Source organism: Equus przewalskii, chromosome 3, assembly GCF_037783145.1.
Source record: "Equus przewalskii isolate Varuska chromosome 3, EquPr2, whole genome shotgun sequence".
NCBI classification, from domain to species: domain Eukaryota; kingdom Metazoa; phylum Chordata; class Mammalia; order Perissodactyla; family Equidae; genus Equus; species Equus przewalskii.
Window position 1 is genome coordinate 60,966,277 of NC_091833.1, and position 144,179 is coordinate 61,110,455.

Consider the following 144,179-nt stretch of genomic DNA (forward strand, 5'->3'; position numbering starts at 1 on the left):
TGGCAAGCCACAGGCAACAAGCATTCCCATTTTTATAGATCCAACGGAGTAAATGAATTAGATAAATGAAAATACAGTAAAATATAAACGAAATTTCTCAAGTAGCTCTTAGTGAGCCAAAACTCCCAGATATTCAACAAATTATATGTGTAGAAGAAAGGCTTATGAATCTTCAAATGCCTGAGGTGAACCACAGTGAATGCTGGCTCTGGTCCCTCCAAGACACCCACAATTGGCTGAAATAAGGGGAGCTGGAATTCCAGAGCACGTTTGGTCTCTGATTCTCTCTCAGTGGGTTCCAGGAGTTCAGAGCAGGCTTCTCTGTCCCGCCCCCAGGCACACCTGACACCCCTCCACGTGCACGCTGTCGGCTCCTACCTGCCTTGCTTACTCCCAAAGGGGGAGGGAAAGGAACAGTCAGGTGCAACCCAGCAGGGGGAGCGGGTGAGCTGGCCCGAGGGCAGCCCGAATTGGTCCCAGAGTGTGGGTGTGGGTGTGGGGTAATTTGGGTGGGAACATCGTGGAGGCTCCCACGACGAAGTCCCGCGCCTCGTTGGTGGGGTGTGTGCAGAAAGAGCAGGGATAAATAGGAGGCTCCCTCCGCCCAGCGACACTCTCGGACCAGCCGCCCGCTGGCCCTGGGTGTTTGGCTGCCCTGGAGCCAGGGTGCCAGCCTGAGTAGTTTCGTTTCCTGCTGGCTCCGGGATTAGTTTCCAGGCACCCCCTCGGGCGCCCGTGGCCGGGGAAGGGGGCGCAGGAGGAGGTGGGAGACTCGTCGAGGGGCTGCCCGGCCCCGCAGCGTGGGGTTGATGGACCGGGCCGCCCCGGGCAGCAGCGCCAGCTCCCTGCCGCTGCTCCTGGCCCTCGCCCTGGGTAAGTGGCCGCTCCGGGCACGGGAGCCCCAGGAGGAAAGTCTGGGGTGGAGTCGCAGGGAGGGCGAACCTTGATCCGCGCTGGCAGTTGGACCCGAGGGCGCACGGGGGCTGGCAAGGGCGGGTCGGAGAACTTGGACGACGGGGAGAGCGCCAGGTTAAGGATCCGGCAATTGGGCACCTGGGGCTGCACCTGTCGGGGCTGCACCTGACTGTCCCCGGGCGCGTGGGACGGCTGGAGGGCGGAAGGGCCCCGCGGGCCCCGCTGCTGGGGCTGCCGACGCGGGAGCAGAGCCGGCGGGTGAGGAGCGGTGGGAGGGAAACCCACCAGAGGAAGAGCCTGGGAGGCTGGACGGGAAGGCTGTCCCGGGGGAGGAGGAGGAACGGCAGCTCCCCGGCGTAAGACGCAGGCCGCGAGCGCCCAGAGAGGTGGAGTGCCGGGAGTGCGTGCCCCGCGTCTCAGCCAGAGCCAAGAGGGGGCCGACCCCCGGAGAGACGGGAGGGGGCTGTGGCCTGGGAGTGCATTATTACACCGATTTCTTGCTGAGGCAGGTGGGAGGAGCTGGAGGAGAAAAAAAGACAACTTCTGAGACCTGAATCTCCTGTGGCTGATAGGAAAGGAAAGGAAAACGACGTATTTTCCTTAGGGCACTATGGATGAAATACATAGATGCTTTACTTGGAATATATCATTTCCTGGTTTAAGGAGAAATTGCAGAGCAGTGGGAACTTTTCTTCTCTTCGAAGGTAAAATCTGGGTTGTTAGGTTAGGGACCACTGGGCGGAGTCACCTGGTGTGAGGGAAAGTGGCCAGAGGAAGGAGCGCAGGATGCCTGGAATCCATTAGAGGCTGTCCTCACCACCTGGGGGGTCAGTTCGGTCGGAGAGAGTGCTGGAACTTCAGGTGCTGGGGACAGTTAATGCAGCTGGAAGCAAGGCTGCCCCTGCCCTCCAGGGCAGGAAGGGAGCAGGAAGACAGCTAGGTGGGAAAATCCGTCTACTTCAAGGCGTTCCGTCTGCATCATGGTCATTGTGAAGGGGTGAAGGGAAGTGAGACCAACAAGATTTTGTCGTCTCAGCTGGGGTGGTGGGTGGGGACACCGGGGCTTGGGACATTAATGTGGGAGGAGGAGAGTCTCCACAGCTGAAGTGTCTACAGCTTCAAGTCTGGGAAGGGCTAGGATTTCTCTTACGGAGCAGAAAAGAGCTGGAATCTAAATGGAAACTCTCATTTGGCTGTGCTCTTGGAGTAAGACAGGTGGCTAAAAAGGTGTTGTGACCTTGGTTGGCAGTGGATTAGACTGAAGAGCATGGGTAGAAAGAAGGGACTGACTTAACCAATCATGCAGAAGGAGAAGTCAGGGACAGTTTAGTGGTGGAGTGATGTGGAGCCTGGCGAAGAGCAATGGGTCTGAGAGTTAGGCCCCCAAACAGAACTGATGCTTTTGCCAGTAGTCCCCCCTTATCTGCAAGTTCACTTTCTACAGTCAACTGCCATTTTAACTGGGAAATTCCAGAAATAAACAATTCATAAGTTTTAAATTGCACCGTGTTCTGAGTAGCATGATGACATCTTGTGCTGTCTCGCTCTGTCCCACTGGGGACATGAATCATCCCTTTGTCCATCATATCCACTGTACATGCTACCCCCCGGTTAGTCACTTAGTAGCCATCTTGGTTATCAGATCGACCATCGTGGTATGGCAGCACTTGTGTTCAAGTAACCCTTGTTTTACTTAGTAATGGCTCCAAAGCCCAAGAGTAGTGATGCTGGCAATTCAGATATACCAAAGACAAGCCGTAAAGTGCTTCCTTTAACTGAAAAGGTGAAAGTTCTCAACATAATAAATAAAATCGTGTAGTGAGGTTGCTAAGATCTACAGTAACTTTACTACAATATATTGTGACAATTCTAGTTTATTTTATTATTGTTAATCTCTTAGTGTGCCTAATTTATAAATTAAACTTTATCATAGGTATGTATAAATAGGAAAAAGCTTAGTATATGTAGGGTTCAGTACTAGGGTTCAGTACTGTGTGAGGTTTCAGGCATCCACTGGGGGTTTTGGAGCACCCTGCAGATAAGGGGGGCTACTGTAGTGGATGATGGTGGGATTCTTTTCCTCCACCTTCTCTGGACGGTCCAAGCATCACAGTATTTATTGAAATTCTACTACAGGCCACAGGATGGTGGAGTATATGGGAAAGGTGGTGGGAAGAAGGCTCAAGAAATGCCTAAGATGTGATTCCTGCCCTTAAAAGATGTTATGTTGAATTTGGAAATGCAAGACATAAAACAATAAAAGAAAAATTCATGAAACCAGACAAGGGAGAGCTCCACAGTGAGGGAGGGAGTAGTGGACAAAGCCGCCTGAGGGCATGAGTGGGTGCCTTGAAGCTGGGGGAGGATTCGAAGTAGTGGGGAAGAGAAGCTGATGATAGACAAGGGAAAAAACATTTAGTAAAGGGTTGGTGATGGGAATAAGATTGCTTTACTAGAGAGACAAGCAGTCAGCCTGCCCAAAAGTAGAATCTATGACAGGCAGATACATTATGAAGAGCCAAAAAAGCCAGATTAAAATATTTGGACGTGAATCAATGAACAGTTACAGCCCATCATAGGTCTTGAATATGGAGATGGATATAATGCAAACGATGATTTAAGGAGGTAAATCTGGCAGTGGGGTGCTATTTGGGAGGAGGTGAGGGGGGCTGTGGGCCAGAGGACCTGACTGTCTCATAGGTGTGATCCAGGCAGAGCTAATTCCGGCCTAGATGAGGGTGAAGTGCCAGCAGAGATGTTATGGTGGAAATGATTATTCCAGGTCAATGGACAGTCTTCCCTCTTTACTATCACACAGTGCTTTATTTTTTTTCTCAAAACTTGTCAAAAGGCAGAAATGAAAAAAACAAAACTCTAATCCAAGGCTATTGCACACCCAGGGTAACTGAAATGTACAACTGCCCTGTGGGATGTTTGGCCTGGGGAACTGAACTCAGTCTCTAGATGCCCTTAAAGCTCCACTCCTTGCAAAATGCCAAAGGATGTAATTTGCTGGCATCAATGTTTTCATAAAGTCGTCCTGTTTTTCTCATACGCACTTTACTTTTAAGTCACATTCCTAATTTATCATGTTATTTTATTTACTTTTTGAAAAGAATGTGTTGCAATGAGCTGTGATGCACTAGCATGTGTGTTTGTGTGTGTGTGTCACAGTGGAAAGTGCCTTGAGAACTGGCACTGAGCAGCCACGAGACTGGTTCCAGCTCTGCTATTCTGTGACTCGATGTCTGTAAGTTACAACTTTCTGGGCATTGTTTTTCTCATTTGTAAAATGAAGGGGTTGCTTTAGATGAAACTAAGGTGCTTACCAACCTGACATTCTACTGATCTTTAACCAACATTTCTACTGGGAGATTTAAGAGAAAATCTCTTTACATTAGTATTTGATTTCCAATTACTTTGTAATGGGATTTTTGTTCATGCAAACTTTATCATAACAGAGAGAATCGTGGATGCTTGTTTCTTTGATAAATATGATAAAGGGACAATAACTTTGTTGAAAGTGTCTTTTTTTTTATCTAAAAGAAATTGGATTGTTCCCTTTAATTTTGTTTTTAAATTTCTCTCTCTCTTTGAGTTGCTATATAAAACTAAAGCTAAAATCATAACTGGTTGAAAAAGGAAAAAACATTTCTTTTTTAAAAAACGAGTGAGTTTTAAGGTAAAAAAATGTGTTCCCCTCCTTCTTATAATCTAAAACATTAATACTGGTAAACTGATTTTAAGTCCTGCTTGAGAATGTGAATGTATTCATGATGTCATATCTAGCTTTCAAGTTACAAAGCAGGTAGGTGGCAGTAAGTAAAATTCCCATTGTACATAGGAAGTAACTGAAGCCCCAAATGTGGAAAGATTTGAGGATTTGCCTCTTGAGTTGTACTTTTGGCTTAGAAGAGCATTTGGAGGTTTTTTTTTTTTTTCCTCTTCAAAAATTCCACGTTTTGCAGGCAGCGCTTGCCCATTAACAACTGTTACAAATCAGTTTTTGCTATTGCTCCATTCTCAGTTGTTGTGTGGAAATTCCCAAATCATTCTGGAAGCCCCTAGTAGTGCAGGCATACCTTGCTGTGCCTGTGAAGGTGCCCCTGCTGAAGCTTGGCCTGTCAAGGTCTGTGCTAAAGATGGAGGTGCAGAGGCTCAGAGTACTTAAGTCTGTTCCGGGGACCCAAGCTTCCGGCAGTGGCCCGTCCCTGCTGAGACTGCTCACCCCAGTATGCCTGTGCTCCTAAAGTCTACAGAGAGCCCAAGGGGGAAACCTCATCTTGTTTTTTCTCACCCTTTTATGTGATGTGAATGTCACTAGGAGGTTGGGTCAGGGCACAGTCAGAGGGACAGGCACCAAGCTGGACCCTGAGTCACCCCTCTGATCCATGAACCATGCTTGTCAGCTTCTCCATTTGGATTAGTTCTTCCTAGGAGTTTCCAGACAAGCCAGAATCCAGGCTGCATGCCGTTCAGGCTTAAGCTGTGATCCTGATACACTTCCCAAACTGCTATGACAAACCCCTGGATCCACAAAGAATCCGTAGATAAGCTGGTCAGAACTGCTCCAAAGTAAAATTAAAGAGGAAAGTAATTTGATTAAAAGGGATATGCTTTGTACTGCTAATGACTGCTGGCTTTCCCAGGCATATCTGTATCTTAACAAAGGAATCTTGGTAGCTCAGAAGAATTTCTAATTGCTGGAATTTAGAGAAACTTCTTTAGATGATTGGAGAGAGACGGGGGAGTCAATCTCAATTCACATCGATTAGGCAATAACCTCCTTTGATCATCAGCAAGGCCAAGTCAAATGGCCGTGAAGTACTTTTATTCATTCCTTACATTTTTGGGAGGATATGTAGTATGTTATTTACTTCACCTGTAGACCTGAGGCATTGATTCCAAAGCAGTGACAAAAAGTCTAACGATGTTTATGTTCAGCCTTCTTTCAAAGTACCCTAGCTAGTTGTGTAACAGGATGAGTTACTCATGTAACATTTTCCTCTTTGCAAAATCATGGAAGTATTCGTTCATTTAGTCTCCCTGACTTTTGAGGGGACGCATAAAGAGTGCCTAGCACATAGTGGGAGCTCAAACATATTAGTTAATTGAGTGAATGAATGCAAGTGGCTGTTGGTGACAATGCCCAGTCATTAAAAAGACAGCAGATTCAGTAAAGAAAACACTTCTATTTTTTGTTGGCAAAACACAGTCACAATTCGGAGAAGTTGTAGCAGGACATATCTCTTCATCTTTTTTAACATGGGGCTTGCTGTCAGCAGTGCTAGAGGTTCACAAAAGGACCTTTGTTTTGCAAGTAGCAAGTCTTCTTCTGTTTCTGTGTCCTGCTTTGGGGATTCAGAACTGCTGCATGTCTCTCACATACTTTGTTCAAGGGCAGACCTAATTAGTCAAAATATAGCCTTTAAACAGTTAAAATGAGTGTGTAAACAGGGGAGGGAAGGGCATTGGACTCAGAACATGCTCCAATGGTTCATGAAAGGATGCCCTTTGAAGTCTGTGAGGTGTGAGTTGATTTGCTTTCTTGTTTGATAGAACTTTTTCTAACATACGTGTGTTTCATTAGCTGGAAGTAACAAAGTTGTTATATTTATGGGTTTCTGTTTAGTATTAAATAGAATAAAAACCTTTGGTGAACCCTCACACGGTGAGATAGATTTGCTGTGGAGGCTGACTGTAGTCTGGCTGGTTAGCTTGGCTGGTTAACTTGAGGAATTCCTAACTAATCTAACATTGTATATAAATACATCATAGCCGTGCATTGTGTGGATTTCTTGATGGTTAGATTTAAGCACATGATACACAGACCTCTGTCCTTCATGCTTTGGGATGAGCCATGTGGTCCAGGCCTTTCCAACATGGGAGAGGTCAGCTTCCCCTGCCTCCTGGTGCAGAAAGCCCAGTAGCAAGGCCGGAAAACTGTCATCCGAGCTGAAGGAGGCACTTTTATGAGATCCACACTTGTCTTATTCATGACCACCTTCCCATTGAAATGACATTCTAAGTTTCTGATTCTCAACCGGTCCAACCTCCTAGGTTACTGTGTACTCAGATGTCTGCTTGACCTTAGGTATGGAATTCTAGAGTAATAATTCTTTACATTTTGGGGAACTTTACAATTGAAAAGGCATTTTCATACCATTATCTCATTAAATTTTCACACCAAAAATAATAGGAGGGTGCTTATGTAGCATGCATGCCAGGCACTGTGCTAAGAGCATAATAACTCACTTCATCCACATAACACTATCTACTTAACACATAAGCTAGACATCATTATTATTGTCATTTATGGAGGACAAGATGGAACACAAAGGCGTTAAGTCACTTGTCTGAGGTTCTGGCTTTATGAGCATGAACTATGAGGGTGAGGTGACAGTGTCTGGATCAGAGCAGGTAAATATTTGTTGTTCAATGAGTTATATGGGGGAGACAGGACACTAAGGTGCAGTGCAATGACACGTCATTGCATTTAAGAGGAAAAATCAGCACTGGGACCTAGTTCTTACGACTTATTTAAGAAGCATTTAAGTTCATTCTATCTTTCTCCTAACCTCTTTGCTTTCTCTGCTGCCTACTCATATATCATGCTCTGGCTACACCTCAGATTCTTGGACTCCTGGCTCTTTCTCCTAGCCAGGAAACCCTGCCTGCTCACATCCCAGGCCCATGCAGTTCCAGCTGATAGTGGACAGTTGGTGTTGGTCAACCAATTGTTGTACTTTGGTCTATGCCCAGCGTCACTTTGGCCATCCTTCTCTGACTGTGTCCTTAAACCTGAACCTGTGGGGTGACTCCTGTACTTCCCTGGACTGCTTGCAGCACTATGACACTTAGGGGACACTCAGGGCAGTGGAGGGGGGTGACCTTGCTTTATATTCCCCTTGATTGGGCCTACAAGCCTATTCCTGAGAACAGGTAAAAAGAGCATATCCCAAGGAAGCGTGAGTTGTGGTCAAGAGTGTAGACCTTAAGCCAGACCCTCTAGGCATGACCTTCCTGGTACTGTGATCACCAACTCCTTAATCTTGGGCAAGTCTCTTAGACCCTGTTGGCCTCAGTTTCCTCATCTATAAAATCCACTAGTAATAGAACCAAGGCTATTATCTGGATTAAATGAGTTACTGCATAAAGCACATAAAATGTGCCTGAAACATAGTGAGTTCTGGATAAACATGAGCTATTATAATAGATAACATGAAAGTACAGAAAAATCACTAATTGTGATCAGTATCTTTTAAAAATCATGGATATTTTGATTCTGGGTACTTCCTGACTATAATCAGGGTCTACCAATCAAGGGAAAAACTTTCTCTTGCTTTTATTTCTCAAATTCCTGCTCCCACTGGTTATGAAATAGGCAATAGATAAAAATTCCCCAAACAATTCTATTTTGATTGGCTTTGTTAGAAAGGGACAAATGTTAAAAATAATCCTGCAAAAGCAAAATGCATATCTACTTTCTAAAAATGTCTCTGTGTATTCTTCTTCATCTGCTAATTCTGATCTTAGTTTTATGCGATGAAAAGCTTTGCAGCACATGCCTGGCATTGATACCAAAACCCAGCATCTTAAGGTGAATCAGACTCAAAAGTCAGCCTGCACTAGCAGATAAAACATGAAATATTAAAAGATAATTTTAATATTTTAGGTGATGTCATCAAATTGGGGTTATCTCGTTTATTTGAATTATACAAATAATTACCTTAATTAACAAGAAATAAAACTGTCATTTTGGAAGAATGAATGTTGACACAGTCTCAAAATTTGTTTCTAAATATTCAAAAAAATGGAAAGATAAACAGAAATTATTTCAGAAAAGTTTTCTTTTGACAAAATAATCTTTTACGAGTTTTAATAGCAGACGGCCACACATAAATATTAAGCTGTTCCATAATAGTTGCATTATAACATTGAAAAAGTTACTTAACCTCTCTGTACCTCATTCTCTCTTCTACAGAATGATAGTCATAGTAGTAGTACCTATCATCTAGGGACACAGGATCATTTTGAGGATAAAATGAGATAAAATAAAGAGGAAAAGATTTTGCAGAATAATTGGCAAATAAATGTCCAATATATTATTAAAATTCTCAACTTTGTAGATGTGAAGGTAACTTTTAAATTATTTCATAAGTATTACCTAAAAAGGAGAAATAGAATCATTGTGTTCATTAAGCCAATTAGACTGTAAGTGTTTGTACTTTGATCAAAGGAAATTGCTGTAATATTCACCACTAGGAGCAGGTGAAGGAAAAAAAGCAGGAATCTGCCCCAACACAGCCATGCTTTCAACAGTGCTCTGCACACTAGAACCTTAAAGTGTGAGTTCCACAGTAGCAGAGATTTTTGTCTGTTTTATTCACAGCTATGTTCTCAATGCCCAAAACAGTGCCTGTGCATGGTAGGTGCTGAATAAATATTTGTTAAATGAATGAATCAGAGTGCAGATAGCCCAGGAAGTCTCGCTAGACCAAGAGCTTCTCATTGTGCATCACAAAGATCTCGATGTAAACTTTACAGTTTCAGCACAAGTACGCACATGTATACACTCACACACACATGTGTGCAGGCGTGCGCACACTTTCTTAGCTTCTATAATAAAAAACCAACAATGCTTCATGTTTTCTAGTAACTCTTCATATTCCATCTTTAATGTCTTGGATTTTCTAACAATGACTTGTTTCAGACAGTGTCTCACTGAGATGGCAGTTGTGCCTGGTTTTGCTGAGTAGGCTGACCTGATAGAATGAGATTTGTTCATGAAATTTAGGTATTGACTACCACTATGGACAAAACATGAACTTATCCAAAAGCACAACTCTCTTGCCCATGGCGTGGTGTTGGGTGTGTTGTTGGAAAGCACTGTCTTTATTTCTAGAACCCTTAGTGAGGAAGACATATCTCAAAATTTCTAATAGTATTGCGAAGTGTATCTAACATTAAGGAGAATTGTCTAAGTATAAGTCATTGTCTTTCCAAAAAGAGTTTGTACTATATTGGGTAAAAATGTTCATCACAAATGAACATTGTATAATAGTTCAATATTTAACAAAGTTTGCATTACATAGTACAGACTAAATATGAGAGCAGAGAAGGAGAATTTATTATGAGTTGGAGTGACTGGGGAAAATTCACCAAGGAAATAGGAACTTGAGTTAGTTTTGCTATGACGGTGGTGGAGGAAAATGTGGGAGAAAAATTAGAAGGTGAACGAATTAATGATTACAATTTTTTGTGCAGCAGAGAGTGAGGATACCCAAATGCCTTGAAGAAAGAATTAATTTTATGTAGTATGAGGAAAATATTGGCTGAATAAGGACCTGGTTTCCAGAATGAGGACATTAGTCAGGATCCTGAATTCTTGACACAGTGCCATCTTTGCAGGATTTTGTAGGAATTGGAGCCAGGAGATTTTGTAATTAATATAAATTCATGCTTTTAATTACATGTTAAGACTTTACTTTAAAATATTAGATGGTCTCCTACCTGAGGAACTTGTTTGAATACTTGGAGGTATCCAGACTCCATTTTACCGTGCGCCCTATAGCTGGATGAAGAGTTGGCCTCACCCTTGCTTAATTCCAGATTGGAGGCTGAACGGAGTTGTTTACTTCATGGTTCTATCTTCCTGGTCCCTAACCATGTGCTGCTAGGCTAGGGGGTGGCTCAGAATCCAGAGGTAGCCCCTGGCCCATCTTGAGTAGCAATAGCACCTGGAGAAAGAGACTAATCCAAGAGGACCAACTGAAGAGAATTGACTCACGACCACACAACACTTTGAGAGAGAAAACCAAAAAGGAATGAACTTTATTCTTCTCCCTGAAAACTCCACCTTTTTCTATTGCAGCTTTATTCTCTAACGTTAAGAACGTCATTTTGTCCCTGACTCATGTCAAAGGGCTTCTTTCTTAGGAGTGTAGTAATAATGGATACAGGTAGCTATTGTGGTATTTTTCAGTAGGGGAGTAATACAGGAATGCAGTAGCTTAAATATTGGTTTTAGTGTGCAGAATGGATCAGAAGAAGAGAGACTAATGTAATAAGGCGAAAGTAGAGGAAGTTGTTAACTAGCCCAGAAAGTCTGGACCAAGCAATGGAGAGAAAGGAATAAATTCAATAAATGTTTCTAAGCAGTAATTTATAGGCTATAATGACGTCATGTGAGGGTCAGGAAGGGGAGAGAAGAATGAAAGCCATCTCCAAGACTGCTAACCTGAGAGAGAAAGAGTTTATGGTACCAAATGTGAATGAAAACTGCTTTTTTGGGGGGGATGTGAACTGTTTTGGAGATATTCAAATGTCCCATGAGCACCTGAATATGAAGCATTTGAAATATGGAAGTTGACTTCGAATTAGAGCTGTGGAACCCAAATCTGATTGTTCTCCCAAGGAATGCAAAAAGAACAGGTCATCAGGCCTCTTCCCAGACCCACTAAAGTCTGGTTGCTATGTCCCCAGGAAGCTAAATTTTTAAAGATTTTCCAGGAGAAGAGACAAATTTTTCTTACAGCATAATTGCAAATAATGTATTTAGATACTCTCCCCCTGCTAAAGGTGGAGCTTAATTCCTTGCTCCCTTTGAATATAAGCTGGACTTGGTGACTTGCTTCCAAAGAATAGAGTATGAAAAGGAAAAAAATAGTAACTTTACAGAGCAAAAACCTGGCAAACACTACCTTAACCAAGTGGCTAGGGTTAATATCACCCATGATATCATGTACCCCTCATATGATGTGATAGAGGAACTCTTCTCCTTCAGGGAGTTCATTAACCCATAATGTTATAATATAGTGTTATATTATAATATAATGTTATAATGTAGTATGTATAATATAGTACATAATATAGTGTTCAAAACCTGTAACCCTGGTCCAATCATTATAAAAACATAAGGCAAATCCCAAATTGAAGGACATTCTTTAAAATGCCTACCAGTACTCATTAAATTTGTCAATGGAGTCATAAAAAACAAGGAAAGATGGAGAACCTGTTACAGGTGAAATGAGACTAAGAATCTTGACACAGAAAAAGGATGTTAATGGAAAATTGGTGAAATCAGAATAAAGTCTTAAGTTTAGTCAATAGTAATGTATCAATGTTGATTCTTAGTTTTGATAAATGAACCCATGGCAATGATAATAACATTAGAGGGAAAGGAAGTGGGTAAGGGGTGTACGAGAATACTCCGTACTTTGCAACTTTTCTGTAAATCTAAAATTATTACAAAAGTTTATTACAACAAAAGATTCTACAGGAGAGTCTAATGACTAGCCAGTTTGGACAATCACTTGGCTAGGAGATAGGGCTGAAAATATAAATGAATCACTTAGCTGATTATAATGTCAGGATCTAGCACAGTGCTTAGCACACAATAACTTCTCAGTAAATATTTGTTCAAATACTGAGTGCATGGGTATTTTGTGAGAGTGAATGGCTTTATAAAAAAGGAGCCCGGGGTGAGATTATAGAGATAGAAAGTAGAATGGTGGTTTCTAGAGGCTGGGAGAGGCGGGAATGGGGAGTTGCTGGTTAGTGGGTATAGAATTTCAGTTTTGCACGATGAAAAGAGTTCTGGAGATGGATGGTGGTTATGGTTGTACAATATGAATGTACTTAATACCACTGAACTGTACATTTAAAAATGGTTAGCATAGTAAATTTTACGTTGCGTATATTTTACCACAAGAAAAAAAAATTGAAAAAAGAGAACTGAGAGTAGAGTGTTAGGGGTGTGGGAGTCAGAAAAAGTGCTGGCAGAGTTGAGTGAAAAGGGAAGGATAAGTTAGGAAGCCAAGATCGGGAGTGGATTCTGCATGGGAGATTTGGGAAGGGCAACCATATCAAATATGGCGGAGACGGAGGAGGCAGAGGCTCGAGAACAGGCCACCGGTGAGTGAGCTATGAGGAAATCACTGGTGCTTTTGAAAGACCAGAGACAGGAGGTTAGTGGTAACTGAAGAAGCCAAGGACACACACACACACATACACACACACATGACTGAGAGGATAGAAGTTGGAATAGTGGGTAGAATAGAGAAAGTTTTGGTTTATTGAGGTCCAACTTCAAATACTGCAGTTGAAACGTTATCTCAAAGATCTCTTCTGTTTAGTTGAGAGGGCATTAACTTGGATTAATGAGCTAAAATTCCAGGAAGACAGCTCTCATCTTAATTTAGGAAGAGTTTTCTTCCAAGTAGAGCTGGCTTGGGATGTGGTGAGCTTCCCATACCTGGATGTGTTTGTTGTCTGGCTGGCTCTTACAGGGAGTTGTGTAGAGGTAATTCCCAGGTGAGGCAGGAAGTGGATCAAGTGACCAGCAAGGGTTCTCATGTCTCTAAGAGCACAGGATATGTTACTGCACTTTGGGAATGCTTTGGAGGTTGGTAGATAGAGTTTCAAACTAAGAAATTGTCAGTGGATTTCTCTTGGAAGAAAAGTAAAGGCAGGCCGCTTGTAGACCTGGGAAACCAATGGCAAAGGATTTTGAAAAAGAAAACTACTTGAATTTTTCCCCTCAAAACTGGATTCAGAGGCTATGCCTTCTCATGAACCTCACCTTGGGATATAGTACTAATCCTATGCCCCAGGCTCAGTTTTTGCCTTAAAGACTGCATTCTTTATATTTTACTATCTATTAGGGTAATAGTTATCAACTGGGACCCTACTGTGAAGGGAAAAAACCCCCAGCATAACTCTAACTGATAAATTATATTGACAAAAATTTCAAATATTGTTATTTCAGGAGACACATTTCTAACATTGCCATCCTATGATAGAAAACTTCTGTGAGAAAATTCTTTCATCATTTTTAGGTAAATGACAACTATCCTGTAATGGAGGGTAAGAAGAATGATTGGAAGGGTGATTTAGATGCAAGATGAAACTACACACAAGAATGATAAGCTGTATTTCCATTTGCCTTTCCAGAAGCATAACAAAGGAAATGCACCCCATTCTTTCTTACTGATTTCTGCCCAGCGGCACTTATCACTATTAAATACTTATTGAGTGGTTTTGTAGACAGGTCAGATTCTTTATTGGGAATCTGTCTTTCAGGATGTGGCGAACAGACATTGCAAAGCTTCAACTGGAATTATGTGGTATGACTCTTTCTTAATGTGTCTTATTTTCATAGGTCACACAAGAAAATCAATTGAGTTATTTCACAGTCACACCACACACATCAAGAAGTCCCTTGTTTCTTAATACTTCTTTGTATAATTCTTCACTCCAGCTGGACAGCTTTAGTCATTGTCTCCCAAACATGCTAAGCTCATTTCTGTGTCATTGCCTTTGATCCAGTTTAGTTCCCAACACTTTTTGTGAAAATTTTCCCTACAATTTCTCCAGCTTAACATATTGCCTTTCTTAGGAATGCCAATAGAATTTATTTTCTATATACCTGGCACTTAAACTATGCTGCCTATTTATTTATTTATATTTCTGGTCTCTGCAAATGGTTTTATCAAAAAATATAATAATGGATTAATGTTAAATCAGGTTGGCTTACCCTAACTCATTTTAAGGGCCTAAATTTTGGTGCTTTTTCAGGTTGGGTAAGCATCACTCTGAAATCCTGGATTCTTTTCTTTACCATTATTAAACTTTGTTGACTATTTCCTCGTGGGTCAGAGGCTGTGTTATCGCTGGATTCAGAGGCCAGCTCCACTATTTCTCTTACTTTGCACTTGGATAATCCTCCCTGATAACAAATTTTTCTTTTTCCCTGGTTCCTTTTGCCTCTTCTCTTTAAACTATTATGGAAATTCAGTGAACCCAGAGCTTTTCATTTAAAGTATTACAATGTCTGACTGTCTGGTCTGGCCTTATCATAAAGTAATGGGAATCAAAAAGTCAAGCTTTGACAACTGACGATTTCTAAGAAACTAGGTCTAGGTTATTATGGAGCTCCCATTCAATTTAGTCATTGTTGTTACAGATTTAATAATGATCATGGTGGGGAAAAAAAGAGGTTGATATACTGGCAACACCATTATTATGGTGTTGACAGTTTTCAGATATATGAGTTAGTTTGTGTATGGCAGGTTGTTAAACTACTTCTCTCACTGGGCTTTAAAAATATAAGATTGTGGATTACTTTTATGATTTAAAAGAAGTGTTATCCATTATTCTTAGCCTTTCTTAAACAGGAAGATATTGTTTCTACCTTTTGGAATAGAATTTTACATTGAAGGAGGAAGGAGTTCATATTTTACTTTCCTAATTTTGAATGAACATAAACTATTTGTGAAATCCTCTTATTTTTTCTCTACCCTTATCTCTGCTTCCCCTCCAGGCCCTGAAAATCCAGAAGCCTGTCTTTCAGTTTTATAGAATAGGCAATTCTCTAGGTGGTGTGGCTTGAGAGATCTTGGAAAAACTTCTCATTTTCCTGGAACATGGCTCTCCATGAAATGTCCTGATGCCCCAAATCTTCACTGTATTGGGACGCAAGCATTGTGCACCCCTTTAGAGCCCTTCAGCTACTTCCTTTGTCTCTTGCTCGGCTCCCCACCTACAGCAAATTGCCCCTCTTTTTGGACTTGGCTAGAACAGCATGTTTCCAGGGCATGCCTTCTGGCCTCTCACTCACCAAGAATCCAGAGATGGGGGAAGTTAGCACCCTGGAGGGGGGATTTTTTCCAATTACAAATGGGTGATGAAAGTGATTGGGGCAGGCAAGTTCCTCCTTCATTCTTTCTTCCATGGACTACTTCAAGGCAAAGTTCCTTTTTGAACCCTTTCTGTAGCCCATGTATGAGTGAATATGTCATCTGAGCACATTTCTGTGCCCCAATGTGACTCATCTTGGAGCTGCACCAGCATGATGGGTACACACATTACATTACCCTGTCTCTTTCTGTGCTCCCTTTCCTTTTTTCTCATTCTCATGGCCCAGGGCTTGTACCTCCCAAATAAAGGGCTAACCCCTTAATCTGTATCTCAGGCTCTGCTTTTGAGAAGATCCAGGTTGAAGCACTTGATTGTAGAATATTTCTTTTGAGTTAAGCAATTTTTCTTTTTGCAGGTATGCTTTGAAAGCAAATACATTTAAAAAGGGAAATACATTAAAGAGTGATGCTCTGTTTAGGGCAATGTTAAAGCAGGATGAGGATACTAGTCTATAGGAGGGCAAAAGACAAAAACAACAAAAGATAGAAAAGGAGTTAACAAGAAAAGATGGAGGAGAACACCAATGTCAAACTTCACCTATTTCACAGTTTTTGTCTCAGTCAACCACAACCCACAATCATGTTAAACACCATTTCCACCCTCTAATATTTTTTTTCAACTCCTTGTTAGACGTGGTCTCCTTTTGGGCTTGGAAAATGCTCTGTGTATAGTATGCATACTCAAGATTCTGTTTTTCTTCCTGGCAAGGTAGATGCAATGGGAAAATTCCCCAGGTGCTTAGAGTTTTCACTTTGAATGTTGGTTTAAACCTTAAACACTTTATTTTTCTTTAATGAGGGATATGATTTATAATCCATTTGGTAGTACCAGCTAAGATCTGACTTTACCTGCTGTATTTGTATTGCTTAACCAACCCACTGAATCGGTAATCCCGTCTGACATAAACAGGACACTGAGTGACTGGTAGAATTTTACTGAGAATGTGAAGAACCATCCATGTAGAAGATGTCATATTTCTGTTAGTCAGTTGAGGCGCATTCATTTCAAATTTCTTTGAAAAACACTGGAGGGGCCAGCCTGGTGGTGTAAAGTGCCTGTGCTCTGCTTCGGCAGCCCGGGGTTCTCAGGTTTGGATACTAGGTACAGACCTATACACCACTCATCAAGCCACGCTGTGGCAGTGACCCACATACAAAATAGAGGAAGATTGGCACAGATGTTAGCTCAGGGACAATCTTCCTCACCAGTAAAAAAAACCTCTAGAAAGAAACAGCATGTAGAAAGACCAACATACAGTTTTGCCTCACAAAATACATACATATAAGCACACTGTGAAATGTAGCATGTGGATGTATGGGTATTTATCCTTTGTAGTTTATTTTGTAAACATATTTTATACAAAAGTCAAATTATACCATAAATGTAGCAATTTGTCAATAGCCATTTATGAGATTGAGAATCTAATTTAAAAAATTGTTTTTTATTGAGGTAACATTGGTTTAGAACGTTAAATAAGTTTCAGGTGTACATCATTATATTTCAGTTTCTGTGTGGATTACATCATGTTCACCACCCAAAGAGTAACTATGATCGTCACCATACACATGTGCCCTTTTATTTCTTTTACCCTCCCCTGGATTAATTAGAATTCCTTTTTACTTTAGGCCTCTTATAGCTGCTATTTTATTGCGTGCCTATCCTGTGCCAGGCATTACCAAGGTTAATAATTCATAATCTATTTTTTCCCTTTCTTTAAGCACATAGCTAAATCTTTACCACACAAGTTACATATTATGGGTCTCAGTTTACAGACAGGGACCCTGAAGTTCAATGCTTGAGTAAATTAAGCATAATCACAAAACCTGTGATTAAAAGGTACACCTGGGATTCAAATCCAGTTCCATTTGACTCCAAACCTATCCTTTTTCCATTAATCTATATTGCTTTCCTCTAATGTAAATGCAATTTCAGGATTTGAGTGTGAAATATTCTTCTAGTTTCTGCTTATGTTCATCAGTTGATAAATTCCCCTTTGATTTACAATTGGATTTGCTAATGAGACTTGGAATGTGATTCAAATCTGAAAATGAGGTTGATGTGATATCATAGGAAATCATTGAATTTAGTAGACACAAGTGGAAGTTAAGATACCTAAGAAAATGTCCGAAATCATCAGACTATAGAGGAGTGGACATTTTGCAATAATATATTTCTTTTTCAAATACAAAATGCACTTGGCTCTAAAAGTGGAAAATTCATCTTAGAGATGAGGCAAATACAGCATCCATGACTGTTTAGGTTGGTCACATTTGATCTTTTTAAATAGTTGACCCAGCTGGTGTAAGACTTACCTCAGCATTAACAGTCACTTTGAGACAGCGGTCACGCTCCTTGCCAGGCTGTGTCTCTTTGAATACTTGCATTGTTCCCAGTGGCTTCACTCCCTGTGCTGGCTGACAGGAATAACACTTCTAATACGTCCTGCAATTTTCATTTGAGACTCTCAAAATGCCTGCAAGTATATGGAGCTTTGACTCACTGAAGTAGAATTGGGTTTCTTTTCCTTTTTTGTCTTTAATTTTATGAGAGGAGTTGGTATTTAAAAACTGGCCCCAGAAATAGGGACTCAATTTCCAGTCACTTAGCAAATGCAGCTAATCTAATATTATTCTGTTTTATTTTGCTTTTATTGCTTTAACGCATCTGAGAAATTCTGCAGACCAGATGAAGCAGGGAGGTATGGATAATAGGTTGAATGAAGAAAATAAGAAAACAAAAAGATTGTGAAATATTTGAATGATAGGTGAAAGCACAGTAACATTTAAGAGGGACAAGTAGAAAATCATTTTTTTTATGTGAAAAATAAAAATGAAACAAAACAGAACACCAACAACACAGAACAAACTCGTCAATGCACTGCAGTATAAGAGATTTACTAGCGTCATTTTAGTTTAAGCAGAGTAAAACCTCGCCATGTAATGGGACAGCCAGAAAGGGCTGATGTGCTATGGCACTGCGCTACCGGAAATGTGGTGCCCGCAATGTGGGAGTTGAGAGCCTTACTCTAGTCTGTCTTTGCCAGACCATGTGAAATGGCATTTTATTGTCACCTTGCGTTTAGAGGAAGATGACAAATCTTATGCGGGGTCTTGACGAGGTTAGGTCAAATACGGTTGAAGGAACCAGCATGCTCAGGCTGAAGAAGAGAAATCCTTTCAGGAAGACACAATAGTTGGCTTCAAATATATGAGAATCTGTCATGGAAAAGAGGGATTCGACTTATTCTAGGAGATCCTAATGAGCAGAGTAGAATTACAGGAAGGCAAAAACCAGTTCAACATAAGGAAGCATTCATAGAACTTTAGAAATAGGTGCTTAGTGGTTTTTCTTAATGAATGAATAACTGTGATGGAAAGAATGGATGAATGGTCTCACTGAAATGGGACGCCTTAGAGATTTAAACTTTAAACTGAGATTTTAAACTTGGGGTTCGCACACTCTCCCAGTGGATGATTTTAGGGGCGTTGAGAGTTGGTTGGTAGGAGATTTTAATACCTCTAAGGTTCTTACTAATTTTGAAATTTAATATAATTTGTGACACCTTTAAATGAAAATTTTATGTTTTCCATGTCTAAGTACCATATTTTCTTTCGTTTTCTCTAAAATACAGTCCATCCATACTTTCTCTGATAAAGATAGTGATTATTTTAATAATGTATGTTCCTTTACAAATTCTTTTACTATGTAATTTCACTTGACTAGATTATGAGATAGGCAGCGAACCTATGATCCTAATTTTTCTTGAGGAGAAAGTTCAGGATAGTTTGTTAATTAGCTCAAGGTCACATGGAGAGTTAATGACTGAGTCTGGTGATCTTTCCATAAGATAATGATACTTTCCCTAAGAAATATTTTAAGAAGTCAAAATTCGAGCCTTTGAGGCTGTGCAATTGATTTAGATTAAAGGAATATGCTAAAAATGAAAGCAATATTTTGGATAAAAAATGTTAAAGCAGGTTGGAGAGAATTGCGATGGTTCTCAACCAGGGTAATTTCTCCCTAAGGAAACATTTGGCAATGTCTGGAGACATCTTTGATTGTGACAACTGAGGAATAGGGGGAGGAAGGGAGGTGGGATGTCACTGGCATTTCGTGGGTAAAAGCCAGGGATTCTGTCAGTCATCCTACAATGCACAGCCTCCCACAACACAGAATTATCCAGCCCAAATGTCGACAGTGTGAAAGCTGAGAAACCCGTTAGATGTTTTCCGTTTATTTTAGACCAGAACTTGGATTTCCTTAAACAATGAGGTGAGATGTATACGATATAAAATAGTGAAATGAGATGTATAGAATATAAAATACCTTTAAGCTCTTAGTTTCCAAAGGGTTTTCATTCACTCAAAATAAAATTATATTTGCCAGAATTGCTAACTTTGACTGCAAAGGGCTGTACATTGCAATTGCTTAAGAGGCCCCTGCATTTTGGGCTAAACATTCCAACTTCTTCTGTCCCTGTTGGTAATCCATCATTTGCCTCTCTCCTGTACCTTTGGCTTCTTCCTGTCAATTATCTTTCACATTAAAAACAAAACCAAAAACAAAACAACTCTCTCTTTTTTTCTACATATTGACTAATCTTACCCCTTCCTTTCTCAGTTCAACATCTTTAAAGATGGACTTGACCTATTGAGTTTCTCTTCTCTTCTAATCAGCTAGTCAACATACATAGATTTTAAAAAATCAAATAGTACCAAAAGGCTCAAAACAACAAACGGCAGATCTTTACACCATGCCTTCCTGCCTTTCCACCTCTGTAGAAGCGACATTTGACTCTTTCTTCTGTATTCACCTCTGTCTTGCTAAATAATTTGCTGGTAATGCTCTTTCCTGCCTTGTCAAGTTTGGACTTTACCTATTGAGTTTTCCTTCTCTTCTGATTCCAGTATAGTTACTATAGGAGGGATGCTCAAACCGTTTAAGATCTGACACAGCACAGATACTGAGTAATCACAACTGGTTTCCCCATAAGGTGTGTGTGGGCTAACTGCTGGTCCTGATTTTATGACAAATTTTTGTTAAATTATTAATGTTTATGTTATTATTACCATAAAAATATTATCCACTGCTGAAACAAATGATATACTGTGATTATGTTGTCTTGCTTGCACAATTTTTATTTTCCAGAAGTTATTAATTGATGCTTTAAAAAATCATTTATTCCTCATTAAAAGCTCATAATCTCCACCCTCTCTCTGAGTCTTTGCTGCTAGGCAGAGCTGATTCTCCATCCTGTGATAGTCCTGTGTTCAGTTGTTGTGCTTATTACAATATACCTTAAAGATTTGTGCATCTATCTTCCTTACCAGGACATGAGCTCCTTGAGCTTAATGATAGTATCTGTTATCTTTGAACCTTTGGTGTCTTGCACTAGTGCTAAATATATAGTGCTTAATAAAAATTTGTTGAATTGTGGATGGAACAAGAGTGTCCTTTCTCTCTGAAGCAGCCTTCAGTATTGAGTAGATGGTTTAGTGAGCATTTCTCTGATTTCTGAGTGACTTCATTACAGATCACAAACTCAAATGTCTGTCAGGGTCTAGGCAGTTAAAATAAATGAGTGCAGCACCCTGATGGGGTCTGTGGCATTTAACGGTGTCATCTGCTGCTTAGCTCCAGCCAGCTGTTGCCATGAAGGTGTTTCAGACCTATGTTGCCAGACCTTCTGCTTTTTCAGTGGAAGCAGAAAAATCTAGATTTCATATGAACTATCTTGACCCAGTTTTTTAAAACTATGCAGATCAAGAAAATGGTCCTTCAGGCTGGATTTAGTTCATGGCCACCAGCTTATGACCTGAAGATAGTTGGGTGGGAGTAGAAAGAACAGTGCACACTACCCCAGGCCCTGTGCTTGCTGTTTGGTTTGCCCAAGAATGCCTCTTCCCCAGGGGTCCTCTCCAGGGGCTCTCCCCAGTGGCATCCTTTTGCCAGGGGATGCGAGCATGTGGAGTGAGGCTTAGCAGAAGAGAGCCTGAGCAATGGCCCCAGGCTGCCAGAAGGTTCAGAGGGCCCAGGCAGGGTTTCAATGGAATCAAGACTCCCTCTGTTAGGCACAAGTGGAGCATGATGGGTTAAATTATGTGTGATAGTAAGAAGGAAGGCAAGTAGGCTGAAATTTTCATGCTACGTGCCAAGCCCTAGGCCTTTTCTTATGTTATGTAGTTTAAATTTTACAATAACCTCGAGAAGGGGATATTGTCATCCCCAGTTTGCAGGTGTTGAATCTCCATGAGATTTAAAGATTTTGTAAAATTCCCGTCGTTAGAACAGGTTAACTCCAGAAGTAAGTCCTCCTGATTCTGCTCATGAAGAAAGCCCATGTGTAGGGTTTTAAAAATGAGTTAAATTTGTTTTATAATAATGAAGAAATTGATTGAAATTTTCCAGTAGAAATGGATATTGGAATTTTTTAATTTGAAGCTTGTTTTGTTTGTTTGTTTATCGATTGATTTATTCGTTCTTTCAGCATTTGTTGACTATCCATTGTGTTGTGTGTTGGATACCAGAATTACAAGGATGAGTAATACACAGTTTCTGTGCTTGACAAGCCCTAAATGATTGCTTGTTTCTGGTTTGTTCTAAGTGTGAAATGAGGAGGCCAGGTGTTGGATAAAAGATTTGAAAAATCTAGAAATTTGGTGGTTAAATTGCATTTAAAAAAAAATCTGTCACTCCTTTTTGTCTTGTTGCAACAAACAAAATATGCTAGTAGAAAAATTAGAAAGTACAAATAAGGAAAATTACAGAAAAAGTCTCTAACAGTGTGAACAACTCTCTATCTACTTACCCGCGTTTTTGACTGTTTATCTATATGGATATTTTTCACACTTTTATCACATACACATGTGGACAAACACAAGATTACACTACATTACTTTTCTATAGCCTGCTTCTCTTACTTAGGAATATATCGAAATGCTTGGAAATGTGTTTTTAGGGTTGGATAGCATTTTGTTCCATAAAAATAGTTCCATATATTTAATCAATTCTCTATTGTTAGATATTTAGGTAATTTCTAATTTTTATAGCCTATGTCATATAGAGAATTTTTGTAGCTAATTTTTTTCATGTATCTTGAAGTATTTCCTCACTACTAGAAAATTACTAAAGATGAAATTACTGAGTTTAAGCATTTGTATATTTTTTGAGTTTTTTGCTTTTAGCACATACAGTGCTAAATTGTCTTCTAGAAAAGTAGAACCAATTTACCCAACACTACTGGATTTGAGTTTTCATTTCTTTTCACTGTTTCCAATGCTAGTTGCCACCTCTTTTTTTTAAAAGAAAATAAAAATGTTTCCAATATAATAGATAGAAAAGAATCTCTGTTTTGAAAGACTTTTTGAAAACTCTTTTGGCCTTTGAACTTGCTAGATACTATTGTTCTCTGGTACAATACTATCGCTTTCTGTTATGGTTAATCGGTTGGCTGATTACCTGCCTTAGTAGCTTTGCAGGGATTTGAGGCTAGTGTGTTTCTGGATGCTCACGGATGCTTGTTGAACTGAATTGAACTGGAGAACATGCATAGTTTAGAAACCATTGACGAGATGTATAAATGTGGGCGAGTTATCTTATTCCTACTATTTACATAATACTGAGTAATTTGATTGAGCATTGTTTACATGCCAGCCCTGTGTTAAGTGCTTTGCATGCTTACCTGGTTGAATCCTCACAACAATGCTCTGAAGAAGAGAGAATAATTATCTCCACTTTGCCACTGAAGACGCTGAGAGGTTATGAAACTTGCCTAAGGCATGTGGCTGTAACATGGCAAAATAGGTCATGAATCAGGACCAGCACTGATCGTGAATTCAGGACTAGCTAACTCCTAAGCCACATTATCTCTCCTCCTCTGCCCTCCCCTCCCCTCCCATCTCCTCTCCAATTTATTATAGACACTTTCAAACATATATAAAAGTAGAGAGAACAGCATAGTAAATGTTGGTATACCCACCACCCAGCTTCAACAATTGTTAACATGAGGCCAATCTTGTTTCATCTATACCTTTCCCTCACTACTTTGTACCCTTCTTGCATTTTGGATTATTTTAAAGCAAGTCTCAGAAACATTAATTTCATTAATAAGTATTTAAATATATATTTCTAAGAGAAATGGGACTCTGTTTGTTACCCTAAACTACAATATCATTATCACACTTTAAACTACCTATACCATTTCCTTAATATTATCTAATGTCCGGTCAGTGTCAGATTTCCCTGATTATCTCCTAAATGTTTTTTACAGTTGGTTTGTTGGTCCTGAATCAGGACCCATGCAAGGGCTACACACTGTATTTTAAACTGTTTTAATCACAACACAGTGTTCCTCTCTTCCCCATGCATTTACCTGAGGCCTGTCCTTCTCAGAGACAGATACTTAGCTGGAGGAACCTGAAATTTTTAAATAATTCTCACGAATTGAATATCTTGTTCTCACCTCCTCAGAAGGAAGCACACTCAATAGTTAATACCTGAGAAACATTGGGTCTCTGTGAAATGGAGAAAGGACATTGCCACATGGGTTCTGTTGATGCAAATAATCTATAATCAATCTATAAATCAAAATTTGGAGTGAGTTTATTATAAACCAGATCTGAGGACTATAGCCTGGGAGCTTCCTTCCCCCAAGAAAGGAAGCACACCCAATAAGTGGTGTGTACAGAGTGGTTATATACTGTCTTGGAACAAAGAGCATATATCACGTATGACAGGAATATCTCTTTCACTACTGTCACAAGATTCTTAGCTAGCACAGCAGGTCAGTGGTCACAAGATGAGTGTAGCAGATGGGTGGTCAGCAGGTGAGTGGTCACAAAGTGAGCACAGCAGGTCAATGATTAATCCTTAGTTTCTAGGAAGAGACTTTTGTCCTTAAGGAAATACTGATATGGGAGGAAGATGTATCCCTATCTTTAAGGGCATCATGCTCGTCCTTGGGACATTGTAAATGTTTAAAGCAGACGTACAATGCATGCTCAACAGGCCATATCAGGACCTTTTGGAAAAACAAGGTCAGGCCAAATTAGTTTGAAACCAAATGGCTTCCTTATATACTCCAAAATATCCAATTTCTTTTCATTTATTCATCAGCTCATCATCCATTCTCCCTGGAAATCCATCAGTGTGTTCATCCGGTGGCTGAGAACTCCCTCTATTTTTCTGCTTGCATGATAAAGCTCCATTACCAGCTATGACCAAATCTCCTCACTTAAGGTGCATAGTTAGGTGTAAGTGATGTTGGCTTGAAAAGTCTGTCTTGAGCTCTGAGCTTGAAAAGTGAGACATGCTGGCCTGTGTACCTCTCACTCGCTGTGGGAGAATGACCTGGAAATGGACGCCACAGGCTTGTTATTTTCATGAATGGGACATGACTCCGATAGAGTATTTTGCGTGGAGCAAATTTTCAAGTTTTCATATTTATTTTGGTTTTGTTTTGAACTTGAAGGTCTAGTGATCCTCCACTGTGTTGTGGCAGATGGGAATTCAACCAGAAGTCCCGAAAATGATGGCCTTCTCTGTGGAGATCCCAGAGAAAACTGTGCAGGTAATGGTTAACAAGCGATGCGTTTGTATTTTATAAGCTTTATATTCAATCACGAAAAGTTGATCTTTCTAGTTTTAATTTTCTGTTAATATAGTAATCATAAAACTAGGCAGTTCTTTGAGCACATATTACCATACCAGGCAGTGTGCTAAGTGCTTTATATACAGTAATTCATTCACTCTTTACAAGAACCCTATGAGTTGGACAGTATTCTTTACTTTATTTCAAAGTGAAGCCTATAAAGAATATGTAACTTGCTAAAGGTCACACAGCTGGAATATGGCAAATCTGGGATTCACACTCAGGTATTTCTCATTCTAGTGCTTCCATTCTTAATCGTTATACTATTTTGCGTGTCGCAGATGTGTGCTCCAGAGTCTAGCATGGGATATTTTGGACTAGACTCATAGAAAGTTGATGTATTCTATTCAAATTAAAATTATTTTTTCTATTCTGTAACTTAAAAGAAGGGAAGAAGGAAATGAATTTTATGTGTTTTACCTGGGAGATGCTTGACTTAGTATTCTGAAAGTTATTAGTCTAAGGCAGGGGTGAGCCGTAGTAAGGGATCCGATAATAAGTATTTTAGGCTTTGTGGGCCATGTAGTCTTTGTTGCAACTGTTCAACTCGGCCATTGTGCTATGAAAGCAGCCATAGACACTATGCAAATGAATGGCTTTGGATGTGTTCCGATAAAACTTTATTTAGAGAAATAGTCTGTGGGACAGATTTGGCCCTTGGGCCGTAGTTTGCTGACCCCTGGTCTAAGGTTCTGTCTGTCCTTTATAGATTGTATGGTGTAGTCTTCTACACGGGTTATTTCTGATTTCAAAACAAAACAAAACACAGGCCAATTCCAAAAGTAGAGTGGAGTGGAGAAGACCCTCCAGTACTGCCTGGAAACTTCTCCAACTGGGAGTGTGATGACTTGGTGTTGAATGCTCTTTTCCTAGCACCCGGGAAGCTGTAACTGAGCCAGGAGCATGCTGAGCAAGTTGTCCTGCTGTGAGTCATCCGTTCCAGCCCAATTGTCCTCTTTCTTCCTTCGCACTAATGGGTGGTCTGGAGAGCACCCATAGCTGTGGAATCCACTGGTGTCTTAGGTCATGCTTGTGTGGGTCCTGTCACTCAAGTAGGGAGAAGTACAAGGCCAACTTTATATGTTTGTGTGCTTTTCTTCAGTCTTGTTTCAAATGCCTTAAATGACAGACAGCATTTTCACATTTCCTTTTGGAGATTACTCCATAATTTGATGATTGACAGTGTTAAAAAATCTTCCTCATCATCGTAAATATGTTTTCTAATTTTTTTATTGTAGTAAGAAAACTTAACATGAGATCTACCCTTTCAACAAATTTTTAAGTGTGCTATACAGTACTAACTATAAGCACAATATTGTACAGCAGATCTCTAGAAATTATTCACCTTTCATAACTTAGGTAAGTGGAACTTTATAGCCACTCAACAACAACTCTTTATTCCCCCTCCCCCCAGCCCCTGGCAACCACCATCCTATTCTCTGCTATTTATTTATTTATTTATTTTATTATTTTTTTTTTTTAAAGATTTTATTTTTTCCTTTTTCTCCCCAAAGCCCCCCGGTACATAGTTGTATCTTCTTCGTTGTGGGTCCTTCTAGTTGTGGCATGTGGGACGCCACCTCAGCGTGGTCTGATGAGCAGTGCCATGTCCGCGCCCAGGATTCGAACCAACGAAACACTGGGCCGCCTGCAGCAGAGCGCGCGAACCCAACCACTCGACCACGGGGCCAGCCCCTATTCTCTGCTATTTAGCTACCTCATATAAGTGGAATCATGTAGTATTGGTCCTTCTGTGAATGGCTTATTTCACTTAGCATAATGTCCTCCATGTTCATCCCGACATTGTTGCATATTGCAGGATTTCCTTCTTTTTTAAGGCTGAGTAGTATTTCGTTAACTGTATATATGACATTTTCTTTATCCATTCATCTGTTGATGGACACTTACGTTGTTTCCACATCTTGGCTATTGAAAGTGATGCCACAATAAACATGGGAGTGCAACTATCTCCTTGAGATCCTGATTTCAATTCTTTTGGATAAATACCCAGAAGTGGGATGGCTGGATCATATGGTAGTGCTATTTTTAACTTTTTAAGGAAAATCCATATTATTTTTCATAGAGGCTGTAGGTTGACTTTTCAGGCTGTTAATTGTTTCTTTCCTGTGCGGAAGATTTTTAGTTTGTTTAAGGTCACACAGTAAGCAGAGTAGCCTGTCATGAATTTGGAGAGACTGGCTCTAGAATGTGTGTAGTTAATGTTAAACTGCTAGAATCATGTAAGAAGATCAGAATGCTGAATAAATGAGGGAAATTCTGAAAAATAATTGCTTGAAAGCAAAATAAGGACAATAGGTTCTTGAAAGAGGAATTACTGTGGAGCAGGAGCAGATTGTCTCTGTTAACTGCCTGGCTGACCTTGAGCAAGTCACTTAAGCTTTCAAAGACTCAGATTGTAACCTGTAAAATGGAGAAGTTAATCAAATGATCTTTAGGGGTCTTTCCTATTTCTAAATGATTTTATGATTTTATTTTCAAATAGCCCCAGTCTCTAAGCATTCCACTTTTAGTTTGTTATTTTCTATCTTAAGTGAGGCATTTATTCATTCCACTAATGTTTATGAGCACCTACTATGCAGCAGGCCCTGTTCCATGGGCCAAGGATGTGGCCATGAACAAAATGGTCAAAGATGAGGTCAGAGAGGGAATGGGTGATGTCATGTGGAGTCTTGCCAGGATTACAAGGCCTTTCAACTTTTACTCTGAGTGAGTTTTAATCACTCTGGCGTCTGTGTGCAGACTAGATAGTCAGGGCAGAAGCAGGGAGACTAATTAGATGTTGTTGCCATGGAGACTACCTCCAGCCTAGAGATGATGTTGGGCTTAGACTAAGGTAGTAGAGTTGAAGGGATTACTCTGCATGTGTTTTGTCTTTTTTTGCTGAGGAAGATTAGCCCTGAGCTAACATCTGTGTCATTCCTCCTCTATTTTATATGTGGGTCACCCCCACAGCATGGCTGATGAGTAGTATAGGTCCATGCCTGAGATCTGAACCTGTGAACCTGTGCTACCGAAGTGGAGTGCACTAAACTTAACCACTAAGCCATGGCACTGGCCCCTCTGCATATATTTTGAATGCAACCAATAGGATTTTCTGATGAATTGGATGTAGAGTACAAGAGAAAGAAGTCAAGATGACTCCAAGATTTTTGGCTTGAATAACAGCAAGAAATGTAGATACCATTTATTCTGATGAGGAAAGACTGATTTGAGAGGGAAAATTGGTGTTCCATTTTGGAAGTGTTAAATTGAAATTCCAGTTAGACCTCAAAGTGGAGATGTTAGTGGGACAGTGGCATTGAAGGAAGAGATCTGGGATGGAAGCATAAATTTGGAAGTTGTTACCATAAAGGTGTTTAAAGTCAAGAAACACCCAAGGAGGGAGTGGAGAGAGGAGAAAGGATGAGAAAGCATTGAGTCCCAATGCACTGCAAACTTAAGAGGATGAAGGAGATGAGGATGAACCAGCAAAGGAGAATGAGTAAAGGAGGCATCATATGCATAAGAATTCCATAGCACACACTCTTGAAAAACAAAAGGAAGTACAGGTTTTCTTTCTGTCTGTCCATTTTTCTTTGCCCCACAGCCATGATTAATTTTAAATAGGTACAGATACTCTCACACCTCAGCACTGGATTTTTTTTTCTTCCTTTAAAGGGATAGAATGAAAAACGGCAGCTCTAAGTGCAGGCCCACTCCTGAAGGCTCAGAAATGGTTGGCACAGCCCTCCTGGATAGAAGACGTGCTGATCAGACCTGGCTGGCCTCCTATATCAGCACATCCTAGGAGCAGAGGAGAGTTCACAATTGCACCTGTGAAATTTATTTTTCTTTTCCTGGAGCTACAGACCCTTTCACATAGCTATAGGAAATGGCATTGAATGTGAGACAAATGGGAATCCTCAATTACAATGAATATTCAAATTTTGTACTTTTTCAAGGACAATGTGAATTTGCATTCCCTGTCTCAGGGAGATAGTTGACAAGATAAGAAGGAAAATTAGCTTAAAAAATGTAAAACTTTTGGGCCAGCCCCGGTGGCCTAGTGGTTAAGTTCAGTGAGCTCCACTTTGGCAGCCCAGGTTCAGTTCCCAGGTGTGCACCTACACTGCTCATCTGTCAGTGGCCATGCTGTGACAGTGGCTCACATACAAAAAGAGGAAGATTGGCAACATATGTTAGCTCAGGGTGAATCTTCCTCAGCAAAAAAAAAATGTACATATGTATAAAACTTTCTTCTTCTCTTCTTGGCTTAAAAAGTTTGTAAAATGAGGAAACCCCTATTGGGAAAGTGCCTGGAAGCCAAGGATGAGAATATTGAAGCCTTGTTCTGCCTAATAGATCAGGAAGAAACTTGTCTCCAAACTCTGCTGTGCCCACATAAACTCTTCTGTACACTAGTTGTTCCCTTTTTTAGGTCAGATACTTGTGTGGGATGGTGAATTTATAGGGATTTGTTTTCCTCCCTGTCTTTCCTTGTTAACACTTGTGGGACTTCTACCTCAAAATTTGGCACCCGCATTTAAATCCGTTACACAGAGATTTAACTTTGTATCTAACTAAGGGGTTAGAGATACTGTGAGGTTATGACATGGTAAGGAGAATTACAAAAACACATTGTAATCATAATTGTCTATTTCCCTTAGAGTTGATTTCAGAAGTGTTGCCGATAGTAACATCATTTACAAAATCATTAAATAGATTTGCAATGAGCTCTACTGGAATAAGTAAGTGAAGGTTTTATAAAGAAACCTAATGTATCCATTCTGAAGAGTTTTAATCACAAAGGCATCACAAAGCCTGTTTTGGCTTGAATAAAAGTCATGTAGAGAAAGATTAAGGAACCACTCTATATAATCAAATCGAGGAAAATTCCATATTTAAACTCAGTCATTTGGATGTCTGCTGTGTTCCTCCACTTTAGTTTGCCCCAAGAGAATCCATCACATGTCATCTAACTATCCATCTGACCCAAGGAAGATGACTACTTCTTATCTATCTGTCCATACAATCAAAGAAAAGTGTTCTTACTTCTGATCCCTTTTGCTAACTCTTAGAATCAGATTTTAGCACACAGTGACCTGCAGTAACGCTTGTGGTTTCTTATTTAATTGGCTTTAGAATCTTTGGGCTATAGTGCCTCATGAAGAGGTTGAGATATATTACCTGTGGTGCACATCCACTTAGGAGATTGGGTTGAAATCTGGCCCACTAGAGGGTGTAGTTTTCCAGTGCAATTTTGTGGGACAGACTCACTCCCAGAGGAATGTTTTGGTTTGGGGAATGTGGTTTGGAAAAGAGTAAGGTGGAGAAAAAAGATCAATTAAGGTCCTCCACACCCAGTATCAGGCGAATCTTCACGGCTGTTACATTTTCAAGACCATGTCCTTCACTTCTCAACAGAGAAACACAATATGGGGGACTAATCATTCTTTTGTCGTAGGATTAACTTTTCCTTCTTCTTGATAAACGTCCCTGGAATAGAAGGGTAGATTTTGCCATCCCCTGTCCTGTGTCATCAGGTCTCATGATAAGCAGAAAATGTTAGATTTCACAGTTGTTCAATTTCAGATAATGTGACCTTGAGGAATATTAGATGAAAGCAACTGGAATTTAAGGTGCATTTCGAAAGGGGGAATGCTGACAAGCCTTTCGTTTCCATTAGAGAAGAAGAGAGGGTCCCATCTGGCTTTTAGGGGGTGGTATGTGTCATTTATTTTTCTTCCAGGTTTTAAAGTTCCGTAGAGAAATCACTGGACATTTTCTGCTTGGTGGCATGGAAGGGTTTTTAAATCCACATAATGCTGGGAATATTTAAGAGCATGCTTATTTGGCAAAGGAGAGAGCTCTGTGAGTGATCAAAACAGGGTCTGGCAACAATTTCCCTGGCGTGGATTTGTGCCGCTTAGATGAACCGAGGCTGATCAAATCACTGCATCCAGCAGCTGCTGCTTAAGGCTTTTTGGTATCATCTCTGCATGGTGTTTATTAAAAGGCCAGCTACATTTAAAGGGGCATAATAACTAGAGGAATTAGTAAAGTTCAGATACAGAGCCAGATGGCTTATATATAAGTCAAGCATGCTTTGCAAAGTAGGAAGGCCCCTCTGGAGCACAGCAAATCTGTCACTAAGTCTTGCCGCCTCTTAAATTCATCGCCTTGCCCTCCATCCCCCTGGCCCAGGCCCGCATCATGTATGTCTGCATGGCTCAGCTATGGCCTGGTGTTCTCTTGCCCCTGACATCTTCCTACTGCAATCCAGTATGCACTCTCCTATCTAATACATTGATAAAATGCTTCACAATTTAAAGTATTTTTTACATATACCATTTAATTCAATCTGTAAAATCCTTCTTCAGCTTTCTCCTTCCTTATATTTCAAGCGCTAACACTTCGGCCTTCTGACATTTGAGGTCTCCAATTTCCATTCACAGCTGTCCTTGGCTGCTCCCCTTCATGCCTCTTCCATTCCCATTAAATCTGACTCCTGCCCCTGCATCAGGCCTGTGGATTCCTGATCCTGAACTTTTGCTCTTGATACTCTCTGTAACTCAATTGCTTGTTCAATGCCTCCTAAAAATCTACGTTTTCCTGAAATTTTTCTTTAATTAGGTAAGCAGGCTTCATAATGAAATAAGATTTCTCTTAGAATTGCCAAGATTCTCAAGATTCTAGAAGCAACTCATTTTTTACTGAGGATTGTATTGTCCTGGGCACTCTGCTAGGCATTTCCACATGTATTTTTTTCTTTGAGCCTCTCAACAGCTCTTTAAGGGAGATGATAACATCTACCTCATCAGTGTTTTATATAACCGTTTATAGATGAGAAAACTGAGCCTCAGACAGCTTAATTAGCTTGCCTGGGCCCATGTGGCTAATGAAAGGCCGAGCTGAAAATGAAAGACTAATTTTCTTCCTCCTGATCCAGTGTTTTTCCCACTGCTTCCAGTGCACCACAACTGTTTGTATGATTACTATGGCTGTTTTACTGCTTGGTTGCTTATTATTGTTTTTTAGTTTGTTCTATCATACCAATTTAGATAGATAGATAGGATATCCTCTTCCCCCCCCCCCCCCCCAATGCCTATTACAGGACTCTGGAAACTGAAAGTACTCGATGAGTGGAAGTTGACTGATCCATTTATTTGCCAAAATACACAGATCTTTGCCTTTGAGACACTCTGCAGTTATTTCTGGGAGAAATTTCAATGAGAGTCCCATTGATTGGCACGCATGGGAGCAAATATCTGGTGCATACAAGCAGTCAGCATGACTGGTAATCAAGCCACCAACCAAAACCAGGGCAGCCAGTTCCTCAGCAGCGTTCTGCCACCCCTGAAACTCTGTGACCTGGCGTCCCAGGAATTTGCTGTGTATAGATGGTCCAGAGCTCTTTGTGATTCCTCTCTGGTGGCCCCTGGACAATTATATGTACTCGTTTCATTATATTAATCAAGAAGTTTAATAGTTATTGGCATTAATAAAAGGATTGTTTAATGTCTTTGCGGTACCAGGTGCCATAGAAACCTAGTGTGAAATGCCCTTCTGAAGTGCACACCATGGTCTTCCTGGCTCCACAGGTGTCTGAGTCCTGTAAGCTGTTCGTCATACCATAAATTTGGAAAGTCCAACCCGGGGCTGGAGCTGACTAGTTAGCTGTTTTCTCTGGGTGTGGGCCCATGTCTGTTGTGAATCAATATACGGAACAGCTAGTTAGTATTTCTGTACTGTTTTACTTGACAATCCTTATTGGTTGAAACTTTCTATATGTAAGCGATGGAGAAATTGCTACATCTTGCTGTCTCCAGTTGAAAAATTAGGCAGTCAAGACTCTCTAAGGACAAGAAAGGGAAGTCAGTGCAGGATTAAAATCCGGATATGAAGCCTCCAGGATTTTCCTCCTTTTTCAGGGCAAGAGAAACTCTCCAGGGTTCAAATGAGAGGGAGAATCTCCCATTCAGGCAGGCGTGACTTCTGGGTGCCTCAGGCAGAGAGCGGATGACAGCTCCCTGCTGAACAGCTGGCTTGACAGAGAGCCAGAGTGGAGCAGTTGAGAGCATGAACTCTGGGGCCCGACCGCCTGGGTTTGAGTCCCAGTTCTGCTGTTTCTAGCTGTGTGATCTGGGAAGGGGACTTTGTATGTGCTGTGCTTTGCTCATCCATAAATAGGAGTTAGAATGGTGCTTACCTCACAAGGCTGTTATGAGCATCAAATTAGTTAATATATATATACATAAAGTATATAGACCATCATCTGGCACTCAGTAAGTGCTACGTAAGTGTTTAAGTTAAAAAAAAAAGGAAAGGAAAACTCCCTTCTCTCTTTTCAGTGCTGTTAGCCCCATGGCTCTGATAACCTTCGCGGAAGAAATAGTCTTCTCTCTTATCACAATTGTGCTTTACCCTTTAAACGACACCAGTGTGGATGCAAATCTTAACTAAAATATAAAACATTCCCACCACAATCCCCATTACCCAATAATCTCGAGGGCTATTTTGGGGCCACCAAAGTCTGATTCATGTCCCAGTGCAGAGAGAAGGATGTGTGAGAGCCTGGAGTATCTTCTACAGGAAAACTGGCGGCAAAGATAGGAATACGATTCTACTTAGAAATGTGTATTTAAAGTGAGTTGATTTATTGAACTTTTTCTCATTTTTCAGCTACTACTACGCAATCAAAGCGAAGGGGCCACTTCTCTCGGTGCCCCAAGCAATATAAACATTACTGCATCAAAGGGAGATGTCGCTTCGTGGTGGCCGAGCAGACGCCCTCCTGCGTGTAAGTGGAGCGCCCTGAGCCAGCGAGTGAAGGGGTGCAGAATGGTGCCAGCCTGGGTCTTGACAGGACTGGAAAGTCTGAGCTAACCAAGCCATCTGTAGGGACACGGTGCCGCTTGGTCCTGCCCCCGGGCCGCTTCTTTAGGGGCCCATTCAGGGGCTACTTCTGGAGAAACTGACGCACACTTTCCTCCTGAAACATGAATGTGCGAGAGTCCAGATCCGCTCCAGGTGGGGCTGGGTTTTGTGCTGCCTGGTGCAAGCAAAACTGTTTCTGTCCAGTGTTAAGAATGCTTTTCAGCTCAACTAAACTCCCAGGTAGTGCGAATGGAAACAAATTCTTCGGGCATGTGTTAGGTGGCTCAGAGCTAATGTAAATATGAAGGAATTTCTGCCAAATTAAAAGCTACTTTTGCAAGTGTCAATTAAGTGCAATGAAATCAGTCCTATTTATAAATAGCGATTCGCAAAGCCTGTTTAGTACAGCAGAGAATTGGGAGAAAAACACTCTTTCCAACACTTAGTAAATTGAGTCCAAGTTTAATTTTACTCAAGGACAAACAACTTTTTTGCATATTTTAAATATTCATTTTATTCTAAAGAGATGTCCTTCTGCTGTGCTGTATGAGACGTTTCCTCATAGAGGAATGAGGTGATTTTTTAAAGTATAGATTTGACCTAAAGTTCATAGAAATTTTATGTTCTTCTTTGTCATTTCCCCCAGTATACATTTTTTGTTTTTCATAAGTATCTCAGAACCGTGATTCCAAACCCTAATTTGGTGCAATGTTTAAGAGTCATGGACTTCTTCAAAATTTAATTATAATTAAATTTAATTTAAAAAGATAAACATACATAGATAATGCTTAGAGTAGAATAAGAATTGCTACTGTAAGGAAGTAATTTTTGAAAATGTGCCTGTGTGTGTTGGGAAAGAGAGCTGTTTTGTTTTGTTTTGTTTTGTTTTTTAATTTCATTTAGTTGCTCACTGGCTGGGGAGCATATATTGAGTTTTAAAAATATTAATGACCTTTAACCCAGCACATTTTTCTAACTGGCCCCTGTGTCTATATATTTATTTGTCTTTAACCCTGCTGCCTTCTGAAATGAAAACCACAGTGTAACCCACTGGTTCAGATCCTGGGTGCAGACCCACACACTGCTCATCAAGCCATGCTGTGGCAGCATCCCACACAGAAGAACTAGAAGGACTTACAACTAGGATATACAACTATGTACTGGGGCTTTGGGGGGCAAAAAATAGAGGAGGATTGGCAACAGATGTTAGCTCAGGGCCAATTTTCCTTGCCAAAAAACCCAAACCCAAACCCCCAAAACAAGGCCTTAATCTGAACACCTTCTTAGTGGTGGAATGATACAGAGTCAATGGGAGTGGAAGAGCATAGGTGTCAGAACAAAAGATAGTCAAATAGTCCTAAGTTAAGATTTTGTTTCTATCAATTATTTTTATTTATTTGTTTATTTTGAGGAAGATTAGCCCTGAGCTAACATCTGTGCCCGTCTTCCTCTACTTTATATGTGGGATGCCTGCCACAGCATGGCTTGACAAGCAGTGTGTAGGTCCACATCCAGGATCTGAACCAGCAAACCCCAGGCTGCCAAAGCGAAATGTGAGAACTTAACCGCTGTGCCACCAGGCCGGCCCTGTTTCTATTGATTATAAACTGTGTTAACAATGGGTCAATTACCTTTCCTGAGCCTCAGTTTTTTTCATCTATAAAAGGGAGTAATAATATCTTCGTCTTAAGTGTGAAACATTAAACAAAATACTACAGTAAGCAAGAATACCTAACCCTAACCTGTGCATGGCACCCAGCATGGAGTAAATATTCCATAACTCGTACCATTGGGGTGCATGGGAGATACTCAGCCTAGCCTGGTCCTTTCAGATGACTTGCTGTAGCACGGATTCAGGCAAAACTGTCTGGCCATTGATGACTATGCTGTTTTTGGAAGCCAGAAATATCTCCTTTTGCTTGGGATCACATGAGTTCGTGGACTACTCTTTTTACATTAAAAAACAGTGTGTTTCAAATTCCCTATTAGTTTTTTCAGTATTTTCTTGGAATGAGGATGATATGTTTCCAGATAGATAATTTTTATTTGTTCATGCAGCACAGTTCATTTAAGCAGTATTACAAGGTGGTTGGGCCATGAACTTGGGAACCAAACTTCCTGCTTTTGAATACTAGCCATGCTCTCTTAACTTCTCTATACCTCAGTTTCTCCATCTGTAAAATGGTGTTAATAATAGCACCAACCTCAAAGGTTGTTATAAGGATCAACTGAGACATTGCTTATGAATCTCTTAGAGCAGTGTCTAGTGATTATTTCAGAACAGCGATTCCAAATCCTGATTTTGTGGTGTTCTCAAGGGTTATGACCATCTTTAAAAATTATTGTTATTCTTTTTTTACTCTTTTTTGTGTGTGTATGTGAGGAAGATTGGCCCTCAGCTAACAACATCTGTGCCAATTTTCCTCTTTTTGCTTGAGGAAGATTGTGGCTGAACTAACATCCGTGCCAATCTTTCTCTATTTTATGTGGGATGCTGCCACAGTGTGGCTTGAGGAGCCATGCCAGGTCCGCATCTCAGATCTGAACCTGAAAACCCCCGGCTGCCAAAGCAGAAAGCACGAACTTAACTACTACGCCACCGGCTGGCCCCTTTAAAAATTATTTTTTATTTTATTTTGTAAAATATTTACTAATAAAAACTCATGTATTCATTTACTAAGCATTTAATAAACACATACTAGGATCTTGCACTCGTTGCCTCCTCTGCTCCATTGAAATGGCCATCAGCCGATACATTATTAGTTGGATAAGAAGTGAAATAACATGAGAGCCACTATAACTGCCTATGTAAAGTTTTGACCTTTCCGCATGGCTTCGTTGGGTTATAACTTACAAGAAGTACTGCTTACTGGGAAATTCAATTAAAACATGGTTAAGCCACTGAACCCAAAGCTTACAATTAGAAAAAACATTCTAAAAGAACAGCAAGTCATTGTTGTGTATTTTATGGACAAAGTTATTGTTTAAAAGTGTCATATTTAGTAAATTTGTTAGAGAAACATTTAAGCTAATTGGAAGAGACTATATTTGTAAGATTTTAATTATGCTCTTAAAAAAACTGTTTAAATCTCCCTCCCACACATACAATTAAAAGTGATGTTTTTCCCCCAGTTCCAGGGCTATGTGCAAGAGAGTTTTGAAATTTCCTAATATTTCTAAGCTCTCTTCCTGTTATTTTGACCTTGCAAGAAAAATATCTGGCCCTCTTGCAGGAAGCAATTTTCCCTCAACATCCTGGGTCCTTTGTAATAGATGGCGTTAGGTGTCTTTTCTCCTTTGCTTGCATTGAATCTCACCTTTCCATTGATGGTTGTGACTGAGCTAGTTTTTTTTGTTTTTTAAAACATTATCCAGCTACAATATTGGTACTAAGGGATCTCCTTACTTGAGAAATACAGGCTTTGTGGGAAGTAACTGCTTTGGCTCTTAAAATGAATACAAATAAAATATATATAATGTATTTTAATATATATATAATGAATATAAATAAAATATAAACTGTAGAATGGCCTGGCTATAGATCCTTTCTTAAAAACAAAAAGCAAAAAAATAAACAAGGTTGCACAGAAATCTTTTCAAGAAGCAGAATTTCATCTTTTTGAGATTTAAATGATTGTGTATATGACCAGTATCTCTTTGTGTTTTGAGTGAGTCTGAGGAGAAAAAAGGAAAAATATTTGTTAATGCAAAGGTCCTGCTGTTACAACATATAATTTTGGTTTTACAATGTCCTCAGACAAACACCTTTTGTATTTTTTAAGTATCTGACACAATTCAGAGAATACTATGGACAGTCCCCAAATCACTGAGCCTTTAGCTCGTTGAGTGTTACTCAAACAAGTCTTGGCTTGGTCAAACGGATCTGTAACTGTCACCTCAGACTTGGGGCTTCTGGTGAGTTGAGGTGAATCCTAAGACTGTATTGATAGAGAGTTGAGAGGATGAGGGAAGTGACAGTCCCACTTGGGAGAGCTTGTTGATTTTGGTCATTCTGTTTTATGACGGGCGTGGAGAAGGGGGCCGTTTAGAGGAGAGGGGAAGGAATGGTGTACAGGTCTGCAAATGTGGCCTTCGAGGATCAGATAAAGGAACTGGAGAAGCTAAGACCCATTGCATTTGGGGGGATGTAGTTGGGGAGGTGGTGAACAGCCGAGCATTCCCTAATCTGTGAGCCCTCCTCACAGTCGAACTAGCACTGACCACTGACGGACGGAAGTTACCAAGAGAGAGGCCGGGGGGTGGGCTGGGGGAATCTTGTTGAAAAACATTTGTGGACCTCTCTACGTATTGCATGTTTGATCGTATAAAACAGCACAGTTTCTTAATGATTCATAATAAGAGAGTTTGGGCACACTGAAGCTGTTCGTATTGCCCTCCAATGAAATGGGAAGTCCTGAGGATTTTTGGATTCCTTGTCCTGGAGGTATTTAAGTCCTTGGGAGTGCTCTGGAGGAAATTTTATCATGCTCTCCCTTTACCTTAGAATCGAAAACTTCAGAATGAATTTTAATAAATTGTCCTCATCTCTGTTTATTTGTACTAGACATATTGTTCATAATGATCAAGTGATGACAGGTTTTCAGCAAAGAAAGTGAAATTACTCATGAACACAGTGGTTGTACAGTTTAAAAAAAATTTTTTAAAGGAACTGTGTCCTTTATTAATTCGAAGAAATGAAAACGGTGGTAGTTTCTTAAGAAAAAAATAGTAGAGATTCCTGCAAGTCTTGCGTTTTCACCCTGTGGCCCTCCTCTTGTTTTGCTTTTCCAGCTGTGACGAAGGCTACGCCGGGGCACGATGTGAGCGCGTTGACTTGTTTTACCTGAGAGGAGACAGAGGGCAGATTTTAGTGATTTGTTTGATAGCAATTATGGTCATTTTCATCATTTTGGTGGTCAGCATCTGCACATGCTGTCAGTAAGTATTTGTACGTTTAATTTTAAGTCAGTCTGAGAGATTGCATCTTGCTCTCTTTTCTTTCCTTTCTTCTTTCCTTCCTACCTTTTCTCTTTCCTTTTTGCTTTAATTTAAATAAATCACTTTTTGAGGTTTGCCATCATTTATATTGAAGTATTTATAATAAACCAAGTGATATATGATTTCTGTCATTTTACTGAGCATAATTAATATAATTTAAAATAAAATTTGTATAAATCTCTTAATTAAAAAAAAAGGGAGGAGCAAAATGGATGAAGGTGGTCAAAGGGTACATACTTCCAGTTCTAAGACAACAAGTCCTGGGGATGTGAGCATGGTGACTAGAGTTGAAAGTTGCCTGGAGAGCACATCTTAAAAGTTCTCATCCCGAGAAAGAAAAATTCTGTAACTATGTGAGGTGATGGATGTTAGTTAAACTTATTGTGGTGATCATTTTGCAACATATACAAATATCAAACCATGTTATACACCTTAAACTAATACATTGTTTTATGTCAATTATAGCTTCATTAAAAAAGCCAATTATTTAGTCCTAAAGTCAGTCATATTTTATGTGGGTTTGTTAGTAAGCTAAAGAAGACTCTGGTTTCTTAAACACAATAACTTTGAAAGATAGAAACAAACATTTTTTTTCCTGGCTACATTAAAATAACGAATTTTATTTACAAAAGATGAGTACACTGTTCTTCTTGTATTTTCATTTTGTACCACAACTTTGGGAATCAAGAAACACCTTTCTTTTTCTCTGAGACAGAGTGGCTTGGTACAATTCTTAAAGTAGTTTCTTTTGGAAACCCATCAAATTTTTATCAGGACTCCCGTAGTATGCTAAAAAGGCGTTTTTTTAATGCGCTATCTTCTTGTTTTGAGAAGCTAGCCTAGCTTCCTGAACTGTTACATTACTTTTGGGCCATGGAACACACCAGAAGAGGGTGCCTCATGACCCTTTTCTTTACAACGTTCTCGGTAGAAAAACATTAGCATAGTTCCCGGGAGACTAGAGTCTTTGATTTTTGTCTCAGTCCTACCATTAAATATCTTTGAGATCTTGGACAAATTTCCTAGCATCTTTAAACTTTAATTTTGTTTTCTGTAAAATGAGAAAATTAAACCAGATAATCTGTAGGATTCCTTCTAGCTATAAAATTGAAACATATTTTTAAAATTTTACCTACTTTATGGCAAAAAGGAATTTTGATATGCCAGATTTGGGGTGGAACTGAGAAATGGCCTATTTTGTTACATTAATTTTGAATTATACTTTAAGAAAACTGGACTGCCATCCAGAATATCGAGTACATTTCTTAATGAATGTGTCTAGAAGCTTTATTAACAAATCCAGAGGCTGCTTTCACTTTCTTGGTTTTCTTATGTCTGTTTCCAATTTGTACTATTTATTTGCACATTAAATAATTCTTATCAGTCTATTTTGTAAAATGACTTGGCCTGAAAAATTTTCTTGTGCCAGCCAAGCTCATCACCAATCAGGCACCATCTTCTTTGTATTTTGTTAACTCTACTCCATCCACACTGCTGCCCATTGTGGCTATCACGTGAGCCTGGAAAAAGAGATGGGTTAAGAGAGAACCTAAAATATTTACCAAAAAAAGGAAACCTATGCGTTTTTAACATTCTAGAAATAAGATCACACAGGCTCTCTTGATGATTAATTTTGTGTTCACTAAATTAGTTTTGTTTTGACTAAAATGTTCACTGAGATGAACTAATAGGCCTATACTCATTTCCAACACTTTATTTTCCAAGTCCTCTTCGGAAACGTCGTAAAAGAAGGAAGAAAGAGGAAGAAATGGAAACTCTGGGTAAAGACATAACTCCAATCAATGAAGATATTCAAGAGACTAGTATTGCTTAATGGTGAGTGCGATAAACTTGGTAGGTGGGAAACTAGTCAGGTGACATTGACCTGGTGAAAAGGGGCTGGACTCCGTCCAGGAAATCCTTGATTGGAATTGGATTATGTTAAAAACATCTAAAAATAAATTAACATTTTTTCATAAAATCTGAAGCCCAATACAAGACTTTCTCCTGTCTTTCTTTTGCGTTTTATCACAGAGACAGGCAGGAGGGAGAAGCCTTTTATATACTTTTTCTAATGTACCAAGATCAATCTTTCTAATTCTGCATCGTTGTGGTACTTATTTTATATTTTTTCCTTCTCATTTTTGGGCAAAAGAAGAGGTATTTTAGTTTAGACATCTCATGTTGAAAGAAAATAACAATAGCAATGTTTTTGTAATAACTTTATTTATTCAGCATACCATATGCCAACCACTGTTCTGAGCACTTTAAATGTTGTATCCGTTAGGATCCCAGCAGGAGTCACAAATCCTCTTGGATGATCTAACAAAGAGGTTTTTTTTTTTTTTTTTTTTTGAGGAAGATTAGCGCTAAGCTAACATCTGCTGCCAATCCTCCTTTTTTTGCTGAGGAAGACTGGCCCTGAGCTAACCTCGTGCCCATCTTCTTCTAGTTTATATGTGGGATGCCTGCCAGAGCATGGCTTGCCAAGCGGTGCCATGTCCACACCGGGGATCCCGCCCGTGAACCCCAGGCCGCTGAAGCTGAAGGTGCAAACTTAACCGCAGCGCCACCAGGCCGGCTCCTCTAATAAAGAGATTTTGATGAATGGACTGGGAGAGCAGGGTTGAGGGAACCCACAGGAAGGTTGAGGCTCCTGGCTTCTAGCAATGGCAGGAGGCTTTCCCCGTCCCGTGTCTGGAAGGACCTGGGAGTGTTACCTTGGCACCGAGGTTGGCCCCTGCAGGTTCCACCAGTCAGGAGCCGTAGCTGCGGAGAGAAATAGGCACTGCAGGAGCCTAAACAAGGAAGGAGGCAGGAAACAGAGAAAAAAAACCTCACACCCTCTTTCCTTCTGCCTTCAGATTTTCAGCAGATGCCTCCCACTAGCCAAACCCAATCAGAATGGGAGAGCAAGGGAGCCCTTGTGATGCAAGCTGGAGGTCAGCCCCCTGGAGCGCAGCGCAGGGCGGAGAACCGCTCTGTCCCAGGGAGCGTGGAGCATAACTAGCACAGCTAGCTGGGGTAGTTTGAGCTGTAATGGCTTCAAACCCAATCAGAATGGTTTAAAACAAAGGAAATGATTGGCTCGCATGAACTGGCAGTCCAGAGGGAAGGTGGTCTTCACACTTGGGTGAACCCGCGGCTCCCACGTTCTTTCTTTCTGTTCACTGTGGGAAGAGCTGGCTTGGTGCTTGGCTCGTTCCTCTTAGCAGAGGCCAGTAGCAGTTGGGGCCACATGCTTCCCTGTTCACATCCAGCAAGAGAGAGCGGTGACTTTTCCATAGCTCTCAGCAGTACAAAGACTCTCTTTTCCCAGAAACTCCCACCAGCATAAGAGGGAATAGTAAATGCTTATTGAGAAATTATAATGTTCTCCTAACTTATTACCAGGGGGACAGTAATGAACTGAAAACAAAAATGCTGGCTCTAGATTTTTTTTAATTGCATAGTACATTTCTTTTAAATGGCTTGCTGTTTTTTTCCTTATTCCTACAGGCTATGAAAGTACCTCCAGACTGGTGGCCAGCTGCAAAATGCCTTGCTCGTTTGAAAATGGACAGAATGTGTCTCAGGAAAACAGCTAGAAAAATGAATTTTAAATAGTGTATTTACTTTTTGTTTGTAATGTTAGTTTGTGTTTACTATTGTTTTTATAATAATAATAATAAGTAATTTTATTATTGCTTAGTAATTGGGAAAAAGCACCCAGTTAAGAAGGGAAATTTTAATAAACTTCCAATTAAGTTTTACTAGTCACCAGGATTACTAGTCAAACAAACAAAAAAAAAGCAGGAAGGAGTTTAGACCTTAGGAACTGAATTAGTAAAAAAGCCACCACTTATCCAACATTTACTATGTGCTAAGAGTTTGAAATATATTATCTCCATTAATCCTTTGAAGAGCCTAGGAGATATCTACTATGATCCTCATTTCCCATATGTGGAAACAGGCCCAAAGAAGGTAAGTAAACTAACCCAGAATTACAGGGTTAGGAACTGGTGGATCTGGAATTGGAACCAAGATTTACCCAGGTTCAAAGTTTGTGCTCCTAACCATCATTTTTGTTCATCCAAGTCAGTGCAGCCTGACTCACTAGTAGAACCCAGGACTTTATACTGAACTGCGTTTTGCCATGACTCTGAGGTCTGGGGTCATTTTCCTGCAGAAACTCAGAATGCAGGATCCTGGATATATGTTACTGTTATAACCACGCTTTCCATAGCATTGTGTTTTATTACGTTCCTTTGCTCCTTTCTAAATTCTCAGTGACATGAATAAATTCTACATTAGTAAAGCAAATAGATTTGCCCCATAGCTAGGGTAGTGAATAGGGATGGAAGATACATACCTGACAGTCTTTAAACCCCAGGTAAGTGTTTATGCTCACTAAAGTATAAAGAATCGTACTGGAAGAAGCTGGTTATCCCAGGGTAATGGTCAGTGACAGCACCGCAGAGCCCAAGCGAGACTGGTTGTGACCATATCCTCATTTTTGTTCTTCTGAAAAAACACTTCCTGGGGTTGCTCTCAGGTGAATTTTGGTGCAATGAAATCATGACCATAATCATCTATTACTTAGGACTCTCTTGCCAAATGCTTCTTCAACTCCACGGTACATTTGATAAAGACTCTTTTAAACTTGAAAAAGCAAAATCTACATTTAGCCGATATTCCATAGAATACAGAACTTTCTACATTGACTGGGTGGGTCATTCACAAAAAGTGATGGAAGGTGTCCCCAAATTGCTGCATTTTGGCTGTTGTGCCTGTCAGCCAAGCATCTTCTTCTCCAGAATCTTTCCAAGTTTTACTTTGCAGCGTAGGCTGCATACGCAAAGTGAAGGCAGAGAATTCCGACATGAGGTGAAGTCGTTTCTCACCTCTATCACTCGTCGTGTTTTGAGTGAGGCTGAGGCTGTGCTTCTGTATAACACAGAAATAGCTCAAGTATCAATAAGAGCAAAGTCAAACAACTGCTAATTTTCTAAATCTATTTTTTCTCCTAACTTAATGGCCCTTGTTGAAATAGGATTATATCCAACTGATCCATGTTATGTATGCTTTATTTTCAAAAGCCCCCTTCTGGGCTCATTCATTTCTTCTCTTTCTCAATTTTCTTTGACACTAAGAGCATTTGAAACATGCTTGTTAGAGCATTTAAAAACAAAAAACAATGCTCTTGGTGTTTCTTCTTTCCTGAACCGAGGTTGATTGACCAATGGAATCTCTCAAGCCGATTCAGGCTTGGAAAGTTTGTTTTGATCCTAAAATGTTAATGATGTCTCTTGAAATTTGGTAGGTCTAATGTCAAGAAAGAACCTCAAAGATTTTCATATCTTTTCAAAATGTGTTTTATAATTGTTTTGCTTATACTAAATGACCTTGTTTATGTACACTGTCAATATTATCATGTAACAAATAAATTTATTTTTAAAACAAAGCATACATATATTTACTTCGGAATTTTCTGTTAAATGAATTATTAATAGAAATAAATTTGAACATTATTGCTGTAAAAAACCTTATATTTTATAGAGACTACCTCTAATATGTTGGAAATAGTCTCTTCTGACCACATGTTTTCTTGGAAACTAAAGAATGTGGAATTGTGGTGGACACAATTGAGATTGTCTGCCCAACAGCCTGGCCATATTTTGAACCCCACCTTCAGCTACATTTGGTTGGTTTAAGGTGCGCACTTAATTGGAGTCATTCTAGGGGCATTGGGAACTTGAACCGAAGTTAGTCTTCTTCGGGATTTTGGGGTATAAAAATGTCCATTTTGAAGCTATTGGCAGTCATGTTTTGCTCCAAGTGGACCAGAAAAGCAAAAGAAGCTAGTCAGAGCAGAACAGAGATGACACTCAAGGTCCCTGACAGTCTGAGTCCCCGTTACATGTGTTCTCAAAGTTTAGCCTTACGCCATTCCTGTCTGTGGGCGCCATGATGCATGTTAGTATCTTTATAATAAATTCCTCATTTGGCTTAAACTAGTTCTATTTGGGTTTCTGTAACTTGGAACCAATATCCTGATCAACTCCAGTGCATCATGAGATTGTGGACAACAGTTTCTTAAAGCAGAAATGACATTCTATGTCATCTATGAAACAGATATCAAATTTATGAAACAGAATATCACATTATGGTGTTCAAATCGTGCCTTTAATTATATTAGAGGATCATTTCTAGTAACAATATTCAATTTTCACCATATGGCCATTCAGGACGGTGGTTGGAGGGGAACATGGAGAGGGAGCAGGGAGTTCAGCAAGCGTCGATTGGGAACCTTCTGTACTCTGGGTGCTATGCCACCCACTAGAACAAATGCTAAGGAGGAATAGACAAGGTCCTGTAGGAAGTTTACAGTTTAGAGGAAGAAATAGCTACTTACTGATCATTTCAGTACCATTTGGTGCTCTGAGAGAGGCTCAGGTTATCATGGGATCAAGGAGGAGGGTGACAGCCACTTTGGAAAGAACAAGGGAAGGCTCCTGAAGGCAATTACATCTGAGCTGATGACTGGCTCTGAGAAATAAAGGTCTCTGCCCCGAATTTCAGTAAGTCCAGATATTTCTAGGATTCTTGTCAAATTCTACGGAATTTCTTGGAAAGCTCTAGCAGTGGAGGGACAGGTGGGTGTTGCTACAAGAGAATAAGAGAAGAGAAGGAAGCAAGGCTTCATGCTTTGTTCCAGAATGCTCAGGCATGACAGAGTAGAGTATATGGGCATATGAGCTGGGAGGTGAGAGGTTCCTGCTTCCAATGATGTTATATTATTAAATGATGGGCTGAGATAAGGGGAGAGGTTTTGATTTCTTTCCTGAAGTGGATTATTTGGGCCTTTCGCATTTCGTACTCCATATCTTTGCTCATGGTGTAGGCAAGTTACATAGAGAGTGGGGGAAAATGTTCTGGGTCAAATAGCTTTCTATTTGGATAAGGTCCTGGTTTGCGCAAAATTTTGTGAATGAAATCCAGGGCGTATTTCAGTTCCCTTGGCTTTAAGACCAAGCTATTGCCTTAATGAGACCTTCATTTGAGTATATCCTGCAGAGATTTTATGAAAGCCTAAATATATTGGTGCATTCTATCATTCATTCATTCAAAAGTATTTAATTAAGTACCAACCTAGTGCCAAGTACCTTAGGTGCTGGGGCCTCATTAGTGAAGAAAACAGTTAAAAATATCTGTGACCTCATGGAGCTTGTATTATAGTGGATACACACTTTCATAGCATGGAATTTAAAACAAGGCTCAGCCAAGAAGTTATGTTATCCAGAGGACATTGTCACTGACTTTTAACCTATCCCGCTGTTTTGGAGCATGAAACTGAAGATAGCATTTACAGAATGACTCAGTATATGGTAGAATGAGTAGATTTCTCTTGATTGCCAAATAATGTACATATTTTAATAATGACTGTCAAGAGCAAAAAAAGTTTAACTATGTTCCTTTGGTATAAAAATCTTGGTTTATACATTTTTTTTTTTTTTTGCTATGGTTGATGAATGTGGGTGCTGCATTTGGGCATCTGCTCTTCTTCAAAGAATTCTCTATAGTTCAGAATATTTTTCTGCAAAGTAACCTGTTTCCACGTGATCATCTTTGGCAGCTGAGCGTTAATACTGGAACATAAAGTGCAAATAATCTATTCTTGCCTGTTTGCTAATGTTACTGGATCCTGGGAATGCGTATCTTATAATAACATCTAGTTGGCACTTCTGTAAACTCATTCTTCCCTGGGACCTGTCAGCTATTGGTGTTTGAAGTAGTCTGAAATTCTATATTAGGAAACTAAATAAGCTATAAACCTCCAAAAACTATATCAGCGATTCTTTTCAGGAGAGAAATTATTAGGAATGTTTCTGCTATTGCAAATTTCAAAATGTGGATCTCTAGGTATGTTTAGTCAACAATTACAGTCAGTACTTGTATTCTAAAAGAAATGTTTAACCAAAAATGTTTTTAAAGACTTTTTCCTCCACATTTTGTTCTTCTTACTCAAGTTTAAGCTACAAAAATAAAAATAAATGTGTGACAGAGGTACTTCAAGAGGGGTTTTCTTTTTTATTCTCCTTCAGTTTATTTAAAATAAGTCGAACAAACAAAATTCTTCACCAACACAGAACTCCTTAATGTCACTTGCTGTGGCAAGTGTAATTATTCTTATAAGATGTAAGCAGAATAATAAAAGATTTTGAAACTCTGTGATCCAAGCTAGATAACTATTTTCTGTATGTTGGGTTTTAGTAAAAAGTCAGAGAGAACCTTTATCTGACTTACTCTCTAGAAGTATTTCTGAACACTTCTAAATATTAATTTTAATAATTAAATACTAATTAAAATACTAATTTTAATAAACCTGTTTCTGGTGTATTCTTTTTTAACACCCTGGGAACATTTGTTTACTCAATGAACCGGAACTAGAAATTCTAAAAATAATAATTTACACAATGTTTTTTGTTTGGTTGGTAGGTTTCGTTTGTTTTACTCCTAAAGTAAAGGTACTCTGCTCTTGGGTACTGTCCCACTGTGCCTCCTCACTCCACTGCGCTTCATAATATCTGAACTCTTGAGCAAACCAGTGTTCTCCATCATTCTATGAAAGGTGAAGGGATAGGGGGACACTGGCTTCTGAACTATTGCAATGCCAAGGCTACAAGCGTAGGATCTTTATACAGACAGATCTAGGCTACAACCCCAGGTCTGTCACTGACTGGGAGGCCCTGGACAAGTTACTTCAACCTACTCTTGCTCTCACCACCAAGGGGAAAATAAATAATAAATAGGGTGGGTTGAGAGGACTAGATGAGATAATGCCTGCAAAATGCTTAGCCCAGCACTTGGGATATTTTAAGCACTCTCTAAGTAAGGGTTCAATTAATGTTAGTTATTATTAGTAAGATCAATAACAGTGATGATGATGATGTTCTTTAATCACTCTTAAGGAAAACAAGAAATTCTTTTTGGAAGCTGAGTCACTGCATTGACAGTGAAAGTACTCTGTATTTTTAAGTTTTCATGATCCCTATGGGAAGGAATGTCTTTCTACTCTTGTCGGGACAAGCCATGTTTAGGTGAAGAATTCCAGCTCAGTGACTGGTCCTATGAAATTGCCTCATTTCTCTCCCTATGTTCCTCCTCTCTCCCTTCCCTACTCCCCCCTCGAAAGTACTCAAGGAGAAAAATTAAGGAAGAATTATTAGAATGCTATTGAAAATAATTAGAGGCCTAATAATTTTTAAATTATGCTGAGATAATTTAGCTATTTTTGGAAGTAGAGTTGGACTTTACTGCTTGTACACACAACATCACTGGAGGTGTCAGAAATAGCTTGGGCCAGGGACGGGAATAACCTCTCGTGTTTGCTATTCACAATGTGCCTGCACGGTAAGAATTATTATACCCATTTCCCTGATAATGAACCTAAGGCTCAGGAAGCTTAAGTACCCTTGCAAATCTTATTACTAGTAAATCATTGTCAACTGCCTCTTAATTTTGGTATCTCAGACTTTGATATAAACGTGCACTGAAATTATCTGCCTGCCAAATGAAAAGAAACAGAAATGTGTTGTTCTGGACTGCCGGTTGGTTAAATAACTGATTACCAAGACTATGTGGTTGACAAAACTTTGAGACATTTTGAAAAGTGAAATAGTGAACAGGAATAAAATAAGAGGATTCTGTAGCAACCAGCTGATTAGTTTTTTGTTTGTTTTTAAAATGCAAACTTTCAGCCAGGTTTAACAGGCTTAGCTATTTTTTCTTAAGTTAAAATATCTGAAAATAGGAGAGAAGGACATTGAGTATATGAATAAAACATATAGATTGAGCAAGATGGCATGCTCACTAATGTAAGGAATGCATATTGTGCTCTTATTAGAGAGTATTTAATTTGATGAGACCAAGTAATTTTTCGAACCACAAAGGATACGAAGAGGTAAACAGCCTGTAAAGTATTTAGCTGTTCCTGAAGCTTTTACAAATAGTAAAGCTTTACACAAATTGGTGTAATTTAAAAAATATTTTTCCAATAACCAAAATTAACTCCACATTGCTCGAGTCTCTTGAATTCAATGAAACTTCATTAATTTAAACCCCACCAATCTAGAATTTGTCACCGTTCAAGCTGGACTAGGCAGATGTTTACCTTCATGATAATTAAGAAGTAGTATTTTTAAAAAATCATAGGGGAGATGTTAATGTTGTAGACCTTTCCAATACATTGAAAATTACACTTTAACATCTTTTTTCATGGTAATAACGTCACCTCATGCGACATCAGTCACTTGTTTAAAATCAAACTTTTCATTTTTGTAAATCACCTTCAGATCCTAATTCACTTGGTTACATGTCACTGAAAGCTGACAGTGAACATGCACACACGTGTTCTAAGTGCAGGGAGAGTGGAGAGGAGAACAAGAGACAGAGTAGTTTTTCTAGTAGGAGAAAAGACATATACACAAATAGTTATAATAAAAAGCCACGTAAGTGCATTCATTCATCCAATGAATATTCAGCATTTACTATATGCATAGCATAGGGCCAAGGGCTCAGGATAACAGGATGAACTAGCCTTGGTCTGTGGCCCCAAGAATTTTGTTCTCTAACAGAGAAAATGAGAGTTTTACATGTGCAAATAATCCCTTGCTAGTATGGGCTAGGTATTGAAGGGATTAGGGAAGACTGCTCAGAAGCGGTGGCAGCCATCTAGGCCTGGAAGAATGAGTGGGATGTGATAGGGAAGTAGAGATAAGAAGGCGTTCCTCTAGGGAGGTTCAAGCTGAGATCAAACTAATCCTTTCCTGCTGGGTCGTCGTCTGTGTGGAGAGGCTCTGAGTTACCTCAGTAGCCCACTTTGAAGCAATGGCTGGTCAGCCTATGACCAGGAGGTAAGGGATATTCATTCTCTTCCTGTTCCAGATGCTGCCTCACTTACTTTTCCTTAAAGTGAATATGTACTGGACACCTCTGTAGCATCCCCATTTCAGTGTTCAAGATAAGAACAGGTAGGGAAGAATTTGGACCCAATCAGGGTCATCCCAGGCCTTCACAGGGACTCCCAGGGCCTATCTCTCTACTTCCCCCTCACAGTATTCTCCCTTCAGATACCCTCTCTCCTCCCTGTTCCATGCAATCTAGTTCCTCTTTCCTAATCCGGTCTCAGTCTCCTCAGGTTCTTCTGGTGTCTCACGAGTTTAGCAGCTTTAGTCATTGAATGCCTGTGTCTTTTCACAAGAAGGGATGGGCTTTATCTTGAGGTCTGCTAGCTTCTTTCCTTCCCCCTTTCTAGGTAAGGTGGAGAAATATAGAGGGCTTCCATGATTCTTCTGTTAAGTATGCAATCAAGCAAACCATTCTCCACATACCCATCCCAAAGTAATCTGTGTCCCCATTATTAGAGAATTTTTTACACTATTTCTTGGAAACTAATATCTCGGCATTATTATGCTTGGCAAGCATTTCTGCCTCCCACTCCCAACCCCTGAATTACATCACAAAGCTTTCTCTCTTTAATAAAGAGCACCTTAGGAAATGGGAGGAGGTGAGTTCATCCCACTACAGAACTTTAGATAAGGTCTAAGTCCTGGGAGGGAAGAGGAGCTGGATCTTTTCTATTGGTAAGAGATCTATAGGCTGGATGAGAGATCAATAAGAAAGTAGGGAGAAGAATTTCACTTGGAGACAGCAACCATTACAAGTAAGATTATGTGGGTTTGTAAATATGGGACACATTTGGAGAAGGCTGTATGGAAGAATGTTGAGAGATAAGAGAAAGACACCCAGTCAAATTTGAATTTCAGATGAACAAAAAATAACATTTTCGTATAAATATGTTCTAAACATTGCTGTTTAACTGGACATTCTGTATTTTTATTTGCTAAATCTAACAACCCCAGTATGGAAGAGCCCAGCATGGGGTGTTTGGGGAATATGCTTGAAGATGAGGCTGTCAGGTAGGGACAGGACAAGGTCATGGCATCTGATATGTCATGCTACAAATTCTTGGACTTTACTGGACAGGAAAGACAAAGCTTTTTGAGCAGGCAAGTGACATGATAAGACACATCTTTTAGGAATATAATTCTGCAGGCATTGAGAATGGTAAATTGGAAAGCTGAGAGATCAAAGGCAGGAGAAATGACAGGAGCTGGAATTGGGAGGTATAAATATAAGGCTATGATGTACTCTGGGCATTTTGGTGCAAGAATCAACATGATTTTGTGATCTGTTGAATTTGAGGATGTGAGAGAAGGAAGGATTGGAGAAGACTGATAGCTCCAGACTCATGACCAGGCAGTTCTTGGTGTGATGAACTGAGATATGGATTGGAGGAGGAGGAGCATGCTGGCGGTGGAAGCTAGGATGAGATAGTAGAGATAATGATTTTGGCTTAAAAAAATGAGATTTGAGGACTCTGGGAACATTTTTATTTTAAAGAATGGCACCTGAGCTAACATCTGTTGCCAATCTTCTTTTTTTTCTTCTTCTTCTTTCTCCCCAAAGTCCCCCAGTACATAGTTGTATATTCTAGTTGTGAGTGCCTTTGGTTGTGCTATGTGGGACGCGACCTCAGCATGGCCTGATGAGTGGTGCCGTGTCTGCGCCCAGGATATGAACTGGCAAAACCCTGGGCTGCCAAAGCAGAGCGCGTGAACTTAACCACTCAGCCACGGGGCCGGCCCCTCTGGGAAGATTTTTGTAGAGGATCTAGCAAGCAATTGGGAATGTAGACTTGGAGATCGAAAAAAGTCCAGGTCAAGAGAAAGATGAGTGTTGAGCAGGGGAAAGAAATAATGAAACAACAGCTTTGAGAAGAATCGTCCAAGAGTACTGGAGATGGACTAAGAGGCACAGATGCTGAGGTCCTGAGGAGAAACCTGTATCTTGATTTGCAGTATCTTGATGTGCAATAATAAGGGAAAAGTAGAAACGGAGAGATAAGGGGTAAAACCTGGATCCACTTCAAAAGAAAAAATCTAGCAGGATTTGACATTAGATACAGTTGGGAATAAATGAGAAAAGGAGGAGACAGAGGTGCCTTTGATTCTGTCAGAAGGGAGACTAGAAATGCCGTGTTCATGACAGCAAGAGCAAGGTGAGCTGGGAGCTGACTTTAGGGACAGAAAAGCTTCCACTGCACCTTCATTGAGTTTCAGGTTGCCTATCGAGCATCTAAGTTAAGATGTCTTGCTGATACTTGCAATCTATAAATTGTACTCAAGGGTTAAAAATACAGATTTTGCAAAGAGGTGGAACGACAAAAGTGAATGGTATTTCTGAAGGTGTGAATATAGGCTAGGAGCCTTAACATTCAGAGCTGCTGTGAACTCCTTGAAAAATGCAAACTTGTGTGGGTGTATTTCAGTAAAAAAATGCGACTCACACTCCAAATTGGTTGTGCAGAAAAAAATCTAATAAATTAATTTAGTCCATTACTAATTAGCTTTTCTCTCCTGAATGCTCATATGCTGGTAAGTGGGGAAATAAACTAATTAAACATTCAATCTGGTTTGGACTTAGCCCAAATGAGTAACGTAAAAAGTCCCTTCCAGAAATCTCCTGAATTCCTTGGAATACAAAGCTCAGGTTCTCACAGAGTCTCCATCTCTTCCTATTTCTCTCACTAAAGTGGTCTGCAGGGGATGACGAAAGGGGCTTCCGTCTCACGTGGGTCCTTGGATTGTTCTGGCTGGCATCCACTATTATCTGGGGGCATATCGCCTGGCCTGACTACTGTATTCTGCTGGCCTTGGATGCTGAATTCTGAGGCAAGTGACCTCATGGTCCTATCTGTTGGCCCAGGCATGATCCCAGGGAGCAGTGACCATCCTGTCCTTGCTGACTTGACTTCTCCTCATATCTTATTGGCTTCAATCACCTCATCTGGCCTCTGACTCAACGGTCCATCATAGCCTCCATGGTGTTAGCTCACTCTGCTGGGGCAGGCCATGGGTAGGGTGTCTACTTTCAACTCAGCATCCAGACCACAAAGAAATTGATGCATGCAGGGAAACTAAGCTTCCTGGTTGGCAGTAGCTGACTATCATGGCCAGGGAAGACTAAGGCAGGGTTACGTACTCAGTGAGGCAAAAGGAGAAAGACCTCAAGCAGAGAAGCAGAGAATTGGAGGCGTGTGAGGTAGGAAGGTAGAGTTTCTAGATCTGTGGAACTGACATCCAGGTTGTGGTGGTGGCATTGGCACACGGCTTCCCTTCAAGTCTGCCAACCTTTCTTCTGCTTCACTGCAGCGACAGAAGCAGAAGTCAGAGTGCAGAGGGATGAGAGAGGTGGAGACAGAAGTGGATGTAGACAAAATGCCCTCGGGGATGAAGGCAAGCAATGAGAATGGCTAGAATTTAGCTGGGGTCACCAGGGAAAATCCACACACCACACGTGTTTATTCCCTTCCTCTTTCCCTCCCACCCTCCCTCTCATCTTCTCTCTTTCTCTCTCTCCTCCTCTTCTTTTTCTTATAATTGATTTTAATTTAATTCATCTGTCAGATAATGTCCACCACAAAGTTTAAGAAATTACCTCAGTTATTTTTAATGACTTTAGCCTAAGAGTTCCCACAAAATAAAACAAGATTCCTGTTTCTAAATGACCTCTCTCCAGACTGCTTTTTCCCCCCTAGGCTGAGCATAAGCAATCACTTGTCTTCAGCAAATACACACAGAATTGCCCAATAAATACAGATTGCCATGGAAACCAAACCAAAAGAGAATAAAAAGATAAGGCTGAATATTAAGGATTTGTTTGGTCTTAGTGACTGTTTTTTCAGATCTGAAATTCTTTGGTCTAGGAAAATGTGAACCACAGTTTCCTTACAGAGATATACCAGGGGACTCCTAAAGCCATCCCTAACCTTAAGTTTTTGTGCATTTTAGTAATTTTTCACCAGCCCCTCTTCTGTTTCTTTTTCTCTCTTCCAGGAGCTCATAAAAGAGCAATTGCAAATGACCCCTGGTGGCAGCATGCGTTGCTGCGAGCGGCGTGGTGGGTGGGTAAGGGATTGGGAGCCTGACAGAATTAGATGTGCATCTCAGCTCGCTGGTGACATTTTCTCATTGGTGTTTGACACTGGAGACTCTTATTACATAAAGGTCTCTCGACAATTTATTTTGTAAGTCGAAAAGCTCTCATTTTGTCTTTACAAGATGAAGAGTGCTTCAAGGACCAGTGCAGTTTTCTCTGCACATCTGTTGCTCGTGTTCAAATCTGAGACTTCTTTCCTGTTAGTAAGTATGATTTGCTTGGTGCTATAGTTAAAATATTCTGACGCAAGTAATTCAGAGTGACAAAAATTCCCATCTATTTCTACACAACTCAGAAAATTCTCAGGAAATTCATCCTCACTGATTTGGAAATGACCAAGGGACATTATTACCAGTGGTAATATTATTATGCCAATTAGCCAAGGATTGTTCCCTGAGGTTCCCAGAAGGCAGTTTTTACTGGAGCTCAGGGAGACCCCACGGAGCGAGGCTGGAATCAGAAATTGTGTGTTTGAGTTTCAGTTTATGGAATTCGTTAGCTAAGTGAACTTGGACAGGTACTCATGCTTTTTGAGTCTCAATTTCCTTAAAAGCCATAGAATAATTTCTAGATTCCTCATTGGACTGCTGTGAGATTTCTTTTTTCCCAATAGAAGCTAATATTCACGGAGCACTTATTATGTGGCAACAGTTGTCTAACGCTTCACGTAGGAACTCATGGAATCCTCCCAACAGCCCTGTGCACAGGTCCTTAGTGTTATCTTGAAGAGGAGCTGAAGGACGCGAGGTGAACATCTTGCCTGAGATCACACAGCTCGTTAAGTGGCAAATCCAGGATCCAAACGCGGGAAGTCTGGCTCCAGGCTATTACTATCACTAGAAAATATTTATTAAGTACTTACTAATGTCCTAGATACCGTATTAAGCACTTTACAAATAAGACCTTCTTTGTCCGTCATAAGAACTCTGTGGCATAGGTACTATTACTGTCCCTTTGTGCAGAGAAGAAAACGGGTTCAGAATCTGGGCTCAAGGAACTTGCCCGAGGTCCTCTAATTCACAGGCAGGAAACGTTCCTTTTGCTGACACTATTCTCCTTCCACTGCTCACCCTCTCCCACACCTGCCTAAATTCTCACCATTCTTCAAGTCTCAATTTAAACGTTGTTTCTTCTAGTAGTCTTCCCCGATACTAGGCAAATTTGGACAACAATGGACTGAGATAGTTCAAAATTAAAAAATTCTCTGGGTACCCAATTTTTATAAGCAGGAAGGAAGCAGTCCAAGAAGGCTACTTAGGTGCAAATTCACACAAAAAATGAAGGACATCTCAGATGGTGGATGCAAGAGTATAGGGAGTGGAACCAAAAGATGTAATAAACAATGGACAAGGTAACCACTCCTTGGGAGCAGAACTGCATTCTGATCTGAGAGCTTTCCTTTTAGCCACAGGAGGGAAATCTAACGATATTTACTCAGTTGGATTACAGAATTCCTAGAAAAGTGAATGCTGTCTTGTTCTGTTTCTTCCCTTTTTGAACAAGAGTCTCTGTTACGGTTATTTTGTCCTGGTTTCTTCATTGCATGTTAGGTGTGTGAAGAGCAGATGTCTTCTCATAAGTTTGGAGGTCTCCAGATGAAGAGGCGGTACACCCAAGATGCCACGCTCCAGGATTCCATCCATATTTGAACAAGATATAAATTGCAAGATATGAAATCTTGAGACTGATACCATATTGGATCAGACTTTGGAAACAGTCTTGGGGAAATCAGTGTATGTTGCTTTGCGAGGAATAGAAATAGCTGTGTCCAGAGGGCGGACCATGGTAGATTGGAACAAAATGCCCACAATATTTAGCAGTTCCTCCTATTAAGAGGTGGAATCTGTTTCTCCACCCTTAAAAGTAGACTTACCTATGTGATTTGCTTTGGCCGATGGGCACTAGAAAACATGATACAAGCAGAGACAAAAAATTCTTGTGCATTGGGATTTGCTCTTTCTTGGTCTAGAAATCTTCCATGTGAGAAAGCCTGGACGAACTTCCTATAGGATAAAATTTGAGGCGAAGAAAGTCCCCATCAAGCTCTGATAACCCAGAGAATCATGAGCTAAATGAAATGGTTGTTGTCTTAAACGATTAAGTTTTGAGGTGATTTGTTGCAACAAATCTCACTGATATGGGTTGGATTTGCACAGACAGCAGGTAGAAAGAAGGGAGGTCCATTTTTATCTTCCAATAATAGAGCATGAAGGGAGTAGCACATATTAAGATAATACAGGAAATCTATGCGCTCCAGCAGCTTCTCTCTCCACCTTCTGGATTTAACTAACACACATTACAAACAGCCACACAAGTCCAGAAGGTACAGAGGTTTCTAAGAGCAATAATCAGGGCTTCCAGTGAGGATTATGCTGTGAGACGATCGTTTAGAAAAAAGCTAAGATACCAAACCGACTGATGATCACCCCCATGAAATAGTCAAGAGACAAAGTTAGACAGTGTGCTGAATGAAGCAATAAGGAGCAATTTCATTCATTCATTCAACATTTACTTAGGTGTTTACTGCATGCCGTATCTGGGCAAAGGAAAACACTATGTGATTCCCTTAGGGTGTTGTCATTGCAACTTCAAAGTTTGCTTTCTAAGTCATTTGCGTACTTGGAAGCTCTAACTAAAAGGCTCAATAATTAGGAAAGAATTCAATTAAATTGACTTGTCTTAATAAAAATTTCACATGAATAATTTTTTAGGTGACCCTCAAACACTGTGAACTCTTTGGAAGACAGACATCAGGGAAATAAATGTTATGCCTTGCTAATCTTAAGTGCACTTGCAATATGGTGTCCAATATGAAGGAAATGCTTTTATCTGATTTTTGCAATTTATTGTCCTTTTCTGTTTTTGAGGTTGAGGAGGCATTATAGTTGTTCATAACTTTTTTTCTTTCTGATGTAGATTTCTTTCTTTATTCCCATTGAAAGAACTCTAAGCATTAGGCAAAATTAATTACACTAGTCTTAAAATTTCTTCACATGTAGAGTCTGATTCATTTAAATCACTTTTTAAAATAAACTTTAGGGGCCAGGCCAGTGGCATAGGGGTTGTGTTTGCTTTGGCAGTATGGGGTTCGGGGGTTTGGATCCTGGGGGTGGACCTACACACCTCTCATTGGGCCATATATATAAATAAATATATATAATATATAATAATAATATAATAAATATTAAATATTATAATATATAATATAAAAATATATATAACGAATATATTATATAATACATATATATTATAATATAGAAATATATAGATTTATATATTTTATTTATTTAACTATATATTTGTTATATTCATATTCTTATTTATTTATATTATCATGTATAAATCACTTCTATAAACCTCATTTTAACTTGGCACGTGCTCTCTCTCTGTCCCTGTCCCTGTCTTCGCTTCTCTCTCTTCTCTCTCTTTCTGTTTCCATTTTTTAAATTTATTATGATCTAAAGATAGGAAAGGACATGTGATGTCAAATTTTGCTGTTTGAAGGCAAATTAATTCTCCCTGGAGCCTAGCCAGTGTTTCTCAAATGTTAGCGTGCAAAAGAACAACCCAGAGAGCCTGTTAAAATGATAAATTCCTCCTCTACTGTGGACTGAATTGTGTCCCACAAAATTCTTATGTTGAAGCCCGAACCCCCAGTGGGACTGAATTTGAAGATAGAGCTTTTAGGAAGTCATTAAGGGTAAATGAGATCATAAGGGTGGGATCCTCATTCAATAAGACTGATGGTTTTATAAGAAAAGGAAGAGAGAGAGATCGCGCTCTACAGGCAAGCGTCTAGGAAGGGTATTGTGAAGACCTGGGGAGAGGGCAGCCGTCTGCCAGGCAGGAAGAGAGCTCTCACCAGAAGCTGAGCTGGCCAGCACCTTGATCGTAGACTTGCCAGCCTCCAGAACTATGAGGAAATAAATTTCTCTTGTTGAAGCCACCCAGTTTGTGGGATGTTGTCATGGCAGCCTGAGCTAGGACATTCTCTGTGAACCACCACCCCCTCCTCCCAGCCAACATTTTGATTTTTTAGGTAAACGAAGGGGCGTGTTAGGATTATTCATGTTAACAAACGCCTCCAGAGATACTAATGGAGTTTTCTGAGGGCTTTCCTTTGAAAAGCAGTGACCCTAAGTGAGGAGTAAGAGCATTTGTCATATTGTTTCCTGAGGGCAGGTAGCTGTTCTGATAGAGGTATACCCCCCCCCCCCCCAGTGGCTTATTATACTATTCGGACATTTATACCCACTGTTTTTGATAAAAGGGGTATAGAGATCAGAAATTTCCAACACAAAAACTACTTTACCATAAGAAAAAATATATATTTTCTAGTATATTTGAGATTTATGCTCAGAGTTAGGTTTTGCATTTTAGCATTTGAGTAGATACAAGATCCCACTTGTTTTCCTACACGGTATGGAGTGTTTAGGACACAGCATTTTGGGGCTGGAAGGGAACTGAGAGATCATCAGCTCTAGACTTCTTTTTCCTTACTGTACAGAAAAGAAACTAGGGGTCCATAGAGGATTGGATTGTCCAAATTCACATGCTTATTGGTGCTGGAGCTAGATCTGAAAAAGAATTTTCTAACTGGGAATTGTTCCATCAACACAGACACAATTTAACATAATTGGCTTAAGTAGATTATTGTGAAATAGACAATTTTGGATTATTCTTTCTATTTTCATATTTTTACGTTAAGGTACAATTGCACCTGGGTTTTTAGGATTATAGCTTTTTTTTAGTTATAAAAGTAGATGGTATAAAATATTAATGTTTCTCATTTGAAGGTCTGTGTTTAAGCTATTTTTAAGTTGACTATTAAAAATATTAAAAGTGGGGGGCTAGCCCTGTGGTTGAGTGGTTAAAGTTCTGCACAATTTGCTTCAGTGGCCAGGGGTTTGCAGGTTCGGATCCCGGGTGTGGACCTACTCTCCTCATCAGCCACAGTGTGGCAGTATCCCACATAGAAAGTAGAGAAAGATTGACACAGACGTTAGCTCAGGGCTAATCTTCCTCAAGCTAAAAAAGAGAGGAGGATTGGCAACAGATGTTAGCTCAGGGGGAATCGTCCTCACAAAAAGAAGATTAAAAGTGGCATTTAGCTCTTGGCTTGGCCAAGCTTAATCTGAGTATATTCAGTAAAGTCAGCTTCTTCTATGATATAGACAACTAGGCGTAGAAGGATGCAAACTGAGAAAGTGAAGTGGGAGGGCAAGGCCTCATGACAGGGGTGTTCCTGGGGAAAACCTTGCTTAACTAATCGTAGGCAATATTGTGATGATACATAATGAGACACAATTCATATCCTTTTTAGGATGCTTCCTAAAATGCAACTAGCTGGCAGAAGACAGAGCACTTGGGTTGAATGTTTCACAGAGCTAAAGGTGCACTAATTCTGGATGAGACTCCAGCTGGGAGGTACCATTTTTCTGGTCGTTTAAAGATCTCTGGACTAGATTTGAGTCTTGGCTTTGCCCCTTACTGCTGGTGTGACCTTGAGCAAGGCACTTTACTTCTTTTGTCCATGGGTTCGTTATCTGTAAATTGAGCAGACTGGTTTCAATATCATTAACAACTCTTCCAGATTTAAAGGTGCCATGATTACGGATTGTCATTTCTGGACCATCACTAAAAAATATCACCAAAAGCTAATTCATTTATCCTCTTTTTTGGTTTGTTTCCATTCTGGAACTTCAACTTGGCTTTTGGAATACGTAGTTATTAGAACTGGGGTAGAATTTCAGGCCATTCACATTCTAACTGTTATTTTACGATCTACTGGAGGCCGTTTCATGAGTGAAGTGCTCGGGCCTACAGAGCTGGCATCTTTAAGCTGGAAAAGAGCTGGCATCTCAAGAGATGGTATCTCATGTCATGGCTGTGTACCAGTGGGCTGTGTGTGTGTGTGTATGTGTGCACGTGTGTGTGCTTGTGTGTGTGCACATGTGTGTGAGGAGGAATCTTTGAATAGGATTTGGAAGCAGATCTTTTATATATCTATATCTATAGATCTATATCTATTTCTCTCTCTCGCTTTATATATATATCTATATCAATTTCTATTATCCTATATATTTCTATGTATCTATATCTACGTAAATAGATCTATGTCTCTGGAGAGACATATAGATATAGATAGATATAGGAATGTATATATTTAAACATAAATATATATTATAGGCCATTATTATTAATATATTTGCTAGTATATATATTAAATATAAGCATTAATTTCTCCTCTTAGGATAGATGTGTCCATCCCTTCCATCTGTCTATCTGTCTGTCTATATCGCAGGAGGAGAAAAGCATAGATCAGAATGATGGACATGCCCCTCTCCAGGACGTGTCACCCTAGGGCAGGTGGGCAGGAATCTGTTCTACCTTTGTGTTGTAGAGACGTGATTAACTCATAAACATGCCTGACTTTTCCTTCGCTCCTGCCTGCCTCTCCTGCTCTCTGACGAGCTTCCAGCCCTGCTGGGCTGGCTGTTCGGGCTTTTGTGATGAGAGATCCAGAGGACATGGAGCAGGAGAAGGAGGACGAGACAGCATTGAGCCGGGGAAGGGGTTTTCCAGGGAGCTTGGGTAAAAGAAGCGCATCAGACACGCTGTGAGAGAAGAGGCTGGGGGAAAAGGGGATCACTGAGAAACACCGTCACGGTCGGTTCCTGGATTCCCTTCCCATGGTTGGAGAAATCCAGTTACTTCAAAACCCCTTTTTGTTTCTGGACTCTGTTTTGAGTGGCAACGCTGCGTGGTGCCTGAACCACATGATTAATGGCTCAGTAAGTGTCACGATAGTTTCCAGTCTGCGAGGAGAAACAGAGAGCCTGCCCGGGAAAGTGTTAAGGAGAACTTTGGACTGGGTCATTTTGCTCCTGGAAGGCAGCATTAAGGCTCTTGATATGATGTTTAAGAGACAGGGGGTCGTACTCCAGGGGTACAGATCAGAAACGCCACAAGGACCCGGCCTATCTCTGTGCCTACTGTGTAGAAGGCTCAGTAGACATCTCTTTGGAATGAATAAGTATTGAATAAACAGGAGAGTCTGTACATGCAGGGTCTGTTTTAGGTCACTGATTTATACTTAGTGAGAGGGGTTATTTTAGAGCATGCTTCTCTGGATCAGTCCTGGCCAAATGTATCCTAAATTTCTTGAGAGGGAGAAGCAGTAAGGTACATAAGGAGTTGAGAAAAATATTGAAACTGTGGGGACCTGGAATTGGCCACCCCAAGATATGTCTCTTTGGCATCAGGATTATTTGAGGCTGATTGCTTCTGATAAACTGGGACAGGGAAGGAGGCTCTGAGGAATGGAACTTGCCCTTCCTTAGGACACGTTTACATTTGTAAGGTAAATCTCTATCTGTAAAAGGTGCCTCCCTCTCTGTACCAGGAAGAAGAAAGGAGATGACCTTCTCTCTAGAAACTCTTAGTCAATACCAAAGGCAAGGACTTAAATCTGCATTTTATTGTACTAGTCTGGTAACCTCCTGCAACTGACTTCCCTCCCCCTCCCAATGTTGGCATTTCTTTAAGGACTAAGCATCTTTCCTTAGGCTAGGAACTGATTGCTGCGCTCACCTGTGACGCCCAGCTCCAGACAATCGACTTGCCTCCTGCTACGCCCTCTGAGACAGCCGACCACTACCTGCTGTGTCCATCAAGCACTGGGCTGACAGGGCAATCTTGTGACTATTGTGGGAGGGACAATTCAATCACATGTGAAACACCCTGTTTGGAGGTGTATAACCACTATGTGCACCCCACTTCTTTGGTGCCCTTTCTTCCTTCGGGAAGAAAGGCCCCGTGCCATGGTTCCTCATAAAGCTTTGTTTAATTTTCTCTTGCTATTCTGTCTCATGTGAATTTAATTCGTTCTCCGGCCAGATGAACCCCCATTTGGGGAGAGGAAACGTCTTCCTCCCCTACAAAACTATGTGAGAAAACAGAGGTGCTGGTTGTGGAGGTGGCTTTCTTGCAATTTACCCATCTGTAGCTTGTGACATGCTGAAGAGAGTACCAGACGAGGAAGGGACTTTGAGGGGGGCGAGCTGGGTGGTCATTGAACTCATCTGTAAAAAGGAAATAATACTGTCTCTCTTGCAGTGTTGTGAAAACTAGAAGTGGCAGATGTCGATGGAAAGAATTGATAGAGCCAGGCACTGTGAAACGTAAAAGAAATACATTTCATTATGACAGCTACCATTAACCATTCTCATTTTTCAATTCTTCTTAAACAAACAATGCACTGCCCCCCCGAATCCTACATCTTTCTAACAAAATCTTATTGAGTTAATGTATGTAACAGATAAGAGCTGAAGAGTGGGGACCCTAGACTGCCCCTAGGGCTTGTGCTTGGAGCCCTCCAAACTCCTCAGAGAAGCATGGAAACGCCTGAGCTGGTCCACCGCCTAATTTACCGCTGTGAGAACCAACTGCCAGATGCAGCCATGATTTACTGACTGAGAAACCTAGTTCTCTTTATTTTTTGAGGAATATTGGCCCTGAGCTAACATCTGCTGCCAATCCTCCTGTTTTTCCTGAGGAAGACTGGCCCTGAACTAAGATCTGTGTCATCTTCCTCTATTTTATATGTGGGATGCTTGCCACAGCATGGCTTGATAAACAGTGCCATGTCCGCTCCTGGGATTCGAACTGGCAAACCCCAGGCCACCAAAGCCAAAGGTGTGAACTTAACTGCTGCGCAACTGGCCTGGTCCTGCCTAGTTCTCTTTTGAAGCATCTCTCGTAAGCCAGTGAAATTGTTTTTTCTCAGAGCAGAGTAAAAAAACATTGTTACGTGATTGAGAATTCTCTGATCCCAAGAAAAATGCTTAACCTTTTCTGTTTTCTTTTTTCTCACTTCACTTAGCTGTTTCTCCTCTCACCCTGCCTTGCTTCCTTTAATAATTAGCTTTGGAAGGAAATAACTCACATGGTGAAAATGATCTAGAAACTCAGATTTAAAAAAAAGTTCCAGCCAACATGGATATGTGTGATTCACAGTTGCTTTAAGCCCACAGAAACTTGTTTGCGCAAATTAATAACAACTTTTAATAAACAGACTATACCGTCCACTGCTAAAAATATTCCAGTCAGGCTTTACTTGAAAAGGAAGATATGATAGGAATTTATCTCCCTGGCAACAGAACTTTTAGGAGTAGTTTAAGCTACGACAATGATCTGTGACAGTTTTTGAGGGTGTTTCAGTTTCACAACTACCTAGGGAGGTGAGAGGGAAGAAATAGAAAGGACACAGGGCTGAGCACGTGGATTTTGAATTATCAGCTGGGCCAGCCTTCCCTTAATTGTATTCAGAGGTGAACCTAATGGTGCCTGTGATGATAAAGCTGAAATCCCTCAGAAAGGTAAATTCCATTTCTCCATATGTAAGCTGCCAAACCTTGTGGATTACTCTCTACTTGAATAGGAAACCACATGCAAGGGCTTGATAAGAATAATAAAGATTTATAGTTATTTAGAATTCATCTTGAGTCAAAACAAGTTTCCTTAGGCCACCTCGCAAGTCAAAGGGAGACTAAGAATTAAATTAGTCTCCGTTAAAAAGATGTTGCTGTGGGGCTAGCGGGGTGGCATAGTGGTTAAGTTCACGCACTCTGCTTTGGCAGCCTGTAGTTAAAGGGTTTGGATCCGGGGTAACATACTGCTCATCAAGCCATGCTGTGGCAGCATCCCATGTACAAAATAGAGGAAGATTGGCACAGATGTTAGCTTAGGGCCAGTCTTCCTCACCAAAAAAAAAAGATATTTCTGTATAAATGGCAGGTTTTATTAGAGACTGTCTTTCAGTGCTGGCTCACTCGGTTTCACTGTGAAAGAGATCTTAATAAGCCATGTGATAAGGTGCCCCTAATGACTCTCTAGAGGAGTCATTGGAGGAAAGAGGGAAACTCACTTTGTGCAGCCAGGCTCTTAGCTAGAGAATCTTGGACCAGGTCTGTGACTCCGTCTATGCAAAGGAGGTGACTTTGACAGTAAGTGAGCACTGAAGCAAATAAACTGGGGCCCACGCTTCCATTTTAGAAGATAAATACAAATTGACTGCAATTTAAAGTGCTCCCTTTATTGCTATTGTTTCCTGATTTTGAAGGGGACTATCACTTGTCAAAAATGTCAAGATGTACCGAAAAGCATAAGACAAGGAAAAATCATCCATTATCACCAGCCAGAGGTGATGTGAAACTGATTTTGACATTTTTCTGATGCATTAGAGTCGGGCTTTCAGAAGGGAAAGTTATCTTTAAAGGTCAGGTCGCTGGCCTCTCGGTTTACAGACGAGAACCGTGCTCAGGCGGGGTGAGTCTGTGCTGAGCCCACACAGCCAGCGGCACCCAAGTTCACAGACGGCTCATCCGGGCCGTCTACCCAGCATCATCTGCCTCTCGTGTTCAATTATTTTGTCTTTCAATCATTTCAGGGAAATCATTAGATCTTCCAATCCTGAAGATTTCTCCGAGAACAACAGCTTGCAGAAAGCAAACCCACGTTGCGAGTTCCAGACAAAGCCCCAACTGTTCCAACTGTGATTACCTAAACGCATTTTAGAACTTGGACAGAGTCTTCAGGAAAATACTAATTAATAGTAAAGCTGGGCCAAAAAAGTTATTCTCATCAAAAGTACATTTATTTTTTTCTCTAGCCACGTGCTTTATCTCCCTATTTCGGTATTCGAGAGAGAGGGAGGGAGTTAAACCGTTAAATTAGCCTTTAATCCCTATCCTGGGTGATGCCACTGGAGCATTCCTAACTGGCAGGGAGCGTCTCAGGACACACAAACCCAGGAACATTTTAGATGCTCACAATTCTAGGAACTCTCATTTTGGAGGCTCCATTCTTCACCATATCAAATATATTAAAACACACCCACTTTGCGTATTACATATTACTTGGGGCTGTAAAACTTATGAAAGGACTTTTAGAAAGTTGTGCACTTACGATATAAATTTTAAATTGTTTATTCGAGAGTTGAAGTGCAGATGACACGTTGGCATATGTGTTAGTTTCTTATAGCTGCTGTAAGAAACTGGGTGCTTAAAACAATAGAAATGTAACCTCTCCCACTTGTGGAGACCAGAGTCCAAGACCTATTTCATTGGTTCAAAAACAATATGTTGGCAGGGTCAGGCTCCCTTTGGAGGCTCTACAGGAGAATTTGTTCTTTGCTTCTTCCAGCTTCTGGAGGCTGCCAGCATTGCTTGGCTTGTGGCCACATTACTCCAACCTATGCCTCCATTGTCACATTGCTTTCTTCTCTGGGTGCATAATCTCCTTCTGTCTCTCTCTTACAAGGACATTTGTGACGGCATTTAAGGTCCAACCAGATAGGCCGGGATTATCTTCATACCACAGAAGCTTTCACTTACTCTTATCTGCAAAGATCCTTTTTCTGAATGAGGTAACATGTATAGACTTATAGAGATTAGGATCTGATATCTTTGGGGACACCATTCAGCCCACTACATATGATATTGCATTTTGCAGTTATTTAACCAAACTTTTTTTAAAGAATTTTGATTTAGTAAGACTTTTATTTATTTATTTATTCATATTTTTTGTTTGTTTTAGTTTTTGGTGAGGAAGATCAGCCCTGAACTAACATCTACTGCTGATCCTCCTCTTTTTGCTGAGGAAGATTGGCCCTGAGCTAACATCTGTGCCCATCTTCCTCTATTTTATATGTGGGATGCCTGCCACAGCATGGCTGGATAAGCAGTGGGTAGGTCCACACCCGGGATCCGAACCAGTGAACCCTGGGCTGCTGAAGTAGAGCGTGCCAACTTAACCGCTATGCCACTGGGCCAGCCGCACGATTTTTATTTTTGTGTGTTGGTGTCAATATATTTTTTCCAATTTCAAACCTTCTTGTGGGCCTTCAGAAGCCTGTAGCTCTCTGGGCACCTGCTCATACTGGGTAAAAGCCCAGGAGAGAGATTTTCTCCCTATCTATAGCCGGGTTAGTTGACAGAACTCCTCTCATTGTAACTGAAACGGGAGCAGGCATTTTTCTAAAGGGCATTTTGCTAGAAAGCATTGGCAAAGGAGGAGATTCCTTTCTACAGGGTCCTTGGACGTCATGTTTCTGCAGCAGCAAATAAGAGAATTACAGAGAGTGAAGCACTTGATGTTAACCGAAGTCCAGGCAGAGAACCACTACACATTAAACCCCAAACATTGAGCAAGGCCGGCATTTGCCAGCTCTCAGGGACTTAACAGCGCCACTAGGCACCGTGCTTGGTCCTTTTTAAGAATTCGTTCTAACATTCACAACATCTCTTCAAGTGAGGTATAATCTTCACTTTACAGATGAGGAAATCAGGTTCAGAGAGGCTAAGTCATTGGCCCAAAGTCACTCAGTAAGTGGGTAGCAGAGTCAGAATTTGAACCCTAGTCTGTCTAGCCACAAAGTTCCAGTTTTTCTTCTATATTCTGTGCTGTATCATTTCAGAAACAAGGAAAAAAGTACATAAAACATATGACAAAGAAGTAAAAAGTGTAGCCTAAAGGACAACAGAATTAGAACCCGGGACAGAGACTTGACCTCTGTCACTCCAAATCAGTCTTCACATCTATCCTGGGAGGATGGGAACAACAGTTAACACCATTACTTGAACTATGTGCGTGTGTGTGTGTCTGTGTGTGTGTGTGTGTATTGCTGTTTGGTAAACTGTATATAATTGATTTCATAGTATGGCTTCTAATCCATGCAACTAAACCTCTTTTGTGATCTTGAGTCTGAGTGTCTTGAATTAAAAAGAACTTCCTCAGATAGTGTTAATACCAAAACTTGATAGAGTCAATTAACATGGAGCTTCCTTAGCCTGTGCCCAGAGTGGATGGACCAGGGAACTCTTGCAGAAGTATTTCCCGATGTTGGTGCTTCGTTCAATAATTCTACTTCTGTCTGTTCTATTGTCTGTAGCATCGTTTATTCAATATTCTTTCACTGTTCGCATTTTTCATTTACGTCTATTTTATAAGGCAACTTTGTCACATAATTGGAAAATTGGTATCACCTACTAGAAGTGGAAGGTAAACAATAAATGCTAATGCAATGAAAAGGAAAGAATATTTCTAAATTCTGACTAGACAGTGTTAGCTGCCCAAGGGACAGTCTCGGGCTTGCTCTGTTATTGTTAGGAAGGAGATTAGCAAGTGGCAGCACGTTTCTCAGCAGCTGATTCAGTGTGATCCTGGGTGTGTATGTGAACCACCTGAACACATCTTCCGACCCTCCATGACTCTCCTCCCTTCTTGTGGTCTAAGGCCTGGCATTGAGATGTCCTGCTATGTGCTGCTTTGACATCTGAAAGAGGGAGGGCCTTGAGTGGCCTGACCACAAGCTCCCCTCTCCCACTCTACTCTGTGGATAAAGTCCCCTGGCCAAACAACCCTCCTCATCACAGTGACCAGGCACAGGGCCTGCTTATCCCTCAATAGTAGGCTTCAGTTAAAATGGTAAAAGTTGTGCAATGTGGTGGTTAAGAGCACAGGATCTAGAAGCTCAGGACTCAGACTGCCTGGCTTCGGTTGCTAACCACTTATTTGCTGTGTGAGTTTAGGTACGTTCCTGAACCTCCCTGAGCCTCAGTTTCCTCACTAACAGTACCTTCTTCATGGGACTGGAGTGAAACTTTACATACAAAGAATTTAGAATAGTACCTGGTACGCAGTAAGTGTTTAGTAAATGCGAGCTACTATTATTAGAGAAGAAGAATCCACTACACCTTTAAGACCTGGACTCGTATTGACTTTTTAAACTTGATCCAAGTAGTAAGAAGCTGAGGAACAAGGACACTGAAGACACATATTTTGATGGGAATGTGGACATGGATACCATCCAAAGCTGATGTGGGTCTTAGGGGAGGCTTGTAGCAGCATGGATGCTCTGGGTCCCCAGTGAGGGAAGAAGAAATACAAACAAGGCAGGAAAGAAGAGTGGAAATAAGCTTCACTGCTCCATCTCTCTCTTTTTTTTTTTTTTGAGGAAGATTGACCCTGAGCTAACATCTGCTGCTAATTCTCCTCTTTTTTTGCTGAGGAAGACTGGCCCTGAGCTGACATCTGTGCCCATCTCCCTCTACTTTATACGTGGGACGCTGCCACAGCATGGCTTGATAAGCTGTGTGTAGGTTGGCAGCCAGGATTCAAGCTGGTGAATGCCAGGCTGCTGAAGTGCTGCAGCACCAGTGTGGCCCCTTCAGTGTTCCTGTTTTTGAGGAGGGTGGCTTGTCATTCCACACGTTGGGTGCTCAGGAAGCACTGTTGCTTGGCAGTGTGAGAGGTTGACAGGACCTTGTGTTCCCTTCCTTTCCCGGAGCACTCTTGTGTCTTCCCTTGCTCTGGTTCCTTCTGAATATATCTATTTCTGTTGATTTCTAAGCTCCTTGAGGGCACAAACTATGCCTTTTCACCTTTTTTTATTCCCTACTGAGTGTAGCACAGTGGCACAAAGAATGGATGTGATTGAATATATATTGAATTAATTACTTTGGGTGCTAGTAAGAGCACAAATTGAGCTGCCGTCATAAAGAAACTCAAAAATACAGTGGCTCAAACAAAATAGTTTATTTTTTTCTCTTATAACACCCCTGAAGTAGGTGGTTTTGCTCCATGATGTCATTCAAGAAGCCAAGATCCCTTATCTGTGGCTTTACTGGCCCCTAGGAATTTGTCTTCATCTGCGTGGTCAAAGTTGATCAGTTCAAAGGAAGAGGACAGGGCAGTGGAGGGCGTGCGGCTTCCTCTGAGGAATGACTTCCACTCACACCCCACGTGTCAACTGTTAGTTACGTGACTGCACCTAGATGGGAGACGCAGTCTATAGACGGGCAGCCATTTGCTCAGCTAGTACTCAGGAATAAAAGAGAAGAAATGGGAGACAATTCCCAGTGTTTGCACATTTTGTTAATTCTAGAACATTTCCTCAATATCTGCTGTGTGTTCCTGAGTGCTTCCTAAGAATGGAGACTAGGTGGCAGGGAGAGGATGGAATCTTGGCTCCAGCCCTCTGCTGTCATGGGGATGCTTTGTGTGCCCTCTGAACCAGGCCCTCTGTCTGTGACCGACCCCTCAGTTTCCTAGGAAGCCACAGGTCTTTGGGAGATTTTTGGTTTGAGGCCAAATGGCCAGTGTCAACTACAGCTTGAAGGCATTTTTTCTGTGGAAGAAAAATGTAAAGAGAACAGGGAGCTCGAATTACATGTAATGTATGGTATGTTCTTTTAAAATTAAATGCGCGTGCTTTGGTTTCTGATGCAGTTCTCCCAAATATAGAAAGCATTTCAGAATTCTCTGAGAGCAACCCTAGCTTGGAATGTAAATGTCGACTTGAGAAATCATTTACAGCACCGGTAGACAGACACACAAATGCAAACGAGGCTTTCTAAGTCAGGAGTTTTCCATTTTTGAGTCATGAAAACATCTGAATTAAACCATTTGGAAGCATAAATCAAGTGATAAAACTTTTCCTGACGTGAATGTCAAAATAAATGGCAATGGAACCAGGAGTCCACGTCTGCGGACAATGCATGACTGTTCGGACAGGCAGTTGGGAATTTCAGAGTTGGAATAGCTTCTCTTTTCTTCTCCTTCTTCCTTCTTACATGGGTCATGGCAAGTCAGGTGTAATACAGACTGCCTATGTGTTGCCACAAGGACGTCATTTGCTCTTTTCTTAGGTCCTTAATCACACATTGGAATAATTGCCCTAATATAGTCTTTAAATGGGAGTGTAATTTTTGAGCTAGGAAAACCAGGAAAGAACTAGTTTCAGAATAATATTCTCATAAAATGTTATAATATGAAAAAAATCCAGCAATATTACACACACACACACACACACAGAGCACTAAACCAGCTTTAAAAAATAACCCCTCAGAAGCCCAGGGGTATGCTTTAGTTGAATTGCTTCTATATGGGTTAGAGGGTGGGGTACATGAACTGGAGTACTTCTGTTCACCCTGATCTGGTGTCTCCATGAATGTTCCACGAGCACAGGCATTAAGGGAGTGTGATGGTTAATGTTATGTGTCAACATGAGTGGGCAACATGGTGCCCAGATTAAACATTGCTCCTGGGTGTGTGTGTGAGGGTGTTTCCAGATGAGATTAGCGTTTGAATTGGTGGACTCAGTAAAGTGGAGCACCCTCCCCAGTGTAGGTGGGCATTGTCCAATCTGTCAAGGGCATGAGTAGAACAAAATGTGGAGGAAGGAGAAATGTTCTCCTTTTTGCTTCCTCATTGCTGGAGCTGGGACATCTCACCTCATCTTCTCCTGTCCTTGGACTGGGATTTACATCATGGGCTTCCTTGGGTCTCAGGCCTTCAGACTTCCTGAGTCTTCGGCTCACAGATGGCCGATTGTGGGACTTCTTCACCTCCGTCATTGTGCGAGCTAATTTCTCATAGCAAATCTTTTATGTGCATTGGTTCTGTTTCTGTGGAGACCCCTGACTAATGCAAGGGGATTGTGGGGTTTTCACAAAGTCTGAAGCCTGTCATCGGGATTACAGGGCACCCACAGGCAGCTGGCCCGCTTGGTAAGCACTGCTGTATTTCCCCCAGGCAGCCCTTCCCTCTGAGGGCGGTCTCTGATGGGCAACTGGAGGACCTGCTTGTCCAGCTCTTAGCACAGACGCTTCACATTACTGACATTTCAGCTCTCCCTGGAGGAGCCTCCTCTGACTCCCTTTACCTAAAGCCACTCTTTACCTTACCCCCAATGACTCTGTGACATCCCCACCTGATTGTCTTCTGTCTCTCTGCTCCCACTAAACTGTGAGCTCCATGACAGCAGGGGTTGTATCTATAGGTCACAGTCAGGTCCCCTGTGTCCAGAACAGTTCCTGGCGCTTACCGGGTACACCATAACTGTCAGTTGAAGAAATGAACGATCCTTGATTAGGACTTATACATTGACTTGGTGATTTATACCTCATTAAGTCTTCAAAGAGGAAGTGTAATTTTTGTAAATAGTCAAGTTGCTATTTAGGAGGTTCAGATAATGAAGCAGAGGCTCAGAGAGTTTAGTTAATGTTCCCAAGCTCACAGAGCTGAAATTTATGCAGCTGGAATCACAGTCCACATCATGCCCCGTCTAGGACATCTTCTCTCCCATTTCCTCCAAATTTGTCCACCAGTCTGATGAGAACCCAGTGATCTAAGGTATGTGAAATGCCTTGGAAAACATAAGGATTATGTGATAGTAATCTTTACTCTTTTTTTTGAGTATACAATATTTTCATCGGGGAAAATGGCTATTTAAATAAAGTGTTTTCAGTCTCCAAGTAGAATTGCAGATGAGGTCAGGGGGCTCGTTAGAAAGAACTATATTGAGAGCATGACTTTCCACAGCAATGTAGCTTAGAGGAAAGAGTGAGGAGTGAAAATTAATATATTTGTTTCCTTTATTATCATTTAAAAAATACGTATTTTATGTTTTGAAATCGTCACAAATTTACAGAAAAGTCACAAGGAAAATACTTGCGGAGAAAAAAGAGAACATTTTTTTCCCTGAACCATTTGAGAGGAAGTTTCCACACTGATGTCCGTCGTCCCCATATATGTTAGTGTGTAGTTCTCACAAACGAGGACATTCCCCACGTGACTCCAACTGAAATGATGAAATTGACATTTATGCGTTATTTTCATCTAATTCTCAGATCCCATTCAAGTTTCTAATGTCCTCCATAGCAAAATGATTTGATAATTGACATTTTTATTTCTTTCTACATTTGCCAAAAAAACTGGAAAAGTAATCGTTGTCCAAATAAATTACAAATAATTGCTATTTTTTGTGGCAAATTAGTTTTGACATCATTGCAACTTTATACAGTCACTTAAATCACATGCAGAAGGAATAACATTCTAGTGGTTTTAATATTCCTTAATTTATTCCTTAACATAGTTTTACCATTTTTACAGAACTGAAAGAGCCCACACTTACTGAGCGCTTGTCCGGTTGGAACTCATGTGAGGACTTTCTTTAGATTCTCCTTAGACTGCAGAGTTTCTCTCCTCTCCTCAGAACCCTTCCACTGATGCCATAGAACGGTCTGAGCTGGGGTTTCTTACTTCTCAGGGGAAACCTGAGCACTCCCTAGGCCCTGCCCCTTACTCCCGCACGTGTCCATCTCCCCAGCGGGTCATGTGCTCAGCCACCAGGTTTTGAAGCAAACAGTATTTCACTGAACCGTGAGGCGGACTTAGACTGGTCCTGCTCTCCAGGTGGGTAAATAGCAGGAATGCAGCTCTGTTACTTGATACTACGCCCCAAAGCTTAACATGTTTCCACTCATTCCACACTAGTAAACAGAATTCTACCGGGGAAAAAAGGATTGTACTTTTCCTGATTATATAAATAATGTATATTAGTTGTAATTTATCTAGAGAGTTTGGAAAAGGAAGATAAATAGATAGATAAAGAAATTATTCACTACACATAACCGTAATGAATAGAAATACATTTTGTTTGTAACTTAGTTTTTTTCACTTATCATCATCACACAACATCACATAACATCCAATATGTTTCACATAACATCAGAAAATGATGTCATTAACTATTTCCTATATTATTGATATTTTATACAACAGAATTTCCCAAAGTTTATTCTAGTAAAACTGGTGCATTGAGATGGACAATGAAATAGAGTCCTGTGTTTAAGTTAGCTAAAAACAGTATATCTCCTTAAATAAAGTAAGCTATTTAATCTGGTTTAACCTGGTGTTTTCCAAACCATTTGATCACAGGACTTTTTAAAATTAAAATCTATTAGTTTACTTTGATAAATACTCTTCTTTCTACAAATGTGCTTTATGGATAGAGCATTTCATCACATTATTTCAGTTGGGAATTAATTCAGATCCAAATGGCAGAAAATTCAATCACAGTGGTTCCACCAGATGAGTTTATTTTTCTCATGTAACAAGAAGTGTGGATCTGGAGCAGCTGCTCGGTGGTGTCACAGGGACTCCTTCTGTCTTCCTATTCTACCATTCTTAAATGTCATCTTCACTGTTGTAAAATGGCTGCCACACCTCCAGGTAGTGTGCACCTAGTCTAGACAAGAAAAGAAAAGAAAAGGAGTCAGCGAAAAAGAAGGAAGGGCTAAAGAGAATGGCAGCCAAGTGTTTTCCTTACAAACCAATCAAATTTCCTAGAAGTCTCATGAATAACATCCACTTGTGCCTCACGGGCCAGCTCTGGGTCACTCAGTCACCCCAAGCTGGAAACATGTCCGGGAAGATGAGTATTTTAGCTTTTCAGCCTCCGTGATAGAGAAGGTCAAAGGTAAGGACATGGTGAATAGCATATGGCTGGATAATCCACAGTATTCGCCTCTACTCAATCCTTTGGCTGCCCGACATCCACAGAGGTCCCTCTTTCTCCTCATTAAACACATTCTCCTCTTTCCCATTGGAGACCACCCCAGGGTTTCATCTAATCAGCGCATCCAACTTGAAGTTCAAGACCCTTGTGTGATATGCTGTCTCTCCATCAAGTCTGAATGTAGCTCATGCTCTAGCGACTCATAAACCAAAAGATAAATGATCTGTCTTCAACGTATACAATATACAGTGATGGAGAAAGAACTGTCATATAGAAAAATAGGATCACGGCAAACAAAGAGCCATCTCTGGCCCACAGAAAATACAAATCCTGCTGGCGAAGAATTGCAAAGACTGCCTGACCTGGAAGGGACTACACTTTTTGCTTAACCAACTGGCAGTGCCTAGTTCTGTCCCAGCGAGGATTCTCATTATTTACTGCTCTTCATGAACACAGGAAAGATGCCCTTCTTGGAGTCTGCACATCTTTTTCACTCCTCTCCCAGTGGTACAAGTTTAGGGAGCCTGATCTTACTTTATAGGTTAAATACTCACAAGGCTTGTCAGCCGGGCCTGGGGTCCTCTGCTGCTACAGGTTCTTACACATTTAGTAGGCTTCTTGACACGTGAAAAATCACAGCCAAAGAACTTGCTCCTAGTGGTAGACCTCTGTGTCTGTCCACTGTCCTCTCCCTTAGATAATACAGATTTTGCCTTTAGACAATGGAGAAAATACTCTACTGGCACACCTTATACTGTCCATGTGTCCGTGCAGATCTGCTCCCTGTCTCCTTAATTCTTTTTTTTTTTTTTTTAAAGATTTTTTTATTTTTTCCTTTTTCTCCCCAAAGCCCCCCGGTACATAGTTGTGTATTCTTCGTTGTGGGTTCTTCTAGTTGTGGCATGTGGGACGCTGCCTCAGCGTGGTCTGATGAGCAGTGCCATGTCCGCGCCCAGGATTCGAACTAACGAAACACTGGGCCGCCTGCAGCGGAGCGCGCGAACTTAACCACTCGGCCACGGGGCCAGCCCCATCCTTAATTCTTAAATGAGTAAAATTTCTCTTGCTCAAGCTCACACTCTTCTCCTTTATCCCACGTCCTGGACATACCTTGACTAAAATATCTCCTTACTTTTCCCACAACGTTTATTCTCTGCTTTCATGTACATGCACACGTCCAGTCTTACTAATAATGGCAAATGCAACCAGTTTATTGAGTTGACCAAAGAATCAGTGGGCTCACAAACAGAAAATGCTTTTAGTTTTCTCCCACGACTTCCTTCAAACATTCTGTTTCTGATCTCCTTTCCATACCTTAGATGATATTTTAGGCAGCTCCTACTTATTTCCAGTTGGTTTCAGCTTTTTAAAAATGGCCATTTTTGGTGACTCTGAGTTTCAGGCCTTAAAAACAGCAGTAAAATCAAAATTTCAATCTCACATCCAATTCAACACTTTTGCCCTCCCCGCTAATTAAGTACTGACCTTTAGTTTGGAGATTTCTGTGGGAAGGGGGACTTGGTCTGTTTCTCTGCTCTTTGTTCCATATGCTTTCCTGCTTCTGTCCTCTCCAGGGTTAGAACAGAGGAAGGAGGGATTAAAGGAAGAGGCACAGAGTTGCATCGGCCTGGAGCTGTAGCGATAGGATTGTCACTCTCTGATGCACGTAATGTGACTCCCTAGATTTACCCTCTGACCCTCTGGTATACCTCACCCATTCTAGTGCTGGCACTTCTGAATGGGGTACACATGCAGCAGTTCATGCTTGACTATTTTTCTGTGCCATCACTTGACTCATGGGAAATTCATGCATCTGGCATCACTAAATGGAGGGAATGTAATTTGCCCAACTGCTGACCCTTCTAATTTTGCTCTCCTCTCTCTAACACACCAGCATTTTTTCTGCCATTCAGCATTCTCCAGGTGGAAAACAGCCATTAGTCTCTATGTTCTTGTAGTCCCTAAATTCAAGGGGATCGATGTCATTTTTCCCTTATTAACTCTCTGCGTGGTTTTCTCCTGTCTCATGAAAGCACCCAGACTTGCATTTCTATAGTTTGGTGAATGGGAGGTGAGGTGCCCATCTCCTCTTCTACCTCTAATGGTGTTTCTAGAAGTCTTCCCCTATACGGTTTAGGCAGAGGGAAGAGGACCCCTCACGTCTCCCCACTTTCCCTTAGTGAATTTCCTTCTTTGCAGCCCTCCTTTTGAAGGCTGTGTTTGCTCTAATAGAGCTAAGGTGGAGTGATGGTTCAGCACTGGGTTTGCTCTCTTCGAATAGCCTGCATGGAAGTCATAAAGAGCAGATCTCTTCAGAGAATGTAGGAACTCATCACTAGTGTCCTTAGCTGAAAGGATTTAGCTAAAAAATGCCAAGATACCTGGGAAAGCCCTTGAATACCCAACTCATTAACATTTATTGAGTGCTTACAATAAGCCAGGCGTTGATTGCACTAAGGTATTACACGGATTCTTTCATTTATTTCTCACAACTTTATGAAGTAGGTACTATTACTATTCCATTGTACACATGAGAAAATTGAAGCTTAGTTGAAGTTCTCACCCAAAGTCACATGGCTAACAAGTGTTGGAGCTGAAATTCAACGCTCAGCACTCTGACCCCAGAGCGAAGACCATTAGCTACTATGCACTATACTATCCCATCTCCTTGTCTATTTAAGCCCCCTGCATCCATTGGAGGTTCCCTATGAGGTCAAGTGGTGCTCTCATCTCTTTGAGAAAACCTGGGGCAATCATTCTTGTAGATCAGGGGTTGGCAGCTTGTTTTTGTAAAGAAAATTTGATTGGAACACAGACACGTCCACTATGGCTGCTTTCACAGTATAGCTGCAGGGCTGGGTAGGCAACAGAGGCAATATGGCCTGCAAAGCCAAGAATGTTGCCTATCTGGCTCTCAGAGGAAAAGCTTACTGACCCCTGCTCTCAATGATTCAGGAAGCTGACTCTAACTCTGCAAGTTACACCCTCTGTTGCATCACGTCAGGGGGTGGGCCTCTTAGCTATCCCAAGTCTTTGATACTCCCGGGGTCACAGTGGATATTAGTTGTGTGAACCTAAAAATTCCAACCACACATCTATGGACAGCTAATCTTCGACAAAGGAGCAGAGGGCCTACAATGGAGAAAAGAAAGTCTCTTCAACAAATGGTGCTGGGAAAACTGGACAGCCACATGCAAAAGATTGAAAATTGACCATTCTTTTTCACCACACACCAAAATCAACTCAAAATGGATCAAAGACCTAAAGATTAGGCCTGAGACAATAAGTCTTTTGGAAGAGAATATAGGCAGTACACTCTTTGACATCAGTTTCAAAAGAATCTTTTCGGACACTATAACTCCTCAGTTGAGGGAAACAATAGAAAGAATAAACAAATGGGACTTTATCAGACTAAAGAGCGTCTTCAAGGCAAGGGAAAACAGGATTGAAACAAAAAAACAGCTCACTAATTGGGAAAAAATATTTACAAGCCACTTATCCGACAAAGGGTTAATCTCCCTAATATACAAAGAACTCACACTAATTAACAACAAAAAAAACAAACAACCCGATCAAAAAATGGGCTGAGGACATGAACAGACATTTCTCAAAAGAAGATATGAATATGGCCAATAGACACATGAAAAGATGTTCATCATCGCTAATCATCAGGGAAATGCAAATCAAAACTACACTAAGATATCACCTTACACCCGTTAGATTGGCAAAAACATCCAAAACCAAGAGTGACAAATGTTGGAGAGGTTGTGGAGAAAAAGGAACCCTCATACACTGTTGGTGGGAATGCAAACTGGTACAGCCACTATGGAAAACAGTATGGAGATTTCTCAAAAAGTTAAAAATAGAAATACCCTATGACCCACCCATCCCATTACTGGGTATCTATCCTAAGAACCTGATATCAGAAATCTCAAGAGTCTGTTGCACCCCTATGTTCATCGCAGCATTATTTACAATAGCCAAGACGTGGAACCAGCCTACATGCCCAGAAACTGATGATTGGATAAAGAAGATGTGGTATATATACACAATGGAATACTACTCAGCCATAAAAAAAGACAAAATTGTCCCATTCACAACAACGTGGATGGACCTCGAGGGTATTATGTTAAGTGAAATAAGCCAGTCAGAGAAAGACGAACTCTATATGACTCCACTCATAGATGGAAGTTAGTATATTGATAAGGAGATCTGATCGGTGGTTACCAGGGAAAAGGGGGGGTGGGGGGAGGGCACAGAGGAGGAAGTGGTGTACCCATAACATGACTAACAAAAATGTACAACTGAAATCTCACAAGGTTGTAATCTATCATAACATTAATAAAAAAATTAAAAAAAATTAAAAAAAATAAAAAAATTCCTCATTTGACTTGAGCAATGATTCTCAGACTTTTAGCAGAGTTATAAGCTGAGAGTTGAGTATTATTGAACCATATGAAATTGCCAATTCTGACTACTTTTGACCTGCAAACATGGCAATTCCATATGTTTTAACCAAAATATTATATAGTTTGTAGGTGAAATAAACTTGGAGTTTGAATTTTGCATCCTTCGCTTAACAGATATATGACTATGGAAGATTTATTTAACTCTCCCAAATCTCTATATCTCCTTGCTGTCAAATGGAGGATAGTAATATCTCCCTTTCAGAATCGCTATGAGAATTACACAATTTTACAAAGCATTGGTACAGTTTCATTGGAAATAAGTTCTTAATAACTATTTTTGTTATTGCTCTTATTATTATTAATAATAATTAATAAGATACAGATCAGAGAATCCTCCTCATGAGATTTTATGAGGCCTGGCCTTGCAGGGGACAATTTACCTGCCTTTGTGTACACAGATTCCCCTCGGAGTCTCCTTAGCACATACCCTCATAGACAGATTCCACCTCTCCCTACCGTTTGAAGCTCAGCTTCTACCTGAAATACAGGATACTGAAAAACAGCTTTAGAATAGACTGATTATGTCATGATATCTCGCCGCAACCTGACGTCCTTTCTATTTCATATTTCACAAACAAAGGTTGGGCCTTTTTTCCATAAACGTTGCTCCCTATTTGATCAAAGACTGGAGCACACATCAATTGTTACTCTGCGTACTCACACCCATGAGCAAGAACTGTCAAACTGTAGTAACAGCTAGTAATACATCCCAGCTCCTTCAGTCTAGGGGAGCTGTGTTCTGGGTGAAATCTACATTGATATGTCTTGGTTAGAGTGGTGGATACGGGTGGAGGGGAAGGGTGACTTCTAAGTAGGTAGAGGGAGAGGGAATCCAGAACTGAGAATTTGTGTGCTAGCTAATTTCAATGAAGTCAAACATGTTCATTTAAAAGCTCTCGGCTTTGAAATATTTGGAGAGAAAATTACATTATTTAGCAAAGTGTTTTAACATTTTCAAGTTATGAAAGTTGATCTCTCTTTGTTCTTCACAAGAAAAACAGCAGGAATTGAAGTGGAGGGGCTGGCAGCTAAGAGAGGGAGACAGTGTCAGAGCAACATGGAAATGGACAAGAAGCTAACGAAGCTTAGGTTTGCCTAAGCTTGCACCTCATTTGCCGTGTATCTAATTTCTTGTTTATAATTTTGTAGTGCTTGTCCTATAAAGGGCCATCTAAATAGCATAGGCTTCAGGCCCCCTATGACTTAGTTCTTTCCCAAGAAACAGTGAGACATAAATGAGGAGGAGAAGGAGGAAGAGAGAGAGGAGGAGGAGGAGGAGGAGGAGGAGGAGGAATTGTTGTTCCTAGTGGCAGGAATGCAGCAGAAAATTTTAAGAACCGGAGGGTTAATGTGGATTTGGGGCTGATTGCCGTGCTGCCCCGAGATGTAGATTCCTCTGTCCTCGCAATTTTGGTGGCACTTTAGGAAGTTCAAGAAGCTGGGAAATGTCTACTTGTGAGTAGAAACAGTGAGGGAAAGGGTCAGTGTGAACAGGAGATGGGATGCTGAGGGGTCAAAAATTCAGCAGCAGATGGGCACAAAAGGTTGCTGGGAAAAATTGAAGTCCCCTTCTCCCTTAAATCTTTGGAGACACTGGATTTTCCACCGTGTGTGATATGAGGATTCTTGCTTCCTTAAAGAAGAAGATGCCTCTTGCAGAGTGGAGTACTTTGCAGCCATCTGCATGCCTGATACTTGGGATATAGCCTCAAGTACGATGTAGGAGTGATGATTAGGATCCACATTTGGTTTAATCAGAGGAGGAGTCCTGAGAGAAAGGATATGGTTGGATCGGCTGAGCCACAATGGATTGAGGACATTCGCGGTGTTAGTCTCTTAGACTGAAGAGGTAACTAGCTCAGTAGATGGGAATTAACAGAAGATAAGCTGGATCTGAAAGATGAGGACAATTCAGGCAGGAAATCAGGAGTCCAAAACACCCCTTCTCCAAGTCTGTCCCTGAAGAATTACTTATGCCTTCTGCCCTTTGATGATATTGGGTACAATTGTCTATTATTGCAAATCATTTATATGTAAGTCCTCTGTTGTAGAGAGGGAAAGAAGAGTAGAGACAGATACTGGAAGAGGGCATTGCATGTGGCAAGCATTTGATATTGAAAGATATTGAAAGGATGGATGACTAAAGCTTTGTCCATTGTGGGACTTTGGAGCTCCTAGATCCTCCATGTCTGTGAAGCTCCTTGTAACGTTCCCCTCTGTAGGTAAGGGAGAGCCTAGAAAAGCAATGGTTTCACCTGGCAAGCTGAGAGCTCTGGAGGTAAAACGCTTCTGAAATTGCTCGCACGTTTTCTTCTATTTTCGACAAAGAGGTGCTATAGAGATTCTTTTTAAAATACTCATATTTCACGAGCATTTGCAGATCTTGAATGGTTTTCAATTGTTGCTGAAATCTTTTCTCTGTAGGATCTGGGCTGATTTCCAAGCATTCTTCCCATCCTCTTGGCTCCCTGGTTGGACGTTTCCTTGGAGGCTGCAGGTTTGCTGGCATGCTTCTGACGACAGAGATGGATGAGATGTGCGGATTTGTTGATGCTCACTTGGTATTTTTAGTCCAGGGTTACAAAAGCACAGACAGCAGCAGGCTGGCCTTTATTGAATATGAAACGTCACATCTCTCCTGCGAAAGTCCCTTTCTGCTGGAGAATCCCTTTTAACTGGCCGTCCCTGCTGCCGGGATTGCTGCCTGAATCCTGGGCCTCGCAGTTGCCAGGACCTCCCTGCTCCTTAAAAGGTTTGGTGTGTAGTCTGTCATAAGCATCAGCTTTAAAGACTATAATTATAAATAGTTTAGTTAAACGTGTTTCTAAAGGATGTGGATTTTTGTCCATCTTAGGAAGTGCCCCCTGGAGGACTTCTTAGCTGTGGCTGTTCACTGGTAGGTTCAGAGCGTAGAGGAGAAAGAAGGCTAGTTTTCAACTTTCAAACCCATCCCCACTCTGACCCAAATATTATGGCTGTAAAATGGATTTAAAGTTTCCTTACTTAAAATAAAGTTAAAATGGCTGCTTAGATGGTATACATCTCTACTCTGAGTCTAAACGAAGAGAAAGGTATATACGTGTCCGTGAATGTGTGCACTCTTGTGTGTATATGTACACACACACAGCATATATGTGTAGCATAGATATGTGTATCTTCAGTGCCAGCCAGACACTTATGCTGGGCTTTCATTCTGCATTCCCACTGCTCATTTAGGTATCAAGGGCCCCACCCTTTGTTTTGCTTCCTTTGTCATGTATCATTGAAAAGAGGGTGGTGATATCCACACAGGGTGATTTGGACAGGCTTCAGTGAAGTCTTGGGGGTGTGGGTGCATGTTTCACTGGATGGTTCACAGGCATTATGCAGGCAACTGACCAGAGGAGGCCCACACCCCAGGGCAGGGAGACAACAGCCGATGTGACTCACCTCCAAAGGACCGGAGATCTACAGGCGGTTTGTCTCCTCTGGACTCATTGGCCCAAGCAGCCAGCAGAGCAAGTCCTGGTGCTGCCTCTGCTTTTCCCCAAGTGATTGTCCTTTTCCCAGCCACCCAGGTAGCCCTCTGTCCTCTCCCAGTGGGTGGGGCTCCAGGGTCAGGGACATAGAGAGGGCAAGGGGGTTGGGTTTTTCCCCTGTTCTTTTTCCCGTTCTTTTCTTATGATGCAATCTCTGAGTTTCCTAAAGACCTTCTCTTTTGATTACCAAAGACTGATTTGGAATAAAAGCATATACTCCCTGCCCCTAACAACACAGACTCTTTCTTCTTCTTTTTACTTTTGCTCCAATAATGTTACTTCTATTTTAGTGTCGTGAATGCCTCTAAGAGAGCAATGGAAAGGCCACATACGTGGAAATGAGAAAAGGAAAAGCACAAGAATTAACATATCATACTAGGTAGTAAATACTTTAAAATACGTGTTTGAGTATTGATCTTAAAATTCAGGGATTATTTCATAAAATGAGCTTCAAACGAAATGAACTTTTTGTTTGTTAGTTTGTTTTTTGGTGAGGAAGATTAGCCCTGAGCTAACATCAGTTGCAAATTTTCCTCATTTTTTTTTTTTTTTGCTTAAGAAAGATTAGCCCTGAACTAACATCTGTGCCAATCTCCCTCTGTTTTGTGTGTGGGATTCTGCCACAGCAGGGCTGATGAGTGGTATAGGTCTGCCCCCAAGATCCAATCCCGTGAACCCAGGCTGCCAAAGTGGAGCACGTGGAACTTTAACCACTAGGCTATGGGGCTGGCTCCTGAAATTAATTTTTTAAAAAATTGCTAATTTCTGGCAATATGGCAGATTAGATACTCTGAACAACGCTCTTGCTGAAAACAATACTGGATAAATATAAAAAAATAATCTTTTAAAATCTATCACCAAGTTGGCAAGTAAGTAAGAACGTAGAACCTGAGGGCTCACTTGAAGATGTTTCCTCTGAAGAGGATTTACATTCACTTCAATTGGCTGCTAGAACATAAACTTCACAAGGGCTGACATTTTGTCTGCTTTTTACCTAGAGCAGAGTAGGCAATAGTAGGCAATAGCAGGCAATCGAAATTATTTATGGAATTAATAAGTAAAGAAATCCCCAGAAGAGTAAGGTTTCTCGCTGTTGAAGTGGAAGATTACAGACAAGCAAGGAGAAAGCTAGAATGATCCATGTAGTAGAGAATTAGAGTTGGAGCCATCAGTATGAATTCCACTTTGCGTTAATATTAATGCAAATGGACACTTATAGAAATATTTACAGATAAACTGATATACGAGGATTGATATACATGCATACATTTCCCTGCTCTGTGAGCTGAGAGGGCCTTGAAGCAATAACACCACACTAGCAATGAACATACTCAGCAGCTAGATGTTGATTTCTAATAGCATTCTCCAATAACAGGATCCAGGGAGTCCTGGAGGAATGGCTGATTCTAGGACTGGGGCAGAAAATATCTAAGATGAGCCTATTGCATGTTACAGTGTCAGAAAGTAAGAAAGTGCTAAAACAACAATACAAACCCCACAGCAATGGGGGTATGTCAAAGGGAAGCAAGAGTCTACTGAAAGGGCTCCCAATTGTCAAATCTGGAATAATTTGATCAAGAAAATAAAGCAGTATTGGATTATAATTCAAAGTATGACGTACATATCCACTAGTCCAAACTGATCTAAATAAACAATGGAATGATAAATAAATAAATGGGAGAGAGGAGATAAAACTCCGTGGAGAAGAATTTCAAATAAATCACATAGATACGCTGCCTGCAGGAGGTGCAGCTCACTCTTGAAGCATGGACTGCGGTGGTGACTTCCTTTCAAAGAGTAGAGCCTGCATGGTGGGCAAAAGTATCTGCACCATGGAGAGAGCTGACAGACAGGACCTCCGCCAGGTATCCACGGTTAGCATCATCAGTGATATGCAACGTGGAGAGTATCTACCCTCCATGTGATGTGGTGGGAATGGCATTTTATCTTTGTGATCTCCCTACCTAAAACCCCTAACTCCAGGCTGATCATGAGAAAAACATAAGATAAACCTCAGTGGAAGGATGTTCTACAAAACATCCGACTAGGACTCTTTAAAACTGTCCAGGTCACCAAAAGCAAGGAAAAGTCTGAGAAACTGTCGCCATCAAGACGTGCCTAAGGACACATGATGACAAAAGGTGGTTTCTAGATGGGACCTTAGAACAGAAAAAGGCCATTAGGTAACAACGAAGGAAATCCAAATAAACTATAGGCTCTGGTTAATGGTAACGCACCAGCGTTGGCTCCTGCTGTGATAAACGTGACATACAAATGTAAGATGTCCACAATAGGGGAAAGTGGATGCAAAGTATACAGGAACTCTCGCTACTGTCTTTGCAACTTTTCTGCAAATCTAGAGCTATTCCAAAGTAAAAGATTTATTTAAAAAGAGACAAATGAAAAACAATTTTTAAATAGATAAAAGCAAACTGCAGCGTGTATGTATGCACATTTGGTGATACAACTATTTTGAAAAACAGAAGATTACTGCGAAATTCAGGATAGTGGTAGCTTGTGAAGGAAGGGAAGGGTCTGTGATTGGTATGTGGCACTTAGTTCTCTCAACAGCTTTACGAGGTAGGTACTAACTAAACAATAGAATGATAAATAAATAAATGGGAGAGAGGAGATAAAAGTCCGTGGAGAAGAATTTCAAATAAATCATGTAGATACGCTGCCTGCAGGAGTGCCGTCCACTTTAAAAAGGAAGGAGTGGAGGATGGAGAGGTTATATAACCCTCTTAAGACCACGTAATAGCTTGCAGTGGAGCTGGGGTTGAGACACAGACAGCTTGACTTGGGAGCCTGATGTCTTAGCCATTGCCCTGTCCAGCGCAAAGCTCTGTGTATATAGACTGTAGAAATTTAAAAAGAAAATTAAGATATATGTCCTTCTCTATTTTTTTCTTAACTACAAATAGATTTCAGGAAATTATTTGCTAATTGGGTTTTTTTGGTTTTTAAAGTTACTAATTAGCAGTGATGGGGACTGAATTTGCCTGGAAGGCTAAAAACAAAGGATAATAACAAATGGAAATACAAATTGCTGGGAGAAGAGATATTGGAGGACTTTCTCAAAGATCTGAGATGAGTACGCCATGTAGGGGCATTCGGATTGCTTCTACCTTTTGGCCGTTGCCGATACTGCTGCCACGAATATAGGTGCACAAATATCTGTTCCAGTTCCTGCTTTCAATCCTTTTTGGGTATACATCCAGAAGTGGAATTTCTAGATCACATGGTAATTGTATTTTTACTCTTTTTGAGGAACTTTCATATTGTTCTCCATAGTGGCTGAACCATTTTACATTCTCACCTTGTGCCAACAGTGCACAAGGCTTCCAATTTTTTTACATCCTTGCCAACACTTAAAAAAAATTTGGGGGGGGGGCAGCCCCATGGCTGAGTGGTTAAGTTCACACACTCTGCTTTGGCAGCCCGGGGTTCATCAGCTTGGATCCTGGGTGTGGACCTATACAGTGCTCACCAGTTCATGCTGTGGCGGCATCCCACATAGAAGAACCAGGACCTACAACTCAGTTATACAACTATGTGCTGGGTCTTTGGGGAGGAAAAAAAAAAAGAGGAAGATTGGCAACACATGTTAGCTCATGGCCAATCTTCCTCACCAAACAACAACAAAAAATTAATAATAACCATACTAATGGACGTGAAGTGGTATCTCATTGTGGTTTTACTTTGTATTTCCCTATTGATTAGTGATGTTTATCATCTTTTTGTGTTCTTCTTGTTAATCATTTGTATATTTTCTTTGGAGAAATGTCTGTAAAGTCCTTTGTGCATTTTCTAATCATACCGTTTTTCTATTTTTGGGTTGTAGGGTTTCTTTGTATATTCTGGATATTAACGCCTTATCAGGTTTATGACTTTCAGATATGTTCTCCCATTCCATGGTTGTCTTTTCACTCTGTTGACTGTGTCTTTACCCAACCGGCTCTCAGTGGAAGAAGGACAGCCTTTTCAACAAATGGTGCTGGAGCCATTCAACGTTGATGGGCAGAAAAGTGAACCTCAACCTGTGTCTCAGATCTTACATGAAAATTAACTCAACATGGGTCACAGGCTTAAAAGTGAAACAGAAAACTGTAAAACTGTTTTTAGTAAAAACAGGATAAAATCTTCAGGGTCTAAGGCTAGGTGAAGCGTTCTTAGACTTGACTCCAAAAGCACGGTCCATTAAAGGTAAGACTGATAAATTTGACTTTATCAAAATTTAAAACTTTTTCTCTGTAAAAACCCTGTTAAGAGAATTAAGGACAAGCTATAGACTGAGAGAAAATATTTGCAAACCACATAACTGACAAAGGACTAGTATCTAGTATATATAAACAACTCAAAACTCAATATTTAAAAACAAACAAACGGTTCAATTAGGAAATGCTGATGACATGAAGAGATATTTTACTGAAGGAGATAATAGCAAATGATCATGTGAAAAGATGTTCAATACGATTAGCCATCAGTTAATTGCAAATTTAAACCACAATATGCTATTACTACCTTCCTATCAGAATGGCTAAACTAAAAAACAGTGACAGTGCTAAATGCCGGCAAGGATGCAGAGAAACTGGATCACTCTTAGGTTGCTAGTGGGAAGGTAAGATGGTACAGCCACTTTGGAAACAGTTTGGTCGTTTCTTAACAAGCTAAACATGCACCTGCCATACAACCCAGCAATTGCATTCTTGGGTATTTATCCTAGAGAAATAAAAACATGTTCACACAAGAATCTGCACACAGATGTTTACAGCAGCTTTATTTTAATAACCCCAAACTGGAAACAGCCCAGGTGTCCTCCATTGGGTGAATGGTGAAAGCAATGGCGGGACAGCCGTATCATGGGATGCTGCTCAGCCCTGAAAGGAACAAACTGGTTTAAACGGCAACCTGGATGAGTCTTCCGATGATTGTGCTGAGTGAAAAAAAGCTGGTTCCAAAAGGTACACATGGATGAGTCCATTTATATAATCACATTCTTGAAATGACAAAATTACAGAAATACAGAAAAAATTAGTGGCTTCCAGTGAGTGGGTGAAGGCAAGAGGGCCATGGGTGTGACTATAAACAGGAAAAATGGGGGCTCCGTTTGGTGATGACCTTTTCTGTGTCTTTACTGCAGCAATCTCAGTAATCCGGTTGTGATATTATTCCACAGTTTTGGAAGACGTTACCACTGGCAGAAACCGAGTAAAGGGTACACAGGGTCTCTCTGTATTCTCTCTTCCAAACAAGCATTAATTTATAATTATCTCAAAATAAAAAGTTTAATTAAAAAAGTAAAGCAGTTAGAGAAAATACACAATGGCTTACTTTTTAATGTCTTAAGGTGCCAGCAGGAGATAAACTGCAAATGTGTCCAGTGGCTTTAGAATTGAGATAGGATGTTAACATCTATTTCAGTTGAAATGTTTGTTTCAAATGAAAGTGATTACGAGAAGCACAAAGATTTAAAAGTCACTGATAACGCTCATATCACTCAAGTTTAGACCTACTATGCATACGGTAGACCCAAACACTCTCTAGGGAGTAAAACGTAGATGGGAAATGGTCCAGAATTTGGGCAGCAGGCCTCCTACTCTGCAGGACTTGAACCTCACCGCAAGAGGGCGTAAGCATTCCAGCTATGACATGCGCCGGGGGAACAGGTACAGAGAGGACCTTGAAACAAAAAAAGAAAAAGAGAGAGAGAAATGGAAATAATGCCATATAAATGATGTTATATAAATCACCTTTTAAATTGAATGCTTACTCTAGGAGATATATTTGTGATTAATTTTTTAACTACTGTAAATCAGTTAATAAAATTGATAGTTACTGGGCAAATCAAGGAAGGAGAAGCAGGTCATAAAAGGTGTACAAGAGATCATTCTGATTGGGACACAGTCTCTGAAGGATCAGTCAGAAGCTCTCTCCCTTACTTCCTGTGGAGATGCTCCTCCCACAGAAGCTCACACATACACAGGTACTTGAAAGCATTGATATAAACAGGTATCAGAAATCCAACTGGGTGTGAGGCTGACTTCCCGTGCTTTGTACGCATATTTACAAAGAAAATGGTCTCAAAGAGAGCTTATCCAAAACCTTTAGCCACTTAATTAAGCCAGGGTTATAAAAAGGGGTCAGGAATGAGAGAGGCGTCAGCCAGAGATTGTGGCTATGAGATTGGTAAAGAGAATTCTTTTTAAAATATACGGTCCTGCTGTGAGTCCGCATCCTCTCTCTCTTTAGTAGCAGGATATTGGAGTCTCTATCATCCAAACGCTTGTCTAGAAATGGACCTCAGGGGGCCACTCAGAGACCCATGAGATGGCTCCCCAGTTGGGAGGTGCAGCTGGGAGTGCCTAACCTGTTCCTGGAAAGCTGAGAGGAACTCTGGACGGAGCTTCTCTCCCTGCCACCAGGAAACCCAAAGGGAGGAAGAGGCTGGCTGCTGGGTGCCCAAGGGCTGAGGAAGGATGTACAAGTGACCAGCCACCTGAAGAAACATTTGCCTTGGTCAAGGGAAGTGCAGGAAGCATTTTGAAGATGGCTCCCTGAGAGAGACAGCTTTAGCTTCCTGCCGCCTAGAGTCTGAAGTCTCTCAGCCAAGTGAGAGCCTATCCGTCTCCTGTCTCCTTACATTCCCCTCCTTTCCCTGCTTGGTCGCTGGGGCTGAGAAGAAGAGCAGCCGGACCGTGTCTGAGCTGGGGAATGGGAGAAAATTTAAAGCTAAGTTGAGAATTTTTACTATTGTATGGACATTTTATATTCCGAACAGAGACTGTTTTTGTGAGCAAATTGATCTGAAATCTTATCTAAGAGTAACTAGAAATGTCGTGACTCTCTCAATTCTTCCTCCAGGACCAGGGGAAGATGACCCCCATGAGTAAAGTTTAAGGGGCAGGAGGAGGCAAAACGGAAGATGTGTTTTGTACTGTGGCGTTACATTGACATAATGCGAGGTGTAAACTAATTCATAAACGTTGATTTGCGCTTTCCTTTGACCGCATCTTGTTTTCCTGGCTGTTTGAGAGAGTGCTTCTGGAAAGCCAGTTTTTTATTATCTGAACACTCATTGGTGGGTTGATAATATGGAGTGAAATTTTAAAAACATCTGCAAAACTCAACCACTCACAGAAGCAACAGATTGATTAAATGTCCCAAAAGCACCTCAACCTTTACATGTTCTAAACTCCTCCCATGTCTGTCAAATCTGTTGCTCCTCTAGTCTTCCTCATCTTAGCGAATGGCACAACCATTGATTTGTTTTCTCCGAGTAAACCCAGAACTCCTTCTTGATCCCCCTTTTTCCTACATTCTCCATCCAACCAAACTAAGAATAGTCATTCAGCTCTGCCTTCAAATGCATCGGCATCTGACCACTCTCCAGCCCGTTCAGCTCTGCATCCTGACCCGTCCCCTGATCTCATAGTGACTCTTGCAACAACCTCCTGGCTGATCTCTGTACTTCTTCTCTTGCCCCCTTACAATCTATTCCCTCAACAGCTGGGCTGATCTTAAAACAGAACTCAGGTTGCATGAGTCCCTAGCCCCAAGCCTGTAATACCATCCTAACATCCAGTCTTTACTGTGGGCTCCAAGTCTTCCCATGGTCTGACCCCTGCACAGTCACTGACATCGTGTTTTACGTCTACATTTCACGACTCTCATGTAATCACACCCAGATCGTTTGCATCTCGGGGCCTTTATTCTTGCTTTCCCCCTACATCTTTGCATGGTGTGCTTCTTACATCATTTAAAACATAATTCAATTTTCTGTCCAAGTATCATCTCCTCAGAGAAGGTTTTTATTACCAGCTCATCTAAAAAAATGCACTACCTTCCCCAGTCACTAGCTAACCTTTTATATTGCTTTATTTTTCTTCTTAACAGTTATTACCCGACATTTTATTACTTGTGTTGGTATAGTGTCTGCCTACCCCATGAGAACTGGGACCATGATTCTTTTATTCCTTGAGCACCTGGAACAATCCTGACACTTAGTAAGCATTCAGCCAATATATATTTTTAATATTAATAATTAGTTGATTAATTAATCTTTAAGGAAATAAATATGTAGTATAACAAACAGAGCACTGGATTTGGAGTTATGGAATCCTGAGGTAGTTTTTCCACTAATTAGTTGTGTGGGTTTTGACAAATAACTTTAATTTTCTGTCCCTCTCTTTCTTTGCTTACGATAGTCTTTAAGGTAACCTAATACTCTGAAATTGCATGATGTCTAAAACACAGAGTTATCTCTGATATAGGATAGTCTTTCTATTTCTTTGCATAATGTGTGTAAACATTATAAATCAATAAATTTACATGCCACCTCTGGATATATTTAGATATCTGTCAGACTTTCTCTATCTCCCTCTCTTTCTCCTTTTATTAAAGTTTTGTGGCAAGGGCTATTCCAGGCACTTGTAAGAGAAAGATAAATCAAATGTTTTCTCTGCTTGCAAGAAGTTTATAATCTGAAAAGGATGACAGAAATAGAATCAAATGAACTTGGACATAGTTTGAAAGTGCACAAGCAGAAGTTTGTTCAACACACAAGGGTGAGTCACTATCTGGGAGCTTGGAGCGGAGTGAGAGGGAGATTGTGTGCTGTACCTTTTCTAAATGCTGCACTAGTGGAGGGAAGGTAACAGTGGTAGACGTGGAGGGTGAGGTCAAGAAAGATAAAGGTGGAACAATCACCCCACTGGCCTATTGACTAGGAAGTCCTTGACCATGTTTACCATCGTACCATTGGTGGACTCATGGGGACAAAACCAGGATGCTGTGAATGGAGGCATGATTGGAAGGGCTGGAAGAGGAGATCTGTTGTATTAACTTCTGTTTTCGAAAGTTTGAGAAGGAGAGGAGAGAAGTAGGTAAGGAAATGTGTTCAAGAAGAGACTCCTTCAAGGATGAGAAAAGCCTGGGCGTTGTTGAGGAATGAGCAAACAGAGCCCAAGGAGCTGAAACTGAGTATGGCCATGAAGCTGGGCAACAGCTTTGCCTTCTTCATAAGGAGGTTGCAGGGGAACGAGATCCAGAGTGCAGCTTAGTCAAAGGATTGGGCTCTTCTTCTTCCGGGACAAAGGGGAAGAGAGAAAGATGGTTAAGGTCATGTGCTGGGCTGAAGGGAGCAAAGGCTGGTGGGAGGTTTGAAGCAGTGACACATTGGAATATCCTCTAGACATGAATGGTGTAGCTGAAGTCCATTGGCTGACTCATGCCTGGCAGATGAGGAGATAGTGTTTCCGTTGACAATTATACTCTCAACCTAATGGGTTCCTTATTTTTGATGATTCCTGTCTTCATCATGGGCTGTTAATAAGCACTAAATTGTGCTTGGGCTTACTCTTCTTTCCAAGGCTAATTATTGTTAATACTATTTTGCTGTTCTAACTTCTGAAGAAGAAAGCATAATAAACAATGATGCTGAGAACCAGAGGCTCAGCACAAAGTCTCCCAATCGAGAGGTCATGGGTGCACATTAGTCAGCTGAAGCATTTACCCAACAGGTAAGCAGGGGCACTTACCTGTATTTCTTAGTTTCATCTTAAAGAAACATTTAGGCATGTGTATTCATCATTCATTCAGTAAACATTTGTTTATCAACTACCCTCTGCCAGGTACTCTGGCAGTCGATGAGGATTCAGCAATAGAAAAGCCAGTCCTCATACTTTTGTGGATGTGGCCCCAGAGATTTATCCAACACATCTACTGAATTTGCAATATGAAAATTAAATCTTACAATGGTATCATGGAATCCTTGTAGCATATTTCTGTTTTATTGTATTTAGGTTTTTGTACTATCTTTGGTGCTGCCGCTCTATTGCAATCACTGAGGCTGTATTTTATGAGTTACGAGACTGCAGTTAGCGCCCTAGAAGCGAACAAGTAATGTGAAGAGAATAGCATGTTGTATACTGCTTTATTCCCTGCCCTCTGCCCCAGCCTTCGAATGACCAGTCTGTGCACGCGCCTGCCATTTACATTAGTCACTCCCCAGTGACTCTCCCCAGCACTCTACCAATAGGAGAGAAATCTTGACTGCTTCCCAAGCTGTTTCCTTTGGCCTCTGGGGAGCATTGTTGCCCTTTCTTATCCAGTCGTGTCTATCAGTAAGTTATTTAACTGGAATAAAAGGTAATTCATATGCAATAATAAAAGAACCCTAGTAAGAAGTCTTGACTTTATTACGTTCCTAAGGACCTGAGGTAATATATTGTCCCATTGCTTCTTTATTTTTAACTATTAGAATAGCTATTTTGCATCATACTTTCTTTCAGCCATTGAGGTTGGAGAGAAGTTGTGTTGACAATACACTCCCAGGGAAATTTCTAGTTTCCTTCCTTTTCATTTTCCTTCCTTTCTTCTTCCCATCCCCTTCCCTTTTTCACTCCCTCCTTGCCTCTCTCTCTCCATCCTTCTCGCTCTCCCTCCCTTCCTTGTTTTATTCATTCATCCCACAAATATTTACTGAGGGCTTATTCTCTGCTAGGCTCTGTGTTAAGGTCTGAAGATATAAGGTGGAATAAGAAATAGCCTTTGCCCTTAGGGACCTTACAGTTTAGACAGAGGGAGTCAATCCAAGCAACGACTGTACTACAGTGTGTTTAAGGCTTTGATAGCAGTAGACACAGGACACTATGGGAGAACAGAGCACGGAAGTGAGACTTCTAAAACAGCATAGAGGTCAGGTAAAGTGTCAAGGTTCAGCAGGAGTTAGCCATGGGAAGCTGGGGAGAGAGAAGGGAAAGATCATGACTCCAAACTTAGAGCTTTTAGTTTAGATTCGCAAAAGGAAATTAATCAAAGAATTACAAGAATACTGTAATTCTGTAGCATCTACCAAAAGAGACCAAGAAAAATATATTCTTTTCCATATTTCTCTCTAAAATGTTGACTTCCTTTCCCATCTATCAATTCATATCTGAGTTGAAAATTATTGGAGAAATATGCACTACGTTTACTTATCTGTTAATCAGGGATGAGAAGTTATGAGAGTTAATTCTTTCCACCCTACTGTAGTTCACTGTTTCTGATATGGTATGGTGTGTTTGTAAGGAGGAACATAAGGAAAGACGCTATAATCCATATTCCTCCCAACCAATAAACAAGGACATGAATACCTTCATTTCATTTAACTTCCCAATGTGGGCAAGACTTTGTTCTTACTTCCACGAAATAACTTCTCAACTCAGCTTACACATCAGAATTTCTCAAGGATGTCTAAAAATTCATAGATGCCTCTACTTTTCCCCAGGAACTTCTGATTTGATAAGTCTATGATGGTACCTACACATCTCTGCTTAAAAAAATCCCCTAAAGATTTTGGGCCAGTGTTGAGAAGCAGTCTTTGACTATACTCAAGTAGCTTCTTGTGATGAAAAAGTTTTAACACTTGGAGTCACACAAATTTGACTTTGATTTCTGGTTCTCTCATATACTGTGTGACCTTGGCCAAGTTACCAAACCTCTCTTAGCCTCAGATTCTTCATCTGTGAAGTGGCACCAATAACATCTACCTTACAGGGTTGATGTGCTCAATAAAGAATAGAACACTTTCCTATGGAAAGCATAGGTGATTCATTGTACACTAGACTTGCAATAAAAGTGGAATCTTAGAAATCATCTTTTCTCAACTGAGCTGGTGAAACAACCAAAATATGAACAACCTTTCACAATTCTCAGCTCCTCCTGAGAATGATGTGACACTGAAACTGAGGGGGTTAGAGGGGACTCTGACACTCAATACTATATTGGTGGCCCGCGCAATTTTTGAAATAACACTTATTGAGCATCTACTTTATGCAAGGCCTATTTATCTTTTTCTCCCAAATATCCATAAATCTCTGTGTTTTCTGATACTCTCACAGCTTAGCCTTTCATTGGCTCTCACTGTTCTAACAGTCTCCTAACTGATCATCCTGGCTTCAATGTCGCTCCCTCCAGTACGGACAGTCACACTGCTTCCCTATTTACATTCCTTCTACTCCAGGCTCACATCCGAGCTCCTTAGTAGGGAAAACAAAGCCCTCAAGAGTTGCCAACTTCTTCATCTCTATCTTGTACCATCTCCCTGTTGAGCAAGGACTATCATGAAATATTAATGCTTCTGAACAGAATCTCCTGTCTTACTACCTTTTACACAGCACATTCCTTCATCCTGGAAACCCTTCTCCCCTTTTCTGTCTAATGAAAGACCAAGTTTTTACCCTATATTTATTGAGTGCTTAGTTGGAGTGGACCACTTTGAATACATTTGGTCTATTTTTCAGATCCTCCTGATACATTAGGTATTCCACCATAAAGGATACTGAGGCCCAGGGAGTTTAAAGTTTTATCCTCCACTATCTTCCCAGAACTCTTTGTCCATTCTCTTATAACTGCTTTTTAGTATGGAAAGTGAAGGAAGCGAAGGAAGGAAGGAAGGATGGAAGAAGGAAGGAAGGAGGGAAGGAAGGAAGAAAAGGAGGGAGGAAGGAGCCATGGGAAGGAAGGAGGGAGGGGATAAACAATAGCTGTGAATGTATAAAGGCAGGCACTTGGACGTCATCTCTGAATTCTCCTTACGTAGCACAGTGCCGTGCTCATAGTAGTCACAATATGTAGGTCACATGAATAGATGGAGGATGACTTCTTTGTTTCTAGATGCTACGCTTTTTGAAAAGGAGTGACGTCTATTCTTCCACCTCAAGGGCTTTAAGAACATCTAAGTAATTTCAAATTCAGTTCAACCACCCTCTCCCACAGTGACACAGTTGTATATTGAACTTTTATTTAGTCTATACAACTACTCTAACAATCCTACTTTTGTCATTAGTATAATGTACCCCCAGCCAGGCCCCCCCATCATCCCCACCCACTTCTACCCTATCTCCTCAATGAGGACGGACTAGTATGAAACAAAACAAAGCAAAACAAAACCAAAAGGCAACTTTGGTGGAAAATCCATGAGCAGAACTTCATCTCCAACAGGAGAGTGTTTTTGCTTTTATAGAAGGGACCACCTTTTACAAAAAGCACACCCTGCTCCCAAAGCCTGTCCCCTGTGAAATGCTGCCTTGTGCTGAGAATGAATTACTCTTCTTTCCAAACAAAGCAAGGGAGCTCTTCTTCTTTGAAGATGGTTTTATGTTTAGAAGTCCAAGGAAATGTTACATGATCCTGAACCATATATCGTAGCTCATAAAAGTCTGTGATTTGCTAAACAAACATTCCTTGCTTAATAAAACACGGCTAGGGTTTCAACAAAAAGGGTGCAGCTATGTGAGGGAGGGTTTGCCGTTCACACATCGCGGTTTTGTGGTGAAAAAACAGTCATTAAAACATGCAAGCTCTTTAAAATTACAGCTGCCAGGCCAGATGGGGTTTATCTGAAGAGTGATTAAATGTGAGGGTATTCACCTCACATTCCAGGACAACAGCTGGGAACATAGCTATAAAAAGAAAAGAGGGAGACCAGAGTCATGGGCCATGGGCTTCGAGAAGGGCATTTCTTGAATCCTGCCCTGGACATCTTGGGGTGAAGGCAGAAAGCCTCTGATAGAAGGGTTTTAAAGGCCTCCATAGTCAAAAAGGTACATTAAAAACAACGCTTTCCCTTCCTGAGGAAGACTTTTCGTCAAAATAAGAGATCATATACAACATCCAAATTTACTTCTCATTGGTTAGAATTTCTCACCAACAAAGAATTGTCTAATCTTTCAAGAACCACTTTCTAATGAAAAACAGTCACAGAAAAGTAGAAAGTAGAAGTCGATTTTTAAGAAGAAAAAAGTTACTCACAGTTGTCTAAGAACCTCAAACTTCATGGGTCGTAAATGAAAACTAGCTGCTCTGTACTCAGTTTTATGCCAAGTGGTTTTTTTCCTGTTCAAATTGTATTTTGTGAAATAGCAAGATATATTTTATATTCAGTGTGTAAAGATTTCTAGAGGTTTGAGACAAAACCTTAAGTTTTCTTAGTTTGTCTAAGAAATAGATGGATAAATGGTCAAAAAAAATAATACTGGGGGCCGGCCCAGTGGCGTAGTGGTTCAGTTCACATGCGTGACTGCAGCATGGGGTTCATGGGTTCAAACCCCAGGCACAAATCTACACGCTGCTCATCGAGCTATGCTGTGGTGGCATCTCACATACAAAATAGAGGAAGATTGGCACAGATGTTAGCTCAGCAACAATCTTCCTCAAGAAAAAGAGAGAGATTGGTAATGGATGTTAGCTCAGAGCCAAACTTCCCCACCAAAAAAAAAAAAAAAAATGAATGTTCGAAAAATATTCAACTTCAACAACAATGAACTGAGTTCAATTAAAAAAGACAGTGAAATACAATTAGCATAGATTATGAAAAGGAAGATCACTCCTCGGGGGTGGCAGTACAGAGATGTGGACGGCCTCATACACAGGGGCCGTGAGACAGAGCAAATTAGGATGAGCTTTTTCGACAAAGCTTTGGCAGTTCTTATACAGAATCTCTAAAGAGTCATAGCCCTGGAAACAGTAATTCCACTTCCGAGAATCTATTTTAAGGGAATGATTTAAACAAACCTTTACGCACAAACATGCTTACTGCAGCATAACAAATAGCTGCTAACTTGAAACAACCTAGAGATCCAGCAGTAGAGGAATAATCGAGAAAATATGATGCACCACTTAAAATGACACTTACAAAGATTTTTTGTTATGGGGAAGGTTAATGATGTGATTTTATTTACTTCATGCTATTAACTAAGTAAAAAGCCCTCCTTCTCCTCCAAATATTTCTAATAAAAGGCAAAATGTATCTAGCACCTGCTGTGTGTCAGGCACTCTTCTAAGCCCTTTACAGGCATTCATTTATTTAATTCTTACAACCACCTGGTGAGGCAAGTGCTACTACCATCCCTCCTTTACAGGTGAGGAAACTGAGGCACGCAGAGATTAAATAACTTGTCCCAAGTCACACAGCTAGAAAGTGGCAGGGCTACAGTTTTCTGTGTTTTTTTTAAAAGATTTATTGAGATATAATTCGCATATCATAAAATTCACTCTTTTAAAGTGTATAATTCACAGGGTGAAGTTGAATAGACATTGGTCACGAGAAGTATCTTTGAAGTAGGGGAGATTAGAGAGCAGAATTTTCTGGAACCCTGGCAATTTCCTTGCACATAGTGCATGAAGACAGGTACTGCGCCCTTTTCCTTTCTTCCCCTGGTATCCCTGTGCCTAGGAGAGTGCCTGGCCCATACGGGACATATTTTTTATGTGAATGAATAAATGAGTGCCCTGGTGACCTGGAGGCTCATTCTCAAAGCCCACAATATCCAGCTGGCTCAGCCTGGGTTTCCTGATTCCACACTGCTTCTCTGACCTTTGGCCAGGGTTGAGTTTCTGGTTCCTGAACTGCCCACTTGGTTCTGACCCACTGCCTTGCCTGACCTGCCTGTGCATTGTGACTCAGATGACTGTTCACTGGGCTCTTGACTGCCAGCGCCATTAAGATAGCCCACTATCCTCCTGTGCCAATTGTCTACACAGCTCGCTCAGCTCTGGCTTGGCTCTTTCAGAGTGGTTCCCACCTTGTTTCCATTATTACCAGCCATGCTTTCTTCCAATATAGAAATTCTCCTGGACTAGCTCAACTTCTTCGGTGAATGTCCCCCTACTTGTATTTCCTAGTCCCTAGGACACTATGGACTGAAGAATTTTGATGAAGAAAGATGCTCCAGAACATTCACTCCGGCAAAGTACCTCTCTCTTTTGTTTATAAAAACAGAAAAGACTTGGCGTTTGGTTTAGGTTTTGCTGAAGTAAGAAAGAATTCTGCTGTAAACAAAAAACTTAAAATAATCACTATGTTATTCTTTTCCTTAGAAAACCTTTGTAAAATTATCTCTTATGACTCCAAACCTGTTCTCTCACTTGACCTATAAGGCCTTGTTTTTCCTACCATCTAAGTAAACATTTCTACTTGAATATCTCATTATTAAGCTCAACAACAACAAAACCAAACTTACCAATTTTCTCACTCCATCTTTTTTTCTACTTCCACTAATTGAAGTCACTGTTACATAGCTGCTAAGTCATTCTCCACTCACCCCTGCCTTTCATGTTCCTACCTTTATCCAGAGAGTAGTCTCAAATACATTTGTGCAAATTTTTTTCTTTTGAAATGCCTTTGATATTGACTCCTGGTTTTTATTTTACATCCAAGATCTCATCATTCAGCCATATATGGCTAAAAATGTCTCTCTGTTGACCCCAGTGGCTGTGGAATTTTTTCCTCTATAGTTTTCCTTCATAGCATTGCTAGAATAATTAGTAAAGACTATTTCTACGTTCTCTGACTCAACGCTTCTCAATGCCTTTTTCCTTCAAGTATAAAATTTTATGTCCCCTTTTTTCATATTTCTCCACTATCTCATCCCAACCTATCAATTCAAAGCAATTGGTTTCTAACATCTCAGATGCTTCCTGGACTTTAGACAGGCTCACTGACCCAAGTGTACACCATGACTCTGCCTGTCTCTGAAGCTTGCTCTGACTGTTTTCTTTGTCTAGAGTGTCCTCTCCACTTCCTGCCTCCCTTCTCCCACCAACCCAAATCCCTTCCATTTTACAAAATTTTCCTTTTCAAGGAAAACATATCTAACTTAGTCATCAGCAATCAGACACTGATATAACAAATACTGTGGTTTCTAATACATTAGTTACATTACAGATTAACTAGTCACTCTCTTTTACTTTTTTGTGTCAACTGACCTTCTTTACCGAGAAAAATGTAATCCCTTTTGTGGGACCAAAAACTATGCCATTTAATTCTCTCATATTTCCTATTGTCAACCATATGTGCAGAATAATACCTTTTGCTTGAGTGACTGGGGAAGAGGGAAGATTTAGCCCAACAAAGAGAACACATGTAACTCCCTTCTGAAGAACTTTGTCATTTCCATCTGATCAAGAGATTGAAACACATTGGGATGATTTTGGGCTCGACCATTTTTGAGTGTCATTTTAAAGGGTATTCAAATGAGATGTTTAACTGTTAATTTTGTATGCTTCTGCTTGTACTCTTGGTGTGTTTGCTGAGAATCTTTTGGATCAAGAGTGCCACCTGTAGATAAAGTTAACTGCCAACTGCACCTCCTGTGACTGCGATCTTGTAAGTCATGTCAGAATATTCTGGAGCTTGAATTGAGACTCTTGTTATAGGCATCCTTGACTGTTTTCAAAGCTAATGCTTTCCTCCTTCTAGGTGTTTATTTTTTCATCTGCCCTGAATATCTCCTTTCCTTTTCTTAACTGCTGTCTCTTTTCTAGATTACTGCTACACCATCATCAAAGTTCCCTTCTCTTCTTCCAGTGAGCCACCTGGAACCCACAAAGCGTGCATCCTCTCTGTTCCTTGAGTCCTCTGTACGTGCCCTGCATCATAGAACTTACTGGGGGATGATGTTATTGCCTGTCAACTTCACTAAATCTCCATTAGACTGTAAACTCTAGGAGGGGAGGGCGTAAGCCTGTCTTTTTGAGCATTATATCTCCATCTCTAGGGTATGGAATGAATGTGAACTATTTAGCAATAAATCTTTTGTAACTTAAGAGAATTGGCTCGTTAAATGATCTCTCACATCAGTTGTTTTCCATAATTAAATTCCACACTTTATAGAAGTTTCCTATAATATATGATTTTTCAATGATATATATTCAATCATATATGTTATTTTTCAATCATTTATATTATAGGAAATTCCATAAACTATGGATTTTTATTATGTTTCTCTGTAATGCTCAATGCATTCCCATCTCTTGTCATTATTCATGCATTCTACATGATTGTATCAATACTATTTTGTGTTGTTTTATTTAATCTGACTACATACATTTGTCTTTATATTAACACAATCTCGTTAAAAAAATCTTTGATTCGTTTTTAAATAACTTAAGCACTCAATATTTACAGTCTTTTAAGGCTACTTGTATTTTCTCCTGTACTTATATTTCCAAAGAGATAGGTTTATTTCTTTGTATTTGGATTCTGTAAACAGCAGCAATTATGAACTTCACATCTTGTGATTGTGCCTGGCAGAACCCTTAGTAAACAATTACACAGGTGACTCGAGAGACAGGGCAAATATGTAGAATCTGGTCATGGGGTCTCTGATAAGGATAATTACTGTTAAATTGGATTACCCTTACTGAAGGGAAGACTTCTTTTTAAAATTGCTTTCCAGCTCAACTCATCATTTGTCTAGAGTGAAGTTGTGTTCCGGAACAAATGGAGTAATCAGGTATTTCAGTTTTCCACATCAAGTATATTCCCTTCAGGGTGGAGGGACAGTGATACAAACTCTTACTCAGATTTTGTCATAACAGTCATCACACCTGGAGAACCACATCACGAGAACTCAAGTTTGGGCTGGAATTTCTGGGACATTAGGATGGGGTGGGGTGAGTGGAAATCAAACTCATTTGTTATAGATAACTTTATTCTTTTTATGCAGAAACTACAGGTGGGAGAATGAGTCACATTCAGACTAGACCCCAAAGTGGCACTCCTGGACATTCTCCAGGGTCAGTGGATAATTTATGGAACTGTTCAGAGAATTTCCAGCAAGGTTTTAGGAAGGGTTGTGCCCCTAGACCACCAGTATGTGAAAACTAATGGCTTGATCTCGCCTGAGTGAGTCACGTGAAGAGGGAATCTTCAGTGTCTGACACTTTCCACCGTGCTGTTACCTCCAGGGCTTGTGTTTCATCAGATCCATTGCTTACTTGTCTTATCCTGTAGCAGGTGAAAAGGTAGCCTTATTTGGCTAGGAGTTTGTGTTGCAGCCAACTTCTTCCTTTTGGGTCAAAAATGCATTTCTTTGAGGAAAAAGATTGTAGGAATTTGCAATGGTTGTGATGACTCCATGAAGAGACAAATGGGGTCTTCCAGAGTCACATGTCAGCGAGTGTTTTGTTGAGACCCAAAGGATTTTGACAGGAAACTAGAGATAATGACATTGTTTTATTGCCTTCTGGCCCCTTCAATTGCTGAGACAGAAAGTACACTTATGTTGTGAGTAGTACTGTGCCTTCCCGAGAGCCCTTCCAAGGCTTAGAGGCCTGGAGGTAAAACGGGTCCCTGAGAGGACAATTCAGCAGTCACAGTATTAAAGTCAGTACTCTAGCTTCTACTCATTTGCAGCTTTTCCTATTTTAACAAGTTTAAACATCTCAGAAGAGTTCACTTACCCTATCAATCCCCGTATTTTTTTTAAAAAAAGCTCACAAAGTTTAAGTAAAACCTTTTGATTTGGCATTTGGCAGAGGCACTAAATTAATTTTTCACCAGTTCCTCAGCACGACAATTATTCACAGAGTTCTGGGGGAACGGCAATGAGCAAACCAAGTCTGAGCTTATGATTGAGGGTTCAGAGACCTGGGTTCAAATCTTAGCTCTGCTGCTGTGTAACCTGGAAAAGGTCACTAAGCCATCTAGACCCCCATGTTTCTTTAGTGTACATGTTTGAAGAGCTTTTTATGTGCCCGGCACTGTTCTAAGCGCTTTATACTTCATTTCTACAATGCTGTCAGGTAAGTAATGTCTCTATCTTCATTTCAAGGAAGAGGTAGAAAGTTACCTAAGGGGGTTGAGCAAGGGGGAGGCAGAAGCACGACTCCGACCCAAGGTGGCATGATAGTCGTTGCTCCTGACCGCTGTGCAATGCTACTGTGCCCACCACTCCCCTTTCCATAAACACAATGGAAGAACTCCCTTGTCAAGAGCCCATTCACTTCTTTCCCTTAGGCTTAGTGTCTAATCAGGCCCTGAATCAGTAGAAACTTAGATATATCTACTACAAAAATAACTAAGTGTAAGAATGTCCTTTCTAAGGCTTTTCTTGGGAGCTAAAATTTTTAAAAAGATTACTCACTTATAAACAAAATTTTAATTTGAGATGGGTCCCCAACAGGCTCATAAAAATCTTCCAAAATATTGAGGAGACTTACTGGCTAAATTCTAAGCCTGTTGCTTTGGCCCGTGTTAGTGTTCTTGGAGCCTTAATGACTCCAATCAGTGATTTCTGTATTCTCATCAGATCTGCTGGGTTAAACCACTATGCTATTATGTTATTTTGGGACTCTTAAATTACCAATTGTAAATTAATTTAAAAGAATCAATTTGCATTCACTCTGCTGAAAATTGAGTTCTGGTTAAAAAATGTTTTTCTCTAGATGGCAACTAGACTTTTGATAGTGCGCACGATGTAGTCTATACAGACGTCGAAATATAATCATGTACACCTGAAATTTATGTAATGCTGTAAACCAATGTTACCTCAATAAAGCAAACAATCAAAAAAATCTTTTTCTTATTAGTAACCAAACTGTCCTCTTGGTGTTTAAATTAATTCTTAAGACCATGCATTGTTTGATGGCCAAGCATAGGGTTGAAAAGCTTGATTTCACTCAATTAATCTATAATCAATGATTCAGAATGTTCAGTTTAGCTGTATGATAGAATAATTGTGAAGAAAATCATAGGAAAAGTATATTTCCAATAGCGGGATTTGAAATGAGAACTAAGTTTCTCTCTCTCTCAGCTGTGTGTGAGCGATTGTGGGTGCCTGTTTGTGGGAAGGCTGAGAAAGGATGAGGTTCAGAACTAAAGAGTAGTCATGAAAAATTTATTTAATTACTAATCTTTTCAAAAGTTTCTAGGGAAAATTTGACTCGATCTTTTTTCTCCTTTGACTATTTCTTGTGAAATGCATTTGGGATATCCACCTCACCTTTCACCTTACCTCTGTCCTTCTCATTCTCTCATGACTCACAGCTGCAATTTCACCCTTTCTTTTCAAAAAAAAAAAAAAAAGTGTGCAGCAGCTGCTATGTGAGTACTTCTGAGTGGGTCAGAAGTGAGGCAGGATACCAAACAGCTGAATCACTCCCCAGAAATTGGAAGAGGATAATTAGAGAATTAAAGGTTGCAACTTCAGTTGTGGGGATAATGGCTTATACGGTGGTTTATGCAAACTCACTTACTACCTGTGACACCACAGGAAATTCACCTCATTTTTCTCTTCATACACCTACACTACTCCTGTCTTAACCTGTTGGGTATGGGTGCATATCAGGTAAAAAGGCTATGACCATCCTTTCTAAGACTTTTTGGACAAGTTTTAGAATAGAAAAAAATGGTCAGCAACTTACACTTAGGATAACTTCGATTTCATTTTTCTTGGAATAGCCAAATAGGATAACCAAATTCCTTGGGTAAAGATTCTAGAGTAGGCCCAAAATAATGTGGGTCAAGTGCCCCCAGGTGTGTATTATTAAATATTATAATTGCCTCATAATTTGGGCTCCATTATGAAACTTGAAGTACCTAAGAAATGAAAAACAAAACAAACAAATACATAAAAGCTGTTACACAGAGCTCCTGTATACTACTTTAATGCACATATTTGCCTTATTCTACTTTTAAAATTCAATAAGGTGGTTCTTTATTTCATTTGAAAAAAGTAGAAAATATGTGAAGGCAGATCAAGCATAGTTTGCTCTTTGGTTCATTTAGGTATCACACCCAGTAAGTGATTCAGAGCTTTATTTCCTGAAGTGAAGATGAATAGATCTGCATTTGGTTTCCTTGTAAGGCTGATAAAATAGTCTCTCGCTACCACATAAGTCTCCATTATGTCCAGGGTCCTTTTCTCAGACATGAGTTTAAATTTATCTATTTATCTCTCACCTTTACCACATGAGAGTTAGGCAGGAGGTTACTTAAGACGCTTCTACTCCTTGCATTGACCATCCTTCGTATGTTAAGCAATAAGCCTCCAGCAGTGTGTTATGTTCAAATGGACAATGTGAGAAATTTGAGAAAAAGAGCCAAGAATAGCATCCTTCTCCCACTGTCTAATGTGGGAGAGAAAGAGATCGAAGAACACAGAGTTGAAAATAACTGAGATGAAAGCAGTATTCAGAGCCAAAGTTTACAGCTCAATACTTGGAAGACAGTGAAAGTCAATGAACAGATGAGAGTTCACTGCTGAGTACAAAAGATGAACATTCTTTCCATTAGTCCTTTCCTCTATTTCTATGTCGTGTGGTTGTCCAGTTCTGTGTAAACAGAACATGTGGCAAAGTCTCGGGGGAGTCTAAACTGATCAATTTTTCTTTTTAAATCTGGGGTTTTATATTCTGTCTGAGAAGCTGCTTCTCTTGTCAGCAAGACAACATCTTAACCAGAGGATCGTAAATTTCCTCAACACAGATGGTGCATTTACTTTTTCCTTTATTTCTTCGATAGAACCTAAGACAATGTTATGTACAGTAAGTATCTGAAGTTGGGGTCTCCAAACACCCCTCCCTGCCCTTAAAATGATATTTCATTTTTCCCATCTTGCTTCTAAACTAACTGGGAAATAATAGACATGGAGGCCAAAATATCAGTTTTATTCCTAATACAGACTAGATTGGAGAATTGGGCTTTATGTTTGTTAGCGAAGTGGACTTGCTAATGTTGAACTCAGATCTAGGAAGATTCACTGACCCAGTCACAGTAATGATGGTAGAGGTGGGCCACAAGGATGGAGCCTGTCTAAGTAATACTTTCTCTGTGGAGGTGCAAAGCAGAATTTCTGGGAAGATTCATTCTCGTGAGGACTATCCGGGAGCTGAGCCAGGCATACCCAGTTATTCCTCCACATTTACCAATCAGATATGTCAACCATCTTCCTAAATATGGTGTAAGTAAAGATGTTGAGAGAGTCATAGTTATATCATTTGAACTCCTTTCATAGGAAGGAAATACTGTTCCTTTGGAAACAACTCTTCTTTGGAAAGAACTGTTCTCCCTTGATGAATATAATGACTGGTTATTCATGGGCACATCATATGTCTAAATGTGTGCACAAAGCTGGAGGATGCTTTATGTTGGAGATGCTTTAAAAGGAATGATAATAATAGAAGGGCTAGTTTATTTGTTTTGTTATAGGAGGTTGGGATTTCGGGGCAAGAAGCTATTTCTTTCCCTTCCAAATGATTGGTTTTCCATAAGTGGTTACATAGTGAATCTCATAATGTCCCTCCTTGTTTAAATCGATTCCGTGGCTTCCCACTGCCCTTAGACTATAATGCAAGCTCTTTATGATGCCCATGAGACCCAGAAGGCTTTCACAATGCGGCCCTTGTTTACTCTTACCTCTCATTTTCCCATGATCACTCTGTTCCAGGAAGATGGACAAAAAAGTGTCAAATGTGAGGTATACCAAAGGTTCATTTTGGCCCCAGCCCAAATACCTCCAGCTGTGGGTGCCAGTATGGAATAGCGAAGCAAATTTGGTATGTCTGGGTCAAAAGGGGACAAGCTAAAACAAACTTTAAACTCAAAGGATTACTCAAGGGAGGTGCCTGAATAGTGCCTCCCCTTGAGTTGAAGGCAGCGAATATGATCCAATAAGTTCAATTTCCATTGGAGAGGAGGCTGCCTTAGGACCTGATCTCTTTGCTCATCTCAGGATCAATCCCTTACTAAATTCCTCTGTACAGAGGCTCATGGCTGAGGATCTATGTCCTATAAACCTGCCTCAACTTGAGATTCTACCCTCTCTGCCAAGGATTGGAGGGTAAAAAAGTAGAGTTCATGGAAAAAAATTAAGATAAAGCTATTGACCTCTGTGTTATATCTCATAGCACGAACAAAAGCACAAAAATTTCGTTATTATCCTTAGTATATACGGTTGTTACAAGCCCACTCAATAAGGACAGGGGTTTTGGCTTATTCACTGTCATCTAGAAAAGTACCTGGTAAAAGATCAATGAATATTATTCAAAAATTGAATCAATGCATTGGTGAAGACCTTACATTCTGTCATGTTTGTCAGAGTCTGAGAGTTAATTTGGCCCTGATCAAGAAATTCTCCTGCATCAGGTCTCAGAGCAGATCAAGAGAGAAAAACCCATTCTTATGAGCTCAAATCCACGTGATACGCATCATTTTTCACTTACAAATGCATAGCACTTTGAGCAACAGAGAGCGTGACCATCTATCCCTGCAAAGACTTGTGAGCTGGTCGACAGGTCCAATAGACCAGATGAACAGATAACTCACTAGATAAGCCTTCTACCTGTTGGATCATTTAAGAAAATCATTTACTAAGCAGAGAAGGAGTCCAGCTTTTCCTTGCACGCAATGGGTAGGTGAGTGCAGAGAACAAGGGGACACACTCCAGGAATTTTGCTGCATTTCAAGTATTGCAGGGATATCATAAGTTAGTGGCGGGGGAGCTGGGGTCAATTCTCCCTGGGCAGCATTCCACTGTGTTCCTATCAGAGGATCCTTTGGTCAGATCACCTTTGACTAGACTCTGGAAAACCCCACTCTCACCTGAGGAGAGCAGAGGGAAAAATCACATCAACATTAAACTTAAACATTAATTTCCTACAGAGATTAGCCCCTCTTCCACTTGTAGTTCCAAGTCTTTGCAAAAATACAAACCGATAAGCCAACAGGTAATCCTAGAAAAAGCACTACAACCGTCTTTCTGGACACTTGGCTGGACTTGATGCTCTACTCTCCCACTGAGTTATTAAGAAGTAGCTAACCTTCTCCATCCCTGAAATCTAATAGCTTTTAAAGATATAAGAGATCATGTAGGTTCATCTGCAAGGCAGTAGGAAAAATATTCTTATCTTCGTCTGTGACTTTCCTCTCATTGTTCTGTATTGATTTCTAGATGCATACACAGAATATGATTCCAGCAACCAAACAGGCATCAGAGCCTCTTTAGTCTGCCAGGAGTATTTAGTCCTAAAATAGACAGTTCAGTGCCATGGAAGAGAAGAAATTGAGAATGGTTGGTTTCATCCAAAAATTTAAAATATCCCCTACTAGTGAATGAGCTTTACTTCTAGGTTTTATTTTTTTGTGGTCTTTAAATATCTCTCCTGCTAACATCTTCTAACTCTTGGCATCTTACTTTAGTTGACAATATTCGGGATTCCTTTCCATACAGTGAGAGGATTTGTTAGAGGGATACACATAAATGTCCATGGTCAATACTTATCAATAGTTACTATGTGCCAGGCTCACAATAACTCCTTGACACGAGTTCTATATTGGTCTCAATAATTTATAGATTTATATATCTAGAGATTTGGAATAAATATAAAAGTAACTTAGAGTTATGCTTTACTCAAAAAACATTAACTCAAAATTCAACATTAAGCTAAGAACTAAAACTATAAACCTAGAAGAAATCACAAAAGAAAATCTTTGAAACCTTGGGTTAGCAAATATTCCTTAGATAGATCAAAAAAAAAAAAAAAAAAGAAAAGTCAATGTTTTTGAAATATGTCAAGAAACCAAAAAAGTAAACTACAGATTGGGGGAAAATTTTTGCAAAGTTATCTGATAAATAACTCTAAGAACTGAGTAAAAAAGTGATTTAAAAATTATTTGAACAGACACCTCCCTAAAGAAGATGTATGAACAGCATAAAAGTACAAAAAAGATGCTTAACATAATTAGTCATCAGGAAATACAAGTTAAAACTGTAACAGGATACCACTACACACCCACAAGAATGGCTAAAACCCAAAAGGGTGACAATGCCAAACGATGGTAAGAGTGTGGAGCAATTATAACTCTCATCGATTGGTGTGGGAATGCAAAATGATATAACCATTTTAGAAAACAGCTTGGCAATTTCTTATATATATATATATATAATTTCTTGTTATATATTTCAGTATATATATATATATATACACATATATATATATATATATACACTGAACATATGACCCAGCATTGCCAAGCTAACGTATTTTCCAAAGGGAGATGAAAATATATATCCACAAAAAGACATATACTTTATTCATAATAGCAGCTTTTTAAATAATAGCCCCAAACCACAAAAACCAAAATTAACTCGTGAATGGATAAATAAATTGTATTTTATCCATACAATGCAATTTAACTTACAGAAAAAAAGGAACAGACTCCTACACAAGCAACAACATGAACAAATCTCAAATCATTATGCTGGTTGAAAGAAACTAGGCACAGAAGACTGTGTATGATTGTATTGATAGGAGATTCTGGAAAAGGCAAAACAGTAGTGACAGAAAGCACTTCAGTATTTGGCAAAGGCTGGGAGTAGGTGGAGGAGAATTTGGGGTAATGAAATCTTCTCTATCTTAATTGTGATGATGGTCACATGACCAGGTACATTTGTCAAAACTCTTTGAATCTACACTTACAAGGGGTACATTTTTATTATATATAAATTATGCCTCAATAAAACTGATGAAAAAAATCTAAGTTAATATGGCAGGATTATATGAAGAGATGTTAAAAAGTTGCTTCCCTTCCCCTTTTCTTGTGTGCATTGCATGATTTTGGCAGTAGTAATAGCTTTTTTTTTTTTAAAGATTTTATTTTTTTCCTTTTTCTCCCCGAAGCCCCCCAGTACATAGTTGTATATTCTTCATTGTGGGTCCTTCTAGTTATGGCATGTGGGACGCTGCCTCAGTGTGGTTTGATGAGCAGTGCCATGTCTGCGCCCAGGATTCGAACCAACGAAACACTGGGCCACCTGCAGCGGAGCGCGCGAACTTAACCACTCGGCCACGGGGCCAGCCCCAGTAATAGCTTTTTTATAAGCTGCCATCAGGGAAGGCACAGACTCAGCCCAGATTGTGCTAATATGGGAACCACATGTGGCTATTTGAATTTCAATTAATGAAAAGCAAATAAAATTTAAAATTCAGTTCCTCAGTCACACCAGCTACATTTCAAGAGCTGAATAGCCACATGCGACCAGTGGCTACTATATGGGACAGTACAGTTATACATAGCTCATTTCCGTTGTCACAGAAACTGGACAGTGCTGGCCTAGAAGAACACATTTCTGAATAAATTTTATAAGCAAACACCAAATGCAGGAATCTGAAATCCTTTTGATTTACAAAAGTGAAGCTTTGTTCCCAGCTATCCCACTACTGGGTATCTACCCAAACAGCTTGAAATCAACAATCCAAAGTAACATATGTACCCCTATGTTCATTGTAGCACTATTCACAATAGCCAAGACATGGAAACAATCCAAGTGCCCGTTGATGGATGATTGGATAAAGAAGATGTGGTATATATATACACACACACACACACACACAATGGAATACTTCTCAGCCATAAAAAAGACAAACTCATCCCATTTGCAACAACATGGAATGACCTGCAGGGAATCATGCTAAGCAAAATAAGCCAGACTGAGAAAGACAAACACCATGTGATTTCACTCACATGTGGAACACAAACAAACACATGGACAAAGAAAATAGTTCAGTGGCTACCAGGGGAAGGGGGTAGGGGGTGGGCGCAGGGGGTGAAGGGGAGCACTTATGTGGTGACAGACAAGAAGTAATGTACAACTGAAATTTCACAATGATGTAAACTATTACGAACTCAATTTTTTTTAAACAGTCAAGCTTTGTTGAAAGAGAAAGTGTATTCCCTTCCCCTACCCCTACAGAGACTGTTAAAGTATCTAAGAGTGAGCCAGGAGCTTAGAGTCCTGGATAGGTCAGAGTGTGCAGACTATGAGATGGGTCATGGTGGGTGTCACAACTTTCAAGAGAAGATGTCAGCCCACAAGGAGTGGGGCTAGTCAAGATCAACAGAACCCCAGAAGTTGTCAGCAAGGACAGAGAAAGTCAGGCAGAAAAGGCATCCTTCTCAGAACGCCAGGACAATATCTAAGGCCCCTTAAGCTTAAATCCCTTTGGAAAAGAGGAAAGGAGGGAAACCTCAAGGGGAATAAGAGATCCTAGAGTGTGACTGGGGAGCTACATAAAGAAGACCTGGGCTTTAAATGGAGATGATCAAGTTACCCAAACTAGAAAGAAAGTTGTCAGCCACCAATAGAAATAGGCCTAGTAATTTAACACGAATTCTGCTAGAGGAAAATTAAGACTGTTGCAGCTCATAAAATTCATCTAACATTATCAAATCAGAAGTTTTCACACATTTTCTAACAGAGACTCAAAATAAGAAATACATTTCCTATTCCAACCTTGTATACGTTCATACATATATAATTGAAACAAAAATTCATCCTAGCTACTTGCAGTGCAATATGTTTTCTATCCTAACCTATTTTATTTCATTTAAAAAAAAGTGTTGATCAAGATCCACTAAATTAGTCATGATCCATTAAAGGGTCAAAATCCAGTTATAAATAGAGGGAAATAAATTTTTCACTTGGAAATAAGGAGTGTGAGAATGAATTAGCAAAAATGGTATTGAGTAAGAGTTACACTATGTCTTTCAGATAATCTTGTCATTTTTTGTAAGATGAGACATATGGGTCTTTGGTACGTAGATGGGTAAGAAGAATGATGTAATCATTTCTCTATCTTTACAGTTTCTAATCTACAAGAGGAAAGTTCGAAGAGCAGAGAGTGGAGGAAAAAGATGGTTTATTGCTTTCTCTGAAACTAGTTATTTACAAATGAAAAGCAGCAGCTGACGGAGTGGAAATACACCGCAAAATTTAAACCAATGAAGACAGTGGGAGAAAGTGATTAACGGATTTTGTTACCAAGACTATAAGTGAGAAGGGGAAAGGGAAGTAAAACGGATGGGGCACTGCTAGCTATGGAAGATTGGAAGGAGTCTGTAGCAAGGTGAGGGGTCACTGGAAGGAGCCAAGCTGGCCATTCACAGAGAAGGCTCAGGTGTAGTTCTACACCTGCAAATTTAATTTTCTTGGGCCCCTAAAGTTAATCAATTGCTTGAGGATACTCACACTAACCAAACACGTAAGAGATTTTCCCATAAACCAGAATGCCAACACATATATTTACAATGGGAAATGAAACTCCTCAGGCCGCCAGATAGTCACTGTCTCTGGACTTCCCACTCTCTACCTTTACAGTGATATTTTTTAGGGTGTGTTTCTGGGACCATCAATATCAGAAATCACCAGGAGCTTGTTGAAAATTAAACTTCTCACCTTAGTCCTTTAGAATGAGCCTTCTAGGAGTGGGAAAGAGAGGGAAGTTATAGAGATCTGCATTTTTAACAAGCACCCCAAGTGAATTCCGAGCATGCTAAAATGTTTGACAAATACTGGTCTAGGTCCTTGAGGCTAAATGAATTCTAGATGGGGAGGCTGGTAAATTCATTCATTCAACAAATATTTATTGGGTACTTAAAACGTGCCAGGTTCTCTTCTAGGAATTCTGACACATGAATCACATTATTTTACTTATTGTAGCTATGTAGTGTATTTTAATATCTGGTACGTCGATCTTTCTTAATTACTTTTCTTTTCTAAAGTATTCCTAGCTAGTCTCACATATTTGTTGGGGAGCTGTGTTGTGTGGTGTTTTTTTACTTGGGCTTTAAGAGTTAGATGACCTTAGTGTAAATCTTAGCTCCACCATTTACAGTTCAGAAACTCTCAGGACCCTATGGGAAAACAGCCTCCAGTGAAGATGAGCTCATGATTAATATTTACAGAGCACTGGAGGAAAGTTCCCATGTGTAAGTAGGGTCTATGTCTGGATCCTTTATTTCTGTACTATTGATCTGTTGCTGTGCCAGTTCCAGATTGTTATTATCTGATGGATTTGTGGTATATTTCACAATATGGAGTGCAAGTCCTTCTCTATTACTATATTTTTCAAATTTTTGCTTGGTGATTCTCAGTCATTGTTTTCCTCCAGGAGATATTTAATAAGCTTAAGACATGGAGATCCTGATTTGAATTACTTTACATGTGGTAGCATGTACTACAGTACTAATTCTTTCCACTCAAAAACATACCATGTGTGTCTCTATCTAGTTCCTGTTTTATTTTCCTATGATTTACACATTTCTGGAGGACTTTTATTATATTTATTTTTAAATATCCATTGAATTGTCTTACTGGCTATCAAAGATCTATAGCAAAGCTATCTGCTTTTGTGTGCTTGTTTGGAAAAGTGCCACCATGTTGAATGGGTTTATAATTTCAAATAAATTTTCCACCAATTTTAAAAATCTTTCCCTGTAAATGATCATGCTTAAAAGTGACAATATGCCTTCTCCTTCTAGTATTTTAACATGCCATTTAGGATCTTATTTTGACAGAGCTTCCAAAGCCATTTTAAATAATGAAAATACAGAAAACTTTTGCTTTTTCCTCTGTATTTAGGTGAGAGACTGTGCCTGTTAGGGTACTGTTAACTACAGGTAATACAATTCCCTACAAAAGAGGCTGAAGTTATGGGGCTGACCTGGTGGCATAGTGGTTAAGTTCTCACACTCCACTTCAGTGGCCCCTGGTTTGCAGGCCCAGATCCCAGGCACGGACCTACACACGCTTCATCAAGCCGTGCTGTGGCAGCATCCCACATATAAGATAGGGGATGATGGGCACAGATGTTAGCTCAGGGCCAATTGTCCTCAGCAAAAAGAGGACGATTAGAGGCAGACGTTAAGTCAGGGCCAATCTTCCTAAAAAAAAAAAGAGAGGCTGCAGTCATAGGTCTCCTGAGTTAGCTTCTTGATAATTAACTTTTTTTTTGGTTTTTTCTTTTAAGATGGTTGCTGGTTCAAAAGTATGCATTGTATTAAACTTTAACATATAATGTCAAGTTATTTTTCAAAGGGTTACACTCCCCCTAGTAACTTGTAAGGGTTTCTGTGGCTTCGTGTTTTCACTGACACCTGGCAATGTTATATTTCTTGACTTTTGGCAATTTATAATGAGGAAAATTCAAAATTAGATCATTTTGAGGTTGTCTTTCCATCTATTTATTGATCATTTGTTTCCTCTTCTTTTTTAAAAGATTTTATTTTTCTTTTTTCTCCCAAAGCTCCCCCGGTACATAGCTGTGTATTTATAGTTGTGGGTCCCTCCAGTTGTGACATGTGAGATGCCGCCTCAGCATGGCTTGATGAGCACATGCCACGTCCGCACCCAGGATTATGAACTGGCGAAACCCTGGGCCACCAAAGCAGAGCGAGTGAACTTAACTACTCGGCCACGAGGCCGCCCACAGTTTCTCCTCTTCTTTAAATGCACGCTAATGTCTCTTGCTTATTTTTCTATTCGCTGTTTATTTTTCTCTTTTGTTTGTAGTTTTTCAAAAACATTTATTCTTGATTAAAAGATTTTATTAGTTAAGTATACTGTAAATATTTTTCTACCAGTTTGTAATGTATCTCTTCACTTTCTTAATGGTGTCTTTTGATGAACAGATTTTTAAAAATACTTTCCATGTAGTTAACTTATCAACCTAATTCTTAATATTTCTTTGTATAAGAAATCCTTTCCTGGGGGCTGGCCTGGTGGTGCAGCAGTTAAATTCGCATGTTCCTCTTCAGTGGCCCAGCGTTCACCGGTTCAGATCCCAGGTGCAGACATGGCAGAGCTTGGCAAGCCATGCTGTGGCAGGTGTCCCACATATAAAGTAGAGGAAGATGCACATGGATGTGAGCTCAGGGCCAGTCTTCCTCAGCAAAAAAGAGGAGGATTGGCAGTAGATGTTAGCTCAGGGCTAATCTTCCTCAAAAAACAAAGGTGGGGGGATAGAAGAGAAATCTGTTTCTACTATGAGGTCATAAAAATATTTAAAAATTTTGCCTTTCACATGGAAGTCTTTAATCTCTATAAATCTAACTTCTGATAGTGATGCATTGTAGGAATTTGATATTATTTTTTTCCATCTGGATAACAAATTGTCCTACTGATGGTTGAAACACCTGTCCCTCACCCCATGACTGAAATGTCACCTTTATCATATACCAAATTTCCATGTATATACCAGGGCTATTTCTAGGTTCTCTCTTCTTTTCCATTGCTTAACTGATTTATCTCTGAGCCAACACTATACTATCTTAATTACTAGTCCTCTAACTTCTAGTAGAGCAAGTCTCTCAACTTGTTCTTCTTTGAAATTTTGTTGGCTCTCTTCAGCCTCATGGATTTTTTTATATACAAATATTTAATATGAGTTTATCTAATCCCCCAAAATAATCTTGTTGGTATTTTGATTGGAATTCGTTGAGTTTATAGATTAAATTAAGGATAAATGGCATCTTTGCTACATTGAGATGTTTCATTTGTGGACATATCATAGCTCTTCCTTTTTTCACATCCTTCAATAAAAGTTTTAAATCTTTTGCAATATATGTATGTTATTAGATAAATTATTATGTCTTATATTTTCCTTGCTTTTATTTTGCTGAGGAAGTTTAGCCCTGAGCTAACATCTGTTGCTGATCTTCCTTTTTGCTTGAGGAAGATTCACCCTGAGTCATCTGTGCCAATCCTCCTCCACTTTATATGTTGGTCGCCACCACAGCATGGCTGACGAATGGTGTAGGTCCACACCTGGGATCCAAACCCATGAACCTGTGCCTCTGAAGCGGAGCACACTGAACTTAAACACCAGGCCACAGGGGTGGCCCCTTCCTTGCTTGTTTTTGAATGGGATTTTTAAATTAAATATTTCCAATTAATAATCACTAGTGTATAGAACTCCTGTAATTTTTACACATTGGTATTGCTTCCAGCATCCTTGTAAACTCAATAATTTTAAAATCTGCTTGTAAATTCTTTTAGTTTTCTATATAGACAATGATATCATCTGCAAATAATTATAGTTTTGTCTTTTTATTTACAAATTTTATAAGTTTTTTGTGGGCTTACTCAATTAGCTAGGACCTCCATTACAATGTTAAATAGACGTGGTGACAGTGAACATTTCTGTCTTAATAAAGATTTTAATAAGATTTTTTTATGTTATACCTTAACAATGATATTTGCTGAAAGTTTGTAGTGGATACACTTTAACAGGTGAAGACAGTTTCTTTCTATTCTTATTTTGGTAGAAAGGCCTTAAAATATTTTTATCATAAGTTTGTATTTATTGTTATCGAACATTCTTCCTGCTTCTACTGAAACGATCATAGAGTTTTCCTTCTTTAATCTATTAATGGCATAAGTTACATTTATTGATTTCTTATGTTAAACCATCCTTGCTTTCCAGGGATGAACTATATCAGTTGATGGTGTACTATTCTTTTTGTGAACTGTTGGATTTGGTTTTATGCTATTTTGTTAACGAGTTTTGCATTTTGTTCATGGGTCAAATTAGCTGGTAGTTTTTTTTGTTGTTGTTCCTTTGTCCCTTTTTTGTCTTAGTATCATGGTTATGCTGCTTTTTTAAATGAGGTGGAGAGTGGTCCCTCTTTTTCTGTTTGTTAGAAAAGTAAAAGGACTGAAATGTCCTGTCATATAAAATTTGAAAAAACACACCTATAAAACTACCCGGGATTGCTATTCTCTGTGCAAGGATTTTTATAATTTTAGGATTTTTCAATCTATTTCTTCGGAATCAATTTTAAGAGGAATATATAGTTTTCCCTCTATTTTTAAGATCATCTCTGTCTTCAGTGCTCATTAGTTTTACCACAATATGCCTAAGTGTAGATTTTTGTTTGTCCTATTTGGTAATACATGACATGAAGCTTCTTGAATCTATGGATTTATGTTTTTGCTACTACTTGAACATTCTCAGCTATTAATTATCTATTCAATTTGTGAAAGTGAAAGGTAGATGTCCAGCTTATTCCAGATAATATAAGCAGACGAATTAAGTGAAAGCAGATACCCATGCCTATGCCAGATGATATTATCAGATGAATACCTCCTGCAGCCAGGATGATGGTGGAGGTAATAATTAAGGCAAGAATTCTAGAGCAGCTGCACATTGGTTTAAGAGTCAGAGCCATAATATTCAATTTTTCCTTCCTATGAGAAAAATTTTCCATTGCTGCCAAATATAGATGACTTACCTTTTATTGTGTTAAGGGGTTTACCGTAATAAATTTAAAGGTGCAGCTTATCAGATAGTTAATTTGCTTATCGAATTTACTTTTATATACTTTTAACTTTTATTTTTGGAGAGACAAAATGTCGAAGCTGACAAAGTCAAGCATCTTTTCATTATTTTCTTTCATTGAAAAAAAGGCAAAACCTTATGAATGGAATATATTAAAGATATGGTTTAAAGAAGAAATAATCTGTTAAAATTAAATTCCATCTACAATATTACATTGATATAGCATATACATTGTTAGAAAAAAATGCTAAGGTTAAGAAAAAGGCTAAAAATTATCCAAACAATTAACAAATACTGTTGTCACATGAAACCTCTCTTCAAAAATATAGGAGTCAACTTCCATCTCCACATATTTTTACTTTTGACCTCTCTGTGCTCAGTTCCACGTCAAGATAGATAGTAATATTGCCATTCTTTCCAAGCATTTATGACAACAAATATATTTTTCTGCCAACTCTTTTCCTTGGTATTTAAGGTCCATGCAGAAGGGGGAAGAGCATATTTATCAATCACCAGTAAATGTAAAGTTTGTACTTACACATCTCTTTTTTCTCAGGTCCTTCAATGCCCGAACCATGGCTTGTACATGGTAGATATTCAAAAATGTATCTGACAATAAAGAAATGGAAAACAAAAGAAATCCAGCAAGAAAAATGATACTGAATTATCCTTCTTTATTTAAAACCAAACAAAACAGCTGAATCCTTCAGAAGGCGTAAATGTATCCTGCCTTCCAATTTGAGACCGCTGTTGCGCTGTCACTCCTCAGAAGTGGGGTCATCCTGAGAAATGCTGTAGCTTAGTAGGACTGGAACCCAGACTGCCTGCATCCAAACTCCAGCTTTGCCACTTTGTGGTCAAGCACAAGTTGCTTGAAGCCTCTGTACCTCAGTTTTCTCATCTGTAAAATGGGGATTCTTTTGGGGATTAAATTAGTTAAATACCTGCAAAAATAATTAGAATAGCGCCTGGCACATAGTAAGTAGTCAACAACTGTTAGCTGTCTTTACTATGGAGGTTTATATTTAGGAAAATCATAATCAAAAAGAAACTCCCAGATTCCTGGTGTAGCAGTGGAGGTGGAAAGAATTTTTGCTTTCCCTTGGGCTTTCATATGACTCTTCTAGAGTATAATTATAAACTTCTCATTGTCCTGTCTGAAATGCAGAATTTAATAACTGCTAAGTTTTTTTTTTTTTTACTTCTACCACACTTTATGGAAGGAGAATACCAGGGCTTATTTTGGGGGAAATTGTGATCTAAGATGTGGTTCACTTCAAGTTATTTCTAAGTGATAAGGAGAGTGAAATGTATAGATTACTTGTTTTTCTTACCTTTCATTTATCTTGTAAGACACAATCTGGAGAAAAAGCTGTTTAGTTTTCCAGGTGATTGCAGAAACAACAGCTAAATGCTTGGCTCTGAGAAGAGAAATGGAGGCAAGATGCCGCCATTTCTTCCCCCTTGTTTATTGTAGGTATAGAGAGCTACTTTTTCTGGAAGTCTAGATGCAACCTCAGAATCCTTAATACAACATTCTAAGCATCACTTCCCCATGGGCAGAATTGATATTGAGTTAAAACAAACTTGCCACCTCTAGTTTAAATTTTTTCTAACTCTAGTCTTCTTCTGCTTTAAGATGGTAGATCTGGAGGCCTACCTGTATTACTGTCACCTGTGAGGATACATGCCTTTTTGGAGGTGGGCTTGGATTTCTCATAGCCTTATTCTGAAGAGGTAGAAATTATACAATTTAGCACCACTACTTTTTCACGGAACCTGATTATAAAAGGGAGAGTATAGTTACTTGAGACTGTGAAATCGGAAGAAAGGTCTCTCATGGAGCTAGTAGCATTAAAGCGGGGGAGGGCATCTGGCTCATCTTACAGTTGCCCCTGGAATGTGTTGATGGAGAGGAGGGCAGAATACACAGATGAAGGCCCTGTGTCAACATCAGTGGCAGTCCTTATCACCCAGACAGTGGTTTGGTGCTGAGGTAAGAGGTCTGCCTGACCAAACCACATATTTAGTCTTGGTCATTTGCCAAAGCTCGCAAGAATTAGTGACCTGACATGAGCTGAGGCCTTCTCAGAAAAATGGGAGGGTGAGCTAACAAATCCACACTCTGGCTTCACCCTCTCCTTGAGGTTCCGCCACGGTGCCCAAAGCCCACAGCTGAGTACATTGGCCATACATGAGTCAGAGGCTTTAGCATGCAAGGTTGGGAGGTCACTGCCACCTCAACCCTCCCTTACCATATTAAGAATAGTCACTTACCTTGTAAATTATGCTACTTTAATTTATCTTGTCCCTTTAAAATCAACTTTTTTAAAATATCAAGTTCTAGATTAATAATATCTTGTCTTTACACTTGATCTTAGCTAAAAGGCCAAGAAGCAATGATAATATCTTGTCTTTAATATTTCTATCCCTGTGGAGTATTTTGTTTATCTCAGCTATCTCATGATAGCTTTTCGTCTCCAGGTTTTATTTTTTAAATGTTAGGACTGACGATTTTAAACCTATGAACTGTATGTCACTAAGTGACCCTTCAAGTAGTGAATCTCATTCATGAGCTGCCTCTTTTGAGAACAGTCATGACCCACGTCACCCAATAGGCATTTGTTCAATGTTATTGGGGGTAAATCAAGTTTGGAGTAGTAAAACCATACTTAACATGCCAGGTAGTTCTTATTTAAAGAAATTCTGTACAATTCTTTATGCAAAACAAAAATTCTTTTTTTAATACAAGGTGAACAATCGTCCCACTAATTTATTTACCTTGAGTTCAGGTTTTTATATTTTAGATTTTCCTAAACATGAATCTCTGTATTTACCCTGATATAAAGAATTTATGCCATTTTTTCACTTGAGACTTTTGTTGCTCAGCTATTCATAGTCCATAATCACTTTAACCTAAAACAAATCTCTACATTATATTATTACCCTGAGCTTCAGTCTTCTTATGAGAAAAATGGAAGTAATATTCCCAAAATCAAAAGTTTGTGGTAACGGTTATATGAAACGGGTAGTGAAAGTTCAAGGGCTATGTAAACAGTGATGTGCTATACGAGACATGGGATTCTTACCCAAACTGTCATTTCGTGTTTGTGTGTGTGTGTGTACTTGTCAACCCTACTTACCTAAGCCCTGTCAAACTGGAGGTAAGGTGATGATTCTAAACCTTTACTATCACAGAGATTATCTTTGTAAAATCAACTCAGTAGGCATTCTCTGAGCCTATAATAACCATGGCAATTTAAGGCATTTAAGTGGCCAAGTCCTTTTGTAGGCAATACTATCTATGTTTGGCTCAGTGAGGAAGCTTCCCATGTAGGGTGGTCAGATAAATAATATCTATAGGTAACCAGCTGGACCAACTATAGATGCTCAACTAGAATCTCATGACACTCTTTTACTACTTCTTAAGAGAGTTTAAAATCTTGGTGGTAATAGTCATGATTTTGCATATAATAGAGAAGTGAATACCAAATAGATAAGGCATAGAGAAGTCCCTAAATAGATAAGACATTGAACTGGAAAACTTCTAGTGAGAGCTGTGGTGTTCCTGCTTAGAATGCCTCACTCTGGATCACCCACCTCCTCTCTCACCTACACAGCCCTGTCAATAGCATCAGTGCCTGATTCCTTGCTATGTAGGTTGAGGTGGTCCTAAGAACCTGGGGTTTCCTCTGACAAATGCAAGAAGGTGAGGAGAATAGACGTTGGCCATTGTGTGACGTTCTTGAAAAAGGTGCATGAAGTCAGTCCGAGTCCATACACGGTGATGCTACCATGGTGGAGACTATGAGTGAAGGTAGAATAATGTCGCTTCACCCAGTGGTCTCAGGGCTTTGAAGGAAAACCCAGCTGACATTTTCAGTGGTAGAAAAATTTAGCTCATAGGAATTTTGAGGGCTAAAGGTTAAAATGATTTCATTACCCGTCTGGCCCTCTTCTTAAACAACTTGTCAGAGGTTCCCGGCATGTCTGTCTCAGTAGAATCTGCACTTCTAGTGTCTAGTACAGTATCTTATAGGAAATGAGTTTGCAACATATTCTTGTTGACTCAATGAAATGGCTTTTGGAGATTTCAGATTTCCACCCATTTCCTCATCAAATGGTACTTTGATCTAGCTATCAAGATGAAGAGACAGAGAGACAGAGAGATCCATTTACAAGAGAAACATTGATGGTAAGGTGTAAATGATGTACAATAGCCTAACAGGTTATCTCTTTCCAGAGGTGTTTTAATAGAGAATAGAATAAGAAACTTGAGAAATATGTCCATATAGAATTTCTGGCAAAAGAAAGAAATTGGTGAGCATGACATCCTTTTTAATAGGAAAGGAGGCAGCAGGACAAAAGGGGTTTCCTCTGCGCCTCTCTAATAATTTTGCATTCATGACTTCCTGTTCTGCTCTGCTCAAGTCACATGACAAATTCACATTCTCTGATTATTACCTTGCTCTCTCTCTTGATAAGGCCAAATAATTTTTATATTCTAATAGAGAAATCTTTTCCTAGTTGCTTTAACTTAATTGAATTTCTTCCCTTATATTCTATGATTCCAGTATTCAAAATGTGTTTCTCATCTTGAAATGAAAGAAAATTTTAAGCTTGAAGATTAGGCTTGATGAAGCTTGCAGGGTATAAGAGTGAAAACCATGTGCATGTGCAAACCAGAACATGACAGATTCCCAGAAGTCTCTGAGAAATGCAGGAGTCATAGGCCCAATTGCAAAATCAACACTATCGCTAAATATGCGGTAGGGTGATAACACGAAGTATGAGCCTAGCCAGAAACCACAAGGCCTGGAACAGGTTCAAACCAAACACAGACAGGAAACCACCCACCCAAGCCTAGAGAGGTTAGGTGCTCCTGAGCAGAAGGCCAACATGCCCAATGACTGACAATCAGTGCTCCTCAGGGCGTGAGTCTGCCTAGTGCCTCTGAACTTAGGAGTGGGGGAAAGAGTCAGTGTATCCAAAAACACTTTAGAAAAAAGTGGAGACGTAAACTATATTGCAAGTTAGACATTTAAAATAATTTTAATATTTTACTATTTGTCAAGGGACCCAAATCTCTTAATAGTTGTATGTATTTACTGGCTATATTGTCATAAACAAGTTCCAGTAAAATACTTTATAGTGCGGGTTATAGATTGATAATTAAAACCTGTCTTTTACTTAGATGTGGGAAAATTTCAGTTAAGCTATTACTGTTGTCCTTGAATCTTCACATTTTGATTGCGTTTGATGCTATATCTTTGGATGGTGTAGACTGATTTTCATACTACTTACCGTCACCACTACTACCATGACCACTATTATTACTGCTTCAACTACATAACATGAATAAAACATTTAACAGATGCCAGACACTGTTCTAAGCATTTGACGTATATTAACTGCAATTTGTCCAAAAGCAACTCTCTGAGTTAGTGTCATTATCTCCAATTTTTAGAAGAAGAAATTGAATCACAGAGAGATTAAGCAATTTTTTTTGTAAGTGGCGGAGCCAGGATTATTACAATAACATGGACTTCCAATGATAGCAAAATTAGCAGTTTTTTTTAAAAAGAGGAATATTTTTTTGGATAACTCTTCTGGATCTTGGAAGTAGTCATACAACATTTATTCACATATTCAAATAGGTGTAAGGTGTCCTCTTTGTGCCAGGCACTGCGCTGGGGACTAGAGCTATCAAGTTGGCAGAGGTATCTGTCTTCATTTAAAGCTGTGCAGTGATGAATACTCTAACTCTATTTGCACATCCTTAAAACAGCTGTTACTCTGTGGTGACTCTGGAGAAAGGCTTGAACGGCAATATCCTCCCGTCCTTTTCTGTTGCTCTACTGACAGTCCCCCCTGGGCTGCTTTGCTTGTTCCTACACTTGTAGGAAAGCAGAACGTCTCTGCGGAAAGATTCCGCTTCCTTGTTTTCTGTTAACAGAACCATTTTGGCCAGATGTTCTTTCACGCCAATCAGCAGACATCTGTCCAGTTGGACATGGATGATAGTTTGACCCAGAAGAACAGTTCTTTTAAGGATGTGTTAGTAGATCCAGAGCTTCCTTGTGCACCTTGTAAGGAAGAAGAGAACATCTGCTCTTTTCCTCTAGCATGATGGTGCTAGAGTTAAAGGAGTGCTAGAGGTGCTAGAGGACAATGGAGTAGAGATGGGTTGGATCATGGAGAGACAGGAGGAAAGGGAAGGAGTTATGAGCGAAAATGAAAGTCCAGGTAAGAAGTTTGACAGCCTAAGGTAGAGTAGCATCAATGGAAAGTAGCATCCTGGGAGAGGGCACAGGGATTGACTGACAAGATGACTTTCTAATCAGGAATATTCTATGCCTCCCTTCTAAACCTAAGAGGACCCAGGTAAGCCAACATGAAGTTTGGTGTTAGCAGCTTTTGCTGTATGTTGGCATCCCACAACAAGCAGATATTTAGCTCAGGAATCTACATCATTGAGCTGATTTGAGCCAGGCTCAGCTGATCTTGGCTGGACTTGCTCACCTGTTAGGGAGTTAATTGGCTGCCAGTTGATCTGGGAAGGCCTCAGATGGGAAGACAAGTGACTTCACTTGGCTCCCTGAGTCTCTCATCCTCTTCCTGGGACCCAGACCTGGGACAGGATGTGTTCTTCTCATGAAGATGACAGAGGGAAAGAGCAAGGAGAAACACACGAGTATATTTTAGAGCCTCTGCTTTCGTCATGTTTGCTAATCACTACAGCAAAGTCACAAAGCAGGTCTTGGAAGCAGATTCCACCACTGCCAAGATAAGGTTAAACATATAAGAATTTTGTTATGTAAAACAGCTGTGAGAGAGAAGGGAGTGGGGGGAAGCCTGGAAACACTGGGATAGCCGTGGGACCACGATGCAAGTCTGACCTGGCTGAATGAGAGAGGGAAGAAAAGTTGGGTGGAAGTATCCTAGACTGTCCTGAAATCTAAAAATGCTTTGCCAAGGCCACAGGAGAGTCCTTAAGCCAAGGCTGGCCTTCAAAGGAATCCTATGTCTCCCAAGAATGGCCAGTCTTTGGCTAGGAGCAGTCTCTAGGAAGCATTTGCTCAGTACAAATGTAGCAATAAATTTTAGAGCATAGCAGCCGTGGGCTGGGGCCCATGGTCAATTATGTTTCATGTAGTTGGAGGCCTGTGAGGCACATTCTCATGGCTGCCACGTAAGTCCAGCCTAGATTCAGAAGGTGGGGAAATATATTCTTCCTGTTTGGTGAGAGGAATGGCAAGGTGACATAGCAGAGTGTGGATCTAAGAAAGGGTTAAGATTTGGGACCATTAATACAATCAGTCAACCATAGGAGGTAAAGGAAATGCCAGCAGAGGAGGGAGCGTAGTGAGACAAGGAAAGGAACCAACTGATAAAGAGTGCCCCACCAAAGTAGCTACCATTGTGGGAGGCCAGACTTAATTCGTTAGCAAAATTCCAGGAGCCTGTGTAAAACACCCATTGCAGAGACATCCCATCCAAGGGGCAAGGGAGATGATGAGTATTTAGTTCAGTTTGGATGGAATTTAGATCAGAAGACAGGAATCATGGAAGATAAACGTCTAGAAAGCTAAGGGGCCAGATAATAGAGGATTTTGACTGCTGGGCTAAGTGTGTAGTTTACTGATAGGCAGTAGTGAGAGGCGTGTGAACATTTTTAAGCATAATCAGAGTTTTATATAATTTGAAGGTCATGCTGACAATGGAGTAGAAATAGGTTGGATCACGGAGAGATAGGAGAAAAGGGAAGCAGTTATGAGCCAATAATAGAAGTCCAGGTAAGAAGTTTGAGAGCCTAAGCTAGAGTAGCATCAATGGAAATAGACAAAGGTGGATTTAGTCGACTCTTGACATTAAAGGGGAAGATTTGGTGAATACTGATTCATTGTGGGTGGCAAGGGCTAGGAAAGTCAAAGATAATGGGGAGAGTGTCAGTCTGTGTGGCTGAAGGAATAGTGGGGCTTAGGACAAAAATGGTAAAATCAGGAGAATAAAAGAATGAAAATCTATTCTTGGCAGAGGAAGACTAATGATGTTAGATGCTTGGTTTGGTTTCACTCTTGTTAGGTAGAAATACTGACAGAAATGCCAGTTAGAAACCTTTTTAGGTGCTGGGCACATAAAACTGCAACTCAGCTGAGACTCAGAGCTAAGAGCGTAGAATTAGGAATCATTCCAATGGCACCAATAGCTATGGCCAAGCGTGAAACAAGAAAGAGGTGATACGGAATGTCCTCACAGGCTGGCCGGCCAGAGCTGACTTCCTAATCTGACTCATCAGAGAAGGGATGACTTCTCTTCTGCTCAGGGCCAGCCCAGTGCTCTCCCCCATCTGGAGCTAGCCAAGGCATCGGAAGCAATCAGCGTGCAACACAGGACTGACGGAGAAGGGACGAACTTAAGAAGTTGATCCTCTCTCTCATAAAAGTCTCTATTAACTCCTGACCCTGATTGTGCTGCAAGTTTTATTCAGCTGGTCTGTGTTTTTCTCTATCTTCTTTTTACGGCCTCATTTGCAGGGATTTGTAAACTGTTATGAATTTGTCTTTGAAAAAATGATATCTATGAGAATGCTGGTTTTCCAATTAGTGTCAGAATTGGGGGAAAAACACATAAGATATGCAAATAAAACTGGGATAAATTCTTCATCGTAAGTGGTATTTGCACCTAATCCCTGTTTGAGACTAGAAACTAAATGCAGATGTCAGTGGAAATCCCCAAGCTTCTACTAGACAGATTTAGAGAGGACCAGGGCCACACGGGCTCTGCTGATAGCTGATTCACGGCAGATGTTATCATCATTCGTGGCGTAGGAGATAGTTCACTTCAAGGTCCCTCACAAAGCTCGTTTGCAGTGCTACATCTTTCCTGAAAAACTTTCTCCTGCCCACGTGCAAAGCCGTATCAGGCCACTCAAAGGAATTCTCTATTCAATTCACAAACACGGCCAGAGCAGGCTCCACTCAAGAGTTCTTCCACCATGACTACATGTCATCCTCCACTGAATAATATTTCATCATTTACTCCTGTTTGTGCTGTGTGTCAGCTTCCTTCCCAAACAATTATGTGCTTACTAATAATTATAACAATAACTACTTTATATTAAGTGTATCTTATTGCCAAGATCTGTGCTAAGCATTCTACCTATATTAATTCATTTTCCTCTTTATAATAACTCTCTGAGGCAGATACTATCTCCATTTTAAAGTAAAGAAACAGGTTCACTGACATTAGTAACTTGCTGAAAGCCATGTGAATCGGAAGTGGCAAAACTGGGATTCGGGGTCTGGCTCCGTGGCCAAGTGGTTAAGTTCGTGCGTGCTCCACTGCAGTGGCCCAGGGTTCGGATCCTGTGTGCAGACATGGCGCCACTTGTCAGGCCACGTTGAGGTGGCGTCCCACATGCCACAACTAGAAGGACCTGCAACTAAGATACACAACTATGTGTGGGGGGCGGTAAAGCAGAAAGAAAAAAAAAAAAACTGGGATTTGAACTCACAGCTCCTCATTTATTTAAATAACAGGATATGTAAATATGCACATAAAATAGTTGTGGAATCACTTCTATTATATTTCATATATTGTTAAGCCTGTAAATTGACTTGATATATTGTTTTTATATGACCTCTCCAACTTGCAATTACTGGCTTCTTGGCTTAGTTGCTAAAGATGGTGGTGGTGGTGGTAGCTGTCCTATGTAATTAGGTCATAAGTTCTGATCATCTACCTTATTTGTCTCAGCTGTTTGTTTTTTTAATGGCACCTCATGTACCACTAGTAATCATTACTTGACATACCTGTGAAATAGTAAAGTAACAAAGATAAAAATAGTCTGCATCATGGGCACAGAAACTTCTGCCTCTGAGGTTGCAGCATTTCTGTTTGTGTAAAGTAGGGAGGATTTGAATTTGACTTCTCTTTGCCCTCACTTAACTTCACTGAATAAATGGGCATCACCTTAAAAGTGATATGGCTTTTTTTTTTTTTTTTTGAGGAAGATTAGCCCTGAGCTAACTGCTGCCAATCCTCCTCTTTTTGCTGAGGAAGACTGGCCCTGAGCTAGCATCCACACCCATCTTCCTCTATTTTATACGTGGGATGCCTACCACAGCATGGCTTTTGTCAAGCAGTGCCATGTCCGCACCCGGGATCCGAACCGGTGAACCCCTGGCCACCGAGAAGCAGAAGGTGCAAACTGCACCGCTGCACCACCAGCTGGCCCCAGCGTTATGGCTTTGAATGGACCAGATGATGTGGGCAAAATGCCAGACGCAAATGTCATCCTCTGAAGATGGGCTGGCCACCAAGAGGGGTCCGCACAGGATACCATTGTCCTGGTCAAAGTGCCACAGTTCAGAGTCTGGTCTTCAGCTATGTCCATTTGGAAACCGGAATATATAAATACGACAGAAATGGATCAGAATAGATTTACTTAATCTTAGAGAATAAGTTGTAAAATCAAGATGCAAATTTATTACTGTATTTCCTAGATGCTAAATTACAACTTTTTTTTTAACACTTCAACATGTTTGAAATTATTTTTCTTATGATGGAAAAACTAGTTTAATATGTTTTCTTTCTTTCTTTCTAGTTTTCTTTAACTTTCTTTTTAAATAAGTGGCATATGCTATAATCAGCATCTTAGCACTGAGAAACTATGGCAATTAAAATGTGAGATATAAGTCCCAAGAAGGCTAGGATCCTCTGGCCAGTGCATTTTCTCCCAGTCTGCATGGTACACAAGAAGTAAAATTATAATCAGATGGTTGCCTGGGTACTCAGAATCCAATCAGAGAGAGTTCTTTGATACAAATGTTGAAAGAAATCAGACTTAGCTAATTTTATGCATCCATCTCTATGACTAGAACATAAGTGCCCTAATTCCTTAGAGGGAATGGGGCAGCCGTGGCAGATGTGGTGGATTGGCTCTGAATATCTATTCCCACCTCCTTCTAGTGGGCATTCCTGCACTGCAGAGGTTAGAAAGGTGGAACTTAGCATTCCCTTTCTCCCGTATAACTTGAGTTCTGGAGGGGAAGTAGGTTCCCCCAGTGAAATACATCCATGCAATACTTGGGAGAGACAAGAGGCTGAGGCCATTTTTATTTCCTGAGGCTTTGGCTGTTTTCTGCTAATAAGCAGCAGTGTTCCAGCAGCCAGTCGTCTGCTTTGAGAACTAGTTGCCATGGGTGGTGGCAGCTTTGTGACCCGCTGCATCATAGTTATCGTGGTCTGTTCTTGAATTAGAGAGTTTCAGTGGCAGATTCTCGATTTCTGATCCTCTCCATGGAGGCAGAGTCAGTTCGGTAGTGTTCTTGGGGTAGAGGGTCCCATGGCTGGGGAGAGGGTTCCATGATTGTGCTTTCAGGTTCCTGCACTGAACCCTGCTGATACAGTCATTTCCCTCTGATAGTCACAGTCTTTCTTTTGTTATGTTAACGTAGCTAGTGGTCTAACAGTCAGTTTCGAAAACCTGGGAGCCATTTGTCTCTTTAGGGTAATTGTGTACCTCTCTTCTCTACACTGTGATGTGTTGATTCTGTCTTTTGGCCCTTGGAGAGCAATGTTATTTCCAAGTTTTGGGGGGCAGCTCATTTCTGCCTCCTTTACTATCTACGGGAAAGAATAAATAATGCCCAGGGGAGATGTTTCACCATGTGTAACAGATTTAGCAATCACAAGTAAGTAATGGAGAACATCACCAAATGTGAGAGTATGTCACACAATGACACCATCGCAAGCCATTTTATAGTTGTTAAGATTTATACTTCTTCTCACTCTCCACGTTAAAGTACATCAGACCAGAATCATCTCTTACTTACTTTAAGCATTTTTTTCCCTATGAGACAATCGCTTTTTTTCTCTTTGGCAGAAGAACAACTTCAACAGGTTAGCAGCATAGAGTAGCTTAACAATTTTACACAAGTCACAGCTGATATGGGCCAAGACCATGAGGAACGATACCTGTTTATTCTTGTGGCCAAGGGAAATATAATTTGGAAGACAATACTTTGCAGGCTTCTATTTTCCAAATATAAGATAATTTAAGAAGTTATGTTTCCAAATGAGAATTGTAAGATATGACTCTCCCAGTTTCCTCCAAAACCATCAGATTGATCCAAGGTAAAACCATCTCTGTGACTTAACCAGGGATTTGACAAGCCATCTAACGTCCATCAAAAAGTAACAATGTCGTCAACAACTGACCATTTACTTCTTCTCAGGAATCAACAATTATTTCTATCTTTTAAAACTGGCTAAGATACTTCTATACCTATGACACAGCAATCCCATTCCTTTTTATTTTCCATTGCAGCTCCTTGGTTATCTACTCATTATATTTAATTACATTTAATTTAACAAACCAAGGCTACAATCTCTGTTCACCAGGATAGGTAATTCTTGCTCACATGAACAAGTCCAGGCTTTATCTACTCAGAAATACTTTTTTCTAAGATAGTTGCTCAGAAAGGGGAGAGAATAGAAACATTGGAAGCTCAACATTAAGTCTGTCCCACCAGGCATTCAACTAGGTTTTTTAAGGTTGGAAAAGAATCAAGGGACTTTTTATAGGACAGAGAATTGTAGCCTCGGTGATGTCATCTCAACAGGATGTGTCTCTTTAATGACTCATTATAAATTCATATTCCATCAGTATATCTAAACTCTACTTTGTTCTCACTTCGTGCAATATCTTGGGGTATTTATTGCTACCCGAACTTTGTGGTTATCGAGGTTAAATTTCCTTCCTTAAATTCCCAAGTGCTCTGGAATTCTCCATTCTTTAAGAAGTAGGAGAAGGCGATAGTTCAAAAATGAAAACAAGAATGTGAGTTTAAAAAGACACAGGAGAGATTGAATAAGGGAAAGCAAAAAGAAAGGATTTCTTTGCTTCTTCCCTTGTCTCTTCTTTGTCTTCTGTTAAAGTTTGCCTTTTCTTTAATTATCTTTGGTTTATACAATCAGGTTTTCTTCCTCCTCTCTGCATTATTCTCTATACACACTCCTTTTGAAGCCGGGGCATATTGACGGGTAACGGCATTGTTGATACCAAAACGCCATCATGTAGAGCAGAGAAGTAGGAGTTGCGCTTCTCCACTGCTGGGATTGGTCTTTTACAACTTGCAGGACGCCGGCCTCAGAAATCGCCACCGCCACCACCACCAGAACAGCTTCTGTTTGTGTAAGCCTGCTGTTTTCAGGAAGCTTTCACTGTAGTTTCCACCCCGGTCTCATTTATCCATTTGCCTTTATTCTGTCTTTCACACTAAAGAAATCCACTCTTTTTACATCGCAAGTTTTCCAATATTTGAAAAACTTATCATGTCTCCCATAGCCTCTTGCTCCCCAGCCTAAGGATCTCATTTGTCAGACATTTAAACTCTTCACTACCGAGGTTACTTTTTCTAGTTATCAAACTCCTTAAAATATAGCGCAGAGGACTGCAAAGACTCTTTTTGACTGTTATTTTGTTCATCCTGAAAGGATACTTAAAAAATTGCAAGTTAACATTCTGCGTTTTTTCAAACTTTCGGCATATATCTAACTGAGGTCAACTAAACTGAGGTCAGCTGAAATCTGCATATCTTTTGTATAAGCCGGGTTTCTCCTATGCTCTTGTGTATAATTTTGTTTTTGTCTTAAATGTGGGATTTTATTTTTGTTTCTGTTAACTTTCAACTTGTTGGTTTCAGTCCCCAGTTCCTGGTTGTCGGAAACAATTTTGAATCTTCAGTTTGTCAATTTGTTTAGCTTTACTTTTAATTTTGATAACAGTATTTTCAATGACCTTGAGGATGAGAACCTTACAGCTCTAGAATGTGGTCCATTATAGCTGTTCATTACAATTAAATCAAATATTAATGGAGTAGAGCCATGTGAAGCCATGTTAGAAAGTTATATGCACTAAAGAGCATCTTTTTCTTACAGTTTCTAAAAAAACTCTACATTTCCCCTTATTAAAATCAATGCCTGGTATTATACGCAATGTGTATAAGCAAAAATAAGAAAATAAAAGTCACCAGCAATTCCTCTGTCCAGACATAACCAATGCTAACATTCTGGAACTTGTCTTATAGGCTCTTTTCATGCAGATATATCTGTCTTTTAAATGGAATTATAATTGTATGCACTGTTTTGTCACCTACTTCTTTGCTTAATGATGTACCTTGTCTATTCATTACATATTTTCCTAAAACATCATCCTTAATTGCTCCATAGTATTCTCCTGTGTGAATATATGATTATTTCATTTTATCATTATCTTGTTGGAAATAATTATATCCAATATATTATATAGCCACTACTTCTTCCCATTAACCATTTGCTCTCTGACTAGACTGAGAGCCTCTCCTTCTTTCAAGTGGCTCTGACAAGAAAGGCAATATGGTGCCTTCCAAAGAATCTTTATGGTGGTGCTGGTTTGGCCCTACTCTGCATGTTTGTCCTGAATAACTTCTTTCTGTTCTACTGCCACTGATAGCATATTCAAGATGGGGAACTTTAGCAGGAAGAATGAGTGGGAAGTGCCAAGTGGCTCTAGCAGATAGGAGAAGAGATTGATTTTCAAAGGACATTTGATGGGCACACTCTCCTTTCATTAAAATTTAGAGTGTTAATTAACTGTATTATCTTATCTTCCAAGAAAAAAGTATATTGTTTTCAGTTTCTAAACATTCTTAAATTTTGGGGCTTGCAATGAAGGAAATGAGGATAGGGTCTGGTTTTTAGTTCCTTTTTCTGTGAAGGACCATCTAGAAACTCAACAGTCATCTTTGACTGCTTCTTCTCTTTTACCACCTCCTCGAAATAACCAATCCACCGCCAGGTCACATTCATCATAGTTTCTAAATGTATTCAGAATCTGTCTACTTCTCTCCTTCCCCACAGCCACCATCTTGTCCAAACCAGCTGTTGTACTGTCCTCACTTGGAGTTTAATATTTCCCACCCAGCCCCTACTTCTCCCATCTAGTCTCCACGTTGTGGCCAGGATGATCTCTTCAAAACAGAAGTCTCATCGTGTCGTGTCTTCCTTAGAAAATTTCAATGAATGCCCATTGTTGTTAAGGTGGCATGTCCCAAAAAGCCCCGGGAATCTGACCTGAGAGGTAAATAGTGTAGAAGTTAAGAGCATAGACTCTTGAGCCAAGACTGCCAAAGTTCAATGCCAGCCTCTAACACTCACTACCTGGGCCAATTGAAGAAATTGCTTAACTTCTCTATGCCTCAGTTTTCTCATCTATAAAATGAGGCTAATATTGGTCCCTCCCTCGTAAGGTTTTTAGGAAATTTGAGAGAGTTAGTATTTGTAAACACTTTAAAAGCCTCCTAGAAACATAATAAGTGCTATGTAAGTATTAGCTATTATTATTATTATCTTTTCAGCTTCATCTTGCCACTAACACCCTCTCTTCCTTCCAGCTTTCTAGGTTCCAGCCACCATGGCTTTCCCTCATTTCCTCAAACGCGCCAGGCTCCTTCCTGTTCTGCCCCTCCCAGCATGCTCCCCTTCCTCTCCCTATTCTCTCCCTTTGTATAGTGAACTCTGACCCTGCCTTGAGCATCAGCACTCTCTGATCCCTGAGACAAGGACCTTTCCCTCTCGGCCCTTCTCTTGTGATTGTTCGATCAATGTTTGCTCCCCCTGATAGGGGAGGTAGTAGTCTGTTTTGCTAACCGTCATAGCTCCTGTGCCTAGCACAGTATTTGACACAGAACAGCCCTGGATAACTACTTGTTGCTTGAATTAAAAAGTGCTTTGGCCTATCAACTTCTGTCATGCTATGTCACATCATGCCAGCAGGTGACACCAAAATGCATATTATCAGTGACTAAGCCACTGCACGCTGGAGCTCTCACAGCATACTCTGAAGTCTAAGGACAGTTTAGAATAACTGTTTCTCGTTATTTTAGGAATTAAAAAAAGCTTGGGAATTCCACAGACTTTGATGAATATGTTCAAAGAAATCTTACCTAGTAGTGAGTGATCTTCTAAGTGAGTTATTAAGGATTATGAAAATTTGATATTCATAAATTAAAATTGTTATGCTCCTAAAATTTAAAGATCTGCATTTAATATCTACTAAGGAGCCTCACTGTCAAGCAACGCTTGGCAAGATCTTTGAATGCACATTCAGGTCATTGGAATTTCCCAAATTTTCAGGAAGATTCCCTGATCTCATGATAATATTACGGTTGTTTTAAGGTAGTTTTGGTTTTCTATTGCTCCTGTTATTTTATTATTTAATTTGTTTGTAGAATTATGCCTGGATTATGCTTTTCACGATGGCTTTGTTGCTGTGTAATTGCTGAAATGCTGCTATTTTTGTTTTTCTTTTGTTCCTCTCCAGTTCTTTGTATAACAAAGCTTTTTCCCATGGTAGAATCAGTGAAGTAGGTGGGTCATATTTTCTTTTTTTTCCCTCTTAGCTAGGTAGGTCCTGGTCAAAAAACTTTGAGGAACGCTGCTCTTGAGCAGTGCTTAGAGAGAAGAGTAAACGTGTGTGCAGGGGGCTGGCACTGAGAGGTTCTGGGGGCCTAGATCTAAGTGGAAAGAGGGAAAAAAATCTTGGTTTTCTGAGTTTAATTTTACTCATGCAAAATTTGCATTCTATTCTAAAACCAACCAAACATCTATGATACTCTCAAATTTGATGTTTAAAAAATATGAGTTTGGGGCCGGCTGAGTGGCATAGTGGTTAACTTCGTGTGCTATGCTTTGGTGGCCCAGGGTGTGCAGGTTCAGATCTCAGACGAGGACCTAGCATGGCATGTCAAGCCATACTGTGGAGGCATCCCACGTAAAATGGAGGAAGATTAGGACAAATGTTAGCTCAGCAACAAACTTCCTCACAAAAAAATCCCCCCAAAACCCACAGGTTTGTTTCTAATTATATACCACTGATTAAAACAGATGATTCCATTGGGTGGGCTGTTTAATCCTGTAACATGTGCACTCCAAGTTGAGTAATTCCAAATATCTATTTCCTTCTTTTTTTTGTTGTTTTTTTTTAAAGACTGGCACCTGAGTTAACAACTGTTGCCAATCTTTTTTGTTGTTGTTCTGCTTTATCTTCCCAAACCCCCCGTACATAGTTGTATATCTTAGTTGCAGGTCCTTCCAGTTGTGGGATGTGAGACGCCGCCTCAATGCGGACCGATGAGTGGTGCCATGTCCGTGCCCAGGATCCGAACCCTGGGCCGCTGGAGCGGAGCGCGGGAACTTAACCACTTGGCCACGGAGCCAGCCCCTCTATTTCCTTCTGATTGTACAAGTCTGGAAGATGAAAACATCAATGGACAGAAAATGGAAAATAAACATATTCTTGTGAAAGATTTACTCTAAGCTAACTAAAATATACTAGGTCAATACTGACTTTATTTTTCAGCAGAAAAATTGTTTTATTTCAAGTGTTCTGAAGTTTAAAATTTAAAAGTATAAGACTACTTTTAAGACTCCAATTATAATCTGTCCTAGAATTTACCAGAGAAGTCTTTGATTCTCATGTGTTCTGGCCTCCCTTCTTCTATGGCTTCATTTTGATGAGTCTGAGATATGACTGTAGCAGTTTCTCATAGACATTGTAACTGCTGGAAGACAAGGAAAACCTAAATAAATTCAATTTATAGATAACCATCGTCTTATTTACTCTAATTTCTAACTCTTCCATGAACAAACATTTTAGAAAGCTTCAAGGTCATTTGGCAGCTCTCATTTATTTATTTAGTATATTTTTCATTCATTTATTGATTTTTTTCACAAGGCAATGCTCTAGATTCTGTGAATAATAAAGTATATGGATGATATCGTCTCTGTCCTCTGTGAGCTTATGATATAATATCGGTAATTTAGGTCCTTGCTCTAGGTTCAGTCCTTTCACTTACGTTATTCTCCTCCTCTCTATCCTTGTTTGTTTGGACCTTTCAAAAGCCACTAATTCCAACTCAATGAAACAATACAAGGTTCAGGGAAAAGTAGTGTGGTCATGCTTTGGGATTGGGGGTTATGAGTATAAATGATGATGAACTATTTTTTTCTCCATGGAGTAGGGAAATATATTAAAAATTAAAATAAGATCATTTGGCTTAATAATAATAATTAACATTTTCAATTATTTTACAGATATTAATTTATCTCTTCCTAGTAACAACCCATGAGGTGGGTGCTATTGTTGCCCATAATATGTAAATGACGAAACAGGCCTATTTGATAAAGGCTGGAAATTAGCACCAGGGACTGAAAAAAAAAGTCAGAGTTTCATTATTGTTCTTTTCTTGGAGTCAGAGTTGAAAAATGTCTTGACAGTAGACATATAAGTTAATGGGTCTTTTTTGGATCTTTAGTAACTAAATCCTTCAGAAGAAATAAAGGGGAAGTTGAATTATACTTACTAGTATTGCGGATTTCTTGTATTTGCTTTAGTATTGGTCCTATTAAGGGCAGTCTATGAAATCACATGAATTATAATACACTTAGCAGGAAGACATCAAGTCTTAAAGGAATGAAGTTTCAATTCAAGTTGTCACTAGCTGGAGCTCACTGGAAGAATTCTCATGCAACTTGTTTTAATTTTTGAAAGCGATAGTCTTAAACCAAGAAGGATTGTGCTAAGCTCAAGGAAAGAGATGAAACACACAATTTGCATAAAGGTTATGAATTTTAAAAAAGACTTTTCCTTTTCATAATAGGATCTCTCATTAATTGCAGCAGATCTGTTTTCAGCAAAACTGAACAAACAAGGACATGTCAGAATGAAAAGAATAAAAGAGAAGAGTGGCTTTTCCATAGTTTTGAGTTTAAGGGGAAAAATATTCAACCACAAAAATGGGAGAAAATGTTGACATTAATCTTTGGCTATTGTGGCCATAACTATGATTACTATGGCGACAGGCGGCAAACAACGACAGTCTCTCAACGTGAGTGCCAAGTTTAGGAAACTAGTCACACCCTGCGCAGCTCAAAGGGCTGCCTCTCCATTCCTCCTTTCCCAGCTAAGCGGCTGTTGAAAGAGCAAAACCACAGAGACACTCAGCAGCAGCAGAGACGTTATTAATTAATTAATTCATTCATACATTTATTTATTCATTCATTTATTCAGCTACCTAGAAACCCCTTCCCTGGGGGCAAAGTCAGTTCTTAGAGAAAGCTTGATGTGCTGCTTGATCTGTTTTTCCCTGGAAAGGCTATCTAAAAATAGTAATGCTTCTTCAAAAAAAAAGCTGACGAACTTTTAGGAATATGAAGGTAGAGGCTGCCCTTTCCATTCAGCAGGCTGTTGGGGCAACACAAATGGCTCGACAACGTTTCCTTCAGCACCGCTGAGACTCCTGAAAGTTGAACACCTCTGAGAGTGGAGACTCTGCTGAAGTCACCAGTAACAAGTCCCCAACTCAAGCTCTCTTTAAGCTCTCTGAGGATGATTTTTTTTTTTTTTTTACCTATATAGGCTTTTGATTTAGTCTTGAATTCTAAATATTAAAAGAGCTTATATTCCCAAGAGCAGAAATGAACAAACGAATAAAGGTAACAAAAAGTGAAATGCAGAAAAATAGAAATGTAAGAACATTTATGGAAATTAATTATATATTAGGCATGTTATATACATTATTTTATGCAATTGTTACAAGTGTACTAATTAAGTAGTATATTACCCACATTTTACAGATGAGAAATATGCTCAGTGGGCGGCTCAAGAACTAACCTTGGGTTGGGCAAAGCCAGGATTCCAACTCAAATCCATACAACTCAAAATTCATGATCATTTCACCACACACACAAGGAGAGACCATTGATTTATTGAACAATGGTTGTTAGCACATTACTCAAGCAGAGTCTGCTGGAGTTTCAGTCATTTTGATGTGTGTGTAATTTCATTTCGAATCAGGCACAACTAAGATCATCAGAGAAACATGGAAACTCAAACAATGTTGGTTCATTGTAAAATATGTGAAGTCCAGTCTATTACTATGGTGGGGCAGCTGCCCAGTTACTGACTGACTCATACACTTTCTTCAGAGAATAACAGGTGTAGTGGTAAGGGTATGATTGTTTAAATAAGAGGGAATTAAGGTTGTTTAGAAAGAAAGTTTTTATGTTGTTCATGAATATTAAGTAATTAGAAAAATTGTAGACTTCATGGCCCAGAAAGAATCGTTGGAATACCCATTCATTTATTACAAATTCAAGAATATTTTTAAACTGAGTAATGTGTGCCAGGCACTGTTCTAGATGCTGAAGACCTTGCCAAGACAATTAAGATACAGTTTCTCCATTTATGTAATGTATTCAAAATTGTCTATGAGCACCTTCTCTACACCAAACACTGTTTTAGGCAGTGGGAATAATTCAATGAATAAAAAAGACAAAAATATATGCTTATGTGGAGCTTATATTCTGCTGGCAGAGATAAAACACAACCGTAAATAGGACACATGATGATAAGTTCTATAGGGAAAACATAAAATTAGGCTAAGGGAGTGGGGATTAGGAAACTAAAGTGATAGAATTAAAATAGGATGGTTAGAGAAGCTCTCACTGGGGGAGTGATGTCAATCAAATATTGAAGGAGATGTGGGAGTGAGTCAAGAAAGTATCTTGGGAATGAATATTTCATGCAGAGGGAAGAGCAAGTGCAAAAACTCTGAGGGAGCAATGTGCCAGGGGTGTTTGAGGAAGAATGATGTGGTCAATGTGGCTGGAGTGAAATGAGCATGGAGAGTGCAGTAGGAGAAGGGATCACAGCTCCCACTGGGAACCAGAGTGTGTGGGGTTTTGTAGGCCAGGTTAAGCATGTTGGCTGTCACCCTTAGGGAGATGGGAAACCATTAGAAGACTATGAACTGATGAATGACATGACCTGACAAAGTTTCAAAGGATACCCTCTGGCTTCAGTGATGAGAATAGACTATAAGAGAGCAATGATAGAAGCTGGGCGCCACTTTCAAGTATTGCAATAATTCAAGTGAGAGACGATAGTGTCTTGGACCAGTGTGAAAGTGGTGAAAAGCAGTAAGATTCTGGAGAAGAGTACAGAAAATTCTAGCAAGCTAGTCCCAGACAGTGCTGCTTCTGGCAATAGCCAAACAGCTTCTCCACTACTGACCTTCAGGTAAATAACAAGTACACATAATATAAAAAAGCAATTACCTGAAGGTACTGGGAAATAAATAAAAGCAGGCAGATACTAGAGGCAGGGTGCTGACACTTGAAAGAAAAGAAAGAAATTGAGTTTCCTGTCTTTGGTGGCTTTTAATCTGAGAGCAGATCCCAGGTTGCACTAAGGAAGAGCAGCTAAAACCTGGATAATAGCTATGTGGTCTCACTAACTTAAAGAGCCAGAGGACAGATTTTGGGAGACCTCAGCAGTTGTAAAGTGAGAGAGGTAATCCCAGAAAGTGGATAGCTACAAAGAGGGAGCCTCAAATTCTACGCACAAACTCTGCCCAAATCTGTGGCTTACCCCTGAACCGTGCATGCACAGAGCAGTCCACCCAAGACTGGAAGAGCTAAACTTGATACTAGAATCTGGAGCTTGAGTTCAGTCAAGCTGAGTGTTTGCTAAACAAAACATTGATATTCTTCAAGGGAAAATAAGGGAATCCAGAATCTCTATAGCAAATCATTTTTTAGAGTCCTGGTTACAATCCAAAATTATGAGCTTTACAAAGAAACAAGAAAATGTCCCCAAATTTAAGAGAAAAAGCAATTAGTGGAAACCAAGCCCAAGATGACTAGGATTGTTAGAACTGTCAGGCAAGAATTTAACTTGCTTGTTATAAATATATTTAAAATGTAAAGGAAAATACGCTCATAAGAAATGAAAATATAAGCCATCTTAGTACAGAAATAGAAACTGTTTAAAAAGAACATAAAGGAAATTCTGGAACTGAGAAACAAAATATTAAAAGAATAGAAATCATTAAATGGGCTTATCAGCAAATTGGAAATGACAGAAGAAGTCCTAAAGACCTTGAAGAAAGATCGGCTAGAAATGATCTAAACTGAAAGTCAGAGAGAAAAAAGATTGTTAAGAAATGCACAGAGGCTCAGGAACCCACAAATATATAAATATAAAAAGTCTAATGTGCATGTAATTGGAGTTCCAGAAAGAGAAGAGAGTGAGAATGTGGCAGAGAAAATATTTAAGTATGTGATATCCAAATTTTTAACTTTTTTGGTAAAATATATAAATTTATAAATTCAAGAAATTCATTAGACTCCAGCAGGAAAACATCCAAATAAACTCACATGTGGGCACAGCACCATCAAACTTGTGAAAACCAAAGATAAAGAGAAAAATCTTGAATGCAGCCATAGGAAAAAATGACATGTTTTATACAGTGGAACAATGATTTTAATTACCACTGATTGCAATAATAGAAGGCAGAAGAGAGCGGAATGATATCTTTAAAGTGCAAAAAGAAAATAAAACTGTCAAGTCAGAATTGTATATCTTCTTCCCCTCCCCCCAAAAAATCTTTCAAGAATGAAGGCAAAATAAGGATATTTTTAGATACAAGAAAACTAAGAGAAGTTATCACTAGCAGACCTGTGATAAAGAAATGCTAAGAACATGCTCTTCAGGCTGAAGGGAAATGATAGATAGAAACTTGAAACTTCAAGAAGGAAGAAGAATGAAAATGAAAACATATGGATAAATATAAAATGCTATTTTTTTCCCTAAATTTCTTGAAACTACATGTGATGATTTGAAGCAAAAATCGTATTGCTGTATTGTGGACTTTATAACATATGTATGACAACTGTAGGATAAAGGATGGGGAGAGGATAAATAAATCTATATGGTGGCAAATTGTCCTACATTTTAGGTGATATAGTACAATATTAAGTATAGGAAGACTGAAAATTTGAAGCTGTAGATGGTACTTCCTAGAGCACCCGGTAGAAAAATAATACAAGAAGATATAGCGAAGGTGACAGTATGAATTAAAATGAAATTTTGAAACATTTCAGTTAATTTTCTCTCCAAAAAAAGGTAGGAAATAAGAAATAGAAGAACAGAAAGTAGAAGTGACAAATACAAACACACACACGCACTCACAAATAGTAAGAGGGTAATGGTGAGTTTAAATTCAACTACATCAATAATCATATTAAGCATAAATAGACTAACCACTCCAATTTGAAGGTAGAAAACATTAAATTAGACTTAAAAATACCAACATCCAACAACATGCTGTCTATAAGACACTCATTTTAAATGTAATAATACAAATGGGTTCAAAACAGTTGGTTGGAAAAGATACACTGTGAAAACAGCAAGAATAAGATTCCTGAAATGGCTATACTGTTAACAGATAAACAAATTTCAATACAAAGTTATTATCAGAGATAAAGAGGGACATTTTATAATGACCAAGGGGTCAATACATCAGGAAGACATAGCAATCATAAATCTATATGTAACAGCTTTAAAATACATAAAGTAAAATCTGACAGAACTAAAAGGGACAAATAATTCCACAATCATACTTGGAGATATTAATGCTCCCTCTCAACAACTGATAGAACTAGAAAAAAGCATCAATAAATACATAGAAGATTTGAACAATACTATCAACCACCTTGACCTAGTTGATGTTTATAGAAGACCCCATCCCCAAACTAGAGAATGCAACATGTCTGGCCTGGATAACTGGAAAGATGGAGCTGGCCGTTGACCGAGATAGTGTAAGACCGTGGGAAGAGCGCTTGTGAGAGAAGATCAGGAGTTCAGTTTAGACCATGCAAATTTGAGGTGCTGCTTAGACACCAGTGCAGATGTTGAATGGGCCAAAGATATATGAGTCTGGATTTCAGGCAAAGGACTAGACTGGAATGTAAATTTGGGAGTTATCAGGATGTAAACAATATTTAAAGTCAAAGCAATCAAATTTTCATCAAACCAGCCGTGTAGCTAGAAGAGAGAAGAGGTTCAAAGATGGACTGTCAGGCTGCTAGAAAACTTAGTTGTAGGGCTGGTGAAGAGGAGATAGGAATGGATACTGAGAAGGAGGTCATCAGTGGCCTTGACAGTCAGTTTTGGTGGCATGATGGGGTGGCATGATGGGGTGGCATGACGGGGGTGGGTTCAATAGAAAGGCAGGTGTTGAGTGAATTTGGATACAGTGAGTATAGATTGGAGGGTGGGGGTGGTAATTTTTTTCTCTAAAAGGCCAGATTATAAATGTTAGGCTTTGTGGACCATATGGTCTCTGTTGCAACTACTCAACTTTACTGTTGTGGTGCAAAAGCAACCATAGGCAATAAATAAATGAATGGCAGCCAATATATAAATGAATGTGTGGTCTTGTTCCAATAAAACTTTATTTATAAAAACAGTCAGTGAGCTGGATTTGACCTGCACGTTGTATTTTCCTGCCTCCTGATATGGATAAGCATGTTGAGGAGTGAGGAACTGAACTTGGTGGAAGCTGGAGAAGGATGTGGCAGGGAGAGGAGGCTCAAATGAGGGGCTGTGTTACAGGAGACAGAGGAAAATAATTGCTAGGGTGACGACATTGAATAGTGTTTGTCCACTCAAGGACTTCATGTTCTGACAGGAGAAGGTTCACAAATAATGTAATATGGGTTTGCCTCTGCTTTGGTGAGAGTTGAAGGTATGAGTTTGGATGAGGTTGTCAAGAAGGATATTTGGAGAGAGAGAAGTAGGTTGGGACACAACTTAAGAAGTATGTGATAAATGAGGAGAAAAAGCAGCTAGAAAAGACCTCTAAAAGAGAGATCAGAGAGGCAGACAAGAATCATGAGCAGAGCCAGCTTCATGGTCATGTAACCTGTGCAGTCACACAGCACCCTGTGCTCAGAAGATGCCCATGCTTGGTTTAATCTGCTGTCACCTTCACAAAATTCACAATAATTTATTTTTTATTTATTTATTTTTTTTTAGGAAGATTAGCCCTGAGCTAACATCTGCTGCCAATCCTCCTCTTTTTGCTGAGGAAGACTGGCCCGGAGCTCACATCCGTGTCCGTCTTCCTCTACTTTATGTGTGGGATGCCTACCACAGCATGACATGCCAAGCAGTGCCATGTCCACACCCGGGATCTGAACCTGCGAATCCCGGGCCACCCAGAAGCAGAAAGTGTGTACTTAACTGCTGCACCACCGGGCCAGCCCCTCACAATAATTTTTGAGCAAGTGGTCCTGCATTTTCATTTGCATTGAGTCCTGCAAATTATGTAGCTTGTCCTGACCAGGGGAGCAGAATTTTACAAAAGAGAGGACAGGAAAGAGTTTTAATCAAGAGGAGTTGGAAAAGGGGGGAACTTCTGTAGAAAAATGGCAATGAAAAAGCATTAGTACATTGCTGTCTTTCTCAAATTGCATGAAAACAAAGTAAAATAATGATAGAAAAAATATGCCATTTTCAATGACACGAGGAAAACATCACGCCCTCAAACCACAAATTATGAAGCACATATTTCGAATACTGTGCATTCTTAATGAGAAGAGGCAGAGTGTTGGCAGCTAACCTACACATACCATATTAGAATCTAGGAGGATTCAGTCCTCAAAGGCATTCCCAGTGATCCTTTGAGTAGTGAAGAGAGCTAAGGCGTGTACTCTGCGGAGGTGGAGTTCGTCTCTGTAGACACCCGGGTGGCATCATACAAAGGCAAGGCTGATGAGCCATTTATGTTCTCTATAATAGAGATTAAAACACGAGAGCCCACAGATGTATTTTGTATGCTTTGCATGGTGTTTTTAAAATATAGAAGTTTCACTTAAAAAAATCCGTATTTTGGATTCTATTAAAAAGGAAAATCTGGCCACAATGGGCTTACATAACAACCTGATGACAATCGGTTAAACTGAGTAGCTGCTATTCCCTTAGGATAGGGCACATACTGCAGTGTACCACAGGCCACACTTCTCTCTCTTGTCTTACACGTGGCCCATTTCACCCATTTAAATCATCAACTTTGCTTCTGTAAGCATCTGAGTTTCAAAGCCCTGGTATACGACCTAACCTTCTAACCTAGGGATCCCTCTAGGGGAAATGGAATGAAGGAGAGCTTTGCTGAGACTCATATTGACTACAGAGGGGAGAAATTTACCCAGGATAAAGGAAATCCTAGATTTGATGTGTGAGTATTTAAGAAAGCAAGCTACATGGAGACTATACGCTCACAGTACACTATGGACTCTCCACCCTATTCTTTTCCCTTTATTCTTAAGCAAAGTGAACATAAATTCAAAGGTGAATTTTAATCACAAATAAATCTGCTGGGGAGCCATGCATAACATTGTAATCAATCAGTTCATTAAAAAATGAGGGAAGAATAAGCAAAACGAATACTAAATAAATATATCAAAAATGAATATAAATATAAAGAGACCTCATATATTAATTCTCCAAAGTTTTACAGAGATTGTAGGCACCAGGAACAAAAAAGAATTCTAACTGATTTGCAGACAACAGAAGAGACAGCTCTGCAAAGTAGAAGAGCTCCAGAAAAGTATGGAAGAGGAAACAAATAAACCTTTACTGAGATAAAACTAAATAAAAACAACAAATTTAATTAATGTGACTGAAAACAGAATCGTGATAAAGACATATATGCTTGAGGAAGTCATAGCGAATGATAGAGACAAGAACAATGACATAACCATGATTATAGAGAAGATGACAACTATGGGCAAAGGAGAGCCAACATTCATAAAATTGTTTCCTGAGGATAAAAGGAGAACAAATGGTCAGAAAACATAGGGAAATCGTTCTAGGAAAAAGAAATGTTAGTGAATATGCATATTGAAATGTCATTCTATGTTGTTGGAAATATTGATAGAGAACCATAAGCACTAGGACACATCCTAGTTCCTTTACTTCAGTGAGAATCAATCATATGTGCAGCCCATCAGAAAAAGCACATCACCTGGAAAGGGGAAAAAATCAGGTTGGCCTCAGATTTTTTCATAGGAACACGTATTGCCAGAGACAATGGAACCAAGTCCTGAGGAAAAGAAAGTGTGAGCCAAGGATTTTACAGTCAGGTAAGCGTAAAAGTTTAAAAGCCACATACATTCTGAAACATGCAAGATCTTAGAAAATACAGCATTCGTTAATCTTGTTCGCACTTTACTTGTGAACAAAATCAGGTGGTCTTGACCACAGTATGTATTTCTATGCAGCAATGTTTGCTTTGCTGACTCCAATTTTGCAGAAAGAAAAATAGATAAGCATTGCATGAAGGCCTAAGTGCTGCATTAGGCTAACTTGTCTGTAGTAATAGGCTACTTGAACTGAGAACACCACGCTATTTCCAAGTGCAACTGGGCACAAAGGACTGCCTATTCTAGAGTCTTTTGGCTTCAGCTTGAGTCGGTAGGTCAATCTATTGGAAGTACCATTTTACCTTTATAACTTTGAAGACGCTGGAGCCTCTCTACAATGTTTAATACAGAGTTCACACCGGAGCGTTACCTTTTAGGAATTTTATTGTGATCATTGTATTTCGTGTTTAAGAGCACAGCTTTTGGGACCAATAAAGGTGGTTTATAGCTGTGTGATGTTAGTTAAGCAACTTAACCTCTCCAAGCTTCAATTACTCAACCTTAAAATAGAGGTAATAATTTTGCCATCAAGTAGTTCTTGTCAACACTAATCAAGTAAATGTATAGAAAACACTTATCACAAGATCCGGAACATAGATTCTGTGTGATCTGTTGCCCTTTTGTATATGTTATAACTGTAAATTGGAGTTGTTTTCACTTTCAAAAATACCGAAAGTTATTCACATAAAAGGCAGGCTAATTATACCATCTTAGAATTCAGTTCTGATCAACAAACATTTATTGGACATCTAGTCTATGGTAGACCCTGAATTAGGTGTTAATGGTACACAGATGAGTAACATGACTTTTACCCGCAAAAAGATTGTGGTCTCAAAGGAGAGATAACCTCACACCCAAATACTTCTAATCTAATAAGGAGATTGTTAAGAGAGGTGGCACAAAGTTTCCCATCCCTGTTTCTTATCAGAGGTCTCAAGCTGTGTTTCAGAATCATCTAAGGACTTTGTTAAAAATGGAGCAGAATTTTACCTGCATTTTAGCCACTGATGCAGGAGTCTCCATCTTTAACAGGTGATTCTTGTTTACACTAAAGCTTGGCACCCACCATTTTACGGGACTACTGAGGAAAACATTCTTAGCTCAACCCTGTGACACCTCAGCTGAGTCTTAAGGATGGATTATACAGTTGCTAGATGAAAAGAGGTGGAGAAAGCTTTCAGGGCCCAGGTCTCAGAATGAGCAAAGGTGTGGCTGCAGACAGAAATGGTGTGGTGTGTACGCAAGGTGGGGCATTCAGGACCACTAGAGCTCCCAGTGCCGTGGGGCTGTGTGGGAGAGTGTTGTCGTCAAAGACGAGTGAAGTGAAAGATTCTTGGCAAATTACCTCTTTATATTCTTCACCTTTTCCTCATGGTTTTGCCTTGTGTCACCATCTATTGATACCATCTATCAAATCATGCCTAGATCAGAGCTTCTCCTGAATCACTGAGGAGCAGTAGAATAATAGAGTTGAAGAGATGCAAGAGATTTGAAAATATCCTGAATTTACCCTTTTGCTTCCAGATGGACTGAATTTGAGAGGTGAAAGAGAATAGCATTTGATGCTCATTCTTTATCTCTTGGTTCATAATAACCTAGCATGCCTGTCAAAGCCTAGTAGCAGGTGCTAGCAGACCAAGAATTCCACTGGTGATACTATCAGGTGAGTT

General features: G+C 40.0%; 1 protein-coding gene and 1 long non-coding RNA gene across 3 annotated transcripts; one reads left to right on the forward strand and one right to left on the reverse strand.

Annotated features, from left to right (window-relative positions):
* The first annotated feature begins 372 nt into the window (after positions 1 to 372).
* On the forward strand, positions 373 to 44,582 carry BTC (betacellulin). 2 transcript variants are annotated; one of them, XM_008521955.2, is made up of 6 exons: positions 373 to 873; positions 25,085 to 25,183; positions 33,947 to 34,064; positions 38,933 to 39,079; positions 40,865 to 40,975; positions 42,638 to 44,582. In XM_008521955.2, exons 1-5 carry the CDS (start codon positions 810 to 812, stop codon positions 40,971 to 40,973), a joined length of 537 nt encoding a protein of 178 aa, XP_008520177.1. In that variant the 5' UTR covers positions 373 to 809; the 3' UTR covers positions 40,974 to 40,975; positions 42,638 to 44,582. The 2 variants fall into 2 exon arrangements, with proteins under 2 accessions (XP_008520177.1, XP_070468878.1); XM_070612777.1 differs by lacking the exon at positions 373 to 873 and adding an exon at positions 1,297 to 1,619.
* Positions 44,583 to 71,595: 27,013 nt separating this feature from the next.
* LOC139082302 (uncharacterized) lies at positions 71,596 to 72,435 on the reverse strand. Its single transcript, XR_011538168.1, has 2 exons — positions 72,159 to 72,435; positions 71,596 to 71,825 (listed from the first exon to the last, which is right to left on the reverse strand). It is a non-coding gene; the product is annotated as an uncharacterized lncRNA (long non-coding RNA).
* Positions 72,436 to 144,179: the final 71,744 nt, after the last annotated feature.

What these genes read in the sequence shown, in the direction of transcription:
- BTC (XM_070612777.1), top strand. Translation starts at nt 1,526, where the DNA reads ATGGATGAAATACATAGATGCTTTACTTGGAATATATCATTTCCTGGT. An exon ending in AACTTTTCTTCTCTTCGAAG is followed by an intron (nt 1,620 to 25,084) that starts GTAAAATCTGGG and finishes TTGAACTTGAAG; the next exon opens with GTCTAGTGATCCTCCACTGT. An exon ending in AGCATCTGCACATGCTGTCA is followed by an intron (nt 39,080 to 40,864) that starts GTAAGTATTTGT and finishes TTATTTTCCAAG; the next exon opens with TCCTCTTCGGAAACGTCGTA.